This window comes from Eublepharis macularius, chromosome 4 (genome assembly GCF_028583425.1).
Source record: "Eublepharis macularius isolate TG4126 chromosome 4, MPM_Emac_v1.0, whole genome shotgun sequence".
Lineage (NCBI taxonomy): Eukaryota > Metazoa > Chordata > Lepidosauria > Squamata > Eublepharidae > Eublepharis > Eublepharis macularius.
The window spans coordinates 153,334,190-153,456,085 of record NC_072793.1 but is presented as its reverse complement, the minus strand read 5'-3'; the positions used below and the strand labels follow the sequence as shown (position 1 = coordinate 153,456,085).

At 47.2% G+C, this 121,896-nt stretch overlaps 5 protein-coding genes across 7 annotated transcripts; 4 read left to right on the top strand and 1 right to left on the bottom strand.

The window, feature by feature from the left end:
- Positions 1-1,062: 1,062 nt before the first annotated feature.
- TTLL3 (tubulin tyrosine ligase like 3) lies at positions 1,063-32,641 on the top strand. The gene is made up of 16 exons (XM_054977394.1): positions 1,063-1,090; positions 3,507-3,573; positions 6,073-6,186; positions 6,577-6,680; positions 7,752-7,926; positions 12,475-12,536; positions 12,718-12,846; positions 13,052-13,166; positions 15,380-15,508; positions 17,061-17,077; positions 17,487-17,653; positions 19,082-19,230; positions 21,000-21,243; positions 22,325-22,760; positions 24,804-25,341; positions 31,896-32,641. Exons 1-16 carry the CDS (start codon positions 1,085-1,087, stop codon positions 32,189-32,191), a joined length of 2,748 nt encoding a protein of 915 aa, XP_054833369.1. The 5' UTR covers positions 1,063-1,084; the 3' UTR covers positions 32,192-32,641.
- A 5,603-nt stretch (positions 32,642-38,244) lies between these two features.
- RPUSD3 (RNA pseudouridine synthase D3) lies at positions 38,245-47,240 on the bottom strand. 2 transcript variants are annotated; one of them, XM_054977271.1, is made up of 9 exons: positions 47,119-47,240; positions 46,702-46,844; positions 44,288-44,332; positions 43,985-44,081; positions 43,306-43,413; positions 43,046-43,130; positions 42,674-42,800; positions 41,491-41,630; positions 38,245-39,159 (listed from the first exon to the last, which is right to left on the bottom strand). In XM_054977271.1, exons 1-9 carry the CDS (start codon positions 47,190-47,192, stop codon positions 38,935-38,937), a joined length of 1,044 nt encoding a protein of 347 aa, XP_054833246.1. In that variant the 5' UTR covers positions 47,193-47,240; the 3' UTR covers positions 38,245-38,934. The 2 variants fall into 2 exon arrangements, with proteins under 2 accessions (XP_054833246.1, XP_054833247.1); XM_054977272.1 differs by having other exon boundaries at positions 47,068-47,123.
- Positions 47,241-47,545: 305 nt separating this feature from the next.
- On the top strand, positions 47,546-50,225 carry JAGN1 (jagunal homolog 1). 2 transcript variants are annotated; one of them, XM_054975257.1, is made up of 2 exons: positions 47,546-47,674; positions 48,913-50,225. In XM_054975257.1, the coding sequence occupies exons 1-2, from the start codon at positions 47,586-47,588 to the stop codon at positions 49,373-49,375; spliced, it is 552 nt and encodes a 183-aa protein (XP_054831232.1). In that variant the 5' UTR covers positions 47,546-47,585; the 3' UTR covers positions 49,376-50,225. The 2 variants fall into 2 exon arrangements, with proteins under 2 accessions (XP_054831232.1, XP_054831233.1); XM_054975258.1 differs by lacking the exon at positions 47,546-47,674 and adding an exon at positions 48,427-48,525.
- Positions 50,226-63,315: 13,090 nt separating this feature from the next.
- On the top strand, positions 63,316-92,666 carry IL17RE (interleukin 17 receptor E). The gene is made up of 16 exons (XM_054978772.1): positions 63,316-63,539; positions 69,046-69,061; positions 70,593-70,742; positions 72,268-72,371; positions 73,731-73,854; positions 74,970-75,109; positions 77,174-77,242; positions 79,506-79,572; positions 80,880-81,067; positions 82,962-83,009; positions 85,154-85,199; positions 87,572-87,726; positions 87,887-87,955; positions 88,151-88,202; positions 88,811-88,918; positions 90,827-92,666. Exons 1-16 carry the CDS (start codon positions 63,420-63,422, stop codon positions 91,519-91,521), a joined length of 2,151 nt encoding a protein of 716 aa, XP_054834747.1. The 5' UTR covers positions 63,316-63,419; the 3' UTR covers positions 91,522-92,666.
- Positions 92,667-103,071: 10,405 nt separating this feature from the next.
- On the top strand, positions 103,072-104,034 carry LOC129327664 (uncharacterized). Its single transcript, XM_054976416.1, has one exon. The coding sequence runs from the start codon at positions 103,072-103,074 to the stop codon at positions 104,032-104,034; it is 963 nt and encodes a 320-aa protein (XP_054832391.1).
- The last annotated feature ends 17,862 nt before the right edge of the window (positions 104,035-121,896 follow it).

Sequence of the window (121,896 nt, the reverse complement as noted above, 5' to 3'; positions counted from 1 at the left end):
ACCCTGAAAAATGTATTGGTCTCTAAGGTACCACTGGTCTCAAATCCTATGGTTGTAACTATGTACGAATGCTGTGCTTTATTTCAAAAAGCTAATGTGTTGTGATTGGGCTCACCTTTTTTGGAAGCAACAATGTCCTGTGGCACTTTAAAGACATTTATGTGGCACAAGATTTTAGATGGGAGCCCACCATCAGAATTACATGTTCAACAAAATCATTTATTTGTTTTGCTGCAAAAAGACACTACCGTGGCTACTCCTCTGGAACTGAAACTGCTTCCACAACTAAGATCACTGGTTCCAGGTTGGGAAATTCCTGGGTTTTCAGAGAAGATCCTCGGGAGGGCAGAGTTTTGGAAGAGGAGGCAACTCCGGATACGATGCTATAGAGTCCACCCTCCAAACCAGCAATTGTCTTCAAAGGACCCAATCTCTCCCATCTGGAGCACTCCAGACCCCACTGGAGGTTGGCAACCACATTCACAAGTTTGTGGGCCAGTTGTGATCACTCTCATTAGTGAAGGAAGAACATTTCTGAAAAGAAACCTTGTTAGTTTGTCAACAGGGGTAGCTGTGGGTTTCTCAGTACAAAATTAAACAGGAGTCCAGTGGAGCCTTTAAAGTCTAACAGCATTTAAGCCTTAATGAGTCACAGCTCACTTTGTCAGATATGTGAAGTGTACATTCAGTTGTCAGATATGTTTCTACCCAAAGCTACAAACAACAAAAGGCTGGGAGTGGGGAGTTGTTAGAAAGAGGCTGTAAGGCCTCTCTATACCCCATTGAGTATAGCTTTCGCCTGCGCTGCTAAAAGCCCTTTTGATTTTTTTTTCAGTAGCAGTAGCTAATTTCTTTAGAGCAGGGAGTGGGACACCCACTGTAGATTGCATGCTGTGGATGTCTGTCTGCAACTCTGCTTTGTCCTGAGCTTCTCCATGGGTTGCCAATAAGAAGAGTGGGAATCAGCTGATTGGTTGCTGCAGTGAGCTGTCACCTTGTCTCTCCCAGGTGGCTGTGCGGTGCGCCATGACTGACATACCTGCTCATTGGGAGTTGTACTGGCATTGGAGCTGGCACCAAGAATATGCAGGTGAATGGCCCTGAAGCTGCTACACTGTGTGCGTTTGTTATTAAAACAGGAATTCAGTGACACCTTAAAGACTAACAAAATTTATTGCAGCATCTGATGGTAATAAGTTCTACCTTTCCTCACCAAGATATCCGTGCTCCAGGTGCTGCGCACCCATTCTATTTTGACATCATTTGTGGCTTCGTTGATTTGGGGTTTCAAAGAATCTGGAATTTTTTGCAGTGACTTGAAGACTCAAAAGAGGGAAAGGTATATGGTGTTAGGAGATTATGTGCAGTGAAGGGAGGTGGTAGTTATAATGAGCTGGCCAGAATAGTCAGATCTTACTCCTGTATCTATTGCTTAGTCTCTTTCTGGCATTTAATTACTCTAAATTCCATCCACACATTTTTAATCGTTGTTTCTGAGCTATGAGAACTAGAATCTTCAAGGCTGAGTTGACCAGGGTACAAAATAAGCATGCTAATTATGCTTTGAACATTACAACCTCACAAGATACATGGAATTCATGCATAAAAATAAAATGGGTACACAGCCTTGCTCTGTTTTGAAGAAATTGCAGCCCTACAGAAATAAAGAGCATGCTTATTCCTGGGTGCAACAGACAACCTTTTTGGCCCAGGCAAAAAGAAACTCTAGTGTTCAGTGTGCTCGGGTGGAGGTACAGCTCAACTTGACCAGATACACCCAAAGCAAGCTGAGACCTAGCGGTGGTGCCAACGTTTTAGGCACTCTCCTTGGTTGCTTGAAGAACTTCACCTTTTATGCTTCTTTCTGTCATAGGATAACCAGAAAGTGCCACTACCACTGAACACTTACTTTGTACCAAACAATTTTCTAGTCGGTGTGCAGATTGGATTATGCCATCTCTTGCCCAGAGGTCCAGGTGCAAAGGATCAATTTTCATAAAGCAAATTTTGGAGGTTAACTACTATGGAAAAAGGGTTATAGTAATTGAAGAAGAAAAGTGTTTGTGTGGGCACATCATTTGCAGCATTATCTCTTATTGTCTAGTTGCCCCATCTTAGAAAGAATGCTAGAAGTGATACAGGATTGGAGTGCCTTCCTTATGAAGAAAAGTATTTGAAGCTTTTCAGTTGAATAGCAGGGGGAATGAGTAAGAGAGAAATTCTTAGAGGTTTATAAAATTAGGCATGGGTTGTTGAAAGTGAGACTGCATCCATACAGTGTTGGATATTGCACTACTGTGCTGTCATTTGCATTAGGGGGGGATTTGTGTCAACGAGACAGTCCAGTTACAAATGATGGCTATAGTGCAATATTTAAGTGCAATATACAACCCTGTGTGAATGAAACCAGAGATAACCTTTTTCTTCCTGTCCATAATACCAGAATGGAGTCGGGGTAGCAGCTGAAGTTGATGGGCAGTAGATTCAAGACACACAAAAGAAAGTACTTCACACAATACATCATTAACTTTGGAACTCATGTCCCTAGGGCTACTGATGGCTGCTCAGCTTAGATATCTTTAAAATGGCATTAGGAACATTCATGGAAGATAAGTTCATCTGTGGAGCCTCCATTTCAGAGGCAGTGCACTTCTGAATTCCTGTTAACTGGGACGTAGGAACCAAGGATTATCTTTGGCCTTCTTGCCATGTTTGTATGCTTTCCGGGGCACATGGTCACTGCGGGAAACAAGGTGCAGGAATAGACAGACCCTTGGTATGACCCATCCAAGTTGTTCTTACACTTTAAAACAACAAGATTCTATTCTAGTAGCACTTAAAGACCAACAAGATTTTCAGCGTATAAGCTTTCGAGAGTCAAAGTTCCCTTTAGTTACAAAGTTTGTATCTTCAAAAGCTTATACCCTGGCAATTTTGTCGGTCTTTAAGGTACTACTTGACTCGAATCTTGCTCTTCTACTGCAGATCACCATGGCTACCCACCTGAAACTTGTGCTTTAAAGCATCTGAGACCCTTGTTTTACCACCAGCTCAGGGTGTGTCATATTGTCCCTGCCAAGAAGAATTGGGCCTTAAATGAGCAAGACTTAGACGTATGATAGGAGTTAGGCACTTGAGTCTCATGGATTATTTCCACTGACAGAAGGAATCTCCATCAGCAAAGTGGATTTTCTTCACCTCCCTCCTCCATTACAGTCCCAAATACTTCCTGGCAGAGGACCTCCAGGAACAACTTGAGGGACTTGGAGGCCTGTTCTGAGAGGGGATAATTGTCAAAAATTGCCTCCCCCTTATGTTAGTGGAAGATTTCTGGAGGGATCCAACTCAAGATTTCTTAGTGTTTGTCTATCACTTTTTAAATGTTCAGCTGTCTATGCAGTTCTTTGAATGGCTGTTAGAACAACACCAGGTGAGTTTATTGGACTCTGTTCGTTAAGTGTCAAAGGGACACAGGAAAGCATTGTGTTTCTGTTGGTCTCTCACAGGTGTACCCAAAGTGTAAAGCAGGAGGGGATGGTGATACCGGAGGGCACAAGCGGTGTGGAAGAGGAGGTAAGGTGGCATCTCCAAGTTGACCTTGCTTCCCAGGATAGAGAGAGAGATTAAGGGCAGAAGTTCAGCACACTGCGGGCTTGTTTCTGCACTAGGATTTAACCCCTTGTCCCCCACAATAACTTGAATATGTTGCTGCATAGCTCTTAACAGCGAACAGGGTAGGGTCATAGGCTGTTGTCCAATCCCTCCCAACAACATCTGCCTCGGAAGAAGGGCTGCAGTTTCTCACAGTGTAGCCCCTCATGGAATGTTGCCTTCTGATTTTTTGGGGGGGGGTGCTTTAGGGGAACCATGGGGAGCTACTCAAAAGGGAAGCTGAAAAGCCTCTGTGTGCAAGTGCAGTCCAACACTCTTCTAAGCCCCTTGACTTCAATGAGAAGGGTGTAACTGTTTAGGGTTTCATTGTATGTGTGGGCCTGTGAATTCCAGCCACAGTCTAGAATTAGCTTATGCTTTTATATGCTGCCTCTATTTTCATCTATAGATAAACATGTAACAATATCTTTAGGATGGTGGTCTAGGCTTCAGAAACTGTGAAGTCTAAAGATTAGAGTTGGGGTAGTATAGTAGAGTGGTTAAGAATCTGAGCCTTGATCTGGTAGGTCACTGGTTCAAATGTCACTTCAGCCACAAACTCACTAGGAATCTTTAGGAAAACATTCTCAGCCATAATACTGGCCTCCCTTAAAGGACTGTTGTAAGAATTACTGTGACAGATGTGATAGAATATGTGAAGTGTTTTAAACATTCTGGGTCGCTCAAAAGCATGCACAATTCTATACTGACGAAACATGTTTTTATTAGATCAACACATATATAGTTTGCATTTCCTATAACCTAACAATGAACCTAGTCTAGGGATCTTATCTTTCCTTCACCAAACTGTTCAGGGATCAGAAGGTTGTCTCCAGCATTTATTTCAGCATACCTACCCCCACCCGATGCAGCTTGGCTCGGCCTAGCGTAGGCAGCAAGATTGTAGGGGGTCCTCTCAGGCATGGTCAACCCTATCTTATACAATGAAAACCATGAACAGAGTAAACAAGCCTGGAGGGCATCTGGCACAACCCTCTCGCCTGGTACCAGGACACTCTATACTTGGACATTCCTTATTGTCTGAGAAGCATCCAGTTTCACGCTAGTCAAAATCCTTGGTTTAGTTACACACAAACTTAACATCAGTGGACAGTTGTGATTCGGAGCCAACATGGGGTTGGCAATGGAATCAGAAGGAGGCGATCCAGTACCACAGTACTGATTTCACCCTGGTACAGTGTATGTAATAAATCTTCCCCCACCCCTTCTTTTCATGATCAGAGTGGAGAGGGCCACAGTCACAGCCCTGTTAAGTATATCCTAACATGGCCTTGCTTTTAAGCAGGATGAAGCAAGCAGCAGCTCCTGGGCTACTTTTAAAAGAAACCTCATTTTATTAAGAGTACAGAGGCATTGTGTTGTTAGGCTGTCAGGAACCTGCACATCTGGCCAGTGTGTTTGTGAGAGAGTGAGCTCTGTGGACATCTCCTATGCACTGGATTTTGCTCTTAATAAACAGAGTTTCCTTTTAATAGTAGCCCAGGAACTGCTGTTTTCCTCACCCTGCTTAAAAGCAGGGCCATGTTAAGATATAATAAAACTGCTCCTTCTCTGTAAGAAGGCCCTTACTCATGAACAGGCTTGTAGGGATGCTTCTCTGAGCCAAAGAAGTGGCCAAAAGGAAAGCCGATTACTCGTCATCATTCTTCGTAGCAGCACTCTGTTCAGTCTTCCTCCTTCCTATTCTCCCTGTCATGGTGCCTGTTCCTGTATATGGGGACTTTGGCAAGGTTTGGGGTGCCCCAGGTCCCCTCACAGGGTTCATTCTATTCAGTTTATAATGTTATTCATTTAATACAATTTAATCCTCCCTTCTCCAAGGGCAGCTTACATCAGGGGTCTCCAACATGGTTTTTAGAAAGTAGGTATGGCCAGGTGAGGCTCCTGTCCAGCAAGTATTCTGAGTGTCTATTGGAGATCTGATTGGCTTTGAGATAAAACCACAATGTGAGGTTTATCCTCTTTTCTTTCCGTGTATTTTTAAAAATTATTCCTCTTGTCCTCTATATTTGGGCACTGCGTGTGTGTGCCGAGCTCCCTTGGAGGCCATTTTGTGGTTGGCTCCACCTCCATTTTCTGGTTGCCTCCATTACCCTGTGTCAGAATTCCAAAGTTGCCCTCAGGCTCAAAAAGGTTGGAGTGGCTTACACCATCCTCACAACAGCCTTTTGAGATATGTTGGGCTGAGAAAGTCTCAGGAAGCTTCATGGCTGAGTAGGGATTTGAATCTGGATTTCCTCAGTCTAGCGTCTTAATCATGACACCACACTGGATCTCATCAGAGATTAGGCCTGCTCAGTGCGTATCTTTCTTCTTTGACTTCTAGTAGTGCTACTCTCCACCGATCTTGGCATCTTTTGAATGCTGACCTTTTATTAATTTGTATCCAACTGACTACAGTCGGCAGGTTGAAGTCTGAAGGAGACGCTGTCCCCAATACTGAACGCAAATGTCCACGTCCCATTCGCTGCCAGCCAGCCACTGTGCCTAGCACCAGCAGACATAGGCGGGAAGGTGAGTTGCTGAAGTATTGTTGGCCCGTGCTGTTGTACTATGGGGGGCACTCTGCAAGTTGCTTCCCTCCCTGGATGGTAAGTGCTTATGTTGGGAAGGTGTTCCACTCTGCATGGCACCAGCACACTGCCCTCTTTAGTTTGGAGTAAGGACACTCAGTCTCCATTTCTTCCCCCATCCCATCCTTATTATTGCACCTCAGTTCTGCTTGAGATTTGTTATCTCTGGTGGCTGGTTCTGGCTTCCTAGGAGAAAAAGAATGTGTGTGTGACTAGACTTAGGCTCCACAACATCTCACGCAAAGGACATTTCATGAGGTAAAGGCCTCAGAGAGGTCTCAAAGCATGGAAGCTTAGCCAGTTGTGTCCTTTTCTTTTCCAGCATATGCAGAGTCTCTGATATATGGACGTTCACCACATACCATCAACTTCAGTCTGTCCTTCAACCCAGAACGCCTTAAGCAAGCCAGACAGTTTGTGGAGAGGGCCATCAAGGTGAGGGTTCCCACTTGCTCAGCCAGCCTTTATCCCTGATCCTGGCTGAGTCCCCTCCTCAAAATACCAATTCTGTTATTTTCAAGAGCATTGCCATGCAGGAGCAGAATCCTGGCGTCGGAAAGAGTTTTATAGGCTGTCTAGTCCAACCCCCTGATCCATACAGGAAATTCAAACAAGGGCATCCCCGACAGACGACTGCACAGCCTCTCCTTGAAGACCTCCAGCAAGGGAGAACTCCCTCCCAAACTAGTTCCTTTGTCAAACTGCTCTTACCATTATGATGTTTCTATTAAAGTTCACCAAAATCTACCCTCATATAACAAGTCCATGACACTTGGCAGGGCCTTCTGGAGCAACAAAGAATAAGACTCTCCTCTCTTCCACATGATAGCTGGCCAGATAGTTGAATGGTTCATGTTTCTACTCAGCTTTGTCTAGGCCAAACACACCCAGTTTCTTCAGCCTTTACTCGCAGAGCTTATTTTCCGACACTAGCCCCAACTGTATTCACTTCCTTCCTCTGTATTCCTTCCAGTTTGTCTACATCTTTCTTGAAGCACAGCATCCATCACTTCACAGGAGTTCTGACTGGAATTATTACTTCTCATGTCTTAGATACTGTGCTTCTATTCATGCAGCATAAAATTTCATTAGCCTTGTTCGCAGTGGTATCACACGGCTGGCTTGTGTTCTTTTTATGATCAATAACAATTGCCAGTGTGTGTGTGTTGAGAGCTGGTGTGGTGTCGAGAGCCAGTGTGATATAGTGGTTAGAACTAGGATCTGGGTTGACCCCGGTTCAAATCCTGACTCTGCCATGAAAGCTCACTCGCTTGGGCCAGTCACACATTCTGAGCTTTACCTACCTTGCAGAGTTGTTGTGAGGATAAAATGGAGGAAAAGCAAACAATGTAAGCCACTTTGAGACCCGTTGGGGAGAAAGGTAGGGTATAAATGAGTTATTTAAATAAATAAATCATGAAGTGTAGTTTCACCCATACTACTGATCTGTTAACCTTCCTGCAGCGCAGTGTGGTTAATCCTCTTCATTTCTCTCCTTGAACCCAGCAAAGGAAGATCTTCATGGTGCATGGCCCCTACCCCGTGATCCGGAAACGACTGCGTGGCAGGGGATGGGTGGAGAGAAAGTTTCCCAAGTTGCCTAAACCTGCTAATAAGTGGGTGCGCATACCTGATGGGGAGCAGGAGGAAGATGGAGATGATAGTGATACCCCAGAAGATGGTATGTTCTACACGAATGTCAGCCCGTGTTCACTTTTCTTGTTCCTATAGGTAGCCTTCTACCCTCCCTGAGGCTCACTGTTTCTGTGCAGGAGTGTTCAGAAGACTGATGTATACTCTATATTGCAAAGAATTATTGTAATGCTTGAAGAATGTTTCTGTGAGCAAAAGTGCTGATGCAGAACCACTGATAAGAGAACAGAACTATGCATACCATCAAGTCTCCTCTGGTGGTATAGATACTTGTGGTATAGATACTGTGGCTGTGGTATTCTCTAAGGGAGAGTTCTGTCATTGTAATGGAGAATGTGCAACATCAGCATGTCTCATCATGTTTAATACATTTAGCTACTTAAGCTAAACTTAAAATTGTATTCAAATGTATTCCATTAGTTCTGGATAGTACCAAGATAGAGAGGCAAGAGGTATCTGATAGCCATCTTGTTCCATTACATATCGTGTCTAGCAAGAAATCATGTTTACAAGTTTATAACATTGATGATGCTAGGAATTTTTTCCTTTTAAAAATTCTTTTATATATTTCAGTTTACAAACAAAGTATAAACTATAATCTATATTCAGAATTCAAAATCATACATTTATATAGAACTTACTTAAATTTTACTTTTAATATTTCACTTCTGTTTAAATAACTTTATTCTCTCTTTCCCATCTGACTTCATATCAGATAATGTTTTTGTTATCCTACTATATAAAAGGCAAGCTGTATTGGCGACAACTCACTTTTTATCCTCATGCAGGCACGTTACTGATGACTATGGCCTTGAGGCTGCTGCAAAGTGCCCGTTTGCCACCAGGAGGGGGCCTACCAATTGACAGCCTAAGCACTCCCCCTCAGTGCCCTCCCGGTCTGGCCTCCAGGCTGTTGCGAAGCGCCTGCTTGCCACCGGAAGGGGGCTCACTGAAACAGTTTTCTAGAGCCTGTTGTATTTTTTCACACAACGGGCATGGTTGTCAGTAATCATATATTGACTAACTCTTTCCTTTTATCATTCTCTGTTTCCTTCTTTCATTCTCTGTTTGAATTTAATTTTGTTCTTATTTTTCAGCTATTTAATTAAAGAAAGCTTCATTTTTCCTGAAATTCTGAAGTTAGTCTATTATGTTTAAAAGAGGTTAATTTTGCCATTATCACATATTTATTTAATTTATTCTTCCATTCCTTCAGATCTGGGCATTCCACTGCCTTTTACTTTGCTGCAAATACTACCCTTGTCACTGTCACCATATACTTAAATAATTCAGTGTGTAATATTGCTTGGTAAAATATTTAATAGCATATTTTTGGATCCATCACAAACTCAAGTTTTAATATCTTTTGCATTTCTTCATGTATCTCTATCCAATATTTTCTTGTTTTCTTGTATGTCCACCACATATGATAAAATGTTGTATCTGTATTCTGACATTTCCAGCACCTCTCATTACAGGAATTTTTGTATGCTTGTCTCTCTATGTATACACTTGTTCTGGCCTATTTTACCATTGTTTTAGATTTATTTATTTGCTATATAGTCCACCTTTCTCAGTGAGGCTCAAAGCAGATTACACAGAGCCAAACTAGGCATGTCAATCTTTTTGATCACCATGAGGACACCATTGGCATTTTAACGTGATCTTAAAATGCCACTAGGGCTTGATCTTGATTGGGCTGGAGTGCAACAATCTGAGGGGCTTGCCTTATCAAGAACCAAAATGGCGGCACACAGTTCCCCACCCCCATCCCCGTTGTTTTGGCACCTGAAATGGCACAGCGGGGAGAGAAGTATGCTGCAGATCTGATCAGGATTGGGCCCTCACAGCATTTTAAAATGGCAACGACATCCTTATGGCGGTCATAAGGACACCATCATGTCTAGTTTGGCCCATAGTGTAAGTCAATACAGTTAATAAGATGAGACATCTAATGAGCAGTGTAACGGTACTAGGATTAGAGAAATCTGAGCAAGCATAGAATATTAGACACATTGCAGATTAGAGATGGGCATGAACTGGAAAAAAAATGAACTATGCGGTTCGTGGTTTGTCGCATTTCACAAACCACGAACTTTCACAAACCTGCCCCAGTTCGCAAACTGGCTCATTTGGTTTGTGAGAACGTAGCTTCCAGGTCAGCAGAAGGTCACTTCTGGGCCAGCAGAAGGCCACTTCCGGGTCAGCAGAAGATCTGCAGGAAGTCCATCCCCTGTTGCATAAGAAATTGATTGATCATCTACAGTGACAAACCAAAAAACGAACCAAATGAACCAGCCTAAAGTTCGTGGCAGTTCATCAGAAATGAGCTCTGACGAATTGCAGGTTCACAAACCACGAACCGGCCTGGTTCGTCACAAACTTTGGTTCGTATTTCAGTTTGTGCCCATCTGTGTTGCAGATACATTGCAGAAAAAAGGCATTGCAGAAAAATGGTATTGTATCAATAGAAAACAATGCTGTAGTTATTGGGTAATATATGCAGCAAACAGATAATACATCCTATACAAAGTGATGTAGTCCACAGCCCCGTTCCCTTTATAAAACTTCTTTCTGAACCATTCTGTTATAGCATATACCTTTATAGAAGTTCTCCCTGAACAACTCTGGTTTGCATAGTTTGCAGAATGACAGATGAGTGGGAGCCTTCTCAAGACTGTCAGGCATAATGGAGAGCCACTACAGAGAAAGCACGTATACTTTGTTGTTGATCATGCCCGTTTGTAAGGTGGCACCCTTAAAAAACCCCTGAACAACTGAGCAGAACTGTCATGGTAGAATGTAGGAGAGGCGGGTCCTACAGATATGAGGGTCCAAGGCCATGCATGGTTTTGTATATGATAGTCAGTACCTTGAACTGAACTTTAGTAATTGATGGACAGGTAATGGAGTGACTGCAAAATGGGTGTAATATGCATGCAGAATGACTGTAATATGCATATTCCACCTAGATTTGGTTGTAGGATTGAAATCAGAACATTTTCAAACGAAAACAGGACAGTATAGTCATCCTTAAAACCATATCTCAACTGGAATCATCTCTGACTGATGCCACCAACAGAAAATCCTGACTTCTACATGACACTTTTTATAGAATGACAAAGATAAATCTTTCTAGCTTTAACACGCTGTTGACCTCTAAATAAAATGATCGGTCCCTTAATGATTATAAGCTAATAAAACAGGTGCATCCAAGCTACATCTTGATAAACTCATTAATTTCTCAGTAAGGTTATAGGACTAAAACAGAACATTTGTTTGACACAAAAAGCACAATACATCTACCATTTCTTCAACTGCGCTAACAAGCTGTCAAATCAAAGGTGGTCCTGCATTTTTATCCTGACCAACTGCTGACTTCTACCAGAGGTTATAAGAACGATATAAGAATGTACAAAATTGGCATGAAAATATACAATTAAAATAATTGGATATGTAACATTTCCATCAAGCATTTATGTGCTGGAGAAACCAGCAGCTGCTGCATTCGTGCTCGTTACATGCAAGTTTTTTCTTTGTACTCAGGCTTTTAACTGAGGGTTAAAACTGAGAGTTTTAAAATGGTTTTCATGGCTGTTTTCAGGCTTCTTAATGTTGTTTCATGCTGTTTTTTATGCCCCTGGCTTGTTTAAATATTTATTTATTAGAACATTTATACCCTGCCTTTCCCCATGGCTCCAGGTCGTTTACAATACATTATTAAAAACACTGAAGTAACAAAAACTTGATTCAACCCCAACCTAATAAAATGCCTGCAAATTACACTCTATTAAAAGCTCTGGTGAATAAAATAGCCTTACAGCATTGCTGCCCAAAGTATAAAGACAGTACCCCCCTCTTACCTCCTTACGGAGCCTTTCCATATAATGGGAGCAACTGCAGAGAAAGTATATGGCCTACTCATTATCAGGCCTTTATTTACCTTTAGTGAGTGAACACCCAGATGGTGGCAAGCTGAAGTCTATAGCTGGAACACAGAGCCATATTTATAATTCTGTTTTTCTCTCCTGTGGCAGCCAGCCAAAGTTGTGTGAATTTTTTTTACTGGAATATTGGGTTCACATACACACATACCCTGTGATGTCTGTTGTTCCAACTGGGGGAGAATTATCCCCCATCATTTTAAAAACACATTTTGTATTTTTTTCCCTGTAATGCTAGTCTTCCCACCCACCCACCCCCCCACCCCCTTGGCTTAGTCTCTGGCCCAATGTTTTTTTCTTCCCAACTTTGTTTTAAGACATGTCCAGTGATCTGCTTGACTTGTTTAAATTCATTGTGTATATTTGTTTGCTGAATTGTTTGGATTTATTTTGTATGTTTCAGGAAATTACCATAATTTTTCAGTTCTCTCTTTTTTTGATAGGGTTCCTCCTGAGAGAAGTGGCAGCGGACAACTTTTATCAATAAGCATGGATAAGCACCCATCTTTGCATGAACTCATCATCATTATTTAATTTTTTTTAAAAGCAGCTTCGGAAGCTATCTGCAGCATGGCAGATTACCTTGGTGGCTCTTACGTCATCTGTTGGTTTTCTGATCTTTTTTCCTACAGATGAAGAGGAGGAGGAGGAAGATGAACAGGATGCTGATGCAGATGGCACCTATAGCCTCATGGTAAGCTGCTTAGCGCGCTACCCCCTTGAGTTCTTGATCTTCATGTTTGTGCAGCATTATCAACCTCCCTTACACTACATTACCTGGTCTTTCCATGCAATTTTGTCTCCCATCATTTCTTATCTTAAGTACTGCTGCACTGAACTCACCTGCTAGTTGCCTTTTCCTTTTTCCTTGACAGTCAAGGTTGGTTCGCAACCACATCCCCTACTTCATCTGGACCAACCGGCGTGATGTCATTGACTGCCGCCTCCTACGCAAGGACCAGATGATGAATCACTATGCCAAGGCTGGCACTTTCACCACCAAGGTGGGCAGATTTTGTTTTCTTCAAAGTCTAGGTCATGTTAATACTCTGTGTTTGCATGCGTGCATGTGCGCACAGCATTATTGTGCAAATGAGCCTGAACCCAGTGGCCTACAAGTTCTGGATAAAATGATTGAAGAGTGTACTGGGGGGGGGGGGGGTGGAATCAGGAAATTCAACTGTTGCAAAGCTATCCCCTCTTTCTCAGGTGGGACTATGCCTTAATCTACGTAACCTGCCATGGTTTGACCAGGCTGATGCGGATACATTTTTTCCACGTTGTTATCGACTGGGAGCTGCAGATGAAAAACATGCCTTCATTGGTAAGAGCTCCCTGTACAAAGTGCTCTACTTTTTTTTTAAGCCACTTACAGTCTTCATGGGGCTCCCTGTAATGTCCCATCCAAGTGGTTGATTGGATCCACACCTGCTTAGCTTCAGCAGTGCTGCAGACTGAGATGCTTCTAGATATCTCACCGAGCTTGCTTTGCATGTGTGTATGTTGCGGGGCAGGGGGAGACTCCTTGCTGCCATAACAACAGCTCTCAAACTTCAGCAACCCAAACAAAGAACTTTGGGACCACAACTCCAGACATGTAGTTCACCTAAAAAAAACCCGGAGGATCCCAAGTATGGTTTAATCCGCAGAACTATACAACGAGACCCATATCAGCGACACTTTTTTAAAAAACCCAGAACTTCTCCAGCATTCCCATTCCAATTCTAATAACCTGCTCTGACCATTAGGGACTACTTTTTATGATGAATTACATGTCTGAATTGAAACAGAAAGTATGGATAAATGGACAGTTCTCACAGTGGTGGGGGGGGGGAGTCAGCAGTGAGGTCCCTCAAGGGTCTGTTTTGGGCTCCATGCTGTTTAATTAGTTCATAAATAAATAATTTGGAATAGGGGTGAGCAATGTAGTGGCCATATTAGCAAGGGATACCAAATATTCAGGATGGTGAAAAGGCAGATTGTGAAGAGCTCCAGGGGGATCTCTCTAAATTGAGGGGCTGGGCAACAGCATAGCTAATGAAGTTCAGTGTAGGAAAGTAACCGTGAAAGGAAAGGTGAAAAAGTTTGGGAATTGTCAGTTTTCACAAAAGGTTACTGAGGGGAGACATGAAAGAGCTTTATAAAATTACGTGTAGGGTACAGAAAACAGATAGAACTTTTTCCTCCCTCTCCCATAATACTAGAACTTGGGGGCAGCCAGTGAAGTTGATGGGCAATAGATTCTGCACAGACACAAAACACTTCTTTACTCATAGAGTAATTAAATTAGGGGATTCACTGCCAGTGGATGTTTTGATGGCCATGAGCATGGAACAGAGGAGGTCCACCGGTGGCTACCAGCCATGATGACTACTAGCCAGTGGTTACTGGCCATGGTGACTAGAGGCAGCAAACCTCTAAATGCCAGTTATTGCAGGCAGCATCAGGGGAAGGTCTTGGCCTCTATGGTTAATTTGTCCCTCCAGGTCAGCTGGTTGGCTGCTGTGTTTAACAGATTGCTGGGCTAGATGGACACTTGGTCTGATCCAGTAGGGCTGTTCCTATGTTGTGGACTTCAAATCCCAAATCCCATCATCACATGTTTGGCCCTTACTGTGTTTTGGCCATTTTGTTTCAAGGAAATACTGCCAAAAAGGTTCTTCTGAAGGGTTTCAATCTACCTTGTTGAGATATTTCATCTTAGGTCTGCCTTGCACAGCTTTAGTGCTCGTCCCTTTGTAAAGTTTCCTGATTGGTTACTGACCAAACTGAACAGATATGTTGTCATCTTTTATTATTAATGCCTACCAAACTACACCCAGTGTATTGTTTTCAGATTGTTATTATCAGGGCTTTTTTTCTGGGAAAAGAGGTGGTAGAACTTAGTGGGCTGCCCTCGGAGAAAATGGTCACATGGCTGGTGGCCCCACCCCCTGATCTCCAGAGGGGAGTTTAGATTGCCCTCCATGCCGCTGAGCGGCGTGGAGGGCAATCTAAACTCCCCTCTGTCTGGAGATCAGGGGGTGGGGCCACCAGCCATGTGACCATTTTCAAGAGGTTCCTGAATTCCGTTCCACCGCGTTCCTGCTGAAAAAAAGCTCTGGATATTATTCTAGTGGATGGTGATTGACAGAGTGGCATAACAAGAAAGAAAAACATATTCATGCCCCATGGAGCTTACCATCTAAATGTGGGTCAGAGGGAAAGGAAGCACTTGCTGCAGTGGTCTAGGGAAATAGCTCTTGTGTCCTTTTTATTAAGTATGAATAGAGTTTGAGTGGGCATTTCCTGAAACCTCTCTTCATCCTTAGTTGGATTGTTTTTTTCATAGTTACAGTTCAGCTTCTGTGGGATGGCTTTCATCCACTTGTAGGAAGCGAAGCTGAATAAAATTGTTACAGAGCTGGGCGTCCCATTCTTAATTACTGTTACCCTCCCCGGGCCCTGGGTTGGGGGTAGGATAGAAATAAGTACATTATTAGAAACAGAACAGGTGTAATGTTTGTTCTCCCTTGCCCCTTTTCTGTCTTGCGGTAGAGGATTTCCAGCTCACTGCAGCCAGGAGTCTTCTCAAAGTGGTGGTGAAACGACATTGGCACAAATCTCCCTTCACTGCATCACTGGAGGCTAGTGAGGATGAGCTTCCTGATAACAAGGAGTCTCAAGGTGAGTGCGGCGGTGGACAGAATCTATGTGTTCTGGTGTCTGAAGAAGGGAGCTCTGACTCTTGAAAGCTCATGCCCTGAAAATCTTGTTGGTCTCTAAGGTGCCACCGGATTCAAATCCTGCTCTTCTACTGCAGACCAACATGACTGCCCACATAAAATTGTGTTAACTCCATTAGGAGTTGACATCTTTAGTCTCCAGCCTACTCTGCAGACTGCCCAGAAAGCTTGTTAACACCTAGTAACAGAATGAAACAGCAGAATGGCTGTGAATATGTAGGGAGTGCTCAGAATTTCCTCTGTGACACTAATGTGAATTTTCACACATGAGTCTTATATCACCTTGAGTCCCTTTCTTGGTTTTTTGTTCATTTGTTTGTTACTAATGTCTGATGGTGTTTTCACATGCATCGCTAGCCCAAGGGTTTTTGCTGCTCCAGGAAAATTAAAATGTAGACTTCTCCCCCATATCTTTCAGACTGATCATATATGTCGCTTTTTTATACCACCCTTCTTCTGAAGCTCAAGATAACATGAAAAAGAGAGGCCATGTATGCTATCGTTGCACCAACTCTGTGCAGTAGGTTAGGATGGGGGGGGGGGCTCATGCACAGCTGGCCGTAGGCCATTCAGTGAGCTTCACGGCTTGAGGGGATATGAACTGTGGTTTGCCTGGTGTATTGGCTCCTGGCCTGCTTGACATAGCTACTGCCATTTTAATTCCAGGCATTAGTTGGGTCATACACAGCAGTCCCAGATTTTTTTTTTAAAAAAACAGTCTTTCCTTATGGCTTATGTTTATTTGGGGCCATCTGAGCACCTTTTCAGCTTGGTGGTAGCAATTTTGGAGAAACAGTTCTTGCCAGGGGCTTAAATTGATAAATGAACTCAGGCCGAATACCTTTTTCCTGCGCAAATACATCTGGGAGTTGAAAGTCAGTAAAACATGGGTCAAATACTCCATACATGCACTCATGTGTGATGTCTTACCACATGACGAGCAACATATTCTTCCATCAAGTGTTGACTAGGCAGTGCTACTTGTTTGTTTTCAGTTTTTCAATGTATGTCACATGTATACTGCTTCTCTTTATTTCCTCTCTCTTTTCTCTGTATGCCCTGGCTGCCTGGTGAGGATCTAAAGTCTCTCCATTCTGTCCATTGGAACTCAGCTTATGAGCTGCTAACTGGCTTCTGTGCATTGCCTTCAGAAGTGCAGGCAGTGGATCTGTCTTATCAAAGCCTTTATCCTGTTGAAGCAGGAGGCTCAGGAGTTTGGGCACTCCATAGTATACATGTGACATACTAGTCTGTGTTAGTCTGTGATTGGTTGCAGAGCTAGTAAAGCTGCTGCTTGTAACCACAAATATAAATCAGAAATAAATACAGATCTTTCCAATGGTGGAATAAAATGCTAGCAAAGCAGTTGCCTCTACCATTGAAACATATTTTGAACGCCAGCTGCTAAGAAGCAGGTTTACCTATTTACTATTGAGGTCTTTGAAGGCAAGATTAAATTTGCAGAGGATTGGTTTCAAACACACTTTACTGAGTTGAACCTGGTAACAAAGTTGAAACATGAGGCTTATTTGAAACACCATAGATGTCCTTAGTCTGAGTTATTTGCAAGAGTAAGATCAGCACGTTTAAGTAAAATGAGCTCAGCCCACAAAAACATATGCCTGTAAAATCGTTCAGTCTTTATAGGACTTGTCATTTTTGCTACATCAGACTGACCTGGCTACTGGTCTGCGGTTCCCTTGCTTTCTGTGCCAATTTAAACCAAGTTTATGAAAACAACCCGTATCTCCTTTTTAGCAGCACGTGTGCTCCATCGGTTGCTTTGATTCAAAGTTAGCATCAACTACAACATTTTTCCCTTCTCCATCTTCCTTCCATAAGCAGGCCGTCTCACAGCCACCTAGTTACCCCGGCTCAAACTTTTATTTGCAGAAGCCAAGCAGTGCATCACCCGCAAGAAAAAGTCTGTACTGTCATCCCAACTGCTTGAGACTGCCATACAAGCCTGTGAGGAGTATTTGAGTAGCTTGAAGCACCAGGACATTGACAAAGATGTCGGATCTCCACTGCTGATGACAAAGGCACACTGGGAGCAGTTTTTACAAGGCTACTACCAGGTAGTCCAGTAAGTATAGGGGATGTGACATAAATTCCACACCACAAGACCACCAGTTTCTGAGACCAGGTGGCCCATATTTTGCAAATGGCCTATGCCCATTATTGGATCCAGAGTTTCCATTCTAGCAACAGCACAGCTGCTCCTCTGGTACCAGGAGCCTTCTGCTGATGGAATGCGTCTTTTCTTTTGGAGCAAGATACCTTGCACTGGAGTAAAGCTTCTTGATCGGCAGAAGGCTCTGGCTTGACTCTTCCAGACATTTCTGCTGATGGGGAGAGATTTTTGTCAGTGGAGCTCAGCTTTCTCGCTGCCCCCAAAATGCAGCTTTGAAATGGTGCTTCAGGTGGACAGGGGACCCTCAGGAACAGTAGGGGGAGGGGGGAGTTGGGGATCTGTATTGAAAGGGGCAAAAAAATCTCTCCCCCTTCTGCCCATAGGAATACTCTAGTGGATCCAAGCTTTTGCCATTCGCAGAATGGAAACTTTGGCGCGAACCCTGTGTTTTATACACACTTAGCTAGGTTGAACTTGATTGAGCAGGACACACCATCTTTGTATATTGTATCTTTACCTTCTCTACAGTCTGCTCTTTTCTTCCTCCTCCATCTCTTCCCTTGCCTTCTCCATTCCCCCTCTGAGCATTCCTGGGAAACATCATCATTGTGGCAGCCCTCTGCAGCCAATGGATTTGCAAGACAAACAAGTAATACAAAATTCACCTATAGAGAAACTCAGATTGGATGCGGGTGTGGGGGGCTCTGCAAAGAGCTTGTATTCTATAACTAGTAGAAGATGTGGCCAGGTGAGATCTGGTTTCTCTTAGCAGAAGTTGTATGTTTTCAGGATCAACCCGCTCCCTCCCCCCGGGTGGGTGCCAGTAATTGTGAGAATTCAGAGTAGTATTCTATTTTCAAATATTAGATTTTTAGGAATCAGAAACGGAGAAGTGTGTCCCAATTGTGTATGCAAAACATTAATCACTCTTGCAAAATATAGTGAGTTTATATATAAAATAGGCATTTTTGTTTAATTGTATGTCTTGTTCTGCTTGCCTTTTTTCTTTCAAAATTTAATTTTTTCTTATGTATTGTGAACTGTGGAAGTGAAGTTGGAGATTGCAAAATGTGGAGGGGAAGGGAGTAACGAACAAGAAGAGAATAGGAATGAGGCTCAGTGCATAGTGCTGGATATGGAAGTGTCAACTTCATGGAAGTGCCAACCATATGCTCCCTGGCATCTAAGATTTTAATTCCCTACACTTTTCTTGCTACTGTAAAATGTGGAAACCTCAATTATTCCAAAACAGAATTTCTCCCCCATTTCCTCCCAACTGCACCTGAGCCTGAAATAAATTTCAACCTAAAATAGTTGTCTGCTCAAACCATATGGGGACAGAAAGATGGAGGAATTCCTCTGAAGTATCTGTGGTTGCAGTGCGGGCGCAAACCTGATGCAGACGGGCAGCCACATTGAACAGTGTGAAGATCTTCTGCAGCGGCTGTCAAAAGTGGTTCCGCAGCTGGACATGGAAGGTGATAAAAACATCTGGATTGTAAAGCCAGGAGCCAAGTCCCGGGGCAGAGGTGAGAGCAATGAAAGAACACCTGCAAAGGGGTTAGTCCTCTTGATATCCTCCAGAAAATTCCACCGCAAATCAGGAGACTGAAAAACACATTCCATTAAGGGCTTCTTCATGTTGGGCTTGTCCTTTGATCAGTAACACCCCTTCTCAATCGTTCTTTATGCTTTTCTTGGGCTTCTTCTTCTTATTGCCTTCAGTATGCTAAATCACTATACACAAGTCTCCTGATGTTTTACCTGGCCTCCAATCTCATGAGCAAATGTTATTCTTAGCCAGTGTTGCATAGCGCTTCGATTGTCAGACTAGGATCTGAGAGAGACAGATTCAAATACCCATCCTCTCACGGTAACTTGCTAGGTGACCTTGGGCCAGTCAGACACTCAGCCCAACTTAGTTCATAGGGTTGTTGTGAAGATAAAATGGAGGAGAGAACAATGTAAGCCACATCAGTTCATAAATGAAGTATAAAGCATGTAAATTAAAAACATTTATACCCTACCCTTTCTTTGTGATTCATGGTGGCTTACAAATTCAAAAAGTACAATAAAACCTGCACTTTCCCACCCCCAAATGCATACAACATACATTCCGTTAAAAGCCCTAGTGCATAAAATGACCTGGCAGTGCCTCCAGAAAGCATCTAAAGATAGCATTTCCCCCACATCTTCAGGGAGCACATTCCATATGGTAGGGAGCTACTATAGAAAGTGTATAGGTTCTGGTTCAGGCTGGAAGTGGCAACATGAAAACCATACAGGAACATAGGAGGAGAGACAGTCCATTCAGATATGTGGGGTTTGCCTGTGAAAGGCTTTAAAGTCATAACCAGCTCCTTGAATTGTACTTGGAAACAAACTGGCTGCCAATGTAGCTGTTTTAAAGTGAGCAAGATGTGTTCCCATTGGCCACCCCCCGACCACAATTAGGCCACTGCATTCCAAACCAGTTGCCGTTTCTGGATTGTCTTCAAGGGTGACTCAGCATGGAGTGTATTAACAGCCACAAGGTTACCAAACCATGCTGCTTTGAGAAGAGTGAAATTTTAAGCTTTCTTGTCCATTGAGTGGAGATTTATTGGCAGTAAAGCAAGGGCACGCTTTGTGGCCTAAAGTCTGAGGCATCAGTTCTGGATGGATGCGTGTGCAGCTCAGGCTTTGCAGAAAGAGACAAGCACTTTGAAAGTTCTGCTGTGAAGTAAGCAGGTAACAGGATAGGGTGGGAAAGACATACAACCATTGTGGTAATCGTTGTTGTGGGTTTTCCGGGCTGTATTGCCGTGGTCTTGACATTGTAGCTTCTGACGTTTCGCCAGCAGCTGTGGCTGGCATCTTCAGAGGTGTAGCACCAAAAGACAGAGATCTCTCAGTGTCACTGTGACACTGAGAGCCAAGCTACAAGTGACGCCTGACACAGGTTGGACACTTGTCAGCTTCCCTCAAGTTTTGATGGGAAATGTAGGCATCCTAGTTTTACAGCTTGGCTCTCCATTACAGCTGCAAGACCAGGATGCCTACATTTCTCATCAAAACTTGAGGGAAGCTGACAAGTGTCCAACCTGTGTCAGGCGTCACTTGTAGCTTGGCTCTGAGAGATCTCTGTCTTTTGGTGCTACACCTCTGAAGATGCCAGCCACAGCTGCTGGTGAAACGTCAGGAGCTACAATGCCAAGACCACGGCAATACAGCCCGGAAAACCCACAACAACCATCGTTCTCCGGCCGTGAAAGCCTTCGACAATACATTGTGGTAATGACTGATTCTTTTGTAACAGGAATAATGTGTATGGATCGCTTGGAGGATATTGTGAAGCTAGTGGATTGCGACCCCATGATTGTCAAGGATGGCAAGTGGGTTGTGCAGAAATACATTGAGACACCACTGCTCATATTCGGTACAAAATTTGACCTGCGCCAATGGTTCCTGGTAACTGACTGGAACCCACTCACTATCTGGTTCTACCAGCACAGTTATATCCGCTTCTCTACACAGCCTTTTTCCCTGCGAAACCTGGACACGTGAGTTTTGTACTTCCTGTCTCCTCTTTTTACAGAAGCAAATTTTATATTTCCTCTGTGTGAGAGTGTGTGTGCACACGCGCATGTGTGCGCCTCTGCATATATGAGAGACAAACAGATGTGCTGCCTTGTCATGACTTCATCAAAAGTTCTGCTCAAGTCACTCAAAATGTAAACGAGTCCGGTTGCATCATTATTAAACGTATAATTCCAGATTACATAGAGAACTGCAGTTTTGAAAATCTGTGTAGCTCTTATTGGGCTATTTCTTCTCTTCTGCAGTTTAAAAAGAAATTCAGAACAGAGCTTTTAAGAAGAGCCTTTGGTTGACAGAATTGCTTAGGAGGGCACTTCTGTAAAGACAGAAGTCTGTACTATAACAGAATGGTTCAGGAAGGTGCTTTATAAAGGGAAAGGAACTGTGAACTATACTACTGCGTACAGGGTGTATTATTTGTTTGCTGTATGTATGACCATGCTGTCACAACATTATTTTCTATTGATGTAATATCATTTTTCTGCATTGTATCTGCATTTTGTATCATGTCTAATATTCTGTACTTGTTCAGATTTCTGTAATCCTAGTACATTGCTTAGTAGATATCTCATCATATTGATTGCATCAATTTACTCTGTGTAACCCACTTTGAGTCTCAGACATGCAGGCTATAAATATAGTAAATGAATAAATAAATATTGGTTCTTCTAGTTTTAGAAAGATGAGTTCATTATTTTATTGCATATGATATTTTATGCTTGGAAACTTTTGAACTTTTTAGGAAAAGCAGTAAAGAAATATACTAAATAACTTAGTTGTGGCTGCAGGGATAAGGTGGAGGGAGTCAGGATTTGTTAAAATGGTGGATAGTGCTGGTAGGAACAGAGGTGTGAGATCCTGGAGTCAGGTATAGGACCTTCAAGCAATCATGCAGAGACAAAAGACTCCTATGCACCAGGGATGGAGAGCATCATAGCTAAGCAGGGATTGAACCTGCATCTCCCTGTTCAAATCCAGGATTGTTAGCCACTGTGTCTGATTAGCTGCCTCTTGGTTCTGATCCCATCTTCCCCTCCCACCTAGCTCCATCCACCTCTGCAATAACTCCATCCAGAAGCACTATGAGAACTCGCAGAACCGCCATTCTGAGCTGCCCCCCGACAACATGTGGTCATCAGAGCAGTTCCAGATCCACCTGCGTCAGGTGGGGGCACCAGATGCCTGGTCAAAGGTGATTGTGCCCGGCATGAAGGCCGCAATCATACATGCCATGCAAACTTCACAAGATCTGGTTGAGTTCCGCAAAAACAGCTTTGAGCTCTACGGTGCAGATTTTCTTTTCGGAGAAAACTACCAGCCGTGGCTGATTGAGATCAACGCCAGCCCAACTATGGCAGCCTCCACTGCCATCACCACCCGGCTGTGTGCCAGTGTGCAGGAAGACACTCTACGGGTGGTCATCGACCGCAAGTATGACCGCACCTGCAGCACAGGAGGCTTTGAGCTCATCTGCAAACAGGTGAGTGGCCCTATCTGCCAAGCCTTACAGACCAGGCAGAGTTGCCTTTTGTGATGGCTACCTGGAGGCAGCATCCTCCCAGACTACTGTTATTTGACCTTTGCTGACTCTGCCTCCCTTTCCTTATGTTCTCCCCACACAACTCTCAGGTAGCCCCAGGGGCAGTTGCCTGGTTAAACTGAGGAGAGGCTGTGGCTCAGAGATGGAACACAAGCTTTGCACACAAAACATCCCAGGTTCAATCCCTGATGTCTCCTGTATAAAAGGATCTTAAGTAGCAGGTGTTGGCACTCTGCAGGGTCCAAGGATCTTACAATCTAAAATTTGACATGAATTTGAGGGAGGTGGGCAAATGGTGCAAGTAGCAGACAGCTACACAGGGCCATTTCACATTATCTGGCATATAGGAGGGGAAAGGCTGAAAAGTCCCCCCCCCACCATAGTCCTGATTGGATTTGGGGCTCCACACACCTGATTTTTTAAAAGAAAGAAAATGCTTAGGAGCATCTGAACACTCCTAGCATCCTGTATCCTTTGTAAGTGCCAAGAGCTGTCTGCTTGCTCTCTGCCTCCTAGACATCAGAAGAGAGCAACCAAGTTGATTAAAGGATTTGAGCACCTTTCCTATGAGGAAAAGCTGAAGAGCCTGGGATTTTTCACTTTAGAATAGAGGTGTCTAAGGAGGGACATGATAGAAGTTTATAGAAGTATATGGAATGGATAAAGTTGATAGACTGACCCTTTTTCTTCCATAATGTTGGGACTCGGGGGCAGCCAATGAACTTGATAAGTAATAGATACAGGGCAATAGATACAGGGTGGACAAAAGGAAATGTTTCCTCAAGGAGTAATTAAATTATGGAATTCTCTGCAGTGATGGCCATGAGCATGGATGGCTTTAAAAGGGATTAGGCAGATTCATAGAGGAGAGGTCCATCAATGGCTACTGGTCATGCTGACTAAAGGAAACCCCATGTTCAGAGGCAACAAGCCTCTGAATACCACTGCTGGGAGGGTCACGCTGCGTTCCATGCAAAGGAATATCCCCATGTGGAAGCCACCTTAGTTTCTGGGCATAAACAGGTCTCTGAAGCCACATGCAAGTGTCAGAGCTCCCTGTTTGGGAATAAAATTAAACCAGAGTGGCATCTTAAAAGATTCCCAGAATTTATTCCAGCATATTTTTTTTTTGTGAGTTAGACTTCCCTGCTGGAATAAATTCTGTTTTGTCTTTAAGGTGCCACTACACTTCTCTTTAATTTTGCTGCAACAGACTCACATAGCTACCCCTCTGGAACTATCATTTGGGAATAAATGCTCTGAACTAACTACGTGCCTAGTACGTTTTTTATTCTACCCTTCCTTAAGGAGATCAGGACAGGATACATAGTTCTCAGTTTCCCATTTTCTCCTCACACTAACCCTGTGAAGTAGGCAAGGCTGAGACAAAGTGAGTGGACCAGAGTCTCCCAGCGAGCTTCATGAAAGTGTGAAGCTTTGAATTGGCATCTCCCCTGTCCCAGTCCAACTCTGTAATTATTGTATCACACAGGCTAAGTAATTTTTGTTTGCTTAAAATACTTATTTCTTGCTTTCTTGATAAAATATTCTCAAGGCTCTTTACAACATTTGATTAAAGGAAAACAAAATAAATAGTAGCCCCCCCCCCCAAAAGCAAGAAACAGAAGAAGCTTTAGAAACACAACATAAAAATACAAAAGAATTGGAATAAAATGTTAGCGTTTCTGGTTGGTCAGATAACAGCCTAACCTCCCTCCTGCCCCCAGCAACAAAGAAGCAGTAGCGCTGACTGGAAATCCTGAACTAACCAGTAGAATGGAACATCCCAAAGGGAGCCAAATGCTTATCCAAAGTGTTGCAGACTGTATCAGATGTAGGTGCATCCCAGAGGTCATTTTCCCTTGTTGCTTCCAGGAACCATACCCTAAAACCCCATCTTGAATAAAGGGAATCCCTACGTACCTCATTCTGCTTTGCACTCAGCAGTTTTATTTTGTTTCCCTCTTCTCTTTCCTGATTCAGGCGGCTGTTGAGATTCCCCAGTATGTTGGCATCAGCCTTTTGGTCGAAGGCTCCACTGTCAAGAAGCCTCGGACCTTGTTTCAAAAAAGTTCCATGTCTGATGACGCAAAGGACACGGGGGGACTGCAGCAGGCCAAGAGCCCTAAATTTTGTTATCAGCATGGAAGTCGTAGGAACCCCCGAGGGCCTACCCCATGCTGGGCCGTAACGAGCAGTAAGGCCTTGGTATCGGCAAGCCCTGGGAAAGAGAACAAAGCCGAAGAGACATCTCTGACCAGTCAGGTGGCCTCTTCAACTTCTGCAACATTCAAGTGCCCCAGCAAGCTGAAGCCTGACCCGTGTAACAGACGGGTACTGATGGCGCACAGCATGGCTGCCACCGTTGCTATCCCGGAGGACCTGCCCTCGCGGCCAGCGCTGCTCTGTGCCAAATCCAGCTCTCAGAAGCTGGCCACTAGTCTGCAGGAGTCCACTAACCACCCTGGCAAGATCGCTGGTGTGTTTTTGCAGGTGCCCAGCAAAGCAAACCAAATACCAGGTAGGGATACATGTGTGAAGCTGCCTGTGCAGGACATGCACACCATCTTTTTACCTGGTGCGCTCATTCCCCCTTTCCCCTCCTCTTTTCCTGTGAGGCCCAAGGTGCAAAATCGCTTGCGGAGTCGCAGGCGGTCCCCCATGCACAACGTGCCCGTGCCTCCATTTCCTTTGTCTCCTCTGAGCATGGATCTCCCTTCAACTGCTCGGCTCAATGCCATTAGAGCAAGCATGATCAGAAGGCGGCGGATGAGTGGAAACAGGGCCTTCTGGTGACCCAGGAGTGGTCCAGGCCTTGGGACTGCTGCTGCTGTGGGCAAGAATCATGCTATAGAGTCTGGATGCGGGGCTATATTGGGCAAGAAATCATGTTGCTAGGAGTTGGGATCTCCATCCCAATAAAAGACTTTGAAGGAAAGCTGGCCAGAGTGTATATGGAAGATTGAGCAGGATGGATGAGCGGGAGGCAGGATGGCTCTCCTTTTAACATCAGCATGGTGGGAAGAGCTCAAACGGGTGGGGGGTGTACAGTGTGTCAAGAACAAAAGCACTAAGGGTGAAGAAGGGGAACGAAGGCAGGAACTTAAACCCCAGGAATCTAAGGAAAGTTGCTAGGAAAAGGAAGAATCACACACGTGCAAGAGAGAAGGTTCTTAGAGCCAAGCTAGAAGTGACGCCTTACACAGGTTGGACACTTGTCAGCTTACCTCAAGTTTTGATGGGAAATGTAGGCGTCCTGGTTTTACAACTTGGCTCTCCATTACAGCTGCAAGACCAGGATGCCTACATTTCCCATCAAAACTTGAGGGAAGCTGACAAGTGTCCAACCTGTGTCAGGCGTCACTTCTAGCTTGGCTCTTAGACTCCCCATGCAAATACTTTTCCCTGAGGTGTAGTGATCACAAGGATGAGCAGTTGGCAGGTGTCAACTGGAATGCTTAATCCAGAACAGAGCAAAAGCCAAGCCAAATAAGACACTGGCTAGGAATTCCCTGGGGCTGGGTTTTTGGGGGTTTTTTTTAGATTGGGGGAAATGGTGTACGCGCGCACCCCAGACTCTGTGGTCTAGATCCAAATTGGGCTGTTATGTACCCAATTTTTTTCTAATGCTGTGAGTTCGTCTATACGGCTACAATAACTCAGGGTTGGGGGGGGTACCCAGTGAAGTGTTTGGATTTGAGGGAGGTGGAGTCAATAGATTCAGGAAGAACAAAAGAAGTACTTCCTTACTCAATGAGTAATTAAATTGTGAAATTCACGGTCAGTGGACATAGGGATGGCCGTCAGCACAGGTCCTAAAAGGGGTTAGATGGATTCATGGAGGAGGGGCCCATCAATGGCTGCTGGCCATGGTGGCTACAGGGAACCCCCACAGAGGCTTTTGAATACCAGTGCTAGGAAGCAACATCTCGAGAAGACCTTGGCCTGTTTGTTAGCCTGCTGGAGAAGCTGGCTGGCTATTGCATGAAACAGGATGCTGGACCAGATAGACCATCAGATTGATTGAGCAGGGCTCTTACATTCTTGTGAGCTCCAGGGGCAGAAATCCCAGGGTCTCATCTAGCTTTGCCATGATTGGTGCACTATACAAGGTTAGAAGCCTCAAACCAATCAAGCAGAAAGAGGTTTGGAGTCCAAGAGAAATCAGCAAATACAGTGAACTCTGGCAAGCAGGGCAAAGCAATTGTCCAAGCAGCAACCAGTGCTAGATTGGTTGGTTGGTCAAACAGGCAAAGTTCAATGACAACCTTTCTGTGCTTATAAGGAAAACCATCTGGCAGTTTGGCTAATTGCAATCCAATTATGAATCCTAGTATCAAAAAACAACAGGAGGAGTCATGTGGCACCCTAAAAACTGATAAAATTTATTCCTGCATAAGTTAAGAAGGCATAACACTCCTGTTTAATATTTGTTGCAAAGGACCAATAGGCTACCCTACTGGGATTATTACCTTCACATTAAGGGCTCAGACAGAAAATCTTTGGAACCGCAATGACAAAGGCAAGGTGGAAGACCCTGCAAACAGGGCGTTTGTGCTTGGGGAGAGGTCTGGCTTTATTCAGGGGAAAAGGATAGTGAGGTGCAGAATGGCCTCTGTAACCAAGACAACCAAGCCTTGCAGTCTTATGCTGCAGATAGGCTAGGATTTTTTTTCTGTGCATAAGGTTGAAATAAGCAATAGTGGAGTGGGATGCTTTTATTTTATTATGAGCCAGAAGAAGTTTAATGTATTGTTTGTTTTAATGTTTAATTTGTTTTACCTGGCCAGAACACTGGCCTTCAACATGTAAGTTTGGGACTCGCATCTGTGTCACTCCCCACTGTAAGGTTGGTTCATACCTCTGCCACCACCACCACCATTTACTTATTTTTTTAAAAAGTTTCTTTTAAAGAAAAGGGAACTGAGAGCATTTGTGTGTGTGAAAGAGACCAAAGGTAAGTAATAGAAAAAGGGAGATACCCATGTCGCAAATAAAAATTAAGACCCTTGTTGTAGATGGGACTTAATGGTGGGACCCATATCTGAAAAATGTGAAGACTTCTCTCCTAAAACAGCAGATCTGCCAGAGGAGGCAGTTTTCTCATGCTGCTGATGCACTATGTGTGGGTCTTGATGGTTTGTCCTCAGTGCGTTTGATCAAAGACCACCCTGTTTCTTGGCAGACTGAAATGCATCATGCTGTCATGTTCTTAGAGTGGAATTGATGTGTTGTGGACACAAGTTAGCTGGCTTTGAAAGAGGATTAGAAAACTTCATGGTCCATCAGGGGCTGGATGGAACCTCCATTTTTACAGGCAGTGCCCCTCTGAATGCCCCTTGCTGGGGGTGGGGCAGCAACAAGTGGGAGGCTTTGGTTGCCATGACCTGCTTGCATCTGGTTGGCCACTGTGGGACTAGAAGGACTCTTCTTATGATATAAGAAGTCCGGGCACCATTTCTTCTTATTTCTGTTTCTGAAAAGAAGCACTAATACCGCATTCTTAGCCATTTAAGAGCCCTTCATATACGGCCTCTGCTATTAGCCAGGGGGAAGCCAAACCGTAGAGTGCACAGTGCCCACCTTCCTTCTTTGTCAATGCCTGGCAGTCCATCCTCCCTGCCTCAGCATCCTACCTTTTTAGTTACTCTGCTGTCTTAGGGCTTCCTCTCCCAGGCATGGCCCAAACTAAGTCTGAACAGTTGCCAAGCCTGTGTTTGTGTGATTTAAGAAATCACAATCCTACACCAATATAACCCAAAGCATGCCACCAGGAAAGGCTAGATTTGCATAGGTTTCCTCGTTTCTCCATCAATTATTCTTCTGTTTTCTGGGGGTGGGGGGAGATCCTGGTAAGCAAAACCCCCACCTCGTGTCCTTTACCTTTCTTTCCAGCTTCAGAGGGCCAGACTACGAGCACAAGTTTTTAATGAGTTCACTCCGGGTTCCTTGGACCTAAGTCAGGTTCCCTGCAGTCATCCCCCCTCCCATTTTCCTTTGCCAAAATAGTACTGTGGGGGGGGCTGCAGGGGGAAGTTATTTCCCTATTTTTGCTACTCTACTTAGAGAATTCTGTGTATGTGGAGCAGCAAGGGAAATAACTCACCTCTCCCAACACTGTTTTCAAGCAGGAAAACAGCATGGGGAGGTGGAGCCCTTCCTACCCCCTTGGCAGTATCCCAAGCCTGTTTGGGCTCTCTTTTTAAAAAATAAGCCATTCTCCACAGCTGTTGTGTGGCAGTGGGAGATTGGAATTGGGTCCAGGTATTGGCCCTGAGATTCCACCTGGTTGTTGCTCATAGATTTTTCATCCTCTTTGCAGTCTCAAGTTCTAGAAACCTGGTTTTAAAGACAAAAAAGTTAAGATTCTCAGGATGCCAAACTCTGAACTCAGAGCCTGTATTTGCATGATTGTGAATTTGCAGAACCAGCACAGCTTTTCCTTCGCTGTGTGGCGAAAACGAACCATGCGTTGCAGTTAGCTGTAAGGCCTTCTGAACAGGGTGGAGAATGAGATCTTTTGGGCAAGGAGAGGGAAGAGTGCTCTGTATTACTCCTGCGGGGTCAAGATGCTCATCAAGTTTTGTTTCCCTGGGAACATCTTTCCTGAACCTGGAAAGCACAATTGGCTTGTCGGCATGGCTGTCGAGCATGGAAAAGTGCCCCAAATTCAGACTCTAGGAAAAAAAGTTTCTAACCTTTCTGGTGATGTAGAATAACCTAAACATACACAAGCAACTGGCGCTACACGTTTGTAACATTTGGATAGTAGGTTTGCAATAATGAGGAGGTGGGCAAATACTTCACAGGCCCTTCCTGTGGTCCTCAGTCTCTATTCTCCTCTCTCTCTAACCATGGATGCCTGGCCAGTGTCCTTTTTAATGTTTGGCCTGACTTCTGAAGGTAAATAGCATCCATTTATTTACAATTTTATTTAGGCATACTTTTATCCTGCCCATCCCCTATTTTATCCTTGCAACAGCTGCAACCTGGTAAGGTAGAATAGGTTGGGAGAAAGGGAGGGGGCCAATGTCAACAACAAGCTGCATTGCAGATTGGGGATTTGAACATCCAGATGCTCGTCTGGCACTTTATCATCCACACCACACTGGCTACGTACCAATACTGTTTTCAAGGACTGAAGCAGAAACGGGTAAAATAGCAAGCTCAAGGGGTCTACACAAGAGGGTTAGATAGGTGTTTGCCTGTGCGTATGAGGATGTCATTCTAAGTGTCATTCTTGGTTGAGGATATCTTAGAAAAAATTAATATGGTTTTATACAAATTTAGTTTCTAACATTGCCCTTTATCACTCTAACAAAGTTGCTGATCACCTAATGGATTCCTGTTTTTCCAGATTTTTAGAAATCTCAGTATTTTTATCCCATCTTTCTTCCATGGGGCTCAGAGCATCATACTTCACTTTCCGCTTCCATTTCACCCTCTCAACACCCCTGTGAGGCATGATTCAGTAGAGAAAACATGACTGGCCCATGGTTACCCAACAAACTTCATCTTCGAGGTCCTGATCCGGCACTATAACCTGTACACAACATTGGCACGAGACAGTTGTCAGCATGCCACTCTTTAGAATTTCTTGTGCCTTTAGCAGCTTTGTGACAAATAGAAATCCAAGAGGTGATGCTTTCTCCCATCCCACGGTATCCAGGTGAGGGAATGCTCCTATTTCTTTAGCAACTTCTAACAGGCAGACTTCAATGCATGAACTTTTCCCTGAATTACATCTTCATAATTCTTAGCATTTATTTGGTACTTGAAGGTGATCAAGGGATTTCCCATACCTCAGCCCACATGATGGCCTTATAAAGGAGGCCTGGATTGTTAAACCCTTCTTGCAGATGGGGAAACTGAGTTCAGGGCTGAGAGGAGACTTGAATGAGGGGCCTCTTACCATGCAGTTCATGCTTATTGCCAGCTGTAGTGTATTTAGTCACCGGATGGATGTCAGCCAGAAACAGCTTGAAGTCCTTGATCACTGTGGTGTCCACCAAATGAAGGCCAAAGCAGGCATTGCTCAGATGCTCCCACCCCTACACACATTTGCTCTGAGAACTGCAGAGGAACCCCTCAGCTCGTAAAATCCAACAGAATCCTCCACACCCTGGTTTTTAACCAAGACCCCCCCCCTCCCAAATATTCACCACTTTGCGAAAGTTGCTTCATGGCGTTGTTTTATGTGGAATTGTGCCCAAGGCAATGCAAAGGGATTCTTTAATTTATCCATACCCTCCCCTTGGGAGAACTAAAGCAGCTTACAGCTCTGTTCTGTCTGCTTTTATCACAACAGCCCTGTGAAGTTAGGCTGAGAAAAGGTGACTGGCCTGAGGTCACCTAGTGATCTTCCGTGGCAGAAAGGGGAATCGAACCTGAATCTCCAGCATCACAGTCTGACATACTGCCTCTACAACACACCGGCTTGCACAACAGGCCCTTCCCACATACACCCCCATTCTACTGGATCCCCTCCCCAGCCACTCTGAAGCATCAGGCGGCCCTTAGAACATGCCTTGCAACTGGCACAAGGGGAAGAGTGAGGAATCCTGGGAGATCAGGGAGCTTCCATGTGCAAATTTGCCTTCTGCTCTTGGAAGATTTTTGGATGCAAGGGGCAGTAAGCTTGGCTGTTCCTCATTGGGGCTTTATCTTTGCTACTTTGTCACTTGTGTCCCTTGGTGTAGAGCTTGTGGCTTGAGAAGTGTCTTTTTCAGTCCACAGGAATACAGCCATATGTGACAGGACTCTTCAGTGGTGTGCATGGTATGTTTCCCCTTTCCCCTTTCTCTCTCACCCCTTTGTGGAGTGTTGCTGCTGTAGGCTTGACCTGTGGTCTGCTGTGTTAGCTATGTATGAAAGGCAAGTGAGCTTGGAACAGGGTTAGCTTCTTCTCGTCTCGTGTTTCCCTTGGTGTTGCAAACGTGAGTAGACGCAGGGCTTTTATGTCTTCGTGGAGACTGCTGTGCATTTGTTCTCGCTTCCTGCGAGTGACTGAGCAGCATGGCTGCCTGCCCATGATGGGTTTAAGCCTACATGTTTTTATTATTGGTTCCTCCCCAGGCCCTGCTGTGCCCTGCAGGTTCCCATGCCTCTTCTGCAAAGATGGAAAGGCCTTGGCAAGCACGCAAATGGTGTGTAGCTGCTCCAGAGCTAAGGCTTTGCATTCCAAAGCTCCCAAACTCCGCTTCCGCAAAGGGGCCAGCTCTTGCCAAGCATACAATGAGTCTCTGAATGCTCAAGGGACACCCCTCTTCCCTCCACTCCAGCCTGAGAAGCCTTACTTGATTAACACTTCGCACAGGAGGGGAAATCCGAAGACAGCTTCCCTTAAAACATGCTGCAGTTCCACCCAGTAGCTGCAATGTCACCATTCTCCATTTGGAAGAGCTGCCTCCTTCCAGCGCAGTCATCAAGGAGTTCATACAGCCCTGCAGAACTGCTGTCTCCCTGTCTCTGGTGCCAACTTTTGAAAACCAAGACCATGAAACTAGCCGGCAGATTTCCAGCACACACAATTCTTCCATAGGTTTTTGACCTGTTGTGACTTCAATCCACTAAAAATCTAAGAAGGGGCTCTGCCTTTTGAAATATGCCTAGAGTTTTGGGAACTCCAAGAATACCTCTGGTGGATCATGTAGTGTCCACATCAGCCAGCTGGATTCCAAGGATGGTTGGGACTTTTTCAGCTTCCCTTGTTCAGCCATCGGTTGTAGATACCTCTGCATTCAACCTTTTCCTTCATGTGACTAGATGACTTCCCTGAAGTTTGTTCCCAAGCTCTGAGAAAGGAGCATTTTTGAAACACCTCCCTCCTTCATTTACCCAAGAAAGTGAGCGTCAAAAGCCTGTTACAAAAAGAAACTGTGGGGCTGACCAGAGTGAGAGAGCTTGCATTAGCCAAGACAGGGGAAGGCAGCAATGCTTCACCCATTGGAATCTGTGCAAAAAAATAAGAGGAAAAACACTCTTTCAGGGAGATAAAATATGCTATCATTTTGTACCATCTCAAATGGCAACCTGTGAACGGTATTTCTCTTCCTCTTTGCTCCTCTTTAAACTTGAAACTAGCAGCTAGTGGTCCACAGGGGGAAATTAAGCCCCCAAAGCAGTCTATCCGCCCCCCCCTTCAGTTGCTAACTCTAAGGCAAGAGCACATGTGAAAACAAGTGGATGGTTGTGCTTATGCTATGGGTCCATTTGGGAGGGTAAAGCCAGGCCTTCTAACACTTCTTCAGAACAGGTCTCCAGGAAAGCAGGTTGCTGCCCAGGACATTAAACATGCATTGTTATATAGATAGACACATGGCTAACAGGCCTGTGAACTTCTCTGAAAAGGAGAATCTGGTGCTCACGAGCTTATGAACCATGTGTCTATGTATCGCTTCCATTTTTATATGTGAAAAATAAGAGAAACCTTGATTTTTGAACCTGTGGGAGTAGACTTAGAAACAGTCAAGCTTTTTTTTAAATGCCTAGATCATCATCCTTTCCCACTTGTTTGACTCCTGCAGGAACTGCTAGTCTAGAGGACAAGATCTTACAGACCCTGACTGGGGGGAAAACCCTACGCTGATGGCATGTTTCACTTGGGATTCCCACCAGGGGCAGACTGAGAAGCCAAAGGGCACCTCCAGCGCTGAACAGCTGGTTGTAGGGAAAGTAGGCATTATTGTGCGCTTTCTAGAGAGCCACATTATATCCGGGCCAGCAGGGTGAAGCCAGATGCCTCTATGCATTGGCCTGTATGGTGGGGATGCTGAGGAGTAGGCCACCACTGTGCTCCTCACTAGCCACATCTGGGCTGCCACAAGGCAGGTGTTGCTATTGTGCCTGCTCCTCCTTGCCTTTCCCGTTGGGTGGGAGGTACTCAGAGCAGTAGCCTGCCAGGATTTTTTCCAGTCAAGTCAGTGGCCGATCTATTCCTGATGGCCACCTGTTTTCCAGGAAGGCCTCCCATGTGACTTTAGCAGCTGGGTCACAGTGACCAGTTTTCCATCAATTTTGAAAATATTCCATTTTTAACTGAAGGAAACCCTCAGCTGAAGAATTTTTGCCCGTCTGGCAGTTATTAAAGTCACAGGAGAAAAAAGTGACAAACCAATTTTTGGCATCTACAGTGGTATCATTTTACAGTCAGGGAAGTTTGTTTGTTTGGGAGGGGGGTATTATCCCAGTGCCCCTGCCCTCCACACCCAGAGTCTCTGCCTCTTTTTTGGGCTGCTACAGAGAGTTGGTGCCAGGGCAAGATGTTTTCAAGGCAGTGCTGGGTGCCTTGGAATATCATTTGGGTTCTCTAGGACACTGTTACCTGGTTTGAGATAGCTTCCCCACAAAGGAATGAGGTCACTCTCAGTATCTGCTACCATGGAGTTTCTACTAGTGGTGGTAATATGAAATTACAGTGAGAAGGGTTGCTCTGACACCTTCCCCTCTCAACCAAGGAGTTAGCTGTGGGATGTAGGCAAGCAGTACATCTGATGCATCAACTCTTACTTCCCCTCACCCTTTCCCAATTAAAACTAGATCCTGGGGTAATGGGCTTGTAGTGCATTCTGGGAAGTACGCTGCCCAAGTTATATTCCTGGTTCATACTTGAAGATGAGGAAGTGGTAAATAGAGAACTTGGGAAACTATTATAGTATTAAATTTCTCACTCTGGAATATTGTCATTTTCTAGGAATAGAAGACATAGAACCAATTTCCAGGGAGGGCTAAGAGATTCACTGAAACAGAAAGTAACTTCACAATGGTGTGTGGGCTATTTCCAACACCTTTGTTGGGAGGGCATCAAAGCCTCTATGCTGCTGGTGACATTTCAGCCCAGAATGTTCAGGTGATACCACCTTCAGAACTTTCTCTTCCAGTCATATCTACCTATATCTGTGCCCCCCCTGCTGTCAACACTACCCCCTTTCTATTCTGCCATCAGGCTAGAAAAGCCTTTAAGACAGTACCAGAGAGATGGAGCATAGAATTTGGTTTCTCTGCTGTAATTTGGTTGGCCCATCCAGGCTGCTAGCAAAAAGAAGGTAGTGATGGTGAGGGAGAATGGATACTTTCTCCACTGTAGCTGTTTCCACATGGGAGCAATTCTGTTTTGCTCTCACTGCCACTGTGAATGAACAGGCATGTGCAATGACCGCAAAAGCTTCCGCAGGGGTACAAGTTCCCTGGGCCTTCCCTACACGTTTTCCATTTCTTCCCTTGTGGTTCTTTTTTAAAAAAAACTACAATAAGAATATTACTATAGTGTTAAAACACTATAGCAATTAATCTACTGATAAACATAAAACAGCCAGCAAAAAACCCACTAGAGGTAGGGGAATGGCTCTGGCTGTGAGTGGGGAGATGTATCAGTCCACCCCTTTTCATTCATGATTTCTGGAAGCTCTTCCAATGTAGATCTGAGGGAACCGACAAGCTCAGTAAAATAAGACTAACCAGACAAAATCATGCAGAATCCCTAAAAAGAACGATGTCCCTTGTGAGGGGTGGGGGGCACAGAGAGAAACGGCTGCATGGGAGCTGCTTGTGTCCGGCAGTGCAGCTCATTTACTTTTTCCACATAGGTGCTATTGAACAAACAAGCTAGCGCCTGGATTCTCTTTCATTGTCAGAGCATGACAGTGTTGGGACCTCTGAGAGATAGGAGTGACAGGGAGATGTCCTGTGATCAGATCATTTTTTTAAAAATCATTGCAAAACTCTGTGGGATACATCAAATGCTTACTCTGCAAAAGACATAGGTGAGATGACTCACACATTATAGCTATTTCTTTATTATGTTGCAAAAGGAACCACTGTTGTAACTTCTTCCTGTATCATAGATATTAACTTCCCATGGCTTCAGCCCTGGAAGCGATCCATGCATCCATGCTCTGGGCTGTAGACTGGCTGCCTATCTCCCTGGCTCAAACCAAAGTATTCTGCATGAAGCTCTACAAGGATAGGTTTTCTCTGAGCCCCACTGTGGTTTCCACAGGATGCTCAGAGAAGCACCTTTCTAGTGCTTTTCACACATGGCGAAAGAAGATTCTGGGCGGTTGCCTCCATGCGCTGAAGCTCCAGCAGAATCTGGGCACCTTTAGGAAGGTTATTTTTTTTTAAAAAAATTGTGTAGCTATTTTGTATGTTGTATCTTTTAGATGTGTATTATCATGTTTTATCCTATTTCATCTTTGTTGTACTTAGCATTGCCACTGTATTTCTAGCCTTACTGCTTTGCCTCAAATGGCAGCACGACACACGAACTGAGCAAGGGAAGCTTTATGTGACACCAAGAGGAAAGGTGGGCAAAGCTTCCTCAGCTAGAAATTCATGTAGGTCAAGCTATGATTAAAGGCTCAAGAGGAAGCAGTGCTGGTAAGATGTGCGGAGCAATGCTGCCCCCAACAATGATTAAGGATGAACCTTGTGATTAAAGACGAACCTCTTCTACAATTCCTTGATTCCCCCATAACCACTGGAGATAATCAGGCATACAACTGTTGTACCCAGTTACATGTTCAATGACTTTTATAATAGTCTTTCTTGGTGATTTTTAATGTTTATGCTTTGAAAAAGCAGAAACAGACTTGTTTGTGAATCTTAGGGTTTTAAAAATAAAGTGTACTTTTGTCACTGATTAAACATTACAGAACTCAGTTTTTGTTTTGATAGAACTGTGATATTTTTAATGCTATCAGTTTGAAGGAAATGAAAACGTCTGTTTTTATGCTTTGGGGTGAAAGCCGAGAGTTAGCTGTGTGGCAAAAAGAACATCAAGAAGTGGAGTACTTTTTGGCTTGTGTTTACATTATGTATCTGAGACTTCTATGGCCCAGCTCTACAACATCTTTTCTTGGCCTACTTAGATCTGTAAGGCTGTTACATCTGCCAGTCCTACTCCCTTTCCTGCAGCTAGCATCCCCCTACATTTTTTTTTATATTCCACCTTTCTCCCCAAGTAGGGACCCGGAGCAGCTCACATTGTTTTCCCCTCCACCATTTTATCCTCAAAACAACCCTGTGGGGTAGGTTAGGTTGAGAGGGTGTGACTGGTCCAAGGTCACTCAGTGAGCTGCCGTGGCCCAGTGGAGATTCAGGCCTGGGGGTTCCCAGATCCTAATCCAACACTAACCACTACACTATGCTGGCTTCAAGCTTCTCAAAAAGATCCAAGGGATAAACAGGATACCTATGCAAATTTGGCACTAGGTGAATATATTTCAAGTTGCAGGATTCCATTGTGTAGCTGTATTATTCCGGAGGCTGCTCTCATTGAAGCCTGCAAGCATGAGGCAAAACATCCCAGAGTATGCATGAGAAATTATCTTAAGCTTAGTTCTATTGGCTGGCAGGAGCCAAAATCAAAACTGTGTGGTAACTGCAGTCCTTCTCTAGACTTTCTGGAGCCCAAACTAGCCCAACCGGAGACCCTTTGCTGTCAGCAGGGATGCTGAATGTGAGCTTCTCACCTAAGCCAATTTTAAGCAAGACTTTTCTGGCATCTGTGGTTTACTTAAGGGATTGGGGGCAGGGGTGAAACCCAGCAGGTTTTTTAAAATTTAGTAAATAAGTCCTGGGACCAAAACATGCTGGTACTCATAGGCTTAAATGAAAAAAAAGCCCTATTATAATTTTGCTACTATAGCTGAACATGTCTATCATCAAGACACAAGTGTACTGAAAAATGTTTGCCAATAAGGACTTGCCCCCCCACCCCTGCCCATGCTGACTATTTTTTCTAATGTTAGGCTTGTTGTTTCAAGCAGAATCTTAGGAAGTTAGGATTCCCCTCCTCCGCCCCATCTTTCTAGGTTGCTTCAAAACCCTCCCACTGTCCACTATCATTTTTTCTAGAATGATGACCTGGAGTTAAAAAAAAAGGGGGGGTAGAAAAGTAACATTTTTATCCCAAATCTCTTTTCAAAGGTCTTGCACACAAGTGCATAAATAGCACCACTGGATTTTCCTACACACGTTCTCTGGCTTTCAACTTAGCAAGGAGGTGCAATGCTTGATATAACTTGATGCCTGTAATCTCACAGTTTTAAAAACCTTCAGAGACTCCAGTTACTAAACAAGCTCCAGTTACTGTGTTGGGCGATAGCTCCTGTAAAGGAAGATAACCATCTGACATGACTCAAAACACATGTTCAAAGTCCAATCCCATTTACCGTATACTGCATGGCTCCTTTCAGTGCAACTTGTTCCCAGATCATACGGGAAACAGGAAAGGTGACTTGCTACTGGGTCAGTTTATGCTAATATCAAAGTAGGCATTGCAGAGTTATTCATGAAGAACAATGGAAATGTAGCTAGACGCCATGCCAATATACAGCCAACATGACATTTTAAACCAAGTATCAAGGATTTTTTTTCTATTCAGTCCAATTAAGAGCTCTCTAATTCAACATCAGTAGAACTTTATTACATTTTTGAAAACAAATTCAGCAAAAAATTTCTGTGCTAAAGTAGTGGGGGGGGGTGCGCAGGTTTTACAAAAAAGCTCAAACTGATTTTCAGGATTGTGATCCTCACAGAAAAAAAGTCTTAGGAGAGAGGTCGAACCCTCATTACCAGCACAGACCAGAAGTATCGGCCTCTTAGGGAACAGGACTGCCACTCAAAGTCTTTTAAGCCACACACACCCCCCCCCCACAAGGCAAGCAGTCTAATTGGCTGAGCAATGCCTTTTCTAAATGTATTGCAGCCCACTACACTAAATGCAGTGTCTAGAAAATTAGGAATGCCTAAAATCCCACTGATTTGAATGGAACATGGTTATGCTTTGAACTATATCCAAACTCATCCTGCTATGTCACCTGTCAACCCTGAGGTGGTAGCTGCGATTCGACCACTTTAAGCAAATAAAAGTTCCATAGAGCCTGGTTGCTGCAGTAAGCCCTGAAACAGCACACCTTTGCTAGAACAGCAGAGGTTATAAAACCAGCCTTTGGCAGTCAATTGCACACCCTCCTGTGCCTCTTCCCAGCAGGGGGCGAGCTTGTCCTCTCTGTCCGCAGCAACCAACAAGGCTCAGTCTTTCCAAGGAGGCCTGTGCCTGGCTTCAGGCTATTGTTCCTACTTCGCTAGGGCAGGCCTGGCTCCTGCCAGGTCAAGGCAGATGCTTTGAATGCCTCTGTGTTGTTTGTTTTGTTGGGAGACTAAGCCCCAGAAGACAAAGTGTCTGCAGGAAATAGGGAGGAAGAGGAGCCGTCAGCACCGAGGAAGAGGAGCTGGCAGCGGGCAGGAGGAGCTGGTGGAGGTGAAGGTGGAGGGGCAGGCGATGCACGTGGGGCTGCTGCAGGTGAAGCCTGCGGAGCAGAGCCTCATCCAGTACCTAACAAGACAGAAGATGGAATCAATGTCAGTCAAGTGCTTAACAGCCTTTATTTTAGTGTATTTACGACGCTAGCCCCAAGCCAAATCTCAGCAATATCATTTTCTTCTTATTTGAAATATTTACACCCCACCCTTCCTGTGTAGTCCGAGGCAGCTTACAGCCCCTACCATAGGCCAAAGAACACAACTAAAAACCAACACAAGTATGTATTAAAGATCACCAAACTCTCCAAGGGAAAGCAAACATCCATTCATTGCCTAGCAGCAAAAGACAGCATATTCTCAGCTGAAGAACTTCACTGCACTAAGAAGAGCAGTCATACAGGCCTTATGAATGGCCAACAATCTTGATGTTTTTTTAAAAAAAACTACTTCTGGCAATCCATTCTGCAGAACAAGGCAGCAACTGAAGATGCCTGGAAATGGTACACACAGAAAATGCACCAGATCCAGAGAAGGGACAGAAGGCAACAGCTGCAGCAAGGATTATGGTGGTTCCATACAGGGGGAGGTGGCCCTTCCAGTATGTAGCTCCTAGGTCATAGCCAGTATCTTGAACTTGGAAGCAAAACAAGTCCCTGCAACTGAACCAAATTTGGTGTTTATGTGTGCATAAGGAGCTGGATCTCGTGAGTAAACGGGCAGCGACATTTTGCCCTAGTTGAAACCTCTGAGTTGTCTCAAAGGGTACCTCTATGTTACTTCAAGCTTCCTACAATAGTCCAGTCTAAAGGTTAGAGAAACATGGTTCAAGGTGGCTAAGTCAGCAGAATCTACTTGGGAGGAGAGTTTCCATATCAGGTGATGAACAAAACCACTCCTATCACTAGCTCCAACTGATCGTTCCACCAATAAGGGGTCCAAGAGCACTTCCAGAGTGAGCTGCTAATGGAAACTTCTTACTAATCAACCTACAGAACATCTGCTTTCCCAACCAACATCACATTTGCCTTGTCTGAATTCAGTTTCGGCTTCAACCACTGCTTCAAGATATTTGTTCCAAACCAAGACAGCTGCTTTGGGAGGCTTAGTAAAGAACATCTATAGCTATCAGTATATTGATGACACCCAACTCCAACGTTATACTTCACATAAGTATTAGAAAACAGTGGTGAGAGTCTCAAACCTTGAGGGATTGCACATTTCCATGCAAGTATACAGATGACTTGCCCAGAAAAGGAAGACTAGAAACAGATCTTTCCTTGGCCAAATCCTTTCCTGCTAGAGAAGGTTTCTTCAACAAAGGCTTCCTCCACAATGCTTTTGGAAACCTACATTCTGACAAAGAAGAATTAACTACTTTGAAAAGAGGAGCCTTTTATTCTTCTGGGAATGATTCGAGCCAGGAAGGGCATGGATCTAATTGAAAGGTGATGGCCCTCCTAACCCCACTAATCAACACCAACTAGGGAGATCAGTCCAGAACTATCCATGGAATTTGGAAAATTGGCTGTTTCTGGAGCTTCTGACATCTGAACTAGCATCCTTCCCAAAAAACTTGGAAAATCCATTAAAGCTAAAGGGCATTATTTGCTTCAGGGCCTTGGTGGAGCAGGAATTTTGAAGCCAGATCTGATATTCAAGCACAATGTTCTATCTGCTGCACTGGTTCTTTCAACATCCCGCTCAGCCTGTTTTCACTCAATATTCAATGAGCTCTTGGTCCATATTAAATGCTATCAAGCAAACTGAAGGTAGGGCAGATAAGATATCAGGAGATATGAGTATAATTCCAGTCCACAGCAAGTAAAAACCCCCATGTGAGAGACCCTGAGTTCTGATGCAATCATTATGCTAAACCAAACCTTGGATCTGTGAACCTAGAAGGGTAAATCTCAAGCTACACGGCTCCTATGCAGGGACTTTCCAGATCCCTTCTTAGCTTCTGCTCATTAGCTCACACTGCTTTTGCCCTGGCCCGTTCCCATCTCTATGAGCGGTATCAGCCAGCTGTAGGATTTTCTAAGGTCACTGAGCAGCGTCAGATTCACAGGCTCAGCACAGATCACAATCAAGATGGCACTTGCCAAGAAAATATCACGTGTAAAAGAACATGAGTATGTATGAATGTGCTGTGTAGCTGTGCATGTGCAAATGAAAGATGTACAAAAAAACATGTGCAGGAGTCATGTGCAGGAATTTGGGGGCAAGGCCCACTTCCCAATGTAAAACGGGCAACAGGGCTATTAAATTCTCCATAAAACCTACTGTGTATGAAATAATAGCCCAAGATACCTGGGGATATAAAAGAGAATCAACCCCTACACCCCTCCATTGCTCCGTAGCAGTCTTAAGAGCAAGTAAGGCAGAATCGATTGTAGCAAAGTACCTGTGTCCGAGGCGGGGTACTCTCAGCAGGTAAGAGGAAGGGCTCCCCCAGGACTGTCCCTACACGGGAGGAATACACATGGTCCCCTAAGACTGGACTCAGAATCAGTGTCAGATGCACTAGGAGCTGATATGGGAAGGCTGCCAAAAAGAGATATTAGTTAGGAGCACAGGAGCTAGGGTACATCGCTTTCACCAGTAAGCCTCACACACTGTAGGCACTGCCAGTATTGCCTACAGCTTTACCCTCAAGCTTTCAGTAGGGCTGATACTACTTACAGAAACTCAAGAATTACTTGACTCTGCAACCAAGAAGCCCAAATTTTGCATTTAGAATGAATGACATGTTGCAGTATTGTATTACAGCATTTTACATAGTTGTAACGCATTAACAAGAAAGACCAAGAACCCTCCTAGAGCAGATCAAGGGTCTCTGCCTATCCAGTTTCTGTTTCCTGCAGTGGCCAATTAGAAGCTCCTGAAAGGTTCATATGGAAAAGCACAGCAGACAAAGTTTTTAAATGTTTTTGCCTCCCAGCATCAGGCGTTCAAAGGTACACTGCCACTGAACATGAAAGTCCCATTCAGCCATCCTGGCTAACGGCCACGGATGGTCCTCCAGGAATTTGTCTAACCCCCCCTACAACATCACCCATGCAAGCCACAAAGGCCGAGTAAAAGGCAAAGCATGGATTAGAGTGGGAAGTTGTAGGAAACAAGAATAGGATGTAAGCAAGGGGATGGGATATTAAGAGGAAGGAAATCAAAAATAGCTAAAAACGAGCCCAGAACTATGGAGTTCTTTTGTAATCCAACTTGAGTCTCAGCAAGAAAGGTGGACTACAAATGAAGTTTGTAAATAAATTTGGTTACGGAGCATGCAAGTAAACAATGCTCAGCCATGTTTCTCTACAACCACGAAGGCTAGATACTTGACAAAATAAGGTTAGGAGTTTGCTGCATTGGATTCCAGTTTATATGCCACTAGCATATAACCCGTATCTTGTTTTAGGAATGCAACCAGGCCTGTGGCTTGATGCAGAAAGACTAACCCATTAGGGATTTGTTCTGCTGGAGTCAGTTGTTTTCCTTTATGCTGTGAAGTGGAACATGACTCCCCTCCCCACTTCTGCTGTCTTAACTCTGCAGGACCTACTCAGTGCCTGAACATCTCTGTACCGCACCTGTCAGTGGCTGAAGCTGCACCAAGGCACAGTTATCTTGGGAGTCCAACACCTTGTAGCGCGTCAGTGTGTTTTTTACCTCCTTCCTCTGAAGGCTGCCACGAGACGGAGAAGCAACTGGCACCACCTGCAAACCACACACAGCCCCATGAGACAGCGCACTCCCGGCCAACCCTCGGCAACAGGAGCAGCTAAGCAGAGCCCAAGTAATCTCTATGGCCCTCCATGCAAGCCTCTGGATACCAGGGGAGGCAATACCAGAAATCTGCCTTGCAGAGGAGTTTTCCGTACAGACTGGAGCGACCTGCCCACCCCCGTGAGCAGCGGCAAGCCCATTTGCACCTTTGCCTTTCCCATTAATGCTTTCCTCACCAGCTCAGAATCTTCCCTGTATATCAGCTTGAGGCCAGTGTAAATTTCACCCTCTGAGTCTGCAGGCAGCCTGGTTGTGACAGCGCTAAAATGGAAGGATCCATCATCAGACCATGTGGACACGCTAAGGCCTAACGAAGCTTTGTGGGAAATGGGGATGGCAGAAGGTGATGCGGACTCCTTCCCCCACTCCTTTGGAATCAGCACCTCCTCCCCCCACTATCGGCGGCAACAAGAAGAAATTAAAATGTCTAATTCACCAGTAGGTAGCTGCTGGATGTCTTCTTTTCCGACACCGGACATAGAACTCCTGGAAATGCTGGACAGTGCTCGGGCAATCTGAGAGGAGGACAAGTCCAGAACTCTCCCTAGGCAGGCACAACACACTTAGCAACCTTCCACTGTTCAATGTAAATCAATTATAAGACTTATTTCTAAGCTGAGGTCTAAAGTAAAAGTCTTTTGGGGGGAGCAAACAGATCACTAAAAACAACAGTCGTTACAATGCTCAACAATAACAGTATTTATTTACTTTGTTTTTACTCTGCCCGTCTCTCCAGTGGGGACCCAAAGTGGCTCACATCATTCTCCTCTCTTCCATTTTAACCTCACAGCAGCCTTGAGCAGTAGGTTAAGCTGAGAGAGGGCGATGGCCCAAGGTTCCCCACCCAGGAGCAATTACATGAACTTTTTTTTAAAAAACACCACAGTGATATTCATATTCCCCTCAGAAAAACAGTAATTCGCCCTACAGCAGTTCAATTCGTTCTTGGCTACAATGGGATTTGAACCATTGCACTATCCACTCTCAGACACAGAACTGGCAGCCATGGTATGCTTTTCCCATCAGATCTATCGATGCAGCTCCTCCACAGGTTACCCTAGTCCTTTCTGTGGGCAGCCTAATGTCAGTCTTTCCAGAACCGTGTTTCCACTTACTTTCCTGGAGCTTTGATCACCTGCACATCCTGAGAGAAGCCCAATTTCTGGCTTAGATCAGGAAGAAGAGAAACCAAAGTCACATCACCTGGTTTGCCTGTAAGTACAAAAGAAGGAACTTTGTCAGTGTCTTGGGACACTCACGCTCAACAGGGACTCCAGCAGAAGTTTGCTCTCCCTCTGGCACAACTAGACGGCTTGATCTAATTGCACTTGGAAAGCACACTTCTCCTTCCGGTGCACCTCCTACTCCCTCCGCCTGGTCATACAGTACAATTGCAGCAGCCCTGCAGGCATACCTACCTATTACAGGCAAGCCAGGGGGTTTGGTGATAGCCACAAGCACACCTGAAACACAAAACAACCAGTACGTCAGGGGCTGGCCACTGAATAATTATTGATGTAAAGTTTCAAAATATGTTGCTTGTATCTGCTACAATTCAGAGATTTCTCAGTACTCAGGAACTGCCATGTGAAGTTGTGCTGTGCCAACCTCCTTTCCAATGGATTCCTCTCTTCTTAGTATCTCTTGGATAGTAAAACTTCTGAAGATTTCAGATTCACAAGGGGCGGAATGGAAATACACAGACAAACAAGTTGTGCAATTGTACTAGTTCTACAAATCATGCAAAGTTAAAACATGCATGTTTTCTACATTTGCAGAACAGATTCTGTGGCTGAATTTGGAACTCTGATGGAGAAATCAGGCATAGACACAACTCATTAGTTTTGATACCAACTTTTATCCCAAGGCTGCACAACTGGCGACCCCTCCAAACCAAATACAGCTTAGACCAGCTTTGCAGCCTGGCTGGATCTGCAAAAACAGAAAGGAGGTCTAACATTTGGCAGGCCTCCATTTATGATGGGCAGACTAAGCACAGCTAGATGGATCATGGCTTGCTTAGCTTAGACCATTTCCTAAACTGTGGGTTCTGACCCAAAAGTGGGTTGTGGAACTATGAAAGTATGTTCCAAGCTTTTGCAGTTTTATTCATTTGTCCATGCTGTTTTTTCAAGTGGATCACCACACTAAATAAATTTGGACTTGTGGGTCACCAAAAGGCTGGGAATGACGGGTTTAGATCATTTCTCAAACTGTTTGCCTGACCCCCTTAAAGTCATTAGCTCTTCTCCATGTCCAACCCTGACTAGCTGTAGCTACTCTTACATTCCTATTACAACACACACTGGGTTAACCAAGTCTATTTAAAAAAATTAAGCATTTCTAGTTTCAACTTCAAGCTGCACAGCTGGCTCTAGCAAGTTACAAAACCACCATAGAAGCTTTGCTGCTTCTCTCATCCAATCAGGTGGTTTGTACTGAATCGGAACGGGATAATCTAGCACAGTTTTTCAAGGACATTGTTGGGGGCAGCAAACTAAGCATAATTAATTCCCAAAAGATTTGCAAACTGAGTTCTCATGATCATAGTTTTTATAAAGATCCTGTGACAGAGACAAACAGGACTCCAAAGGCACCTGAAATACAAACATAATTTATTTCAGCGTAAGCTTCCATGAGTCAGAGCTTTATCAGATACATCTTCATCTTGAACATAACACCACATCCTACATGTACATCCATTAGGCAGATACATTTCTACTTAAAGCTTCAGGTATAAATCCATCTGCCTAATGAACGTACATTTCATGTGTCTGATGACGTGGGTTCTGACTCATAAGTTTGTGCTGGAGTACATTGTGCTAGTCTTCAAGGTGCCATTACGCACCTGTTTAATTTTGCTTTAACAGGTTACCTCTCTGGAATTATCATCTTGTAGGAAAAGAACTACACTGGGAACTATTTTTATCAGGAAATGATGCCACATCGAAAGGAGTGACACAGTGAAAAAGTGGGAAACCCCACCCGGGAAATAACAAGATCCTTCCAATTACAATATCTCTTCAATTCTTCTTGTATTAAAGTGACCAGTGCTCAAATACACGAAAACACGTTTCATCAGTTTCATACAATTCATATAAGTGAAATCTCATCAATTTCATACAACTTATACAAAAGATATATACAGTAATGATAATGAGAACACCACTACCCCTAAGGTTTCCAAAGGAACAAGGGTAGTTGCTCCGGGACCACACAGAAAGTGAATATAAGTCAGTTCCTGTAAGTTCTTGACGTTCGTGTAACTTTTCTACTCTTTGTTAATTTCTCCGAGTGATTCTTAGTTGACTCAGTGGCAGATGGAGCAATGCAATGCCCAAACTGTGGCCGGCTATCAGAAACGCAACTTTCATCCTGCGGACTTCCTCAGGGGCAAATTGATGGTCCACCATGTCCTATGTCATTCATTAATGAGACCCAGAGAATGACACCAATGCAATCTAGTTCCAGGGCTAGTTCCAGTTTGGGGAGGGAGGCAGGCAAAGAGTATCCAGGGCCTGCTTCCTGTTCACCACCAGACCTCCCTTCCTTCCCACTCTCCCCCAGCCCATGTTTCCTTCGCCCACCCACTTACGAGCCCCCTCACAGCCTGCACTCCTAACTCATGCATCCAGAAGCACAAGTAACACTCACAGGCAGGCAGGGAAAGGGTGTGCAGGAGAGGTGCAAGGGGTGGGAACCCCACCAGAAGTCCTAAACCCCATAGCAGCTGCAACCGGGTATGCTGAAGCCGGCCATGGCAACCATGGAGGGCATCCCTCCACCTGCTCTATCAGAGCCTCCCAACCCTGCCATTTGCATGTCAACGCACCATCCCTGTGCACTACGGATGCTTCCAATAGCTTAACCAGATCCTGCCGACCCAACGATCCCACTGGCCCCAAGATGTTGAATTTGCCAGAACTGTCTGCTGATGGCTTCCTCGAACCTCCTTCCTTCAGCAGCATCTGGTACCTGCAAGAACAGAAAGCATATATATAAAGGGACAGCCAGCAGCACTCTGAAGTAGCCACCCTCAAATACTCTACTGTCTGCTGCTACTCCAAAACAAGGTTCTTAACTGAGGCTGGCAGAAACTCAAAAGGTAACGCTGCACTGCATCACCGCCCCTCCACAATAAGAAAAAGTACCCGTATTGGGAGTTTTTCCTGCTATGTAATTCGATGAGAGGCCCTACCAAAGGAAGCACGTGTGTGCGTGGAAACGTCGCTTCTTCACGACCTCTTACCAGGCACGTGCACTGAAGGGGGCCTGGGACGTCCCCCGCCCGCAGAGCAGGCGCCGCGGAACTGTCCGAAGCATCGAGACTGGCTTGAAACAAGCACGGTTCCATTCAGACACGCTTGAGTATACCAGACCCAATGGGAGGAGAGAAGGGGGAAGAACTACTGTGACGCTGTGCCTGCTGGGAGATGTAGTTCCATTGAAGAATAGAGCTCCGTACACCCCTGTATTTCCCTAAGTGGAAATTGTCTAGCGCCGCCGTGAGGGAATCCGTAGAGGTACTGATTACTGCGACGCCAGTCAAATCCCGCCCCCGGCTTTCATTAACCATAGAGAGGTATCTTCCGAGGACATAGAGAGAGCACTAAGAGAAGGGTAGATGGGCAACAGAAGGAAGGCGCGGTGGGGTTTTGCGCATGCGCGCCCCTCTCGCCCTGTTCTCCGGCGCTTGTTTTCCGCCCTTCGTGAGAGATGGCTTCCCGCGCGGGACCTCGCGCCGCGGGGACTGATGGCAGCGACTTCCGGCACCGGGAGCGTGTGGCCGAGCATTACCAGATGAGGTGGGGGCGCGAGGGCGGGCGGTGTGCGCTTGGCGCGTGAGTGCCCCGCTCCGGCCTGTTGGGTTGCGTCTTCCCGCCTCTGCCCCAAGGGTTGCCAACCTCCAGGTGGGACCTGGCGATCTCCTAGAATTACAGCTGATCTCCAGGCCACAGAGATCCGGTCCCCTGGAGAAAATAAACTATGGTATCACGTTCCTGTTGAGCTCCCTCCCTTTACCAAACTTCACCCTTCCCAAGCTCAGCCCCCAAATCTCCGGAACTTTTCCCCAACCCGGAGTTAGTAACTCTAGTTGCTGCATCTTTCAGGGAGAGGGAGAAGTATAGTGCTGCTTATTTGTTTGTAGTCACTGTGTAAACTCCTGTGCATGACCTAGTTAATACATTTTGGAGGTCATTAATTCATAGGATCACCATAAGTCGGAAACAGCTTGCTGCCCATGACACATGCAAAGTACATCACCCTTGATTGTTAGAGCACCATACAACTTCTGTGGCGGATGCTGAAATATTCTTGTTTGTATCAGTGTTTCATCCTTGCTTGTGCCAGCCCTGTCATGGTTCTGTTGATGACCTTGGAGGATCTCCCCCTTCACTCCCTCGTTTGTAAAATGGATGGCACACACTGGGTTGCTGTAAGGAGGAAGAATGTGACACTAGCAAAGCATTTTACACTTTTAAAATGCTGTAGAAATTACTAATTATAACTTAGAAATACGACTGAGGGATTTTATTGGGGAAAGTTCACCATTTCATTGTTCTATTGGCTCAGGGAACAAGTCTTGGTGTACGCATACAGCACCAAAGGGCAGTAGAGTTCGGAGATGGTACAGTGGACTGCTTAGAATTTCTCTGTAAGTTGCACAAGAATTTCTCTGTAAGTTGCACCTGCCTTGTGCTGTGCCCTGTTTATGCCAAAGGAAGTGTGGTTAATAAGACACTTTGTGTCTTGTCCCCCCCCCCAACCTCCCCCACTTGGACCACAGCATAATATCTAATAATATCTGGAAAGTTAACATATTTCTTCTGGCCTATGCTCTTTACTTGATCTCCTTGATCAATAATGCAATCCTAAGCAGAGTTGCACCCTTCTTAGCTCATTCACTTCAATACCTTAGAAGGGTGTATGTCTGCTTAAGGTGGCACTGTTGGTATGTCCACTATGCAAGCACTGAGTTTGTGATTACCTTTAACGTTGGCCGTTGGCTCTCCTGTGTCACCTCTTTTTCTCCTTCCTGCAGTGTGTCCCTCAAGTATGAGATTAAGAAGTTGATCTACATCCAGGTGGCACTGTGGCTGCTGGTGGCAACGCAGATGTGTGTTGCTCATTTCAAGATGCTGCCCCACGACCAGGTGGCTATGCCCTACCAGTGGGAGTACCCTTACTTACTCAGTATCATCCCTTCACTGTTTGGCCTCCTCTCCTTCCCCCGAAACAACATCAGCTACCTGGTTCTCTCCATGATCAGTACGGGCCTTTTCTCAGTGGCGCCCCTCATCTATGGCAGTATGGAGATGTTCCCTATGGCCCAGCAGCTCTACCGTCATGGCAAGGCCTATCGCTTCATCTTCGGCTTCTCTGCTGTCTCAGTAATGTACTTGCTGGTGGTGATTGCTGTGCAAGTTCATGGCTGGCAACTTTATTACAGCAAAAAGCTACTGGACTCTTGGTTTACCAGCACTCAGGAGAAGAAGAAGAAATGAAGAAGTGGTTGGGATTTGCATGCTTGAGCAACATTGTCTCTGGGCTGGGAGCTGGAGGGGCCAGACTTGGGCAAAGGTGGAGTGGGTTCTTTGCCATCTGTGTCTTGGCAAGTGATGCCAAAAGTTGTCTCTGTGCTGAGTGAAAGTTGAGCCATATCTAAGTCTCTTCCAGCTAGAGCTGGGAGACACACAATATGGACAACTTTCCTCCGGAGGGATTTAAGGGATCTTCTGCCCTCAGGAGAGGCAGCTGCTGCCTTGGATGCTGCTGAAGGTGCTGGGAGTTCACAGGGAGTGGACAGGATGTTGAACCACGCACAGGCATCTTCAAATGTAAGAAGATTGGCCATTGCCGTTGTCTTCAGCTGTGCTGTAGCCTGTGACGTAGGAGTTGGGTGGGATGATATTTCAGGGTGAAGTGGAAATCCCTTGCAGATGCTCATCCTCGTACTCTCAGTAGGGAATGCTCTAGGCTTCAGCCCTGCAGCGAGAGTGTGCAGTGATTCCCCCACCCCACCCCAAGAATGTGGTGGAAGAAGACCTCATGCACTGCTGATTTTTGCCAGGAAGGAAGTGCTTTCAGCCAGATGTGGTCATGCTATGCTTTTCCTCTTTGCTCACCAACAGAGGACTGGTTGGTGGACTGATGCTGCATCTCTGTCCCTGGCCTGCTTTCCATGCTCATGTAGACCATCACTGCTTTAGGGTTCCATCCCTGCTCAAACATTCCCTTTTTCTTAAGCAGCAGAGGTGCCCCCACCCCGAGACAGTGGCTGCCTCCTCCACCTCCCAGGCACTGAATTTCAACATCCCTCCTATGTGCTTCAGTACCAATAAAGAGCTGAATGGAGTGTGTGTCGTGGATCTTTTGTGAGGGGTGGGAGTGGTGGATGCATCTAGCTAGTGTGGGTGCAACTGGATTCCTCCTTGCACCTGCCATGCCTTGGGGATCAAAAGGAAGAACATGGAGTGGATGGCAGGGTTTTTTAGGGACGCAGAATGTTACTGTGGGCAAAAGACATGCACAGTAGATGTGTGAACATGACTTCCTTTCCAATTAGAGCCCAGATCTATACTAAAATAGCCTGAGCCTAAGGGAGAAAACCTACAATCCGCTCTCATTCCTATATTTGCCGTGGCTTAGGCTCTACATCTGGCTTAAAGATGCCTCAGATCTCAACAGTAGTAAGGAAGGATCTTTATTTATTTCATTAAATTTATAACCTGCTTTCCCCACAAGCAGGCTCAGAGCAAGTGACAACAATAAAAAGTCACATTAAAATCCATTAAATATATTAGTTACATTAAAACCATAAAAATCAGTGCCAGAGGCAGCAACTTTTAACAGCGACCCATATGCCGAAACCTGATCCAGTACAACCCATGGTATGGGTGATGGCATGCCTGTTAGGTGGGTTGGCAGATGATCAGGAGGAGGGGGCTGCATTCTCCACTCAACAGGAGACTGTCAAAAAAGGAGCTCACCCAGCCCCGAACTCGATATGCCTGGAGGAACATCTCTGTCTTGCAGGCCTGGCAGAAAGATAGTAAATCCTGCCAGGCCCTGGTTTCCAGCAATAGAGGTCCACCAGAGGGGTGCCAGGACCAAAAAGGCCCTGACCCTGGTCAAGACCAGATGAGCATCCTTGAGGCCAGGGACCACCAACAGCTGTTTATCAGTTGACCTAAGTACCCTCCAGGGAACATGATGAAAGGTGGTCTGGCAGATAAGCTGGTCCCAATTCGTTAAGGGCTTTATAGGTTAACCTTGAACCTGATCCAGAATTCCACAGAGACCCAGCGTAGCTGACATAACAGGAGTTACATGTGCCTTATATGGTGTCCTTATAAGGACACATGCAGCTGCATTCTGCTTCCACTAAGCAGACTACAAGTTTTGCAGGAATAGAAGGTTTGGGCTGTCAACTCATTCAGCTGTAAGAGGCCAGGAAATTTAGTAAACCAGCCTTCCGTTTTTCGGCGAATACCTTGTAGCAAAATTAAAGGGTTTTTTTTCCTCCCTGTAGAAGTGGTGTAGAACTGATGTAATCTTGCAACAGGTTGGCACAGAAAAAGATGTGAAAGAAAACAGCAGGTATCTGGGATCACAAATTGACACGACGAATGGTTAAATACCATTGCTTTACCAGGAAAGCACATTATCCTACTATATAAAAGGCAAGCCTTATTGGCAATGACTTCATCCCTCCGCAAGTGCACTCGCATGCCCCTCTGCGGGGATAAAAGGTGAGTCCTGGGCAACACGGCTTGCCTCGGAGCCCCTGAGGAGGCCTCCACCACCAGCTGCGGTGGGGCCCTTGTGCTGCTCCAGCAGTGCTCCTGGGCTCTGCAGCGACCTGATTCAGCCCGAATACGAGCAAAATCGGGCCACTATGGAGCACAAGAATGCTCCAGGGCCCCAAGCACTACCTCGGCAGCATTCCCGGTGTCTGCAGCAGTGTGATTCAGACCAAATCCGGCTACTGCAGAGCACATGAGTGCTCCAGGATCCCTTGCACTGCCTCAGCAGCGCTCCCGGGCTCCACAGCAGCCTGATTTGGGCCAAATCAGGCCACTGTGGGGCATAGGAGTGCTCCAGGACCCCTTGCGCCACCCCAGCAGCGCTCCCGATCTCTAAAGCACCCTGATTCAGCCTGAAACAGGTTCAATTCAGCCCACTGCAGAGTACAGGAGTGCTTCAGGGCCTGTTGCGCCATCCCAGTAGTACTCCCAGGCTCTGCAATAGCCTGAACTGGGCCGCTGAGGAGCACAAGCGCACTCCAGGGCCCCTTGCCCTGCCCCTGCAGAGCCTGGGAGCGTTGCTGGGGCAGCCCAAAGGTGAGTGCCAGGTCTTCCGCCTGGAGGGTAAGTAGGCCTGGCAACCCTACGCCTCTGAGGGGCCGCGGAGGTGGTAGGGAGGCCCGGTGTTGTGGTACGGCCCTCCCAAGGCCCCTCAGCAGCAACAAAGGTGGCAGAGAGGCACAGCATGGCGGAGAGGCCCTCCGAAGGCCCCACAGTGGGGCCTTGCCAAATCAGTTTTCTAGAGCCTGTTGTATTTTTCCATACTATGAGCTCTGTTGCTAGTCTGTTACAATTTTGTAATGGTGTGGATACAAATGAGACTAAGTAAATAAGGTGGTCTCATACACTTTTATGAATATATGTATGGGGGTGGAAACTAGCTATACTATATACACGCATGCATACACACCCACACACACACATATGTACATGGATGTAAATTTATTTGGGCCCCCCCCACTGTTTTTTCACATTTGATGTTTTTATACCTGAAACTTCCCCTCACCCACGCTTTTTCAAAGTTAAGATCCTCCCCACCCATGGTTTTTCGCTCTCTGATTTTGTGTGCTTGTTATAACTTTCCCTCTGCTAAGCTTCTGGTGGTTTTGTTCCTTAGTGGCTACAAAACACCGCAATGATGTCTGCTTTCTTTGCCGCTTATCTGTTCTCTGTGGCTTTCCTTGCTGTTTCTCCCTTGCCCGTTGTTTTCTGTAGATACATTGTGCTGAGGCATTTGATTTGCTGTTTGGAACCAGGAGGCAAGAACCTGGACACAATTTCTCCATATATCATTTATTTATTTAGACCTAACCCACCCCAGGGCTCAGGTTATAATATAATGTGAGGACAGTCATCCAATAAAAAAAAAATCCCCATTATTATAGAGGCTAAACCAGTTCAGACACTTCACTAATCTCTAGCCCTGAGGTGACTCCCAAGATTATCGTAGAGTAGCCAAGCTTTAACAGTCATAGTCAACTTATATATACAAATAGTTCAATGCAGGTGTAGGAGTACCAGGAACTGCCACAATGTCTATTCGCTCCTCATATCCCGAAGCAGGAAAATACGTGCATTAACTAATTCAAGCAAAATGGTGATGTGTATTGAGTGGATTGCTCATGGCACACTGTCCTGGTACATGAGATAGGAGTGCCAAAATCACAATGAAAAGGGGTTTTATTATTCTGCATATCTTGCAGTTTTATAGGTGCATAGCCTTTCAAAAAATTTAAAATGGAAGGGGGAAAATTACGGATGGAAGGGGTTATTTAATTCCACACAGGCATAATGCACTTATGCCTTCTCTAATTTAAATGAGAAATGTGAGTTTTCAATTGGGGATATAATATCATTTTACCTGTGACATGGCATTACCAGGCTAAACCTGCTTTTCTAGGAAAGAAAGAAAAAGTAATTCCCTCAAAACACACAGAGGGCCATAGATAAACTATGGTGGTTCTCCCCACCATTGCACTTGGTTAATTGATTTCATTATTGTTTTGTATATTGATTTTAGGATTGTTGTTTTCTTGTTTTTATTGATTTTAAACTGTTCACTGCCCAGAGCCCCTGAGGATGGGTGGTATATAAATTGAAATATAAAAAATATAAAATAAACTGGACTGCATCCAGCCAGCTCTGTGGAATGGAGAGCCAGTTTGGTGTAGTGGTTGAGAGTGGCAGGACTCTAATCTGGAGAGCCGGGTTTGATTCCCCACTCCTCCGCTTGAAGCCAGCTAGGTGACCTTGGCTCAGTCACAGCTCTCTCAGAGCTCTCTCAGCCCCACCCACCACAGAGGGTGATTGTCGTGAGAATAATAACACACTTTGTAAACTGCTCGGAGTGGGCTTTAAGTTGTCCTGAAGGGCGGTATATAAATCAAATGTTATTATTATATCTTTCCTACCTTCCATTGCAGCCCCCCAAATGCTGTGGGAGAGGAATGAGCAAAAATTGTCTTCCACTAGTGGAAGTGCCCTACTGCTGGCAAAAAAAAAAGATCATTATGTACAACTCATTCTTGCTAAGTGGGTTGTAATTTTACCTAGATTGGAGCACAGCTCTGTGGAAAAACAGGTAATATTTAAATATCTAAATAAATGTGCTGGCCTGAGTTCACGGAAATAGGCTGTTAAACACAACCAGCCATGGATGACCTGGTAAGGAAAGCCATCACTTAAAAAAATATATATTCTTTAACCCTACAGGATGACACATCCCATGTGGGTAATAGCAAATCAGGAATATTTATCTAAAATTCATCTCACTGCAAAGAATTTTAATAAATGCGCAGCTGGGCTCAAAAACATAAGAAACTCTGATTTAGAGCAACAAGCCAAAAAAAAAAAAGAAATGTCTCTGCTTATCTCAGTCAGAACAAAGCAGCTTGATACAGAGAAATATTACAATGGATATTATCAAATGGATTGAATCCACATCTGTGTCTGGGCTTGTCTGATGCTTAATTGCACACCAGTTTTAGGCAATATGGAAACGTATAGCCTAGATGGTTACAGTTTGATTAATGACAAAGTAATCAAGGGGATATATCTCAATGCACGTCTCCACACCTCTAACACTAACACACCCAGAAATTAAAATGAAAACCTTTCAGATATTCTACTGGCATTTGCTGAAGACAAATGGATTTCAATATGTGGGAGATAAAGACTCTGCCGTAAAGTGTTGCACAAGCCATTCCCTCAGCCTACCTCATAAGACTGTTGTGATAAAATCTATGAATGGAAAATTGTGAAGTGTTTTTTACATTATATATTACTTTTTTATTCTCCCATTTGTAAGGACAAGTATGCATTTTCAGCCCCTCAGTGGATAGGGTTGCCAACTGCCTCGGGGGAAAAAATCCTGTTCCTTTAATAAAGGCTTGAGGGGATTTTATTTGCTATGTGGTGTTATTTACCTCTGTGCTGTGAAAACCTTCAGCTGCCTATTTCTGCACATTACGCCTTTATTAAAGAGACAGGACATTTTCTGTAGACCTGCTGGTAACTCTCGTAATGGGTCATGAGTGGACTCGATGGAAGGAACACATAAGATAAGAGCTGCAGGTTAAAATCTTCATGCAAACAAAGACACTGCTCTCTTCTTGTTTTCTGGAATGTTTCATATGTTATGAGACTCGGCGCTTATATAACCTAAATATCAATGTGCTTTAAATCAGGTCTTGCTTGCTTAAATTTCAGTAAAGACGCTAATTGTTTTCCATTATTTTTTATTTTATTTTATTTATCGGAATCCCTTCCCCCTTGTACTTCTTAATCTTTTTAATTAACTGGATGATTGTTTGTTTTAAGATTAAGGCAAATCAGTTTTAATTAAATTGACCACCTTTTGCCAATAATTAACCTTCCCTTATCAGTGGTTTTGGAGTTTATTTGCTGTAGTTTTCTAACATGCTCGCAGAAAATCCCTGTCTTGCAACAATTTTTGTGATCCAGATTTTACCATGCATCCACCTTTCACTTGGAAACATAGTTTGTAAATGTAAACTGATATGTGAAACTAACATTTCCACCTCACCTATTTCGAACTGAGTACAGAGTTCTTGTGAGCTTCGCTTTTAGACAGGTTTAAGATTCAATTGAAAACAAAAGCAAGAACTTTTCTTGAGGTAATTTTGTTTCAGTACGGTATAATTCCTATAGCAATGTTACTTAAGCAGGACGAAAAGGCACAGTTTTCTATGGGGTGAAAGGATTTATGCCTCTGGTATACATATGTTGCAGACAAATCCATGGATTATTTAAACATTAATTAAACATGTTCCAAAGATAAACATATGAACATTAATATCATTGTAAATGTTAATAACATACATATCCTAATGAATATACAACACATAAGAAATCTAAATTGAGATAACACTCATAAATTCTAAACTTCGCACAAGGATTAAACAGGAAGTATATGAAAACTTCATTAGTTATATACACAACCTGAGAATCAAATGTTATTCAGCTTCTAAGCATTTCTGTTGAGTTTTTGATAAGCAGATCTCTTTACTAGGGATAATTGACTCTCTCACCTTAAGTAAGTATACACATTTTGTTAGGCAAACAGCAAACAAACGATATCCAATACACTATAAATACTGCTCCTACTATTTCAGTATTAATTATTGATATTTCTTAGCATATTGTTTATTTTTCTTTATGAAGAAGAAAAATTCTGGTTCAAGAGTTACCGTTGTATTAAAAAAATTCCTAATTGCGAGCAACTATTTGTTTCCAACAACAGTTAATTGTTCATAATAATATCTGAGTGGAATGAACTTGTATAAGTGGATTACCCCCACCTTTCCCTTCTCACAGCAGCCCCCCTGTGTACCCCCAAAAATCCTCTGCTGAGGGCCAGGGCCCTTGTAAACAAAATATGCCACAGGTATGTGAACATTTATGCTTAAAGAAAAATCCTATAAAGTTCAAAAACTTGCCAGTTGAATAAGTATGTAAATTCTTAGCTAATGTATTTCGAACTCTGGGGAATCATCAATGTTTCTGTTCCCTGTTGCAGGGTGGGTGCCTGTGGACTGGTTTTCATGTGCATCAACTCTGTGGGTAGGGCTGCTGCCTTTTGTTATCAGAAATTGGTATTGCAACCTGAGTGCCTCTGAGCACATGCAGAGTTCTTTTCCACCAAAGGGAAAAGGTTGTAGAGAAGGGTCCCTTTATTTGTACTTGCTTTTCTTGCCACTCAGGAAAGGGTCATGTGCAAAGAATGTCCAGAGGGGCTGTGTTGCTTGCACAACCACTCAGATGTGGTTCCTTTACTTCCAGCACATCTGCCAACAGGAAATGGGAGATCAGCCTCATCTCCTGAGACATCACATTCCTGGCAGGAGTAGATGGGTCACTCGGCTCCAGCCAGTGGGTGACCCTCTTTCAAGCCTTGGCAGTAGGTGTGCCAGCCTCCAGGTGGAACCTGGAGATCTCCTAGAATTACAACTGCTCTCCAGATCACAGAAATCAGTTCCCCTTGATTAAATGGCTGCTTTGGAGGGTGGAATCTATGGTAATACATCCTGCTGAAGTCCCTTCCATCCCCAAATCTCACCCTTCCCAAATTCCACCCCCAAACCTCCAGGAATTTCCCAACCTGAACCTGGCAACCCTGCTTGGCTCCTGATGGTGGCCCAATTTCATTCATAATTGTTTCTTTCTCTCAAATTGCTCAGTGCCTTCACGTGCTCTGCCAACTTTTCCTGTTCCCGTGTGCCCAGAGTTGCCTTTAATCTTACAATGCTGATGAAAACAATTTGAAGATTATTGGCATACTCAGTTTCTTTATCCACACGCATACATGCCCCTTGCATGAATGGTGTACGCAACTTGACCATGCAGCTGGAAAGGGGAAACAGAAGTAGCATCAGACAGGATTTCCCTTTTCTTCAGGGAAATAAGGATCCAGGGCGTATCTGTTTCAGGATTCTACAGGGATAAAAGTGGTACCAAGCTACCTGGACCATAGACATCTGAACACTCAAACTGTTCAAATGAGGTAGGCTGTGGAGGACCTGGTTTTACATATAGTAGTAAATAAAAATAATGATTGTACCACTGCAACACCTGGGATGATATCTTTGAAAATTTGCCAGCTATTGAAGGTCCAGGAGTAGGCCAAGCCAGTCTTCTTTCTGTTGCCAATCCAAATGGAAATTCTCGGAGGAAACAGACATTCTGCTGTTCAAATGGGAATTATTCAATTATTATGTATATATATTTTAACCCTGCTTTTCTCCCCAATGAAGACCCACAACAGCATACATGAATTTCTTCTCTTCTATTTTATCCTCACAACTACTTTGTGAGGTAACCTGTGCTAAGAGAGAGAGAGAGAGAGAGAGAGAGAGAGAGAGTAACCCATTCGGTGAGAAACAGAAGGATATTTAAGCATAGCACAGTGCATGAGCTGTAGACAGGAAATCTCTAGTTTAAATATTGTTCACAATCTGAATGTACTCAGTGACTTTATGGAAGTCATATTTTCTCAGTTTCAGCTGTTACCAGGATGGGAGGGGGGCATAATAATATTGGCCTACTTTGCAGAATTGATCGAAAGATTTCTGAATGTATGTAATGAATGTATGTAATGAATTTTGAACTCTCTAAGTATTATTATCTAGGATTATGGGAAAGGAGATTCCAGGCCAGAAGATATTCTTCAAGGCTGTTCAGAGTCCAAATACCTTTTTAGAAATTAATCCCTCAAGTCATGTTTTGGCATCTAGAATTATTGCATGGAACTGGCCCAAACTGGACAAAACCTGAGTTCCCTGGTATGTGGGATTTTCTCATCAAGCTGCGTTCTCCTCCATCCAGTCTATGTGCTTTTCTGTACCCTTGGGATGTAGCCAGGGTTGCTAACTCTGGTTTGGAGAACTCCTGGAGATCTGAGACAATGCCTGGGGAGGGTGAATATTGGGAAGGGAGCTTAGTATGGACATAATGCCATAGAACATAGCTTTCAAAGCTGTCATTTCTTCAGGGGGACTGATCTTTGTAGTCTGGAGATAACTTGTAATTCTGGGAGAAGTCCAGACTCCACCTTGAGTTTGGTAACACTATATGTAACTTTTGTATTCAAGGTAGTATTATCACAGAGGAATGAGGGTGTGGGATAGGACCAGAAGGGCTGTCTCTATAGCCAGCCTAGGTAGCTTCCCTTCTTTTTCTATGCCTCTGGCACTTGGACATGATTGCCAACCTCAAGGTAGGACCTGACACTCTCTCCCATTGATCTCCAGACTACAAAGAGCAGTGCCCAGGAGGAACTGGCTCCCTCAGAGGGCAGCCTCTGTGGTATACCATAGAGTCTAGAAGAAACAGAAGTCCTATAGTGGCTGCACAGAATGATGCTATAGGACTTCCGTTTCTCCTATGGAAGAAACATCCCTGCTGAGACCCTCCCCAAACGCCATCCTTCCCATTCCTTGCTCCCAAATCTCCAGAAATACCCCCCACTTCCCCAGAGCTTGAGTTAGCATTGGAAACACTGCACTTGGACCCAGCGTTTTATACGAATGCTTACTTTACCACATAGGTTGCCTCCAAGTGTTCCCATTACCTTCAGAGTCTCAATCTTACAGGAAACCTCAGCTAAACCAGGTCACCCAGGCCCCGTCCCAGTTTCCCCCGTTCTTCATGAACTTCTCTGTGGGTGGAGATGGGGAAATGACTGTATGCAGATACAGATGAGGTCAGGAGGAGAATTCACTATGACTGGCAGCCAGGAGATGTGGGCAGGTTTAAGCTTAGCTGGGGGCTATACAGGTTGTATGGTCTCTAGGGAAAGTGAACTAAACAAATGGCCACCCAAAAAAGCTCCTGGTAGAAGTTTAGCACCCCTCAAGCCTCCTTCTGCCTGGAGGGTGGAATGCTGCCTCTAAGCCTTGCAGGAGCACTTGCTCCCCAAACCAGGCTTCCTTCAGGTAACCTGCCTCTAATCTCTGTGTTGCAACCATGCTTATAATTTACACTGTTGATTGGGCTTGAAGTGTTGTGGGAGAGTTACAGCTGCCTTTTTCCACAGCCTTCCCAGGGCTTTAAAGGGCCTGTGATCCCTGGCTTCTGACTCCTGATAGCCAAATCCTGAATCTTGCCCTGATGGTAGGGAAACAGCATTAGAGAACCAGCATTGCCTACGGTGTAGCTGTGAGACGTCTTGAGGATCTCCCATGGGAGGTATTACCAAGCCAGGTAAGGATGAGTTGCCTAGTACCACTGACGTCTCTCTGGTCAAAATAAAGGCACACAGTTTGGAAGCAGTTTCATTATGGCATACCATTTCCTGTGTCTCCATTCAGGTTGCTTTCCCGAGCACAGGTAATACGAGTTTTCAGATGGGGGTAGGGTTGCTAACTCTGGGTTGGGAAATTCCTGGAGACTTGGGGGTGAAGCCCAGGCAGAATGGGGTTTGGGGAGGGAAGGGACCTCAGCGGGGTATCATGTCTTACAGTCTATCTTCCAAAGCATCCATTTTTTCCAGGGAAACTGATCTCCCCTGCAGGGTGGCTGGCAATCCTAGGGTACAGTTACCAGTCTCAAAGTGGGGCCTGAAGTTCTCCCAGATCTCCAGACTACAGAGATCAGCTCCCTTAAAGGGGAATGGCAGCTTTGGAGGGTGGTCTCTAGGGCATTACATCCCTCCCCAAACTCCACCCTCCCCAGGCACAGGCCCCAAATCTCCAGGTATTTTCAAAGCAGGCAACCCAAGGTGGGGGTGGGGCACAAATGGTGAAAAGATGGATGAGGCAAGTTGCTTCCCCCCCAGAGCTGCAGCCTCAGTCCATCTCTCTGCTCCCCCCACTCCAAGTTTTAATGGTCTGGAGTTCAAATCACAAAACTCCAGCGATCAGATTGGTAAGCGTCGACCTTGAAAGAATACTGTGGAGAACAGCTGTCTGTCAGATTTGGCAGGAAGACGGGATTTATTTGCTTCAGAATTTAGCTGAGCAGGAAGCATTTCATCTACCCCTAATCTGAGCAAGACAATATAGGACTGTGAGTATTTTGACCTTTCTGTCTCCATGTTGTATGACATTTGGGCTCTCTCCCTTTCCCTCTGTTCTAATTCATCCCCCACTAGGACTTCTTTTAGCTTGAAAATGATCTTAGCCTTTACTATGCAATCTTATTGAAATCAATAGATTTAGAAGTGTATAGTTTTGCACAGGATTACATCATGGACCAGTGGAGGTAGGACTGGAATGCACACCTCCGTCCTGACCCTAATCTCTCCATATTATACGCTGTCATTGGCTTCAGTAGGTCAATTTCCCCTCCCCATTCTGTTTTTGAATTTCCAGTCCTACCTCAACTGATGTTCAAGTGCCCTTAAACATGCTCAGTAGTAATCCAGGCATTTTGTGTAGGTTTCTGCTTCCTTTAAAAAAAAAATACCTGGCAGTTCCCTGAATATTCAGCTCCCTGCCCTCAGCTCAACAGCAAGTGGCCCCTATTTTGCTTTCCTGTTGACAGATCTGAGTGAGACTATCAGCTTTGCTATGGGAAGGCATAATGATAAACGAGGGAGACTGCAAAGGACCGCGGGGGGGAGAAATGCCTGGGAGATGCTCAGTGCTCCTCTAGTGCAACAGTGTAAGGCAAGTGATCTCTCAGGGCTGGATCAGTAGCTTCCTGTTCACCTAGTTTGAAACCTCAGCAGTCTAGCACTCTAGCACAATCCCTGACCGCACTGAGGTTTGAAATGCGGCGAGTGCAGCAGGAAACTGCTCTTCTAGACTCAAAACATAGAAGTTGAGGGTGTGGAGGAAAGTATTTTTTTAACCTCTTTCTTCCACTGCTATACAAAAGAGTTGGGTACATGTGTCAAAACTGGGTTCAGAGGATGTGCAGCCTACACACCCCAGGTTCTAATATACTGTTAGGAAGTGGAGCAGACCAATTTATCCCCTTCCTCCCATTCCTTCCCCTTTTATTAGCTCCTGTGGACAACGAGCATGCTCTGCCCTCATTGAGATGCTTCGGGTGAAGGGCAGGGGTTCTTTTTCTTTATATCCTAAAAGCACATATTGTCCTGAGTACTAGATAGGGTTCCTAAGCTGGAGTTCTCCTGGAAAAGGTGACATGACAGGTTTGAGGAGCCCAATACTATGAGTTCAATCCTAAGTGTAGTTCCACCCTTCTAAAAGTCCTTTGGCTTAGAAGTGTGGAACTCTGTTTAGGATGGCACTATATAAGCTATATAAGAGAAGCCATTCAGATGCCACACGCAGGGCAATGTCCCCGTCAGTGTTTTTTCCACCTCAATCTCTTCCCCTCTCCCTTCTGTAAAACAAAGATAAGAATACCTTGTTTCAGAGGGTTGTTATGAGGACAGGGCAGGGTTGCAGCCTAGCAGGGGCTGCAATCCAGCAAGGCATTACCATTTTTTCTCAAGGGGATGGAGAACATTGCTCATGGTTTTATAAGAACCTTTAGCCACTTCCTCTGGGCTGTAAATGATTAATCCAAGAAAGGCTATGGTCTTCTCAGAGATATGACAAAGAACCCCCACATAACAGTGGGACAGCTGAACATTATTTACCCAATGAAGCAGGAAAGGTCTAGTTCGTTATTAAGTCCCTTGGGAGTTAAAGAGCCCAACCTAAAGATCCATTTGCTTTCCAATTGAAGCAACTGCCTAGAATGGTCTCGATGGGGGGAATCCTGGATCAACTCTAATACTGACACCTTGAGATCAATAACCCCACTATGCACTGTGGTGAAATGAGCAACAAGGGGGGCTTCTAAGATATTATTCCTGAGTCTGGAAAGGTGCTCCTGGATTCTAACCTTAAGCTGCCGCTTCATGCTTCCCACATAGTACATGTTGCATGGGCATTGCACCACATAGACCACATTGGTTGTTTTACACGTAGAAAAAGCTACTTTGTTAATTGATCGAATACCTATGGTCTCTAATTTCACCATTAACCCGCATACATTGCACTCTCCGCAAGGAAAATGGCCTTTAGCTGGAGATGGTTACGAGTATGAATTTGTAGAGGGGATTTGTTGGTAGATCAGTATCTGTATCATTATCTTCATGGAATGACTGTATGGCTATGTAATGGCAGGCTCCTTCTAGTGTGAGTACTTACTTTTTTGTATAATTGAGATCAATATGAATATGAGAAATGTATGTGAATATTAATATATGTACTCCCTTAGTTCACCAGACTACAGAGTGCCCAGGAGGAAGAAATACGAAACGGGTATTGGAGAAAGTTGCTTTGCAACATCCCGTCGGCAACTATGCCCATTGGCTTGACTATTCCCTATATGGGATTGGACTGGTGGCTGTTATAGATCCTTACCTGCTGTACCAATTGCCATATTCTTGTTTTGATGTATTTATTGTAACAACTCACTAGAGTGGAAGATTTTTGTATATATTGTATATATTGATACAGATCATCAAGTTGGTAGTATTTATTGCTGTATGAATTTTTCTATTGTATTGGTATTTATTGCACTTAGCACTTTGCACTGATAATACAGTTTGAATTTATATATTTAAGTCTCCGCCCAGTTGTTGTTTACAGAAGGAATGCAGACCAGCAAGTCTGGTTAGGCTAAGGCAGGGCAGAGCACTGCGTCCTGCCTGAGAGAAGGAGGGGTGGAGACTCGCCTGCAGCTGCCTGGCCTAGGTGTGCTGAGATCTGCCTGTTTAGCAACAGCCATGTTCCGGCCCAGCTGAGCTCCAGCCTGGCAGTCCATGGGGAGCCCCACACACAGTGCCCTGCTGCTGCTCCCCGTTGCCTTTCTGCTGACCTTTTCGCCAGCTGCACCCTGGACCCACCTGCCTCTTGGCCGCCCACAAGTCACCACCAACTTTGTAAGGAACTTGTCTTTTGGGAGTGTGGGGGCTGGGGGAATTGGGAGGGAGGGAGGAAAAGACTCTGATCCTCACTGTGGGGGCGCCTGGAAGGCTTGAGCACTGGATCATGGGGACCTAAGGGGAAAAGCTGCACACTACGCACCCTTCGAGGTGTGTTTCTTGAACTGGAGAGGCTCACGCAAGCAGCATGCTTTCGGGGAGGAGTGGGGTAAAGAAAGGATGGCCTGCTGTGCTCGGCTGTGTTCAAAGTGTGTTTACTTTTTGGACAACTTGAGAAGTGGTTTTGGGGAGACCTTCTTGCTTCCTCTCTGGCTCTGTTGTGCACTACGGTGGTGCATATGGTGGTGTTTAGAGAGCTAGAGGTTGTGCATGGGGAAAGCAATGCTGGCAGTAGAACAGGGCTGCGGTGCCCAGGAGCGCAGCAGAAGTGGGGACCGGCACCAGGTACATCAATCCCCAAGTAGGGTTGTGGGGCAAGTGATGCAGCTGTCTGTTTACCAGAGCTGGGGCTGGTGGTCAGTAATGCCTGGATGGGAGACCGCCTGTGTCAGCCTCTGTGTGTTTGATTGCAGAAGAACAGTGGGTTATAAAAATGCAATAAAATAAATAAAGGTGCGGCAGAGTTGTTGGCAGATGGGCCCTTTAGTTCTGATCTCTTGCTGCTCCCTCTTAGCCGTTCTCACCCCCTTGAACATTAGAGCTTTGTTTGATGCTCAGTTTCACCTGTACTTTGAATGCGGAGGCTCAGCTCGGAGCCCGAGAAGTAATAATAATGAAGATAACATCTTTGGATGCGTGCTGAGCGTCTTCCCTTCTGTGCTGAGTTACCGCAGTCAGCTGCGTCCCCTTCAGATTTGGGATACCATGTCACGGCTTCATATTTAAAGGATGTGATTTCTGGGCAGACTCTTAAAAAACCCAAAGCAGAGGCTGACCCCGCTATGGTAGCTCCCTTCCTACTCCTTGTATACTTACACCATAACCCCCTACCTTTGTCTCGCTATGCTTGAGATGTCACCCCTCATTCATGCACACAGCTGTCGCCTTGGCAGCTCCCCACATGTGTAAAGAATGAGTGCTCTCCAATACTACCTAAGGCATTGGTACTGTTTCTGTTTTCTCACTAAGGTTGCTTCTACATGGCAGCTGCATTCTCATGGGGTCTGTGAATGTATTGCAATGCCCTCTGGAGGGATTCTCTGTTATCCCCTTGGCTCACCATCCCCACCCTTGCCCCAAGCAGGTTTTTTGATGGCTTAAAAGAACACTAGTAAATACATTCTGCTATAGCCTTAGACCTGCTACTGATTAAAAAAACAAAGCTGGCAAATGGGGGAGGGGGATAGGGCCAGATGTTGACAGGCAAGTCTGAAAATCTTACATTCCCATCTGCGTGGTGTCCAAATCTGCCTGGAGTATGATCTTTAGGAAGGCACATAGTAAAGCAAGTAATGGAAAATACGCAATGAGGCAGAGAGAAATGTGGAAAATTAGCATGAGAATGTTGTATGAAGGCAAAAAAATACACTGCAGTTTGAGGTTGGGGAACCTGGAGAAAAATCTCTTAGTGGAAGCAACCTTTGTGTACCGATTGCTGGTGTATATAAACTGGTATCCTATACAGGAGCTTAGCTGCCAAATGGATTTATTTGGACGGCATAATAGCCATGTTTTATATGCAAAATTTTGACTCTTGGGAAGTAACATTATATGGCAATGAAAACACAGTACTAGTGTCTTGTAGTTTGTAGAGAAGTGTGTTTTTTCATATGAACATTTCAAAACATCCCTAGGAGGCACTAGACTCCCAATTTCAGCAAAGTAGCTCACTAGTTCGGCTGACTGGCCACCAGCAAGCTGGCAATAGGTCCTTTTCAATACCTGAACAGCATAGCCAGCTGCTTTAGGATCCATTTATATGTTCAGCAAAACTAAGAGCTAAAAGTTTTCTTGGATGGTGCCGTTTCAAACTTACGGAGGATGGGGTGTGTGTGTGTGGAGCAGGTTACTGGGTTTTGAGTGATTGGCTGCTTCCCCATGAACAAACTCCCTGGCACGTCTGACAAAATGTCAGGTTGATCACTTTCCGGTATTGCCAAACATGCAGCCCCTTCCTATCTGCACGACAATTGGTTGCAAATTTAGGACCCATTTTGCATATATAAATTTGTGGACTTTTGAACATCTACTAGTTTGCATGTGTGAAAGGCCATTTTAAATGCACTCATATTAATTTTTTAATCAGTTGATGAAGGAAGGAAGAATAAAGACACAATCACTTTTGGAGCTCTCTGCTTTTTTTCCTTTTGGTGCCACCTATGATCAGATATATTCTGTCTGAAGGCCTCCACCCATCATTTCCCCCCCACAGAGCTGTATATATTTGGGAATGAGGTTTTCAGATTGTAACCTCTCCTTTCTGTACAGTATTGTCACAGGTATGGCATGGCTTCCTGACTTCACTGTTCCTCCTTTTCCATGACTCTCTCTACACAAGACATCTTAGATGAGTAGGATCAAGCGAAAGATCTTACACTTGTTCTCCCACTGTGGATACACATGCACCACTAGGGAGACAGAGACACTTGAATATAAGAACACAGAAAGTAAGTCACTTGACCGTCCCTGTGTAAGGTGTCTTGTGTAGAGAGACCCCATGGCAATGTGTATCTGCCCCATGTCCCCTCTATCTGGAATTTGGTGAAATGCATTGGAGATTTCCCTGATGCTCCTTCTAGGTGTGCGTATACACATACCTTTAAAGGAAAAAAAACCCTGCTGAGATCTTTGAGAAGTTTTCCCACTGCCCGCTCTACATTATCAATTTTATAAGAGTCCAGAATGGGGAGGAGGAGGTCATGCAGAAATGGAGGGAGCACACTGGCAGATAGACTGGCAGAAACAGACGGTAAGACAGTTTCAGGTGGGCAGGTGTGCTGGTCTGTCCCAAGACCGTAAGTCATCAGACAAATCCTGGTGGGCCTGCACTGGAGTCTAGTCTTCCAGAAATCTAGGCAAGTTTCTTGGAAACCTAGGCCAGCATCTGGGATTAGGGTTGCCAGCCTCCAGGTAGTGGCTGGAGATCTCCGGAAATTACAACTCATCTCCAGGCCACAGAGATCAGTTCCCCTGGAGAAAATGGCTACTTTGCGGGGTGGACTCTATGGAATTCTGGCATGCCAAGGTCCTTTCCCTCCCCAAACTCCACTTTCTCCAGGTTTCTCCAGGTTTCACCCCCCAGATCTCCAGGAATTTCCCAGTTTGGAGCTGGCAACTCTATCTGGGATTGGTAGGCAAACAAGGATTATCTTCTGTGCTGTTGGGTGAAAAGTGACATTACAGTGGGAAAACCATGATGGGCATTAACCAAAACACAAGAAGATTCTTTGGTTGCTTCTCCACAGGGATGAATCCCCATTGTGCTCTCACTGCTGCGTCCCTCCTTGGTAGTCTCTCATGCTCGCCACTCCCCCCTTGCCATCAGAGTTAGTCTGTCTTTAGAATAATCAGTAGTAGATATTGCTACAGTGCTGTGATGCTATGGTGGTGTACCTACTACCAGTTTTAAAATGCCAGCAAAAGCCTGCCAATGGCAGGGGAAAGGGTAGAATGGCAGACACGAGCTTCACAGTAATCTGCTCATTCCTTCCATCCCAAAATCTGCTTGTTCCCCCTTGTCCCCAAAACAGCCATTGCCTGGCGGTGCCACATACCAACACTCATGCCCTGAAGATTGCTTAGCCAGCTGTTCCCACCTCAATGCATGGTTGCCCCCCTCTTTTTTTAGTGGCAGGGTTCTCCTTGCTGTTATCTGTGGAACAGGCTTCCCCAGGAGGTGGTGGGCTCTCTTTCTTTTGAGGTTTTTAAGCAGAGGCTAGATGACCCTCTGATAGCAATACTTATTCTGTGAACCTAGGCAGATCATGAGGGCAGGAAGGGTTACACCTGTGCTTAGTTCTTGTGACCCCTTCTTACGTGTCCAGGATAAGGCTGATCACCACCTTGGGATCAGGTAGCAATTTTTCCCAGGTCATGTTGGCCAAGGATCCTGACAGTGTTTAGCCATCTTCTGGGCATGAAGCAGGGGTCACTGGGAGTGTGGGGAGGGGAGGTAGTTGTGAATGTCCTGCATTGTGTAGGGGGTTGGACTAGATGACCCTAGAGGTACCTTCCAACCTTATGATTCTATGATCAACTGCACGAATGACAGAAATTCAGCAAATAAAAATTTTCAATCACCATGTTAAGGAATACTCACTCTACCTGTTGGATTTCTGCATGTCTTGCAGCTGTCAAAGGCACAGGGGGGGCAGCATCTACCCCACCCTGATCTATAATATTCTTAGCAATAATGAGGCTCTCTAGATTCAAAAATACCCAGCCTTTTGACTTCCCTCATCCCTCCCTAGCTTTCTCACCATGTTCACACAAATAATTGCTTTAGATTAACAACTGTGTGCAAGATAGAAAAAGGATTGTTTGTTTGTCTGTCACACAAACATTAAGGCCAATTTGTAGTAAGCTTTTTTCCTTTTATAGTGGGTAAAGCCTCTAGGTAAGGGTGGTTTGAGAGCTGTTCTGGTAACAATCTCATGAGCAATTCAGGAGAGCAGAGCACGGATTCCCTATAAAATGGAATCTTGCCCACTTTTCTGCTTAATTCTGCTGCCCTCTCCTGCAGAAGCACATGTCTGATTGTGTAACCTGGCAGTGATAACCCGTTGCACCACCGCTAGTATTTTTTCAGTGGTGTGTTATTGCTGAAGTGTTACACAATCAAAGATGCACCTCTAAACACAGCAGGGGGCAGAGGTCAACCTCACAAGCACAAAGGAAACCACATCTGAAGTCGGAACGGGTGTGCATCGTGTCCACCCTCAATGACAACAGAACAGGCGTTATAGCAGGCTTCTCGATTACTACTTTCATGCGGTCAGAATTGCTTGTAGAGAACCAGGTGGAGAGTGTTACAAAACTTGCTACTTCTTTTTTTCCTTTCAGACCACAAATGATTAATATCAGGATGTGTGGGCAGGAGGGCTGGTAACTTTGGTGGGTCTGTTTTTTTCCCTAAGCTGACATATGGATCAAACTGCAGTGATGTGAATTAAACTGAACCAGAGCTGCCTCAGGCCATAAGTGCACATCCCACCCTTTCCGACCTTTAGCAGTTTCATCAGTACTAAGCACCAGACTCTGGGCCAAGCTACACATGACGAATGACACTTGAACAGCAAGTGTATTTCTCCCTGTTCACTTGCCCTCCACTCAATCCACTTGCCGATCAAGTGTCATTCGTCATGTGTAGCTTGGCCCTCAGTCACTTCCACTATCATAAACCAGGAAAGAATGGTGAATCAGGGACTTGCAACCATTTTGAGTCCACACCTCCTTCAGGCATTCTAGCTCAGATACTCCTATCCTGGGGCTGCAGAGTTAGAGTAAGGGAGGGACCTTGATTCCACCTTCCCTTACTAACCCTCTCCTTCTCTCTTGTTTGCAGGAATGCAGAGCCAAAGGTGAGTAAACAAGATGTACCCATTTGCCACTAGCTGGCGCTGACTGTGGGAGGTAGTGAGTAATAAGGGAAAATATTTTGGAAGTGCTGAACTCAGTGATGTTTGGCATGGAATGCAAGAAGGATGCAGGAACCTATCACATATGTTCGGATTTATACAACCTGGAAAGCTTTTATGGGAGTTTACAACTTCAGACCAAAAGCACAAGAGGTACATGTATGAATGTGCTCAGTTAGCATTGAAAAATGCTATGTAATGCTTGAACCACATGGTTTATCACAACACACCCTATTAAAGGCTTTATTTTCTCCGAAGGAACAACAAGTTGAGCTGAGATCCCATGTTTAGATCTCCCGATGTATTTCATTTTATTTAAAAGCAGCATTACTCTGGACAGTGGTGCTGGTGAGGGGGGTCTAATCCCTTACAATTTAGCTGTCTCCTTCAGAGAAATCATCTTCCCCTCTTTATCCAGTGTGAGCATCATACTGCACTGCACAGGAGATGGTGTCATTGTGACTTGGCAACTATTCAAAACTGTTAATTGCTTTGGACTCCAAATCAACTTGAACCTGCTCTGAGGATCAGACAGCAGGATGGGATAGGATACTGAGGACGTGTGCACCCACACTTTGTATGATTAATTACCTTTTTGTCCCACACTCCTCCAAGGAATTTTTCAGTTTCATTGCCTCTCTTCACTTAATTTTCCTTCACAATTAGTCTATGCTAAGGAATGATTTGAACTCATTTCTCTCCAGGCTGTGCTTGCTTGAGGAAGGGCCAAGGCTCAGAGGCAGAGCATCTGCTTTGCTTGTAGAAGGTCCCAGTTTCAATCCATGGCATTTCCAGTTTAAATAATCAGATGAGAGGTGATGCAAAAGGCCTCTCCTTGAAACCCTGTGGAGGTGAGTTAGAGCCAAGCTACACGTGACGCCTTACACAGGTTTAACACTTGTCAGCTTCCCTCAAGTTTTGATGGGAAATCCTGGTTTTACAGCTTGGCTGTCCATTACAGCTGCAAGACCAGGATGCCTACATTTCCCATCAAAACTTGAGGGAAGCTGACAAGTGTCCAACCTGTGTCAGGCGCCACTTGTAGTTTGGCTCTCAGACTCAAAGATACTGAGTGGCACACGTTCACTCAATGGCTGCTACCAGTCAGAGTAGAAAATACTGACCTTGATAGACCAAGGGTCTGACTCAGGTAGCTTCATATGTGTGTGTGTGTTGCCGCTTCCACATACTGGATTGGATCAAGCCAGTGTTTCCTCTAGTGATGAAGGGAGGTGAGAGTCCCCTTTGTCCACTGAAATGACTATGCTGGGGACCTTGGGACCTGCACAGACAAAAGGCACGGGCAATGGGGATTGGAGGAAGGAGGGGAATTAGGAGAGATTGATTGGAAAAGCTGGCTGGATCAAACCAGTAGATCAAAAACCTGGCGCTCACACATTGTGTTCAGAATCGTAATGATAGGGGTTTTTTCTCTGTCACAAGCCTACACAAATCTTTCTACTCTTTCCAACAGTGCACGGGGCCCTACCCAAACCACGATGCCACCGAAAACTGAGGGAAGGACCATCTCTCTCTGTTCCTACCCTTGCTCTCAGCACAGTTCAGCTATGCCAGCATAGATGCCAGACGTGTGTGCGTGTTCGCTTGGCTGTGAATGCTACAGGTATGCTCGAGGAAAAGACAGGAGGTGCCTGCTGCTAATAGGGATGTGAACCCTGTACAGAGGCAGATTTCTGCCTGTCCAGGCTTGGATGACATTTGAATGGCCTTGACTGTGCCCAGCCTCATTGCAAGGTAGGAAGGGAAGGTGAGCCTGGGGAGGAGTCGCATCCATGTGGGGGATCTACACTTTTTTGCTTCAAATTCTGCAAGCAGAAGGTGACATAGAGGCAGGAGCAGACTAAGAGATTAAAATGGCCTTAGAGCAAGCCGAGTGGCCTCTGCTAGGCTACAGGCCAGTGCTGTAGGGCTACTCAGTGAAGCTGCACCAACAATCGGTATCAGCTCCCTCAGTGCTTCCTCCTACAAAGTAATGGCAGTCTGGCAGAAAGCAGTTGGTGAGCTGAAACTAATGATCATCACTGCTGAAGGGTTGAGCCAAGTAGCCATGACACTAGGCTTGTCATTTGCCCACTAAGGGTGGGCAAACCTCCGCCTGCGCTTCCTGTTTTGTGACCTCACTCAGTGGAGCAGCAGGGAAAAATGGGAGACAACATCACAATGTTGAGTGATTCTCTAGGAATTACCACAATCTCTATGGTTTGTACCATAGAGATTGAGGGAATTCCTAGAGTAGCACTTGACATGCTGACATCACTTCCAACTCTTTACCTGAAAGTGGCATCATGCAACACCCCCCTCCTCATGACATGCCTCCAAAAGCTCCTGCTATGCCAGGCCTGCACCTGGCAATCCTACCTGGAGTACAAGTTGAGCTGCTGGTGCTTTGTTCTGCATGCTCCTGCCCATCATCTACCCTCTCTCAGTGTCCCACTGGGAAAGTAGAATGGCCAGTCGACTCCTGCATAGGCGTGAAGTGTGGAGTTATTTTTGATCTTCTGCTCTTTTACTATAACCACACAAATTTGGGTTACCAGATCCCCCTAGCCTCCTGGTGGGAGGCAGGGGAACCAGTGGTTTCCTTTCTGGCCTTCCCATGATCCTCCTCACTCATGCACAAAGTGCGCACCCCCCCCCCCAGCCACGCAATAATGTCACTTCCGGGAAGTGATGTCATTGTGCAGGTGCGGAGTGCGGAGGTGCACACTCTTTGCCGTGGGCCAAAATTGGCCTGCAGTGAAGCGCAGGAGCACTCTTGGGGTGGCACAATGATATCACTCCCAGGAGTGACATCATTGTGCCACTCCTGGAGCATGCCTGGGAGGCCTGTTCCCACACTCTCCGCCCTCCACCAGCCAGGTGAGTGATGGTGGGGGGGGCGGGAGGTGAAAGCAGGGAATCCTCTGCACCCACTGGGGGAATGGGATCCCTGACACAAATGCATAGAGTATGCACCACTTTACAAGCTTCATGGTGGTGGAAGGACAGATTTATATCTGCTGGAGTGGGGGTAAGATATATTTCCCGTAACAAAACGTTGTCTCATGAGAGGTTTTTGTCTTAGACTGACCTGTTGCCTGGACAGAGTTAAAGAGTGGGCCTCAAACTGTCTCTCTTTCTGGCCCTAGGCATAGAAGGAGTGGAACTGCATTTCCTGGTAATGAATTCTAACCGCTCTGGCCGGCTTCAAGTCTTCAGGCGACGGAAGCAGCGGGCAGATACAGGAAACTTGGTTAGTTACTATAATAACCACATAATGTTTTCCCCTTCATCTTGAACTGCTTGCCAGGATTTTATTTTTCCTGATTTATCCATCATATACTCATAGGTCATACGTTCAAATATATTTTTTGTACTATTGTCACAATAAACATCAACTGGGGATATCAGTGGCACGGTTGGCGGACTTACTCTATTTCTACATTGAATCCATATTCTTAATAGACCATCTCTCAAGATATGATTACCATCTTATATTTGAATTGTTTTTAGTGATTTCTTAATATTTCTTTAATATCAATTGTCTCCAGTTTAACGTTTGTGATCCAGTCTGACACTCAGACGAGTGCGGCTGTTTGGCGATATAATTTGATATTTGGTACAGCTAAGCCTCCTCTTTTTTTTTTTTAATTCGGTAATACTTTAAAACTTATTCTTGGCATCTTTCCTCCATACAAAGTTGTTTATCATTTTTTGCCTTTTAAAAAAAATCTTTCTATTAATATAAATTGGTAACATTTGAAACAAAAAGAGTCAGCTTTATAATGTATTCATTTTGACTGCAGAAATTCTTCCTAACCACGAAATTTTCAGTCTTTCCTATCTTTGTAAATCTTGCCCAAACTTTATGATAATTGTCTACTCAGAAGTATATCCCATGTTATTCAATGGAGCTTTCTCCCAGGAGTGTCCTTAGGATCCTAACTTCTGTTGATATGTCACACAAAGTGGAAACTTGTTCTGAGAAACAAACACCAGATTTTTTTTTTAAAAAAGATCCTGCATATATTACTGGATTAAATGTTAGAGAAAATATTTACACTCCACGCCATAATCACATCTGTTGAAATCTCTGGGTCCGCACTTGTTGCTCAAAAATGGCAGTGGTGAGTGATCACTGATTATGAAGTTCCTTCAGTTTAGAACAGGTTGAGGTCTGGCACAAGCAGCGACTGATAGGGGTCCTGGTCTTAGGGTACAGATGGAGACTTTATTTGCTTTATTTATACCCCACCTTTCTCGCCATTGGGTTCCCAAAGAGGCTTATATCATTCTCCTTTTCTCCATTTTATCCTAACAAAACCCTGTGTGGTAGCTGTGGCTGAGTGTGTGACTGGGTCAAGGTCCCCCAGTGAACTTCCATAGCAGAGTGAGGATTTAAATCAGGATCTCCCAGGTTCTAGTCAGATACTCAAACCTGGTACATACCTGGTGTAGCTACTTCATTGAAGCTAAGCCAGTCTGGATCTGCCTGGTCAGTGCTTGAGATAGGAAACCTCCTGGGAACTTCCATTTTCTCAGGTTCAGTCATGGAAGAATAAATGAAAAAAATACATAGACTCAGATCTCATCACCATGTTCTTTTCCCCAGTGGAAGGTGCAGTTTGACTGTTTCACAGCAGAGAGTGGCCAACAGGTTTCCGTCTGGCTGGAATCCCTTCCCAATGGGGTGCTAATTCTCAATCAGAGCCTTCAAGTTATTAATAAGAAGTCAGGTAAGATACAGCTAGGCCTTGCTTGTCTCTCCTATTGCGAAGTGCTCTAGAATTCTTTTCTTAGCAAATCCTGTTTCCACACTGGGAATGAGAAGTGCCCATTAATCAGATTATTATTGATAAGGCTGAAAATATCCTTCCTGCCACACTGAGCTTAGTAACTATAGGGCTAATCATGGGAAGAAGACAGGAAGGACCGCTGGAGGAAAGTGGATTCTCTATCCGCCTTGTGTTGCAAAAAGGCACCGCGGGAGAGAAAAATAGGGATAAAAATAGATGAGTCTGACTAAAACCCAACCATTTTTTTTCAAGTGATGCCAGGGCCACGTGGCAGTTGATTTTTCCACATACTCCTACTCATGACGAGTGCTTCACAAGCAAAATTCACCACAGGGTGGGAGGCATGCAAGTAAAATAATCTCCCTTGATACAAGCTATAAGCAGAAGGAAAAAGAAATGATCGTATCTGATTATCAATTGTCACTAAAGCCACCACCCTCACCTCAGGTCCTGTGGTGCATTTTGCTTGTGAAACTTTCCCAATTCTCAGAAAGGAACATGGGGCAAATGTCAGTCTGCTTGAGGAAGGAGAAGGTAAGGAAAGATCCGCTCCACCAACACTTTGGTGAACTCTTCCCGTAGATTGAACCCAAGAAATCTCATCTGCAGGAAAAGGGAAATGAGAGCATCATATTGGATGCCTCTGTGGCATGGCCGGGTTGTTGCCTGGAGACTTGTGCTGTATCTTTGCATTCCTCAGAAGATGAGGCTTCTCCCACCTATTCCCCACGCAGTCTTTTTGTCTCCCCTATCCTGCCTGCCGTGGCCAAGCAAGCTCTCTCCTCCACCCCTACGATCCCATACAATCTCATGAATAGAAGAGAAATTTCCATTTTCATTTTGAATAGATCATATCATGGTAATGGGCTAGTGGGACAGGCCTTCCATGCCCAACTAAGGTGTATCTATCTCCACCGTGCTTGGGCCTTGGCTGTAGCAAGAAGGAATCTGAGAATGTTTAGTTTCCATAAAGTAATCCAGACAGGACAGAAGACCAGTCCTGGAGCAACTGGGGAACACTTTCTCCTCCTCCATAGCCTGCTTTCCTTTCCCAGGGCCCAAGTTCCACTACACATGGATGCCAGCAGCTCGGAGAATTGAGGTGTCTGTTCCTGAAGGCCCCAACATCACTGTGCGCCTCTGCCACCAGCTGGCTCTGGAGTGTGAAGAATTGCATCCCCCCTTCCACCGGCAGGTAAGTCCTTTGGGAGAGGAGGAACACAAATTGGCCCTATTGGAGGTGAGGAAGGAAATGTGGAAGTGCTTTGAGTCCTGTGGTAGGGATGGGAATAGAAGAGCATTGGAAGAACCAGTGAGTGATCCTAGTTACAAACAGGGGATGTGCAAAAGAGGCGATCTCATCCCGCTACTGGTCGTCCTCCCCACATTATCTTCTCTTTCTCTGCTTCCTTCCTTCTTTTTAGATCTCTCCCACTTTCCCTCCAGCCCCTCCTTCTATCCCCCTTGCCCCTTCTCACCTTCCCCTTCTTCCTCTCTGCCTTTTTGCTCCATTTTCCTTTCTACCCTCTTCCTACTTGGGTTTGCTTCCCATTTCTTCTTCCTTCTTGACTTTCCTGCTTGCCCATTCCTTCCTCCACCCTCCAACTTGCCACTCATATCAGGTTTCAAAATAGATTGGGAAATTCCTGGAGATTTGGGGGAGGAGCCTGGGGAGGACAGAGTTTGGGGAGGGGAGGCAGCTCAGTGGAGATGTGATTCCATACAGTCTATTTTCTAGAGCAGCAGTTTTCTCCAGGGGAACAGTGTCCATATTTATATATCTAATTTGGATATAGACATGCGTTCCCTTCCCATGGATCTATGGCCACGGGGCAGTGTCATCATGTGCATTATGGTGACTACTACACCAGCAGCTACTTGGAACAACAAGGGAATACATGGTTCATGCTTTGGATGTTCAAGGGCCCATGATCAGTCCCTGCCATTCTCAGTTAAAAGCGCCCAGGACTAAGGGCCAAACTAGACGCTACGCCATCCACGGGCTCAACCCAGGGACGCCAACACCATTTTGATCAGTCCCTGCCCATTTTGATCAGTCCCTGCCCATGATCAGTCCCTGCCATTCTCAGTTAAAAGCGCCCAGAACTAAGGGCCAAACTAGACGCTACGCCATCCACGGGCTCAACCCAGGGACGCCAACACCATTTTGGAGAAGATTTTGGCTATTTAAAAATGTTGTGAGGGCCTGATCCTGACTGGGCTTGCAGCATGGTGAGACCAGGGGATCTTGTTTCCTTCCCTGTGCACCTTTTCAAGTACTGAAATGCTTCAGCACTTGAAGAGGCGGAAGCGGGGGGGGGGGGAGAAGATCACCTGGTCCCACTGTGCAGTGGGCTTAATCAGAATCAGGCCATCATGACATTTTTAAATGGCCAAATTCTTCTTTAAAATAGAGTTCACATCCGCAGGATGCCATAATGGTTAGTTTGGCCCTAAGTCACTGAAGACACTGAGAATTCTATACATTTCTTCTTTTAACAGTACACTCTTAAGCAGAGTTATACACTTCTAAGGCCCCTGAAGTCAATAGACATAGAATGGTGTGTTTAGGATTGCACTGTATATAACTACTATGCAAGACCCAGATATGGAACAGGTCGAAGGAACAGGGGGAGGGGTGTTTAAGCCTCTCCCCTATGCCATTTTCCTGGCCCCAAACAATCCTGTGGGGCTTTATGTTCATCAAGCAGGACAAATAGCAGCTCTGCAGGGTTGTTTGAGGTAGAGAGAATTGCATGGGGAACAGTTAAACCTCCTCGTGCAATATGGGCTTGATCTAAATTCCATACAGATAGCAGCTATTTAAAAGAAAGGGCACGGGGATAGGAGTGCCACTCGCAGAACTCCAAGTGCCTCATTGCAAGTTTGGGAAAAACATTAATCTGAAAGCTGCCAGCCAGAAGTGATAGCAGTAGCTAGAAGGAACAGTGGTGTGATTCATTATGGTGCCACTTCATATGTTCAATGGCACTGTCTCCCATAATTCTTCTTTGCTGTTGCTGATTGGCACAGCCGCTGGGCACAGAAGACAAGACAGCAAGAGATGCTCCAATAAAGATGTGGTCCATAAGTTACTCCTTGATGCACTGGGCTGTTAAAGAAGGACAGAGACCACAACAGAAGGAGAGGCAGAAGGAAAAAGAGTTGAAGGATAAGGAGAAGAGCGTGGGGCTGAGTTAGGGAGGCATCATTGCCTACTTCTGCTCCAGTGTCTTTTGTAATCCCTTTCTCCTGCCAGGCACTGGTTTCCAGTCATCATCCTGCTGAGCTGCCGTATGAGTTCCTGCTGCCTTGCTTATGTATTGAGGTGTGTATGCATCATACTGAGACACCCTCCCACACACACACACAAAAGAGTCTTTGTGGGAAGAGAGTATGTGGATGTGTTCCTAGAAAGGACACTGTAGCATAAAGGATTGAGGGGGGGGGGGTTGGGTTAGAGAACATTCAAATGAGTATAACTTCAAATTTCACTAAAATTGTTTTCTGAGGATCAGCATGGCTGTACTGGTGACCTCTAGGGTTGCCAACTCTGATTTGGGAAATTGCTGGAGATTTGGAAACAGTACCTGGGGAGGACACAGTCTGGGGAGAGGAGACAGAGATCAATTGTAATTCTGGAGGATGGTAAAACTAGTGACCTCTGAGAGCGCGTTCTACTTCCCCCAGCCTCCTGCACAGCAGTGGTAAAAGCTGGATACTTGCCATGAACAGAGATTTGGGGTTTTTTCCATATGCTTTTTATTAATTTTTAAATAAAGATATATACACATAAACATAAAACCACGGGATAGTAGGGGGGTATCAAGAGAGATAATATAGAACAAAATTGCATACTTATGTATTTATATTCATTTTCCATCTCTACAATTCCTTCCTCTTTGTAACTTCTTTTCATTATTCTGAACCTAATTCTCCTGCTTAATTCTGACAAGCATTTTCTCTTTCCTTTCTATTTTTTTTCTTCCTTCCCTTTTTCTTTCCTTTCTTTTTTCCTTCCTCCTCCTCTGTCCCTTTCCCTTCCTCCTCTTTCTTCCCCTCTCCTCCCTCCTTCCCACTTCTCCCCCTCTTTCCTTCTTTATTTATTTTCTGTGGCCCTATCCTCCTATCATGTTTTATATTCTCATTCCATATTTTGATTTGACCCATCCATAGAAGGGTGTCCATCTTTCCTGCAAATCATGCCTACTTTGTTCTTTTATCAATTCTGTTAAAACGTCCACCTCTGCTGTTTCTAAGACTTTTTCTATCAGTTCTCCTTTTGTTGGTATATCTATCTTCTTCCAATATCTAGCATATATTACTCTTGCTGCCGTGATTATATGCAGGATCAAATACCCCTTTTTCTTCTCTATCCCCTCCGGCATAATATTCAATAAGAACAGTTCAGGTTTGAAAGATACAGTCATACCTAATATTTCCTGTAGTAGCTCATGTATCGTTTTCCAATATTTTGTCACCTTTTCACACAACCACCAAATGTGGTAAAATGTGCCTATTTTGTCTTTACATTTCCAGCATATATTGGACATATCCGGATACATTTTGGCCAATTTTTCCGGTGTCACATACCACCTATAGTACATTTTATACAAATTTTCTTTAAATGTGGCTGACTTTGTTATTTTAATATTCGTCTTCCATATCTGTGACCATTGTTCTGAATCTATATTATATCCCAGATTTGGTGCCCACTTTATCCTGCAGTCTTTTATTACCTTATCTTCCCTTTTCAATTGCATTAAATACGAGTAAAATTCCTTAATTATTTTTCCATTTGTCTCAAATAGCAATTTATCAAAGGGACACTGTTCCATATAAAATCTTTGTGGTCTGTCTTTAACAAATCTGGATTCGATTTGTGCTCTTAGCCACCAATCCATATTTATGTCCTGTTCTTTTAAATCCTCTACTGAATTTAGCTTTCCATCTTTTCCTAAAAGTTGCTCATACCTATACACTTTCTCCCAGTTTAATAAATTTGGGTGACAAATGCTTCCACTGGTGACACCCATTTTGGGATTTTTTTATATATCTGCGGTTTTAATTTTTCCTAAACGAACATTAAAGATTTTCTTATTACATGGTCCTTGAAGTATTCATGTACCTCGGCTTTTTGATACCAGAGGAATGCATGCCATCCCAATTTGAGATCATGCCCTTCTAACTTTCAAAGTCTTGTAGTCTGGATTAGAATCCATTCTTTAATCCATACCAGTGCACAGGCTTTGTAATACGTTTCCCAGTCTGACAAGACACATCCTGCTTTCTCTTCTAAGTCCTGTAGCGCTTTGAGTCTTATTCTAGGTCTTTTGCCTTGCCATATAAATTTTCAAGTTATTCTATTTAACTCTTGGAAAAACACTTGTTTCTGTATAATTGGTATAGTCTGGAACAGGGATTTGCACTTCAACATGCATACTATTCAAGAAAGTGTGGACTAATCTATATTTGGGAGGGGGAGTTCTGCAAAACTTCAGAGTGTCAGTAAGAAATCCCCAAGACAATTGTGGGGGGGGGGATCAGAAACAGCTAACCTGGTCTTTCTGTATCTCCCACCTTTTTTGTAGGCATCGTATGAGCACCACGACGGTCTGCGCGAGAAGGTGTGCCCTTTCCAGAATCAGCAGGAGGCCTGTGAGTCTTACTGTATGAGCCAACCTGACAATTGGGGGCCAGTGCTTGTTCTGTTTCTGTGTCTATCTCTTATGAGCACTTTGAGCAATTAACGGGGAGGTAGTAGTAAAGACCAGTGGGGAAAGTAAGGATGCTAACTCTTTTTACTGGCCTTGATCTTCATTTTCTAAATAAATAAATAAATATTCCTGTGTCTTTATCAGCTGCTTGATGTGCAGGCATTATTGTGACATCTGAACAGATCCAATGCAAAACTGTGATGTGTTCAAATCATAATTTGTTGAGAGAACTCTGGTTAGTCTCCCACACCACACTGTTTTTTCCTAAACTCTTTCGCTGCCTCTGAGCAGAATTCCCCAATGCAGTCCTGAGTGTCCTTGCGCTGTCTGGCTGCTGGCAAAGCATTACTGCGTAAGCAGCCCATTCACGATTGGTCAGCTGCAATAAATGGGCGGAGAAGAGGTACGAAGCCTACGGCATGCCAAGTCTCCTCAGAGATCTTTGGACTGTTCTTGGCAAAGCCAATTATCCCCTGCCCTCCACTTACCCTGTTCTGCCTAGCCACCTCACTGAATTCTTTAAACTTTTTTTTTAAACCCTCTGAAACAAAATAAAAACTTTAAAGGTTTTTTTCCACTTCCTTTCTGGCTGTTTCTCCACATTCTCTGGTTCCTTCTCAGGAATAAAATAAAAGATTGGGAAGAAATATGTAATCAAGACCAGGACACACACAACCTCCCCCTCTCCCTCCCCCCTGCAACATAAATGGGTGGGGTGGGGTGTTGAAAGCTGTTTCCCTTATGATATCTGCAAACATCACCTACCCAAAGGGAATTGCTTTGATGGGGGCTTTGTGATTAGGTTATGAGGTACCCCTCTCACATACCAGTTCATTCTACTCACCAAGGTGCATGAGGCATCTTCCTAGTCTGAAAGTCATCCCTCCTATCTTGTTGCTAAGTTTCTGTTCAATTTCAAGGATATTTCCATAAACAATGCCATTGGGTATGCCCTGGAACCTCTCTTTTTGCAAATTAAATACTGGGAAGAGTAATGAGAAGGGAAAAGGTGCCATAAGGTACTTTGCACATGTCACCTCTGGAGGGAGGGGCTGTGGCTGAGTGGTAGAACATGTGTTTTGCATACCTGAGGTTCCAGGTTCCATCTTAAGCATCTCCAACTTAAGGATCTCAGAGAACAGGAAAAGCCCTTCTCTGCTTGAGACTCTGACGATCTAGAGCTGTTCAGAGCAACCCAAGGCCCAACATGGCGTAAAGTATAACATATTGTTCTTCCTGCCGCCATAGATGATTCAGAGCTCTGGTCCTCGACACAGATCCAGGACTACAGCACCACAGACAAAGCCCGAATGGCGATGTCTCTATATGGTCGCTGCTTTCTTCATCCTACTGCCTCCCTCTGCTGGAAGGAAAGTGCTACTCCAGAAGCAACCTGTTACGACATCCCCAATTCCACAGCCACCAGATTTGACCAGGTAAAAGGGATGGCAGTCCTATGAGAAGCTCAGCAGGATGGTGGTGGGTGGGCTTTGTGGTTTAGTGTACAAGAGGTGGATAGCAAAGATGAAAGGTTGAGAGTTGTAGGTGTTGGGAACCAGCAGCTCCAAACACAGGTTTAGGGCAGTTTGTGTAGTTCTGTGATTGTTTTGTATTCTGACAGTTGGGAGAAAGGTGAGGTATAAAGTGGACTTAATTGTCTGTGGGGATTTTTGTACGAGTTGCAGCCCAAGGGGATACAATTAAAAGGAGTAGGCACTGCTAGGCAGGCATGTGATTAAGGTCTTTTCCCTCACATCTTTTTTTCTATAGACAGTTGCCACCCCTTAGCTGCTTTTACTCTCCCTCCCAGGAGACTATTTATGGCAGCTTGGGAGTAAGAAAAAGATGCGAGGGAGAAGAGTCAAATAGTCTTCTCTCCCTAAGCACGTCTCCTCTGTTTAATTGTAGACCCTGTATGGCTGCGTTCTAGTTTCACTGTTTATTTAGGTTTTATTTGTGTTAAGGGAACCTCTAGAATGTACAAAAACTATCAATTAACAAATTGCATATAGCTTCTACAACACTCACACCTTGGGGAAAATAATCATGGAAGTTTGGCTCTTAGCCTCTGATTAAAGAGAATAGTCCCTGAAGTGGGAACAGTGAAAGGAAGAACAGGATTGTTAAGGGGGAAATATGCCTGCTAGGCACATGCTCAGGCGGGGACCTCCAACACTGTCAAGCCTGTGAAAACTGGAAGTTTGAGAAAAGGCTGAGGGCACTACCACAAAATGGTTGCCACAGGGGCTGGGGTCAATAAAAAAAATTGGGCAGTTCCAAGCCAAGCATGCTTCTATGATGGAGATAGGTGTTTCTGAATGGGCACTCCCTAACTATTGAAAGGAGATGTCTCCTGAACTGTTCCTCTCCACTGAAGTGAAGAAAATGAGGATAGGCATTTATGGAAGGAGGTGCCAGGAAACACATCGGCAGTGACCATGTTGGGAATAACTGTAATAAGTTGTTTGGACCCTGTCTGGAGTAGCCCTTGCTTGTTATGTTGCCCTCATAGTTGTGTTGGAGAAAATATGACAGGAATGTTTTGTTCAAAGGTTGTCCTGCCTAACCTAGGGAAAATTGCATGGCCATGAACTACAGGCTGTCCTCCCAGACTTGTAGCTCAAGAAAACAATTGGTGTATACACAAACAAGAATTTTGGGGGCTTTTAGAGGCATGGTGTTGCTACCTAACATGGTGTTATTTCATAAAGTGAAACATCTCCTGCCTGAAATTTTCTGCTTTATAATGAGAAAGCAGCCAGTCTAGAAGGGTGAGGAATCCTTGCGCAGTCCTGGACTCTGGAAATAGTTGGTTGGGGTTATCATGTCTGAGTCTGGGACTTGTGCCCATACTTTTTCAATGCTTCAGAGCACCAAGAAAGGATGCACTGTTCTTTACTTGCCTTCCTTCTCCATTTCCTGTGGGGCAAAATTAGAGTTCTGTAGACAATAGGGGGTGGTGCAGGGGCATAGGGTTTCTCCCTTCCATCATCTCTCTCAAGCTGTAGGTCCTGTGCCCAGGCAACGACCTAGTAACCTATTTGCAGGATTAGGGGTATGTGAGTGTGTGTTCCTCTATAAAGAAGGAATTAATCCATCTTCTCCCTGCCTGTTATTATCTCTCCCAGAAAGAGCATAAGAAGAGAGAGAGATTTTTTCTTAGGAATTGATGTTTACGTAAGCATGACCATGATTGAAAGCAGGAAGACTTGTGGCTTGCATCTGCCTTACACTGGGGACAAATGTAGCAAAAGTAAACCTTTGGGGCTGTGGGAATTGAATTGTGAGGGAAGGGTTCACCAGACATGCTCTTTCTGCTTCTTGGCCTAGGTTTATATCCTTGAGGATGTGGATGTGCACCCTCAGCTGTGCTTCAAGGTGAGACATCCCAACCCTATCACTGGCACTGTAGAGCTGCATAAGACCTGCTTGGCCTCTTAGCAAGCAGTCTGATCATGCCCAAAACTGCTGCTGTATGCCAGGGTTGCCAGGTCCCCTTACTCTCCTAGCAGGAGGGAGGGACCCGGCGCTTATCTTTTTCTTCTTGCTGGCATTCTCCTTCCAGGAAGTGATGTCATCACGCAAAGCAGGGGAGGCACGCTCTCTTTATGATTTTGGCCCCAAATAGACCTGATTCCACCCATTTGGTGGAAATTGTAGAAATTGTATTTTATCTTTTAAAGATAAGATAGATAAGATATATCATGTATGCTTTCCTATTTCTGATTTCATTGACATACGCAAGCATTTTTGTATCATTGTAATTCTTTTATATTTAACCATTACAAGAGAGTTTAGACTTATTTTAAATGTGTATCTTAAAAGATAACATCAGTGATCTTTGGCTAGAATGCAAAGTTTTCACTTGACACCTGGAATAAACAAAGTTCTGATCTCTTCTGTCAGAGGGCCGATTCATTTTAAGAGACTAGCTATTGTAGAGGATAGTCATCTCAGTACAGCCCTGTGGTTTAGTGGTTAACATGTTGCTTTAGAACAGACAAAGAGACTCTCAGTTTCCACATGCCTGTTTTAAAAGGGTTGCTGCTTTAAAGGGAATGGGGAAGGGAGGGAGTAAAACTCTGTATCAGCAGCTAACATTTAAACAGAGTATATAAAAAGTACATCGTAAAACCAAGTAAAACTAAGATGCACATATAAAACACAAAAACAGCAGATTAAAACATAAGGCAGGGCCTCATTGATGGAATGTCAAGCAAACAAACAATCTTTACCTGTTGGCAGAATAAAGTGATAGAAGGGGCAAAGATCCCTAGGGAGTGAGTTCTATAATTTTGGCTCTAAGGGATGTCTCTGATTTACATGTCTGAGTCTGAACTTCATTTCTACCTTTATAAAATCTGGCCTGTGCTGTATTGGATCAAATCCAAGGAAGACTTCTTATTCCATGCTGTTTCTCATATGTTCTAGAGACTGAGAGCCTCTCTGCACAAGACATCTGAGACGTGTTCTCCATGTGTCGGGAGATGCAATGTTAGCTGGGAAGTGCAGTTTTGAAAGACAAAGCCTGCGGAGATTGCTTCGGAGGGGATGGATTCTCTCATAGCCCTCTGCTGCCTCTGGCGTGCCAGATTCTCTCCCCTTCTGAAGCTTTTACCCTGCCACCCTTGCTGTTTAAAACTTTGAATTAACTGAGCCTTGGCAAGGCAAAGGCTTGGGAAGGGGAGATGCTAGAGGTCACAGAGGGCTGTGAGAGAATTCATGCCCTCTGGAGCAATCTCACAGGCTCTGTCTTTTAAAACAATGCTTCCCGGCTAACGTTGCATCTCCCGACACGAGAAGAACATGTCTCAGATGTCTTGTGTACAGAGACTCTGAGAGGATGTTTTGACATCAGCCTTCAAAAGCGTAAAGGGCTGCCTAAAGAAGAGTAGAGATTTACAATGCAATACTGAAATCAATGGTCTTAGACGAGAGGTACTCTGCACAGGATTGCTCCAGATGAGAAACAATGGGTCCAACAGCAGCCCCCCCAAACCCTCCAACGTTTCAGTTGGACTGTTCAACTGCAAGAGTGTTGAAAGCATTAGAACAGATGATTGGGGCCATTATGAAATCTTCATTGCTGGTGGTCCTTAAAAGGAGGTTGGCCAAACATTGGATTAGATACGTTTAAGGGGATCCAGGAGGCAGGAGAAGTAGCTGGGTGATCAGTTCTGTTTCTGTGGAAGAGCCATCCTTGAAAGAGAGGAGGGCAGGTTCTCTTCCTCAGTCAAGATGTTTCAGGAATGCAGAGGGCTGGACTAGTACCACAGAGCCTCTTTTGACTGATGTTGTTCTGCAGTTTCATTCAGTGTAAAGTGCAGGATTTCCACAGGACTCTGCCACTGACTTGCTCTTTCCTCTCTAGTTCTCTTCCTCAGTCAAGATGTTTCAGGAATGCAGAGGGCTGGACTAGCACCACAGAGCCTCTTTTGGCTCATGTTGTTCTGCAGTTTCATTCAGTGTAAAGTGCAGGATTTCCACAGGACTCTGCCACTGACTTGCTCTTTCCTCTCTAGTTTTCTTATAGTAACAGCAGCCGTGTTGAGTGCCCGCACCGGATAGGTGAGTGTGCTTATAAGACCTAATGCAAACACTGGGTGGTTTGCTACCATGGAATAGTAAGGAGACTAAGGGAAGAGGGGTTGATTTCTGAGTATTGAAACAATTAATGAGTGGCTTGGATTATGCTTATGAGGGTTGTAAACACTGGACCTAATGAAGGCTTCCGTTGCCCATCTCTTATATTCCTTTCCTTTATGACAGTGCTGTTCCATACCTGCTGAGTTTCAGTGGCACGAGAGTTCCTTTGAGGACAACTCCAAGGCTCACTTTACTGAATCCACAGCTTTGCCTCTACACTAATCCCAATTTCCTGGCTCTACCATTGAGGCCAAGGAGAAAGCACCTCTTGGGGTGCCACATTTCCACATCCTACATCCCATTAGTTATGGAACCCCTGTAGCTCCTACTCAGGGCTTTTTTCTGGGAAAAGAAGTGGTGGAACTCAGTGGGTTGCCAGCACAGGGGGCAACTCCTGGCGGAAAGTGGTGCCCCTGGTACCACATGTGCACGTGTAAAGTGTGCACATGCTTCCGGGACCATGCAATGATGTCACCTTGGGTCAGCTAGAACAAGGGGGGGGAGTTTTTTAAAGTTTAAATCGCCCTAGGTGAAAATGGTCACATGGCCGGTGGCCCCACCCCCTGATCTCCAGACAGAGGCACGGCGCAGAGGGCGCTCTAAACTCCCCTCTGTCTGGAGATCAAGGGGCCAGGCCACCGGCCATGTGACCATTTTCGAGAGGTGCCGGAACTCCATTCCATTGAGTTCCAGCAGGAAAAAAGCCCTGCTCCTATAACTGAACAATGTTACTGTGCTACTTGCAACAGACTAGTCTATGGGTTGCCCTTTCTAGTTCCCTTTGCAATTTCCAAACTGACTCAGAAAGCCTTTCCATACATAATTTTGCTTTTAGCAATTAGATGCTATTCATTCAGTGCATTTCCATAATTATGTCAGAGTGGGAATTAAAGATAGAATGAAAAGAATAATGTAAAGGACACTGAGCCTATATGACTGAGTGGTCAGAATGTCAGACGAGGACCTGGCATATCAAGGTTCAAATCGTGCTCTGCCATCATACTCAGCATGGTGCAGTTGTTAAGAGTATCTGGGAGGTGGGAGATCCAAGCCCCTAGTCTGCCATAAAATTTGCTGGTGACCTTGGGCCAGTCACTGTCTCATTCAACCTAACTTACATTCCAGAGGTGTTGTGAGGATAAAACAGGAAAGGGTGGATTATGTCTGCTGCTTGGAGCACCTTCAGGGAAGGGTGGGATAAAAATATGATAGTAGCATTTTGACAGCCTACAGTGGTCTGGCTAGCGCTGCAATTGTGCTTCCAGTGTAAAAAAAAAATACCACAAATCATATCTGATGAGGGACACACACACCCTCCCCCAGAAAACAGCACAGAAAACGCTGGAATTGACAGCAACATTAGTGAAGAAATAATAGTGTGCTGATGTTGTTTTGCAAAGATGTGTTACAGAATATTTGGCAGCCCTCCAGATGTTAGTGTAACCACACCCGCACCTTAACTAATATAAACTATCCACTGTTAAAGGCAAAGTGTTCCCTTTTGTTAGTGGACAATTTAAAAGAAAACAAATAAAATTGTTCACAATGAGTATGTGTGTGTTTTAATGAAGATAAGAGGGTTTGCTCTTGAGAGTTTAAACTTGAATGCCCTTGCTTAGTTTCTGCCAGTACTACAAAATTGTTGTTCTTAAGATTTGCATTTGAATTGTTATTGCTAAAACTAGACTGCACCACACAAATCAAGGAAGTGCAGAATACACATTCCCTTGGTTCTGCTGTACAGGTAATGAAATTTCCCTAGGAATCCATAGGTATGGTTTGCTTCCACTTTTTTAAAAATGTGAATTGTACACAGTTCTCTACTATAAGATCATGGGTTGGATCCAAAGTACTGTGATTGATATGGATTTCACCAAAGGAGTTTTTGCCCCTTCCCACTGGCTGCCTCCCCTGCACCCAAAAGCCACTCCTGAGGAATGAGAGATTCTCTGGAATGGTGCAGGATGGAAGCAATCGCAATTATGCATAGTTTGCTTGTGGACATAGGAGTGATACAGAGATAGAACAAGTGGATATCTGCCTGAATCTTTTTGAGAAAGGCGGACTATTTAAATGTATGTGGTATAGGCCCCTTGAGCATAGCTGAAAGTGGATATGTGGTGTGTTATGTAAATATAAATAATATGGGATGCACAGGGACATGGGCCACACAGTTTGTAACTTTTTTTAAATTTTAAAGCAAGTTTTCCCTTTGCAAGGTTTGCCAATAGCAGAGATGTTATTAATGGGCATTGTTCATCCACTTTTTATTTCCTTCTGTTCTTCCCTTCTAGACACTGTCTGGAATGTCTCTCTCAGTGTCCAGTTCCTGCAGGTCCACTTGCATTTCCACTCCCACGTACCAGCATCCTTCAGTTCAGCCTTATGTCAACAGCAGCAGCCTCTGGACCAGTGTGTGCAAGAACCACCAATCTATACCATCACACATGTATGTAGCTACTGAAGAAAAGAGGGGCGAGGGAATCTGGGTTGGGGAATCAGGAAGCCAGCATGGATGGGTGAAGAGGGGCTGGGAACACGGACTTCAGCTGGGAGGGGTGTTGTCAAAGAAGATACCATGATTTCACATCATCATCATTATTTTGCAGCCAGAAGGACCGGACCCATGGGATCTAGACCTTATCCTGCCTTGGCGGATCTCAAGGAGCTGTGTACTGGTAAGGATCAGCCCCAGCCTCTGTATTTGGATACATAATTCACCAAGAAGAGAACCAAGTGAGAAGGTTGAGCTGCTACAGATTCCCAGAGGCCAATTTCATTAGCCAAATACGCAAACTAAAGCAAATTCTCACCAAATCCAGGTCGAGGGTCTCAGTCTCCAGTACGAACACTCTTTTCTTCTAATTTGGCAGGTCTGGCGTTCTGATGTGCGCTTCTCTGGCAAACAGCTTCTGTGCCCAGATAGTAAGTCACAGTGTCATGTTAAATTGGAAGCAAGATGGCGATGGGGGACAGGTCCTGGTCTTAACATAGAGAATAGCCATTTGCACCATGTCCTGCATAGTAGAGGTGGGGCGCTGCTGGGTTCCATTTGATGGGTTTCTGCATGGAGGAAAAGTGAGGCCCTTCTTGGAAGGGCTGGGGAGCAGTGTGGGATCTTGTTGGCATGGGTCAGGGTGAAGTTATGCTCTGGAGGGTAGGAGATATCCCATGCCTCGCTTACAGAGGCACCTCATGTTTTATGAGTGAGTCTCATCTCTTTTTTATGCCAGGATGGGGGACTGTTCAGTGAATGGGGGAGGGATCAGGGAAAGCATAATGGAATCTCCAAGGAGGGATGTTTTGGTGCTTGGGTTCCCCCATAGCGTTGGCATTTATAAGGGATGGGTAGCATACAAACACATGTACACACATTGGAGAGAAGAGATTTCATTAAGGCTTTTCAGCTGGAGGATGGATGACAGTAGAGAAGGCATACACTGATCTATTTAAATGGAAGAGCTGTAGGAATGGCGCTTTTTTGGGTGGAGTTTTCGCCCCCTCTTTCTAATTTCATTCTCTTTCTCTGCCAGTTTCTCGCAAGTACTGGGGGCTACTGGCCTTTGGACTGGGAGTGGGACTGGGGATGCTGGTAGGAATCATCCTGCTGATTCGCTGGGGCTTGCACAGATTCCACAGAGGTGAGAAGCATCAGAGGGACTGAAGAATGTTGTCTATGGATCGATGTGAGATTCTGGGATTTGTAAGACTAGTGTAGAAAGCTTGGCTGTGGTATTGTACAAGCTCAGATAGTACAGAAAAGGGCAAATAACATTAGCAAGAGCCTCTTTCCTGCCTGTTCACCAATCACATCGATTGTGGTGTGAACTGTAAATATCAGTCTGGGGGAGTGGTGCAGGAAGAACAAGCTAGCAAATCAAGGATGAGTTAGAGGAAACAGACTTTAGGCGCCCTGAGCTTGAAGAAGTCAAGAGAGTGGGAGAGTGCCCACATCTGCATCGGGTACAAAGGGAAAGCAAAGACACCCTTAGGAAAAGCCATTAGGGAGTATGGTGTTTAAGCAATCACTTTTTGCCGGGGAAGAGGCCTTGGGACCTATTGAGATTCTGGGATACAAATACTTTAAACCAATAAATGAGGAATTAAGCACACAAAGGTGCCTTATATTGAGGCAGACCATTGGTCTATCAAGGTCAGTATTTTCTATTTCGAGTGGCATCAGCTCTCCAGGGTCTCAGGCAAAGGGTCTTTCACATCACCTACAACCTGACCCTTTTAACTGGAGATGCCTGGGGACTGACCTCTGCATGCAAAGGAGATGGTCAGCCGCTGACCTGAAGCCTAACCCCAAATTCAAGCACCAGCAATACACTCCTGGTGTGGGGTGTATTTTCAGTGGTGGTTTATCACTATTTCATCAGATAGGAACACATTTATAAGAATGTGCAACCACTGAAGAACTATCACTATTAAATAATATTTTAAAGAACCACCAAGGCACATAGTACTTTATAAATAGCACTATGACCTGGATGGCACAGAGTAGCTTGATCTTGTCAGATCTCTGAAGCCAAGCAGGGTTGTTCCTGGTTAGTATTTGGATGGATGGGAACCCTCAGAGGAAGTCCACGTTATTATGTAGAGGCAGGTGGTGGCAAACTACTTCTTAAAGTGTAATCCTAAGAAAAGTTACTCCAATCTAAGACCACTGAGTTCAATGGGCTTAGACTGGAGTAATTCTTCTTAGGATTGCACTATTAGTCTCTTGTCTTGAAAACCCCAGCAGGGATCACCATAAATCTGCTAACATGAAGGCACTTACACACACACACACACACACACACACACACAAAAGGTAGGTCCCTGCCCTAAGGAGCTGATAATATAAGTGTAGGCACAGGAAGTGAGAATAAGCAAGTAAAGGATACGGGATGAATATGTGCAAATTTAGTAACATATACGTACTGGTGGTGGTGGTGAGTGCCCTCAAGTCATAGTTGACTTATGGTGACCCCTGGTGGGGTTTTCATAGCAAGAGACTAACAGAGGAGGTTTGCCATTGCCTGCCTCTGCAACCCTGATCTTCGTAGGAGGTCTCCCATCCAATTACTAACCAAGGCTGATCCTGCTTAGCTTCTGAGATCTGATGAGATCAGGCTCACCTGGGCTCAGTACATATACTGAGTCTTCATTAAAAAGATGGCCTGGCAATTATAGTGTGTTAGCATTTCTTATTTAAAAAATTTGCAGAGTCAGTGTGATGTGGAGTTTAGGGCTGGGAGACCCAGGTTCAAGTTCCCACTGTGCCATGAAACTTACAGGGGGACCATTGGCTAGTCAATCTGTCTTAGCCTGCCCTGCCTTATAGGGTTGTTGTGAGGATAAAATGGAGAATGGGAGAGAGATGTATGCTGCCCTCAGCACCTTAAAGGAAGGATAGGATGGGAAACATACTAAACATTGTTATTTGGCTTCTGATATCATTGGGTGGTCAGTCTGACAGGCTATGAAGAGGAGTGTTTTTGATGCTAAGGAAGGAGACAGCCCACATCTGTCAAATGTAAACACCGGATCCTTTCTTTTCCCAGATATCCCCAGCAGAGGCTGTTCCCGTCCCATCCTATTGATCTATTCTCCTGACTCAGAGGAGCACAAGCAGTTGGTGTGTGCCTTTGCTGCACTGTTGCGTTCAGCGCTGTGCTGCCCTGTGCTGCTGGACCTCTGGGAACTGAGCCATGTGGGGCGGCTGGGCATCTTGCCCTGGATGTATGCCCAGCGAGAACATGTCAGCCGGGAGCAGGGGCAAGTGCTGGTCCTGTGGAGTGCAGGCAGTGCGTGTGCCTATGGACTTTGGCAAGGGAAAGCGAGAGCTGGCACCCAGCCAGCTCCAGAGCCCCACGACCTGTTTGGGGCCGCCATGGCCTGCTTGCAAGGTGAACTGCGGAGCACATCAGGGGCTGCCCAACAAAGTGACTGGGTAATAGCCTATTTCAGCAAGCTGTGCGGACGACGGGACATTCCCCAGGCCCTGCGCTATCTTCCCCGCTATCGCCTACCTCAGGAACTGCCTGGCCTAGTGAGGGTACTACAGGGCCCTTCCATGTCAACCCCTGGCTGGTTCAGAGCCAGTGCCAAAGCCTTGGTGCGCCGCCTACTCAGGGCCGAGAAGAAGAAAGCTCCACGAAGCCGGCTCCATCAGCCCTGGAGGAAAACTACAGATAGGTTTGCAGGCTCTCTCTTTCCTCTTGCTCATCGCAAACTGCGTAGACCAAACTGCACTTGAGTGGTTGCTAAGAGACACACATCTATGGACCCAAAGGTGGTTCAATGGAACAGCCCCACGTTGTGTGTGAGTGGCAGGATGTGGGCACAAAGCAGGCCTCAGAAAGGTCTGCTCCCTTCTATAAGCTAGAGGCCAGGCATTTATAGCCTGCCCCTCCCAAGAAGAAGGGCCAAACTCAGCCCAGTATCCTGAGGAAAGGAGAGGCTGCCCTGCCTGCCAGCTGGGCTTGACCTCACATGGTGGCCATGGCAACAGTTGCCATGCCAATGACAGCATGCTGTAAGTTGATGCTAGTAAGGAGAGAAAGTTGGAAGGTCAGTCATGCTGAAAGAGGGACTGTGCAATATTTGTGTCGTATGTGTATGACAGGCATGTCGAAAGATTGTAGGGAGCTCTGTTGGCTCACAGAAACATTCGCAAAAGAAAAGGCAAGCAACACCTTTTTATTAGAAGTCTCGTAGCACCTTAAAGGCTAACAAAATTTATTCCAGCATAAGCTATCATGAATCAGACCTCATCACAAAATGGTGGGCAAGCTTTTGAGTTCCCCAGAACTCTTCAGGTTGGATGTTCAGTACAAAGCAAGAAAAGTGAGGGTGGGGGAAAGAAAAAAGTGTTTCATGCTATGATGGAAAAGCTCCATTCTGCAGCATGTAAAATCCGGAACAGAACACAGTCTTAACTGTATGATGTGGCCCTAGGTGTGCAAGAAGTTTCAGGGTGCACCAAGGCTATTGGGACAGAGAAGCCAACAAAATGGCCACATTCTCTTGGAGAATATTAAACTTAGCAGTTAATCAGCTGTCTTTCCAGCACACATAGTTTGTGTCAGTGGTTTCCCAACTGGAGCAGTCTACCAAGGCCTGTTGTTAGGACTGACAGAGGGCAGAAGGTCATGCCAAGCATCCTGAGCCCACCCACCCCTCCCACTACTAAGTACCAGGGCAACGTGCCCACAACCTAATAGCCAAATGGGATAGGCTGACTGTACGTTGTTCGCTGACAAGTGCCATGAGTCATAAATCCCTTTGATATCTCCTGTTCGGATAAAAACAAAACAAGGGGTGTGGCAAAGGGAGGGGGTTCTTATTTTGCTGTATGTATTCCAGCTGTCACGGCTGGCTCTCACTCAGGTCCTATATATATATATATATATATATATTTCCTATTTTGTTTGGAATAAGGTAATAAAAATGACTTTAAAAAAAGTAAAGGTCATCTTCATGCTTATTGTATTTACAGAACCTTCTCTTACAGAACCTGGTTTGGGAAGATAGTTTCAGGAGGGTAGCCGTGTTGGTCTGTAGTAGAAGAGCAAGATTTGGGTCCAGTAGCACCTTACAAGCCCAACTAGATTTCCAGGGCATGAGCTTCCGAGAATCAAGGCTTTTTATATGAACAAGCTTATTAGCTACTTTCCTTTGGAGAGAACTCTGCAGATTTTGTTTGCAGAACGAAGGCTCCAGGATGGAAGCATTCCTGTATGACAACATGGCCCTTCCAGATGACTTGTGGGCAGTTTTCTTAATCAAATATTGTGATTCATCTAAGCCACTTCTGGGTCGAACTGGAAAGTGGAATGGTTTGTACTGGTGCCTAAGGATACGCAATACATAGGACTACACATGCAACCTGGCGTCTCTGTGACTGTGACTTGGTCCCACGTGTAATCCTTTTACACTCTTAAGCAACGTGGTTGGGTTTTTTTTACATGACATGCACTGTGTTCCTAAGCATCTTTTCTTAGAAGTAAGCACCATTCATTGCAGTGGAATTTCCTTGTAAATGGGCTTAGCCAAGCCCACCTGCTGGGAGACAATAATGGTGAACACATCCATGTGAGTTCTAGGTTAACAGGAGAAAAGTGGTATATAAATATGCTGAAATATATTAACATGATTCACCAGTGACTGACCAATTAAGAGCCGAAACAGACGTGACGCATTTCACGTGCCGTCCACGCGATTGCACTTACACGTGTCTCCAGCGGGTTTTGCTGTTCACGTGCTGCCAGTGTGTTTCGGAACCCCCCCTACACGCGTTCGCGGTCGACCGTCCACGGGTTCTCGGCTGTACTTCTGTGACGCGCTTCCCTTGGCGCATGCTCACAAGAAAATGGCCGAGAAATAGGCCATCAGTTGCTGCACCTGAAGTGGCCGGCAGGTGGCGTCATGCATTGATCGTCACTATAAGTTGGCATCGCGTCATAGCACTCTATGCGCGCTGTCCGGGTTTGCCGATGCTTGTTGGGGTTTGCTGAAAGGGCTGTTCGAAGTGACGCGGGGTGCCAGCCCCAAGAGCAGCGGGCAGGTCCTGCACCCAGCATGACCGTTGCCTATATTTTCCCTTTACCTTTGTTGCATGCAGAATGCACACTACACAGTTTGTTTAAAAAGCTTTATTGTTTTCTCTTAAAAGATTGCATTCATTTTACAAAACTCCAAACTGTTTGTGTGCCACTCTGGGCCTTGCAAGGGTCAACCCAGCTTCTTCGCAGGCCTTGTCTTGTTAGATTGTCTCTGGTAGAGCCCGCCACACGCTGACTGGCCGCATGTGTGCAGGACCCACGGCTGTGCAGACACCTGTCGGCGTCTCTGGCCTGAAGCACTGGGCTCCCCGGTCCTGTGCCCGCCGATTCTGTTACGTCTTGAGGGCCGGCTCCCCGCCTGCATGTCCGCCCAATGAACATTTTGCTGACATTCAATTCCCTGGATGGTCCAATCCACCTTTCTTTGTGGTGGGGGCGGATCTTGGGGTTGCCGAATCGGGGCACCTCGTGATGATTGACGTGTTCCGCATCCCCTCGGGGTGCGTGGAGTGTGGCTGTGGACCGTTCGCCGAGGGGATATAACAGTCCTTCCAGACGCGAGCGCGCCGCACAGCGTGGAGCGATGCCGCCTCGTGTCCGAGCGCGCAGCCCCTGGCGTCGGTTCGAGGTCCACATGCTGCTCTCAGCGATCCTGCGCATGGGCTACGCGGGGGAGCTAATGCGCGGGGCGCGGGCACGTGCACCGCACGCCTGGGAGGCGCTCTCCCGTGGCCTGGCGGTGTCGGGCGTCGCGCACTCGCCACAGGAATGCCGTGGGAAGTTCCGCCAGCTCCGGGACCGCTTCCTGCGCTGGCGCCAGGGGGGTCAGCTCCGACCACCGCCACACCACCGCGCAATGGAGCGCCTTCAGGAGGAGTCTGAACGGTTGGCGGCGGCGGGCCAGCAGCCGAGAGGTGAGCAGCTTTTCCGCTTTGCGCGCTTTGCGCCGGCCCTGACTTTATTCGCACGCCCCCTTTGCCGGTGGGGGACAAAAAAGAGCGCGGTGCGCCGGCTTGGCGGGCCAGGGGAGCGCGGCGCTGGAGCTCTGTGTCTTGACTGTTTGCTCTTCTGCAGGGGAGGAGCACGGGGCAGAGATCATATCCGTGACCAGTGGAGAGGAGGCGGAGGAGGTGCCGGGCGCGGTTGTCCTCCGTGCGCCGCCATCATCGCCCACCGGAGTGGTGGCGGATAGCCCGATCCGCCCTGAGTCCGCCACAACCATGGAGCCAGGTGGGTCTGCAGGTGTGACACGGATGTGCGGATGAGGGCGGGGGAGGGCTCCCCCCTGCCGCGGCCAGGGCGCTTGATGGGCCTGGCGTTGGCAGAAGTGAATTTTTTGCCCGCCCTTGAAATCCCTGAACACATAACGTTTTGTACCGGCACAGACTCATCCGGTTCCAGCGCGGGGACTTCGCGGGATGAGGGGCGCAGGGCAGAGCTGGAGCGGGAGGCTGTGCCCATAACAGTGCGTGGGCAGGTCGCGGTGGAGGCCTGCCTCAGAGTGTGTAAGTGGGGTGCCATTTCTGCTTCGAGAGGCGGGTGGGCCATCAGGGTTTTGAGCCACTGGCGACGGCGAAGATCTGTGGCTATGTGGTGGCCGCGGTATTGATCGCCGTGCCGGCAAGATCCATTGTCCTATGTTTCCCCAATGGAGACAGGTGGGGGGGGGAAGGGAACCCATTACTGGAGATGGGGTGAGATGGCGGGTGCGTGGCTCTCATTGTGCTCTCTCCTGCAGTGAACCGAACCGAGGCGGCGGTGACCAGGATGGCGGAGGAGATCACGGCTATTGGTCAAGCGGTCCAGGACATGCGCCGGGACATGGCCACACTGCTGGGGAGGGGGGGGGCGGGTGACGGTGCACACTCATAAAGAGAGCCTGCTGTGATTGGGGTTTGTTCAAGGTTGTTTTGTAAATAAATGTTTCTTGTATCCCTGTTTACAGTCGTTTCGTGAGGAGACACCCCCCACCCCCCACCTCCAGGGGCCACACTACCCTGCGCGTGCCTGGACATGTCCCAAGCTGAGAGGGACAAGGGGCTGGGGAAGCCTTCAGGTGGCTCTTGCCAGGCAGAAGGGGCACACATAGCACCCATCTTTGGCATGCAGGCTTGCAAAACTTCTCCTTTGAGGCCTACTGGCTCTTGCCAGGCAGAGGGGGCACACATAGCACCCATCTTTGGCATGCAGGCTTGCAAAACTTCTCCTTTGAGGCCTACTGACTCTTGCCAGGCAGAGGGGGCACACATAGCACCCATCTTTGGCATGCAGGCTTGCAAAACTTCTCCTTTGAGGCCTACTGGCTCTTGCCAGGCAGAGGGGGCACACATAGCACCCATCTTTGGCATGCAGGCTTGCAAAACTTCTCCTTTGAGGCCTACGGGGTGGGTGCCTGGCAGAGGGGGCACACATAGCACCCATCTTTGGCATGCAGGCTTGCAAAACTTCTCCTTTGAGGCCTACTGGCTCTTGCCAGGCAGAGGGGGCACACATAGCACCCATCTTTGGCATGCAGGCTTGCAAAACTTCTCCTTTGAGGCCTACTGGCTCTTGCCAGGCAGAGGGGGCACACATAGCACCCATCTTTGGCATGCAGGCTTGCAAAACTTCTCCTTTGAGGCCTACTGGCTCTTGCCAGGCAGAGGGGGCACACATAGCACCCATCTTTGGCATGCAGGCTTGCAAAACTTCTCCTTTGAGGCCTACTGGCTCTTGCCAGGCAGAGGGGGCACACATAGCACCCATCTTTGGCATGCAGGCTTGCAAAACTTCTCCTTTGAGGCCTACTGGCTCTGGCCAGGCAGAGGGGGCACACATAGCACCCATCTTTGGCATGCAGGCTTGCAAAACTTCTCCTTTGAGGCCTACTGGCTCTGGCCAGGCAGAGGGGGCACACATAGCACCCATCTTTGGCATGCAGGCTTGCAAAACTTCTCCTTTGAGGCCTACGGGGTGGGTGCCTGGCGTAGGACGGGCGAGAAGCGTGCCTGGACATGTCCCAAGCTGAGAGGGACAAGGGGCTGGGGAAGCCTTCAGGTGGCTCTTGCCAGGCAGAGGGGGCACACATAGCACCCATCTTTGGCATGCAGGCTTGCAAAACTTCTCCTTTGAGGCCTACTGGCTCTTGCCAGGCAGAGGGGGCACACATAGCACCCATCTTTGGCATGCAGGCTTGCAAAACTTCTCCTTTGAGGCCTACTGGCTCTTGCCAGGCAGAGGGGGCACACATAGCACCCATCTTTGGCATGCAGGCTTGCAAAACTTCTCCTTTGAGGCCTACTGGCTCTTGCCAGGCAGAGGGGGCACACATAGCACCCATCTTTGGCATGCAGGCTTGCAAAACTTCTCCTTTGAGGCCTACTGGCTCTTGCCAGGCAGAGGGGGCACACATAGCACCCATCTTTGGCATGCAGGCTTGCAAAACTTCTCCTTTGAGGCCTACGGGGTGGGTGCCTGGCGTAGGACGGGCGAGAAGCGTGCCTGGACATGTCCCAAGCTGAGAGGGACAAGGGGCTGGGGAAGCCTTCAGGTGGCTCTTGCCAGGCAGAGGGGGCACACATAGCACCCATCTTTGGCATGCAGGCTTGCAAAACTTCTCCTTTGAGGCCTACTGGCTCTTGCCAGGCAGAGGGGGGAAAAAAAGCACCCATCTTTGGCATGCAGGCTTGCAAAACTTCTCCTTTGAGTCCTACTGGCTCTGGCCAGGCAGAGGGGGCACACATAGCACCCATCTTTGGCATGCAGGCTTGCAAAACTTCTCCTTTGAGGCCTACTGGCTCTGGCCAGGCAGAGGGGGCACACATAGCACCCATCTTTGGCATGCAGGCTTGCAAAACTTCTCCTTTGAGGCCTACGGGGTGGGTGCCTGGCAGAGGGGGCACACATAGCACCCATCTTTGGCATGCAGGCTTGCAAAACTTCTCCTTTGAGGCCTACTGGCTCTTGCCAGGCAGAGGGGGCACACATAGCACCCATCTTTGGCATGCAGGCTTGCAAAACTTCTCCTTTGAGGCCTACTGGCTCTTGCCAGGCAGAGGGGGCACACATAGCACCCATCTTTGGCATGCAGGCTTGCAAAACTTCTCCTTTGAGGCCTACTGGCTCTTGCCAGGCAGAGGGGGCACACATAGCACCCATCTTTGGCATGCAGGCTTGCAAAACTTCTCCTTTGAGGCCTACTGGCTCTGGCCAGGCAGAGGGGGCACACATAGCACCCATCTTTGGCATGCAGGCTTGCAAAACTTCTCCTTTGAGGCCTACTGGCTCTGGCCAGGCAGAGGGGGCACACATAGCACCCATCTTTGGCATGCAGGCTTGCAAAACTTCTCCTTTGAGGCCTACTGGCTCTGGCCAGGCAGAGGGGGCACACATAGCACCCATCTTTGGCATGCAGGCTTGCAAAACTTCTCCTTTGAGGCCTACGGGGTGGGTGCCTGGCGTAGGACGGGCGAGAAGCGTGCCTGGACATGTCCCAAGCTGAGAGGGACAAGGGGCTGGGGAAGCCTTCAGGTGGCTCTTGCCAGGCAGAGGGGGCACACATAGCACCCATCTTTGGCATGCAGGCTTGCAAAACTTCTCCTTTGAGGCCTACTGGCTCTTGCCAGGCAGAGGGGGCACACATAGCACCCATCTTTGGCATGCAGGCTTGCAAAACTTCTCCTTTGAGGCCTACTGGCTCTGGCCAGGCAGAGGGGGCACACATAGCACCCATCTTTGGCATGCAGGCTTGCAAAACTTCTCCTTTGAGGCCTACTGGCTCTTGCCAGGCAGAGGGGGCACACATAGCACCCATCTTTGGCATGCAGGCTTGCAAAACTTCTCCTTTGAGGCCTACTGGCTCTTGCCAGGCAGAGGGGGCACACATAGCACCCATCTTTGGCATGCAGGCTTGCAAAACTTCTCCTTTGAGGCCTACGGGGTGGGTGCCTGGCGTAGGACGGGCGAGAAGCGTGCCTGGACATGTCCCAAGCTGAGAGGGACAAGGGGCTGGGGAAGCCTTCAGGTGGCTCTTGCCAGGCAGAGGGGGCACACATAGCACCCATCTTTGGCATGCAGGCTTGCAAAACTTCTCCTTTGAGGCCTACTGGCTCTTGCCAGGCAGAGGGGGGAAAAAAAGCACCCATCTTTGGCATGCAGGCTTGCAAAACTTCTCCTTTGAGTCCTACTGGCTCTGGCCAGGCAGAGGGGGCACACATAGCACCCATCTTTGGCATGCAGGCTTGCAAAACTTCTCCTTTGAGGCCTACTGGCTCTGGCCAGGCAGAGGGGGCACACATAGCACCCATCTTTGGCATGCAGGCTTGCAAAACTTCTCCTTTGAGGCCTACGGGGTGGGTGCCTGGCGTAGGACGGGCGAGAAGCGTGCCTGGACATGTCCCAAGCTGAGAGGGACAAGGGGCTGGGGAAGCCTTCAGGTGGCTCTTGCCAGGCAGAGGGGGCACACATAGCACCCATCTTTGGCATGCAGGCTTGCAAAACTTCTCCTTTGAGGCCTACTGGCTCTTGCCAGGCAGAGGGGGCACACATAGCACCCATCTTTGGCATGCAGGCTTGCAAAACTTCTCCTTTGAGGCCTACGGGGTGGGTGCCTGGCAGAGGGGGCACACATAGCACCCATCTTTGGCATGCAGGCTTGCAAAACTTCTCCTTTGAGGCCTACTGGCTCTTGCCAGGCAGAGGGGGCACACATAGCACCCATCTTTGGCATGCAGGCTTGCAAAACTTCTCCTTTGAGGCCTACTGGCTCTTGCCAGGCAGAGGGGGCACACATAGCACCCATCTTTGGCATGCAGGCTTGCAAAACTTCTCCTTTGAGGCCTACTGGCTCTGGCCAGGCAGAGGGGGCACACATAGCACCCATCTTTGGCATGCAGGCTTGCAAAACTTCTCCTTTGAGGCCTACTGGCTCTGGCCAGGCAGAGGGGGCACACATAGCACCCATCTTTGGCATGCAGGCTTGCAAAACTTCTCCTTTGAGGCCTACTGGCTCTTGCCAGGCAGAGGGGGCACACATAGCTTGCAAGCTTGCTCTTTTCTCCCCTAGGGCCAAGCTGGGCACCAGGGGGGGGCCTGGGTGGACCTCCGTCAGGAAAGGGGGGGCTCGTGGGACGCCTGTCGCCATGGGCGGGAGCATCGTGCGGAAAAGGACAAAATGCGCATGCGCGGTCGGTTGATCAGTACTCCAATCGCCCACGTATGCGCACACCGGGTTCGAACGCGGGGCGCCATAGGCAGTGGGCGAGCGCCGTGCGCACTGCCCGTGGGGCCCCGCTAAGGGTAGCTGGTGCTATTCGGGCTTATCTCTCGCCCTGTAAGGGGGGGCCGGCCTCGGCCAACAGAGACCCCGGGAAATGGGGGGGCGTGGCCTCGGGGGGAAAGGTCCAATCGGTTTGGGGGGGGGAGGGTCTGCAAATCATTTGTTTGGATTGCCGGGAATTTGGGGGCGGGAATGTAGTGAACCAAAAATGTTTCCTGCAGCTTAAAAGTGGCAACCATTGGGCAATTAAACGGGAAAGGAGCCAATGGGCAATGAGCCCGGGGAAGCCATCACATCACCCCGTGATGGGGCTTTGGGGGGTCGGTGTGTGTGCTTGCTCTTTATTCTCCCAACCGCGTTCCCTCACTGGCCCGGGGGGGGGGGGCCGTCACGGTGCAGGGTGGCGACTGATAAAAGTGCACACGCGTGGATGACTGCTTGAATGTTGCGATCATCCACGTGTGTGCACTGCGGATTCGAACGCGCAGCACCGATGACAGTGAGCGGGCTACTTGTTCACTGGCCGCGGTGCCCCGCCAAGGGCAACGGGTCTATTCGGGCTTATGTCATGGCCGGGAAGGGGGGCGTTCCCTCGGCGAAGTAGGAAACATAACTTTACATGTATTGTTCTCTGATAAAATGGGCAGGGAATGGGGGGGGAGGGCGCGCTTCCTTGCAGAAGGAGGTGAGGCAGCGTAGTTTGGGGTGGGGCGAAGTGAATGTAAAAGGGAGGAAAGACTTTTTCCCCTTTACCAATCCCCAGCTAGAAAGACAAGCAAAGCGGTCGTGAAAGTTTCTTTATTCAGGAAAAAAAACATGGTGCGCTCAATTCAAGCAAACATTAGAAGTGCTGGAGCACAAGTCAACGAGGGTGGTGCAACCGCCCCACAGCCGCCACCGGTTAGAAACAAAAAGTAACCCCCTCAACATTGGGAAAACACATTAATAGGAATGCCCGATAAGACGATTAGACCCCGGTGCAGAGGGGCCTCATACACCCTACAGCCGGTAGCGTCGTGGTGGGCAGCGCTGCCTTTTTGCAAACAGGTAGCCCCTAGGAAGGGGTTCGGGGTCGGCCCGGACACGGAACCTCTTTGCACGTGGAGCGGGCGGCTCCGGCGGCCGGTTCTCATCTGCGGCGGGATCCGCCGTGGGAGCATGGTCGGGAGCGTCGGCTGTGGGGGCGTCACCGTCTGCGGAGTCCCTGGGGCCGGCAGTGCTTGATGGTGGGGCAGCGGGGGCCTCAACCGCGGAGACCATCCTCTCCAGGAGGCGCACCATGTCGCGCATGCAGCTTTCTGCCGTGGCTGCTTGGCGCTCTGCCGCTTCGACCGCCCGGCTAAACAGTTCTTTTTGCTCGCCTCGGTCAGCAGCCTCACTCTGCCGCGCCTCCTTCTCCATTGCGCAGGAGTCGGTCAGCTCCGACGATATTTTCTCCACCGCACGCCGAGTCGCCTCCATGCACACGATCGCCTCGTTGCGCGGGCGCTCCCGGCGCCGAAGTCGGAGGTTCGACATTCGCTCCGCCGGAGACAGACGGCGTGTCCCGGCGGCCGTGGTGTCGGCTGGGTAGCGTGTAAAGAACGAGGGAGACGGTGTTAGATGGGGGCCTCCCTCCCGCAGGCACCCCGCATTCCCGACCGCACAACTGCCCACGGGACATTACTCACCGATGGTCTCTGCCGCGGAGTGGTCGCCGGCCGCTGCTGCCACAGATCGATCTGGGAGGCAATCGCCGGCGGGCTCCTCGAAGGTGTCCTCGGTGTCCTCCGTTCCAACGCCGGCCACATTGTCAGTACCCCCCTCCGGTTCCCCCTCAGTGGCTCTGGCCGAACGTCGACGCCGGTCAACGACGGTTGGGGGGACGCCAGTGCCCATCACCCGTGGCACCACCAGATCCTGCTCCAGCCGCAGGAACCGGTTCAGTTCCTCAAAGAAGGGCCAAACCCTCCGCCCGTGTCCCGAACGACTGTTCCCGTCCACACACTCCTTGTAGCCCCTTCTCAGAGTCTTCGCCCGCTCACGACACTGCTCCCAGTCCCTGGGGAAACCCCTGGCCGCCATCTCGTTCGCGATCCACTGGAACTGGCTCACATTCCTGTAGCTTGCGGAAAGCCTGCTCTGCACAGCGTCGTCCCCCCAAATCTGGATGAGGGCTCTCGTTTCCTCGTCAGACCAGGGGGCGGCCTTTGCCTTCTTGCCTCGGGCCGCCGGGACCACCGAGAGTCCGGCACCGGTGCAGGACGTGGGGCTGGTGCTGAGGGTGATCAAGAGAGGCAGACTGCTCGCGGGTTCGGGAGGCGCGGTGGAGTCCATGTTGCGGTTGGCCGTTCTGGGTGTCCTTTGCTGGGCTCGGGAGCAACAAACGATCGTCAACGGCGGTCTTCGCGGTCAGTTTCGGGCTGCCTTTACAGTAAGTTGGAGGGGGGCGCGACGCTGACGTGGCCGGCAGGGGACCAATCGCCTGTCCACTCGCTGCAAGAGACGGCTGCTCGAGAGCATCTGGGCGTCACACTCGCGCGGCATTGGACAGTGTCGGCCACGTCACGAGGGGGCGGGGGGGCGGACGTCTAAGGAGAAGGGGCCGTTGTGGGGCGGGAACCGTTGCGGTCGCCGTCACGCCATGGCGCCCGCTCACGGGAAGAGGAGCAGCAGGGGCCAGCCGCCGAGAGAAACACTCCGTGCCTTTGCGGTCGCGCTCTCCTTGTTCGCGCGGACGGTCATCCGCTCTACGGCTGCCACAGCTGACACTGTGGCCCTGCTCGGGAGGCAGCTGGGAGAGGAAGTTAACGGCCGCCGCGCGCGACATAGAAGAAGACTGCGGCAGTTGGTGGCAACACTGGCGTCCGTGGAGGAGATGGCGCAGTGCTTCATTGTTGCTTTCCCGCCGAGGAAGGCATGGGTGCTTCCCCGGGCATGCCCTCACTGGTGGCCGTGGTGGGAGCGCTACGAGTTCAGTGATGGGCAGTGGCTGCAGCAGTTCAGAATGCGACGTGCCACGTTCGAGTACATTGTTGGGGAGCTTCGCGAAGATCTCGTCCGCGAGACGACCCACATGCGCGACCCAGTCCCTCCCGAGGAGATGATCGCCATCACCATCTGGAAGCTTGCCACGGGAACCACAAACTCCGCGACACTGCCCGCATTTGGCCGTGGCGTCTCTACCGTCTGCGGGATATTCGACGAGGTCTGCGAGCTCATCGCTGCAAAGCTGACCGAGAAGTGGATCTGCATCGATTACCTCGAGGACATTATCTCCGGGTTCGAGGAGAGGGGATTCCCCAATGCCTGGGGCGCCGTGGACGGGACACACATCGAGATCCGTTCTCCGCCTTTCTCTGGGGACAAGTACATCAACCGCAAGGGATACTGCTCCATGATTCTCCAGGCGGTGGTGGACAGCGATGCACGATTCCTGGACATTTTTGTGGGCTTCCCGGGAAGGGCGCACGACGCGCGTGTGCTCCGTAACTCGCCCCTGTTCAAGAGACTCGAGGATGGTGCCCGTCGCCCGAAGCGGCCGGTCACTCTGGAGGGGGTCACATTCGACCCGGTAATCATCGGGGACCCCGCCTATCCTCTTCGGCCCTGGCTCATGAAGCCCTATCCGGCGCCATCAACGCGCGCCCAGGAGCGCTTTAACTACAGACTGAGCCGGGCGCGCATGAGTGTGGAACGCTCGTTCGGAATTCTGAAAAATCGCTGGCTTTATTTACAGCGGCCCCTACTTGTCAGCGAGCGCCTCATGGTCGCGGTAATCACCACCTGCTGCATCCTTCACAACATTTGCCTCTCGCGCGGGGACATCGTTTACGGGCCGTTCCCGCGCGAGCCGCTGATGGAGCCCGGGGATGAGCGGCCGCAGATTCCCTGGTCCGAGGCCGCTCTTACTGCGCGGGCAGTATCGATTCGTGCCGCCATAAGTACGCACTTCCAGCAATACCGATAATTCAATAAAGCTGTGTAATTCAATCTGTGTGTCTCTATCCGGGACGGGGGGTGGGATGGTGGTGAGGCGGGCGGAGGGACAGCATCTGTGTGTTTGGGCGAGCACGGGGGAGGGGGGCCGCGTCGAAGGTGGTGGTGGGCGGGGGGCGGGCGGGCGGAGGAACAGCATCTGTGTGTTTGGGCGAGCACGGGGGAGGGTGGCCGGGTCGAAGGACTGCTCTTTGGTGCCGTTCGGTGCCGTTTTAGGCAGAGGACCCCATGGGCATGAGGATAGAACGACGGTTTTGTGCTCATGGGGATCCTCGCTCGATCCTGGGCGACCCATCACGGTCGCGGTTTTTTGGTTTATTGCCGGGGAGAGGCCTCTAGAGGCTTGGCTGGTGCTTGGACCGCCCGCCTGACCGGAGTTAGGGCAACCCTCTACATGCTCTGACTTTTATTTTTCAAGAGATCGTGCTGTTGCAGCCTGGCGGTTGCTCTGGCCTGGGGGCGGGAACCGCTTCGAGTTGGGGTTCACACGGCATACCACGGGGTTGGTTTGCTGTGTGTTCCCTATCCCCAGGTCCCATTCCGACCGGAGCATACAAATGGATAGAGACACACACAAAAAAAACCCATCATGGAAGACTTCACCCCAAAATGTGTCTCAACCTATAATGATGTTTAAAATCGTCTCTTGCTAAGCAAAGTCCAGCTCCCGGGTAGCCGTTCTTAAAATAACCCCACCCCAAAATTGCTTCTAGTCTGGCTTTCACTAGATTCCAACAATTTCCTGAAACTTTATATACCATTGATAAATATCTAGCAGTCACTCTTTATAACACCTAATGAGTTCATTGCGCTGTTTGGTCACCTGAATTAAACATGACCCCCTCATAGGGTTGCGGCAAACTGTTGTGTGTGTGTGTGTGTGTGTGTGCGCTTGCATGTGACATTTTGGTTGAATAAAACAACTATAAAGAATTGGCTCAACTGCATGAGGAAATCATATTTTCTTTGGGCAGAATCTCCCACATTTGGTGACATGGAAAACCAGCAGACTCCTCACTAAAGGCAAATCTTTAGTGAGGCTGCTGGAAGATGCTTTCAGGGAGAGTTTTCACAGGAAGGGCCCGGGGGGAGCCTTGACTGTGCTCTGGGCCAGGAGCGGGAGCACACGCCTGGGATATTTTCCGGGAAATAATACAGAGGGGAGCCTGGTTGGCAGGCCTGGGAGCAGGGACACAGAGCTGGGATTACTGGGGGTGGCACATACAGCCTACTGGGCTTCGCTTTGTGTGCGCCTTTCAGGATGCCTGGTGCTCTGCTAATGTCCTTTACCAAGAGATTGGGAGGGTTGCGTGAGGGCCCTCCCTTATTCAGAGCCAAATTCGAAGGCCAGGCTGTTGGATCTTTAGTCTAATCCGGCCTGGTCCGGGCATTGCTGCACGAAATTTACCCACAAAGGAGTGCAATGGTGAGAGTCCCGGTTCCACGTGGAATCGGGGCCCTCCACCACCCTGCCGGCCACAGTGCAGCAGCAGGGCCATGTGGGATTTCGGCGGCGCCCATGGAGATGTGGCGACTACGCCGCCCGCACACCACGCAGCGACCGTGACGTTTCAGTCATGGTGGGCGCCAAGGCAAACCGCAATCCAGCCTCTCCGCAGCCTTGTGAAAGCCCAGGTGTGCTTGCAGCGGGGAAAGAATGTGCTGACTGTGCCTGCTCCTGCCCGGCGCCCGCCCAACCATTGCAGCTACTCTGCTTCCATGTTCTCTGCTCTCAATTTACATACGAATAAGCGGGTTGGCCAGCCAGTCATCCAGGCTCCGCTCCACCCACAGGACTTCCCCACCCAGGCCTACTCATGGTGATGGCTTGCCCATTGTTTGTGCCCCTCCTTTTGTGACTGTTTTGTCGGGCCCCCGCGGGGGCCCTAAGCGTTGTTTCGTCTCAGCAGAAGCTGAGTTCATGGGTGGGCATATGACCGCAAGCATTTTTCGAGCTCGCGAGAAAGCCTGCTCCACGTGGAAACGGGGCTCTCACCAAACCGCCACATTGCGCGGCAGTCGAATTTGGCTCTGAATAAAGAAGTCGCCCTCATATTCCCTGTTATAACGCCCACAGGCTCCATCCCAGCCCTCTTGCGGTCAGGTCACGGGTGCTCGAGGCTGCGTGGCGGATGCCAAGTTTCAGCATCGGGCGAAGACGAGGGGATGGTGCTTGGTCGGTTATGGGCTGAAAAGCCTTACTTTTTGGGGCGCACACCGGTTAAATACCGGCAGTACCGGGCGGATAGGCGTGCGCTATAGGAAAAATCTGCATATTCCTTCCCAGCCTGCCGTTTCTCGGGGGAGGGGGAGGACTCTCCCCTCCACTGTTCCAACGGAGCAGGTTTCGTTCGGGGGATCAGATGGGCGCGTGGCAAGAGGGATGGCTTTGAGTCCATTGTGATCCCCGTTCGATTCTTGCCTGGCCCGCGTTGCCTACTTCTTTTTTTCTGGGGCCCAAGTTGCTGTGCAGGCAGTGTGATTTACACATGTTTCCACGACAGGCATGCCCTGGCCGCGCCCCGGGGACCTCTCTTTTGTCCTTCAGATCACTCCTGCGAGAAAACACTAGCCTCTCATTGAATTTGAACGACTGGCCAGCCGCGGCCTCTGCTCTCCAAATCTTCCTTGTGTCCTGTGCTGCTTCTCCCTCCCTCCCCCCCCCCCGATCACAACATGGAGGACACAGGCCACTTCGGGGAGACTTGGCGAAGGACTCCCCAAACCCCCCTGCCGTTTCTTTTCTCCTGACTTTGTGTTTGAGGCACAATTATAGGACTTGTAGGAGAGATTTGCCTTGTGCCAAGAGTGGCGGAGGGTTTCCGGTGAGGCCTGCCGCGGGGCTCCACCCTGAATAAGCGACCTGGCACCTGGTTCCAACAGAGCAGGAACAGGTTTTGGGGGGCAGGTTTTGCATGTTCTCCTCTCAGGGCCGCAAGTTGGTTTGCGGGCCGTTTCATTTGCACATGTTTGCGCGACAGGCATGTATTCGACGCGCCCCAAGCGCCACTCCTTTGTCCTTCATATTTCCCTTTTGTGCGATGCAAGGCTGAAGTCATCCGATGTTAACATGCGCTCTGCCTCTCCCCCCCTGAATTCCCTCCCCGACGGTCGCAGCCGAAATATGCATGCTATCAGAAGGGGCTGCCGCACAGGAGTCCCGTAGAGCAACGAGCAGGAAGGCCTGCTTAGTGCCCTGGGACTCCTTGTTCGAGCCCCGCATCGCCGCCCGCCCGGCCCGCCTCCCTTTTTCGCGTCTGCTGAGACAGACGGGTGGGAACCGCGCTGGCGCCCGCCGGTGTCCCCATGAATTTTTCACCGACCAGGGGGGGGGTGCGATTCTCCAAATCTTCATTGTGTCCAGGCCAGATTTGCACATGTTTCCACGACAGGCATGCCCTGGCCGCGCCCCGGGGACCTCTCTTTTGTCCTTCAGATCACTCCTGCGAGAAAACACTAGCCTCTCATTGAATTTGAACGACTGGCCAGCCGCGGCCTCTGCTCTCCAAATCTTCCTTGTGTCCTGTCCTGCTTCTCCCTCCCTGCCCCCCCCGATCTCAACATGGAGGACACAGGCCACTTCGGGGAGACTTGGCTAAGGAGTCCCCAAACCCCCCTGCCCCCCCTCTTGTGCCAATATTGAGCCAGAAAAGGGTTTGCTCCAGGCCTCCCCTGCCTGTGGAGACACGGCAGGGCCGTGCATGGCTCTTCCCAGCCATGGCCCGGCGGAGAAAGGAGCAGCCCTGCCAGATCTGTGTCCCTTCCCACCCCCTGCCCAAATCCAGGGTGCTGGTTCCAGGCCCTTGGGCCAGATCACCCCCCAGGTGTGCCCTGGACCTCATGTGCCAATATTGAGCCAGAAAAGGGTTTGCTCCAGGCCTTCCCATGCCTTGGTAGGGCCTTGCATGGCTCTTCCCAGCCATGGGCCGGAGGAGAAAGGAGCAACCCTGCCAGATCTGTGTTCCTTCCCACCCCCCGCCCAAATCCAGGGTGCCGGTTCCAGGCCCTTTGGCCAGATCACCCCCCAGGTGTGCCCTGGACCTCATGTGCCAATATTGAGCCAGAAAAGGGTTTGCTCCAGGCCTTCCCATGCCTGGGGAGACAGGGCAGGGCCTTGCATGGCTCTTCCCAGCCATGGCCCGGCGGAGAAAGGAGCAGCCCTGCCAGATCTGTGTCCCTTCCCACCCCCTGCCCAAATCCAGGGTGCTGGTTCCAGGCCCTTGGGCCAGATCACCCCCCAGGTGTGCCCTGGACCTCATGTGCCAATATTGAGCCAGAAAAGGGTTTGCTCCAGGCCTTCCCATGCCTTGGTAGGGCCTTGCATGGCTCTTCCCAGCCATGGGCCGGAGGAGAAAGGAGCAACCCTGCCAGATCTGTGTTCCTTCCCACCCCCCGCCCAAATCCAGGGTGCCGGTTCCAGGCCCTTTGGCCAGATCACCCCCCAGGTGTGCCCTGGACCTCATGTGCCAATATTGAACCAGAAAACGTTATACCTCAGCGTCCCTTCCCCCCAAATCCAAGTTGTGTGTGTGTTCCAGCCCCCCGGCAAGAGCACCCTCCAGGCTTCCCCAGCACCTTCTGTTTAAAGATTATCGCAGAAAATGGGTTCCCAAAACATGCAGACATGCTCAAAGCGCAACCCGTTTCCGGATCCAGGACATGTGTATTCAGTGTGCGGAGCCTGTTAAGTTTAAACATAGCTTTATTTTGCCGACAAACAGGGCTCACCATGGCAGGCGGGAACCCCAGGCCCCCTGTGTCCATTCACTCAACTGTCCATCGAGCCAGACGGCCCCCCCCTTCGACGGCCAAGCACCTGGGCAAAGCGCGGGACACGCGAGAATGCCCTAACTCTTTTTGGCGATGGTGGACGCGGGGTCGAAGTCCCAGGCTCTTCGCGGAGTTGCTCGGGTGCGTGCGGTCTTCCACGCTGAGTTGCCGCGAGAAAGGCGGCAGGAGACATCCCACCATCCAGCAGGTCAATCTCCTCCTCCTCCTCCTCTTCCTTCCCCGCAGTGGGGCCTGCTGGCGGGAAACCAATTGGAAAGCAATAAGCAGTCTTTGCCCCGACCAACCATACTACTGAGCATTGTGGAAACACCGACCAAAGCCCCCATCTAGGCGCCCTCTGTCGACCCAACAGTGACCTCGCAGCGCCCAGTGGGCCGCCATTAGCCACTTACTCCAAAACTGGTCCCGGCGTGCCTGGATTCTCTCATGGGCCAACCCCACAGCCTCCATCCGTCGCTCGGTGTCACTGGCTGAAAGAAAGGCGGTGTAACGATTAAGGAATTTCAATCGGTTGGTGATGCCCATCCCCAAACCTGCAAGCCGTGTGTCCCTTCTCCCTGGCAATCGCCACCCCCAGCCTTCCCCAGCACCGCTTCTGTCATATTGGGGGATGACCGGGCCCGCTTCTCTACCGACCGTAAAATTGTCTGGACACGCTTCTCGCCCAACCTATGCCGAGTGCAAAAGTGGAACTTGCCCGGGCATGCTGCCGGCCCAGCCCATGCTCCGCTTTAGCCAGCTAGGCCTAGAGAGGAGAAAGGAGCAAGCCTGCAAGCTATGTGGACCCTCCCCAAACATGAGTGCTATGTGCGTCCCATCTCCCTGTCAGTTCCCCGCTCCAGGCTGCACCAGGACACACAGCGTGCATATCCGCTGGACTCTTGTTGGTCATATTGGGACGTGTCCGCGCACGCTGCCGGCCCAGCCCATGCTCCCCTTTAGCCAGCTAGGCCTCAAAGGAGAAGGGAGCAAGCCCGCAAACTGTGCGGCCCCTCCCCAATCATGCGAGCTGTGTGTCCCTTCTCCCTGGCAAGAGCCACCAGTAGCCTTCACCAGCACCTTTTGTTGACCTATCCCCAGCACCCAGAGTATAAAAGTGGAACTTGCCCGGGCACGCTGCGAGGCCGCAGGCCAATGTCCCCCTTTGGCCAGCTAGGCCTCAGTGGAGAAAAGAGCAAGCCTTCCAGCTGTGCGTCCCATCCTCAAACATGAGCGCTGTGTTTCCCAGCTGTCTGGCAGCTCGGCCTGCGCCTGGCGCCACACAATCGGCTGTACAGTCGGTTTGTTGATGTAATATTGCCTCTGACAAGCAGAGCTTCAGCCTTTTGTTTATGCTCACTTCTGTATCACCATCAATTGCTGACCATAATCATTATAACCATTAGATATCATTTTAATATTTCACAGTTTATTCAATCCTGTTAAGAGCAAGCACAAAAGAAATCAGCTCTTTAAAAGTTCTCCTTTTGGAGGTTGGGTGTATAAAAAACATATAAAACCTGCATTGGTACTGCTGCATATTCCTTTACCTAACCTCTTACCAAAGTGCAGAATCTTGTGATCTCAATCACATTCCTCAGATGGTAGATGCTAAAATAGCACGCCACACCCCAGAACTTCCTATATAGTAAAACGCACACAAAAGTTTTAACACTGGAAGCTCTCTATCTTGCTTCAGGAGGTAGAACCATGCAGGCAATGCACTGTGCACTGAGCCCGGCTTCTACTGAAATCAATAGAAATGCTTTTCTAGGTTGTGGGACACTTGGGTGCAGACAGGATTCCTGGAACTCAGAGGAGAACCTAACTTTGGAGTGCTGACCAGCCAAATACCAGCTGGTAGAGCTGTGACTGACCCAAGGCCATGCAGCTGGCTTCAAGTGGAGGGGTGGGGATTCAAACCTGGTTCTCCAGATTAGAATCCCGTGGCTCCTAACCGCGCTGTGCGGCCGCAGGCCAATGTCCCCCTTTGGCCAGCTAGGTGTCAGAGGAGAACAGAGCCGGCTTGCAAGCCGCTAGGCTAGGCCTCAGAGGAGAATAGAGCAATGGAGCTTGGGCCGCCCAACAGAGAATATAGTTTGGGCTGCCCAAGCACCTGGAGTTCAAAGGTGTTACATTCCTTGGCCCGCTGCAGAACCCTGCACCCATCGAGGAACAGCTTCCGGGGGGCCGCCACCCACTTGTTTCTTGACCAGACTTACTTCGTGGTCGCTCGCCCAGAAACTCCTTCTCCACCATGTCGACCTCGATGTCCTCCACCACAGCGGTCAAGTTCCTGCGGACCGTGTGGGCGAGATCGACACGGTCAGGGAACAGCGACTCCAGGCGGAACGGCACCATGGTCTCCTCCGCCGCCTCCCGCTCGTGCTCCGTCAGCCCCTTTTCCTCCATGGCCGCGGCCGCCTGCTCCGCCCACTCCTCACGCCAGTTGCTTGGCACCCACTCTGCCATGCTTTGCGACGATGGCGGAGGCACGTCTGGTCGGCAGGGGAAGCCTCACGAGTTTGCGGGGGTTTGCGCGGGCAAACCAACCGCACAGCCAATTGCGTTGCACCACGCGGAGGCCGAAAGCTGGTTGGTCGTAGCCGAAAGAGCGGGAATCGGTGACACCGACCGGGTCAATGCGGCAGGTCAAGAGCTGATCAAGCCCCCCCCCCAATTCCTGGGGCCTCTGAACGGAAAACCAGACGCAGCCGTGATGGGGTCCCCCCGGAGGCACCAGGGGCAGTGCGCCCCTGGATTTTGGGCAAGAAAATTTTTTTTGACAGACATGTCTTAGACCTCGCCCGTGCACTCCCCCCAAGCCCTGGGCGGGCCCTGGGATTTCGGACAGTCCCGTGTGTGTTTCTCACAAACATGTTCCACCCTCCCCAAGTGAAGACATGTCTGTGTTTGCCTGTGTTTGTCAAAGGCATGCCCCCCCCCAGTGGACAAGCACCAACCAACGGACAGGGCCCCCCGCCCCGCTTCGAAGCCCTCAGGCAGCCGGGCAAGATCCCGGAGTGCGGGGGGGAGCCAGGGGGGCCATCTCTGACAGGAAGCCAAACAGTCATCCAATCTTTTGAGGCCCGCGTTGGAGGCCCCCGGACCAGTCCATTGCGCGTCACCTGCTCGCTCGCAAGCTGCAGGCAATAGCGCCATCTAGCAGTCATTGAGAGGTCCACAGCCCTCGGGATGGTAAAAATAGCCGCTCTGTTCTGGGAACTCGCTGGTCGTCAGGAGGGGCACGTGCAGACGCGGACACACAATCACAGGTCTGGTCCGGGCAGGACACGCGCCGAAATTCTGAAACAGCCACGGGCGGGCCGAAACAGACAGGAGCGCGGACACGTGCGCAACCACGTGTAGTTCTTAACGTCTGTTTCGGCTCTAAGTCAGGTGTTTTTGCCACTTGACTTGGACTGCAAAGAGCAAGGGTGTCCTGTTTAACTGGCAGGCTGCATTTGGTTGGGTGGGTCACAGGCCGTTCAGATCCAAGTTACAGTTTTAAAAATGACAAGAGATTCTACACAAGGCATCTTACATGGGATGCTCAAGTGAAAGATCTTACACTTGTTCTCCCATTGTGTATACATGCACTGCTAAGGAGACACTTGAATATAAGATGACACAGAAAGTAAGTCACTTGAGCATCCCCATGTAAGATGTCTTGAGTAGAGAGACTGAGAGAAGCAATGCCCATCTCTTTCTTCTCCTGCTGCTGGCTATTCTGACTGTTCCTGGACCCTCCCCCATTTTAGCCAGCCCATAATAAGAGTTCTCAGATTACTTACTCCAAAATTCGAAACCCTGAGTCTCAAATATGAGAGCTCATGTAGTCTACTGGATAAATTGTATGGGATTGCCTCATTTCTCCATCTGTAAAATGAAACTATTGGTAATCTACCTTAGAGAGTTGTGGCTCCTGGTATTTTGCTACTTAAAGGAGGTCCGTGCAGCAGGAGTCAGGAGGGCAATGAGTGTCTCTTGCCTTCATGAACCCCACACACCACTGGTGGCTGTGTCAAAAATGAGGAGTTTGCCTTCCTTCTGGCCAGTAGAGGTGTAGATCCGAGAGGTGTCAGGTACCCATCACTTCTCTGACCCGCGGCACCAGTGGATGGGTCTCAGCAAAGATCGGACCAAGTAGCACACGCTCAGCTGTACTAGAGTGTATCTTGGACCTGATGGGCAAGGCAGGCCTGGAATGATGGGGCAGTGGACACAAACCGCTCCTGTTGCTTCTTCATGTATGGCTGTGCAGTGCCCTTGATTGGGTTGCTTGTACAGTGAGTTGGCCCTGCTTGTGAGGACTGTGGTCAGAGGCAGAGATGGACTCTGGGCTCAAGGGGTGGGGTAGGGCATGGCAGTCCCAATCCTGTGGTGATCGAGGAGATACTAAGAAAAAGAAAAATTGTGCTGCACGTGTAGGTGTCCCTTATGCACATGGAAGTAAATCTGCTCAGAGGCTTTACAATTTTATTTACTTCATCTATGCCCACCTTTCTCACCAATGGGATCCAAAGCAGCTTACATTTGTTCTCCTCTCCCTCACTTTATCCTCTCAACCATCTTGTGAGGTAGGTAAGGCAGAGAGTGTTGTGTTACTGGCCCAAGATCACCCAGGAAGCTTCCATGACAGAGTGGGACTCTTGAATCCTTCTCTGATATTAAAGAGTCCAGTAGCACCTTTAAGACTAACCAACTATATTGTAATATAAGCCTCCATGCATCTGAAGAAGAAAACTGTGGTTCCCAAAAGCTTATCCAATATCATAATTGTGTTAGCGGGTTTCCGACGACTCACCGGTTATCCCAGAGTGCAGGTGCGATAGTGCGCCCCTAGCGGGATAAGCGGAGATTCGCTCCCACCTGCTGCAGCAAATCAGGACCCCAGGAGGCCACTGTCGGGCTCATGAGCTCGCCAGGGGCCTGCTTCATCCTCTCCCCGTGCTCCTGGCCTTTCCACTGCCAACTCTCCCCCTCCCCCACCTTGCCACTGGACCGATGGGCGCTGAAGCGCCCCGGCCAGCCACCAACTCTCCCCCTCCCCCACCTTGCCACCAGCCCGATGGGTGCTGAAGCGCCCCGGCTGGCCACCTCCTCTCTCCTTCCCCCGCCTTGCCACCTGCCCGATGGGCACTGAAGTGCCCCGGCCAGCCACCAACTCTCCCCCTCCCCCGCCTTGCCACCAGCCTGATGGGCGCTGAAGTGCCCCGGCCAGCCAGCCGCCTCCTCTCTCCTTCCCCCGCCTTACCTTAAATTTATATATTTGTTTTGCAAACTGTTGCTGCTCACACTAAGCCTTCGGAATATAAATTTATATATTTGTCTTGCAAACTGTTGCTGCTCACGCTAAGCCTTCGGAATGCAGTTGCTGCTATAAATAAAGAGGAATTGGTCATGGCACGCTACATGAGCCTTCAGCTCCGCAGTTTGTTGTTTGGAACTGGTTTTGTGACATTGGAGGGTGTGGCAGCACCAATGGGTACCAACATTCCCTGGCAACGTCTTGATTCAGGCCAAGAAACTGGAGAAAAGGTCAGGAGGAGGTAAAAAGTGAGCACCAGCCTCAGGGGCTTCTTTTGACCCCCCCATTGTCCATTATAACAGCTGGGGGGCAGAAGATCCTGCCTTTGAGCAGAACCTGACGCCTTTTGTCCCTTTCAGGGCTATGATTCTAACGGATGGTGTTATGTCCTTGGCTAGTGCATTGTTAGTCTTTACAGAACCACAGAGTTGGAAGGGGCCATACAGACCTTCTAGTCCAACCCCCTGCCCAATGCAGGATGAGCCTAAAGCATCTCTGACAAATATTCATACAGCCTCTTCTTGAAAACTGCCAGTGAAGGAGATCTCACCTCCTCCCTAGGCAGCTGATTCCACCTTTGACCATGAAAAAGTTTTTCCTAATACCCAGTCAGTACCTTTCTGCATGTAATTTAAACCTGTTGCTTCAGGTCTTAACCTCTGCTGCCAACTGGAACAGCTCCTTGCTCTCCTCTAAATGATAGCCTTTCAAATATTTAAAGAGAGAAATCATGTCCTCCCTCAATCTCCTCCAAACTAAACATTCCCAAGACCCTCAGCCTTTCCTCATAGGGCTCAGTCTCCAGACCCCTGATCATCCTTTTTGCTCTCTTCTGCACCCTCTCGATTTTGTCCACATCCTTTTTGAAGTGAGGTCTCCAGAACTGCACACAGTACTCCAGGTGCAGCCTGACCAAGGCAGTATAGAGAGGGACTATGACCTCCTGCGATTTCGATGCAATGGCCCTTTTGAAAGACTGGGTTTGCCTTTTTTGCCACCACATCACACTGACTGCTCATATTTAGTTTACAGTCCACTCTTACCCCACTCTTACCTTTTTTGCATACACTACTACTCTGTATCCTTCCATCCAGTATTTGTGCTTCACATTTTTGTGGCACAGATGTAATACTGTGCACTTATCTATGTTGAATTGCATCCTGTTCACAACCGCCCACTTCTCCAGAGTAGAATTCGTTGAATTTTAACTCTATCTCCTTGTTGAATTTTAACTCTATCTTCTTGGGTGTTTGCCACTCCTCCCAATTTGGTATCATCAGCAAATTTAATGAGTAGCCCGTTTACCCCTTCATCCAGATCAGTGGGCTACTCTTTAACTCAGCTGAGCATGAACACATGAAACTGCCTTCTCCTGGGTCAGTGCACAGTCAGCCAATGTTGGTACTGTCTGTTCTGACAGCCGCTCTTCAGGTGGCAGGTGGAGGGCTTTCACATCACCTTCTGGAAATACCAGGGATTACACCTGGGATCGTCTGCATATAAGGCTGATGCTCTGCCACTGAGCCACAGCACACACACCCTCCAATTCTGAAAACACAATTTGAACAGCACTCTGCAGTGGCTGAAGAGCTAACACTTCATATGGTAACTCATGACAATTATTTCAATCTTACAAAAAAGGTTAAATGAACTATTATTGAGACAGATTTAGAAGCTGTGTGTCTTAACAAACTTCACACTGTCCAGTGGGTTATGCTTGTTCTTAGAGTTATTCGCTCAATACCTTTGCACCCAAAGCAAGAATTCAAAGTTCTCATTTTTTTTAAAGGCACACAAAGATGGAGATTGTAGACAGGAAAAATGAGACTTCCCTTTGGAATAGACATGGGCACAAAACGGAAAAAGCCCAAAACGAGAGTTTCGTGTTTTGTTGCAATCCACAAATCGTGAATCATGAAACTTCACAAAACTGACGCATTTGCCGAAACTATTCATTAGTTTCATGATTCATCAGAACCCAGGGCATTTCAACGGCTCCCTTCATACCTGGAGATGCCAAATTCACAGGGAGACTTCAGCAGGCTCTCCTCCACCCACCCTCCCATTCTGCAATACATTGATCAGGAAGGTCAATAGGAAGGGTGGGAAGGGAAGTGCTGCCAGAGTACATGACTGAAATGGGGACCGGGAGTTGCTGGATCAGAGGAGGATGAAGGACCGGCCGTGGTGGAGCTGGTTGGCTGACAGACCTGCCTAATGGGATTTGGAGGGGTGAGATTGGTGTGCCCATGGCTACAGAAGGCCCACCTCCTTGGTTGCCTAGGGGATTGACCTCCAGCTCCTGGCTGTATAGGGCAGAATGGAAGCTCTCCAGATGGCTAGGAGAGCTTCCAGTCAAGGGTAAGTGGGCTATGATTGGGGTTTCCAATGGCAACAAAAGGTCTAGGCCCATTGTTGCCTAGGGAATCAATGGATCGGCGCCAGCCTGTCTGCAATTATGAATCATTCATGAAGCTAACAAAACAGGCCCAAAAGTCATGAATATCACAATAATTTCGTGATAACCGCGGCACCACAAAACGCTGTTTCGCAACACACAAAATGGCCCGTTTTGTGATGAAATTTGTTTCGTATTTCGATTCATGCCCATGTCTACTTTGGAACCTGCTGACCAAAGTAATGTCTTCACGTTGCTTTGAGGTGAGTCTTGCCTATCAACAAGTACTCACCAAGTTCACTAGGGACAGAAACCTAATAATTCCTTGTGCCAGTGACGGCATGAGGTTGAAATGGAAAACACGTGCCATAGAACAAATTTTCAGACCTATGGGAACAATAATGAAGAAAAGAAGAAAACTTTGTCTCTCTACCACCACAGTGTCATCTGTTTCTTATCCAATTTAGTTGTTCAAAATGATCTGTGTTCTGACAACTCCTAGGTCTGATTCTTAAAAGTAAGTAGTCATGTTGATCCATAATGAAAGCCGTGTAATAGCTTTCACTAAGACTGTTCTTGATTTTAAAAATGGTATATGGTTTATGTTTTTAGGGCAGACCCTTTTAATGATATTAACTTGACCCTAAATTGTCACAGTTTTGTGAGGTTCTTTGCTGATAAATCTCTCTTATCTGTTTCAACTTGAAGGCAGAGTTGAGAGTAGAGTACCTGCATTGTCAAAACACCGGCTTCTTTTTTCGGTGGATAGCTTTGGACCTGACAGGATCCTTGGGTGCTAAGGGTGTTAGATAAGGATCAAACACTTGAGTGTTTGATCCTTATCTATCTTGGCTTATAAAATCATCCAGGGGGAAAGTATTGAGACGTTGAGTAAGCCTGTTAACGCCTCACTGAGGGAGGGGGTTCTCCCTAAGGCTTTGAAGGAGATATTAATAAAATCCTTGCATGAGAAGCCTCTATTAGCCATGGAGGGTGTGACCAGCTATTGGCCAATCTCTAACTATATATATTGGGAAGATGATAAAGCCAGTGATGATGGAGCAACTCCAACATTTCCTGGATAACCCATCTCCTCTTGACCCATTTCAGTCAGGCTTGAGGCTTGAGTTGAGAACAAAAGCAGCTTTCGTTGCATGGGTGAATTATCTAAGTTTAAAACTGGGTAGGGGGGCATAATCCCTGTTAATAGGTTGAGTCTGTCAGCAGTCTTTGAAACTGTGGGCCCATTCCATCCTTGTTCATCAGTTGCAATATGGAGTGGTATCACAGGAGTAGCCCAGCAGAGGGTTTGGTCTTCTTTTATCTTACTGGACATACAGTGTTTCCTCTAGGGGGGCAGTTAGCAGTTTGGAAGGGACCCAACTTGCAGAATGCCACATGGGTCAGTTTTGTCCTTTACACTCTTCAATATTTATGTTAGACTACTAAATTTATTGGCTACTTTGGGGTAGGATGCCGTAGATATGTTGAAAACACTCATGTATGTTATTTTTATTAGTAACCTTCCAGACACACACACCCCAACCAGGGTTGTTCACTTGGCACCCACCAGATTTGTTAAAATGGTTAAGTTCAAGGCTATCTGAGAAAGCAAAGCCCATATGTATGGTATTCTCTGGCTGGTAAATTATGCAGGAATCTTTTTTCTATAAGTAATAATATTTTATTAAGTTGAGGACTCCATTTGAAGAAAGCCTTTCTGCTCTCCTGCAGTTCTTTTGCCTGGTAACCACACCCTGATTAGTTGTTCCTTCCTACCCATCTCTTAAAGGAATCTTTATCATCACAGTATGTATTTATTATATTTGGATAATCCCTGAAAAATCACATCTGGAAATATCATGCCACATGAACCAGTTCTATCACGCTTTCTCGTATAATAGGCAGCTGAATTAATGACTTGATAGACACAAATCGAGTTTCTAGTCCTCATACACATAGCATAAAATTTAAAAAATTACATTGTTTGGTAATACAGCAGCACTCTGAGGTATTTCTGGTTCCTATTTTCACACCAGACCACTTTCCGTTGATTAGTACATGTTGCAGAAGACCAGACAGACTCTATCATACACAAGTGTCTGTGTCATGCCACATTCTGGGTTTGTGTGCATGTCCAGCCAAGCCATTCCCCTTTTGTGTATGTGTACGCACTTACTGAGTTTGGCTCAGGCAGTAAAAACAAATGGTATGAGTATGACAAGCAGGCCAGAGATATTGACATTGCTTTTTACTTCAAGGAACCACCTTATAACAGCCCTCACTTTATAATTTAGGGGGTCAGACATGAAACTTGAGAAGGGGGAAGGGAAGGCTCAGCCAGTCCCACACACTGGCATATGTCTTCAGTTTTGATTGGTGCAAAATGCTGCAGCTCGACTGTTAGCAGGAGTGAGCAGGAGCATGAACATCACTCCCATCCTACAGTCACTCCATTCGCTACCTATCAGTTACCATGCTCAATTCAAGGTATTGATTATTACATACAAAGTTCTTCACGGCCTTGGCCCGGCATACCTAAGGGACCGCCTCCCTCACTATGTCCCTCCATGGCAGCTTCGCTCATCTGAACAGGGTCTCTTGCAGGTGTCAGCCTGCACATGGGCGAAATCAACACCAGCCCGCACATGGGCTTTCTCTGTGGCCCCTTCCCTGTGGAACGGCCTGCCTGAGCAGGTCAGGAGAGCCCCCACTCTCCTGGCTTTCTGCAAATGATGCAAACTGAATTATTCAAAAAAGCTTTTTACTCAGATAAGAGGGAAGTATTGTAGGGAGGGGGTCTCAGATGTTTCACTAATGAATTAAGGACCATAGACTTCATCATGTGTTGCCTTGCATATTATCTGTTGCTTTGAATATCTTCTCCTATATACTACCTGTGCTTCACGTTATCTAATGTCAGTCCTAGAATTGATTGTTCTGTTTCAGCAATTCTTCAACTTTGCAATGATCCTTGCTAATGCGATGTCTTTGTAAAATCCTATGACACTGTTTATGGAAATGTCCTTGATACTGTATGGAAATGTCCTTGACACTGATTGTACCAGTCTCACACTATGTAATCCACCTTGAGTTTCAGTGAGAAAGGTGGACTATAAATAAATAAATTACCCAACAGCTCAGTTGTCTTGGTATTGCCAAGGATACCATAGAAGACTTATTGAGGAGAATCCACATATTCAGATTTACATGTCACAAGGAGTTGTTCTGTTTTTCCTATAGTTTGCAGAGGCAGAAAGTTTCAAGTTAGTGTTGGGAATATTTGCTAGTTAATGCAGTTAATTGCAAACTCAGGAAAGCATGGAATTATGTGGTGAAACATTCTTCAAGCCAGTACATTGCAACAGACAAAACTTCCTTTTATTGAAGCTGATTCACCTTCACTTTCATGTTTGTAGTAGCAGAGATAAAAATAGAAATCTAATCTAAATAACTATTCTCTAAATTGCCAGCAAATTCAGCTCCATGGAAGTGGGAATATGGTGTGAATCTTAGTATACTTGTACAGGAGAGCTCAGCAGAAAGCATTTTGCTTCTTCCAAAACCAGGGCCATTTTCACACATTAACCAGCACGCAAAATCACGTAAAATTCATGCAACGACGATGTCTTCATGGCGAGATTTCCTGTTGTGATTCCATTTTGTGGCGCGATTTCTGACATCATCGTGCCACGAAACGGAGTCATGATGGGAAATTGTGCCATGAAGACATTGTCGTTCCATGAGCTTTGCACGATTTTGCGCGATGTTTAAGACGAAGAGAACTGTGATTCTTGAAAGCTTATGCTACAGTAAAGTTGGTTAGTCTTAAAGGTGCTACTGGACTCTTCAATTTTGCAAAAAAACAAAGGCATAGAAAGAGAACGAGTCAAAGAAAAGCTTCTAGCTCTGCACATAAGAGTACAATCAACATGTAGCATAGTGGTTAAGTGGCTGAGCTCCAAGTCAGCACTCTGTTGGTTCAACTCCCACTACTACCATGAGCTCAGCAGGCGGCCTTGGGCAAGCCACTCCTCTCAGCCCCAGCTATCCAGCTGTATTAGTGATAATAACTAACTTTGTTCACTGCTGTGAGTGGGCACTGATCCGTCTAGAAGGGTGGTATATAAGCACATGTTGTTATTGTTGTTGTCGTTATTGTTATTATTATGTTTAGGGGTTTGGAGCACCTTTCCTATGAGGAAAGGCTGGAGAATCTAGGACTTTTCAGTTTAGAAAAGAGATAACTAAGGGGAGACATGATAGAGGTTCATAAAATTATACATGGGGTGGAGGGCCCAGGTGAGCCTGATCTTGTCAGATCTCAGAAGCTAAGTAGGATCAGCCTTGGTCATAATCAGCCTTGGTCATAATTGGATGGGACACCTCCAACAAAGACCAGGGTTGCAGAGGCAGGCTATAACAAACCACCTCTGTTAGTCTTTTGCCATGAAAATTCCACCAGGGGTTGCCATAAGTCAGTTGTGACTTAAGGGCAGTCTCCACCACTAGGGGTGCGCATCCCGAAAAAATTCGGGTTGCACACTTCAGGTTTACCCAAAGCGGTGTGTGTGTGTGGGGGGGGGGGGGAATCTGGAATTACCAGAATCTTGAAGTTGCAAGCCGCTTCAGGATTCTGGTATTTAGCTCACTTCTGGTATTTAGCTCGCTTCGGTAAGTTCCATAAAGATTCAGAGCATACTGAAGTGAGGGGGAGCAAATCCCCCTCCCACCTGCCCTGGGGCAAACCCACCCATCCCACTTACCTGGCCAGCAGGGAGAGGGGAGGCCAATCAGCTGGGCGGCAGGGGAGCACAGAGCTGGCTCCTGCAGGGCCTCCACTGCCTCCGCCGCCGCTGTGGCCAACTGGGCAGCGGGGAAGGCTGGAGCCAGCTCCTGCAGGGCCCCTGCTGCCTCCTCCTCTGCCGTTGCAGCAGACAGCTGGGCAGCAGGGAAGGCCGGAGCTGGCTCCTGCAGGGCCCCCGCTACCTCCTCTGCCACCGCAGTGGCCATCTGGGTGGCGGGGAAGTGCAGAGCCAGCTCCTGCGGGGCCCACAAATACACACACACACACAAAGGCACAAGAGGCCTAAGAAAAGCAGTGGTGAAGGTGGAATAGATTTGAGGGTTTGCAAGGCAATAATTACCTATCCGGAGAGCAGGGGAGTCTGCGGAGGGAGAGCTTCAAATGCCAGCATTTCAAATGCCAGTGCTTTGGATACGGTAAGCGTGTGTAATTTGAATGGGGCCAGGGCCCTACCTTTATAGGTGAAACATGCCCTGAGGTGGGATACCCACCTAGCTATTAGAACAAAGACTCCAACGGTCAGTTCCTGGGACCAACAAAAGGTTTG

What these genes read in the sequence shown, in the direction of transcription:
- TTLL3 (XM_054977394.1), top strand. An exon ending in ATGGCACCTATAGCCTCATG is followed by an intron (nt 12,537 to 12,717) that starts GTAAGCTGCTTA and finishes TTTCCTTGACAG; the next exon opens with TCAAGGTTGGTTCGCAACCA. An exon ending in CAAAGCAAACCAAATACCAG is followed by an intron (nt 25,342 to 31,895) that starts GTAGGGATACAT and finishes GTTCCTCCCCAG; the next exon opens with GCCCTGCTGTGCCCTGCAGG.
- RPUSD3 (XM_054977271.1), bottom strand. Translation starts at nt 47,192, where the DNA reads ATGCTTCGGACAGTTCCGCGGCGCCTGCTCTGCGGGCGGGGGACGTCC. An exon ending in ATCCGTAGTGCACAGGGATG is followed by an intron (nt 44,333 to 46,701) that starts GTGCGTTGACAT and finishes TTTGTGTTTCAG; the next exon opens with GTGTGCTTGTGGCTATCACC. An exon ending in GCAGCTTCAGCCACTGACAG is followed by an intron (nt 41,631 to 42,673) that starts GTGCGGTACAGA and finishes TCTTTTTGGCAG; the next exon opens with CCTTCCCATATCAGCTCCTA.
- JAGN1 (XM_054975257.1), top strand. Translation starts at nt 47,586, where the DNA reads ATGGCTTCCCGCGCGGGACCTCGCGCCGCGGGGACTGATGGCAGCGAC. An exon ending in GCCGAGCATTACCAGATGAG is followed by an intron (nt 47,675 to 48,912) that starts GTGGGGGCGCGA and finishes TCCTTCCTGCAG; the next exon opens with TGTGTCCCTCAAGTATGAGA.
- IL17RE (XM_054978772.1), top strand. Translation starts at nt 63,420, where the DNA reads ATGGGGAGCCCCACACACAGTGCCCTGCTGCTGCTCCCCGTTGCCTTT. An exon ending in TGAGTGCCCGCACCGGATAG is followed by an intron (nt 85,200 to 87,571) that starts GTGAGTGTGCTT and finishes CTTCCCTTCTAG; the next exon opens with ACACTGTCTGGAATGTCTCT. An exon ending in CAATCTATACCATCACACAT is followed by an intron (nt 87,727 to 87,886) that starts GTATGTAGCTAC and finishes ATTATTTTGCAG; the next exon opens with CCAGAAGGACCGGACCCATG.
- LOC129327664 (XM_054976416.1), top strand. Translation starts at nt 103,072, where the DNA reads ATGCGACGTGCCACGTTCGAGTACATTGTTGGGGAGCTTCGCGAAGAT.